Genomic DNA, 144,179 nt, shown 5'->3' on the forward strand with positions numbered 1-144,179 from the left:
AGGATGTTGGTGCTTAAAAATAGCACAGAGCTGTTCTTAATGACATAGAATAATGGTTCAGAGGGAAACAGCTCTGACTACACCATTACGTAAGAAACAAGGAGAAAAGAAATCAAGTTTGCTCAAAGCCCAAAAGTCCTGCTTTTGTAGGAGAGAAAGATAAAGACACTGAGAGATCTTGTTACGTTGTGGTAGTTTCTGGTAGACTATGAAAGTGAAGATTTTCTAATTACCAAGAGGCTGGGGATGGAAGTTGTGTGGTTTTTTGTTTTGTTAAACAACTGAGGACTTAAAATGAGAGAAGTAGCTGTTACATAATATTTAGCACAGAAACATCCCAAGGTATCTGTGTGATTCCCTTGGCATGGAGTCAAGCAAGGATAAAGCACTTATGTTTCTATGTTTCTTAAAATGACTTTTTCAACAAGCTGAATGGTTCTGGTATCTCAGGGGAACAGTCTAGGCCAGACTTGGCAGTGGAGTTGCATCATGGGCTGCCATCCCAACGGAGATGGGAATAGGCAGACAGCTTCCATTAGAGACCACCGCTGAGATTCCAGCAGCTTGTCGGAAGCAGTGTTTGCGTTCCAAAGAGTAATTGCACATCACTAGAACACGTCCCTCGCTGTCGCATGGTAGAAAAAGTCGATATTGGCTTGGCAGGGAAGGGAAAGAGGATTGCTTCCTGCAAGTGGGAAAAGCTTTCTGCCCGTATTTCTATCCCATGGCGTATTCTCTGTCCTTCCTGGCGGAAGACTTTAAGAGTTTATACACTTCTATTCTCAATGATTTACAGCCTTATATGCTTTCCAAGTTTTGAATCTAAATTGCTATTTTGTTTGTTTGGGGTTTTTTTAAATGTACTTTCAAAGCCAAGGTTCTCCAAACTTCAGCTGCTTGCTTGGGGGAGACCATTCCACTGCCTATTAAATTTTACTGTGAAGCAGCTTTTTCCCAATGATTTGATTTTTCTTTATTTCCTCCTGTAGATGCTTAGATTCTTCTCTTTATTTTAACCCACAGATTTCCTAGTTTCACATCTTGAAGTATTTGTAGCTTTTTTTGCAATCTGTTCTTATGTCCTCTTCATTTTAGGTCTGTTGGACTCTTTGGATGTCTGCCCTGTGAATCCTTTTATTTATTTTCCCACATTAAGATGATTGGCACTGAATGCATAGTCCTAAAATGATCCTTTCCTCTGTACATCTTCTGCTTATGCCTCTGCTTGTGCAGCCTAATCTTTCATTTGGTCATTTGTTGCCAAAGCGCTTGGAAAATTTGTCTTTCACAAATACTTTTGCAGGTCACTGCTGAAAGTTTTCTGCCTTACTCTGGTGCCAAAATGCAAGTGAGCTAATTTAAACTCTTGAAACACATTAGCATAGAGAAATTATTGAAAAGTTTAGTGGAAATCTTTCAGGTTAACTGTTTTGCATTCAAAGGTGATTGCAAGGAAAGGAAAGCGGGAAGAGAAGAATATCTGGGGAATCTGTGTACCTAAGGAAAACCCTGTGGTAGCCTGTGGCTGCTGTAATGAGCCTCGGGTCCCTGGCAGTTGGCATCTTTAGCTCCTCTGCCTTGCCCTGGAAGGCTGGACCACCACGAAGCAGCTACAAGCCACACAGCAACACTACGAGTAGAGTGCAAAAGCTAATTTAGCAGTGCCCTGCCTTTTCCCCCCTGTCTTTGCCAAGTGTTTTGTGGTGAGAGCTAATGATGAGCGCTGCTGCCTCCCTGAGTGCTGCCCCTCCGGAGGGCACAGGCTCAGCTCTCCCACCCTCTGTGCTGCAGAGCGCTGCTCGCCTTCGCTGCAGCTGCTGTTCACTTGGCTGGCTCTGCACAAGGGTGGACGATCCTGCACAATGCAATATGTCCCTTTTCTTAACTGCTGTCTCGTACATTTGCTTATGCTTTTCAGGTTGTATCTTCTTTATATCTGTAGCTGAGACTCCTGCCTTCCCTAAGTCCCGGTGTGGGATTTGCTTTACTCTAAGGCATTTGGGTTATTTTACCAGTCTGTGTTTTCTTAGCCTATTCCTCAAGGCATTTTCCAGTAAGAACAGTAGTGAGATAAAATATTAAGGGGACTTACAAGAAAGATTGAGAGGCTTTTTACCAAGGCTTGTAATGACAAGACAAGGAGCAATGGTTTTAAACTAAAAAAGAGTAGAATTAGATTTGACATAAAGAAGACAATTTTTTATTATGAGAGTGGTCAGACAGTGAAACAGATTACCCAGTGAAGTTGTGGATGTAGCTTTGTTGGGAATGTTCAAAGTCAGGTTGGCTGGGGCTTTGAGCAGCCTGATCTAGTGAAAGATGCCCCTGCCTATCACAGGGGGGTTGGACTAGATGAAATTCAAAGGTGTTCTCCAACCCAAACCATTTTATGATTCAGTCCTGAAAATAATTTGGCCTATTTGACAGGTATCTGGATGTTGAAAGTCACGTCTGTTCTCTGTTCAGTGGTGTAATGTTTACTGTCCTGCTCAAGTCATCTGAATTCAGTTATTTTTTTCTCAACCTTGGGAGAAAACTCTCTTCTTTCTGGGTGCTAATGCTTGATTCAGCTGTACAGGTTCTCACTGTCTCTTGTCAGCCTAGGAGGATGCATATGGGAAGTTCTTGTTGCACCTTGGACTTTTGTCATGTGCTTCTGTTCAAATGAATGCTTTGTGCTGTGTTTGCTTAGCTAGAAGAAGAAAGCATTTCAATTTCAAGCCCTTGAACAGAGTGTGTTTTGTAACCCAAACTTCCTTTTACCGCGCTGCATTTCTCTCCTTGATGGCTTATTGATTTACCTTGCTCAGTGGAGTTGGGCCAGGCCCAGCTTTCTGCCCAATTATATGTCTCAATGTCTTTCAATTTCACATCTTAAGCAGAGCTCAGACCTGTTCCTCCGAGCTGGGATCAAGTTCTGTAACTGCAGGTTCTTGCTGTGCATTTCCTTTGGGCTCATAATGAGCAGACATGGTGCAGCTACGCCTGGAGGTGAGACAAGCGGGGTCCACCGCAGATGTTGAACATTTTCTGAGCAGATTGTGGGGTATTGCTCCTCCAGCAGCCTCCTGCTTTTCCATGCAGCATCATGGAAATGAGCAGGGCTGAGCACAGAGATGGATTTGGAAGTCTAGTTTATGGGTGCTTGATTTGTCTCCTGTGCAGAAAAGGTGGTGTTGAGGGTGCACAGCCCATGGTGTCTTGAGCATTGGACTCTCTATTTCCTCCAGAAGTGTTTTCTTTCTCTCTCTTTCTTTCTTTCTTTCTTTCTTTCTTTCTTTCTTTCTCTTTTCTTTTCTTTTCTTTTCTTTTCTTTCTCTTTCCCTCCCAGCAGCACATAGGTCAGTGTTCAGGGTGTGCTAACTGCCTAGACGTGGACAACCAAGTTGGGGCAAAACATCTGGTCACTTCTCTAAGGAATATGGTCCAGTTTGGTCCAGTGTTACATCCCAGATGTTTGCTGGTCAGAGGATATGGCATATAAGCTGACCTGACTGATTGCTGTTACCAGAGGGGTTTAACCATCTGGATGGGGTCTGGTTGTTGGGTGAGCATGGGAATGAGACAGAATTTGTGGGAATGGCAGGAGTTGAGATGCACCTCTGCTTTTTCTGACACCTTTTGACATATCAGCCTAACTCAGTGTCTCCTGAGGCTTCAGCATCTCATCAGGATGCTGGGAGAGGCAGACCTGCCTTGCTTCTGGCCACTTGCTTCCCCTGTGCTGGCAGCTAACTGACCCCCTTGAGCCAGCTCAGCTCCCTAAACCTCCAGAAAATTAACTGTTTCTAAAAATGTGAGTTCTCCAGCTGTCTCAGCAGATCAACTCACCACTAGAGCCAGTTCCACAGGGCAGCAGGGAGTCTCTCATAGGAGAAAGGCTCAGACTGACCACTGCCCTGTGAAACAACCACCTTCCCTAGCTCCTTTCCCCAGGCTGAGGTTTGGTGCTTGACCGGTGCCTTTAGACTGCCTCTAAACCTAAGAAAACAAGAAATCAGTGATTTAGCTGCACCTGGTGTACTGAAAACTCCAGTGGAGTATTCCAAAAGCTGCTTTGACATTGCTGCTATGTTTTTGACAGAATAGTTACTGTATTTTTAAGAAGCATCTTAGCATGTATATGGCTGTATAATTTACAAATTGCATACATCTAGCCCAGAACACAACATTTTTTGTTCAGACACTGTGATGCATTTTTGTACTACTTTTTAGAGTGTGAATTTTCAGTCTGAAAAAATGATGTTGTTATCCCAATTTCTGTTGCTGGAGGTTGGTCATACAGGACTGCCCCCAGTAGAAGACAACACTGCAGTTCATACCAACAGTTCAGCTTTTATGCAGTAATAATTAAAATAAAAAGTTTGTATTTATTTACTGGCCAATTATCCAATTTTTTAAGATTGGTCTTCACTGAAAGATAAAATGAAGAGAAATGCAAAAGGAAAATTAGGTCATTAATGTACTCTTTGCTTCTAGCTTTCACTTCATTTGATTGTAAATTGTTTGCAGTAAAATTGCAAATTAGTAGCTTGGATAAAGCACTATGAATTCCTTCAACATCAGATATAAATGAGGAAGAATTGGGCCTCTAACCTTCATGGAGTATAACTGTAGCTGGATGCATTCCTAGGGGCTTATTATCCATTCCTCCATATTATTTGCTTGAACTCTCAATTGCTCACTGTTCAATGCACACTGGGATGCTGTAAAATGCCTAAGAAGATGTGAGATGGAAACCTAGGCAGTGGGATGCTCTTGCTACCAAACACAGACGTCAGAGGATGCACCACATCCCACAGGAGGCTTCCAAATAGGAATGGCTCTCAGAAAACCATGTTGCTTTCCAAGAGTAATGCAAAATTTACATCCTTAGCTGGCAGAGAGACAAGGGTTAGACTGAAAATAGATTTTCCACATTTTGTAAGAAGAGCAGGTTGAAATAGCCATCCCTCCTGGAAAGGAAATAATATTGCATGAAATTCACGGTTAGTTGTCTCCAACCTCTTACCAAGTGCAGGAGAAGTGTCCTAAAATGTAGGCAAGGTAAATTTTGGTTTAGCATGAGACATTACTACTGTCACTTCATTTCTTTTATGACTAGAGTAATTTCTTCCTGTTTGTCATACTCATTGCCTGGGAAGCAGTGTCTTTTGTTTCACCTTTACTGCTTTTACCAAAAGCCAAAGTGATAGGAAGAAGAATCTTTATGGGCAAAATCCTGAATTTTTAGAGAACAGCTATGGAGAGAGAGAGAGATCCTTTTATAGAGGGTCTGTTGGGTGTGTGGTGGCTGTGGCCAGCCTGGAGGGAAAGGTTGGTCGCTGAAGGGACATCTGTGTGTGCTCCTGCTGGCCAGGTGTTTGGGAACAGGATGCTTCTGTGATGCAGAGAATTTAAGCTCTGGTTTGTGTTCATAAATAACTGGACTCGGGTACTAATTAGAGATAATTTGTCTGGAAAGTCGAAGATTAAAGGAACTCTTGTCTTCCTGTCACAACAATTTTGTCTGCATTGTGCTCTCTGATAAATCAGATTGCATAATGGGGGTGTAGTGTGGATTTTCAGATTTTCCAAGAGCAAATCAGAATATGCTGATATTAGACCCAAGGTATTTTTTTCTTCTCTGGTGCACCCATTATGCCTACAGGAGAGCTTCTGCACCCTTTCCTGTCGGGTTTAGCTGCCTTTGTCCGCTATGTGGTGGCTCCTGTTAGCTGTGCAAGGTACTCCTCTGGTTCTCAGTGGGAAAGGCTTCTGCACCTCAGGCATTCGAGATACAATGCTTGTCACGTGTCCTGCTTTTTGAACTTTGAACCTCTGTCTAATTCTAACTTATTTTTTCTGATCCAGTGATCCTTCAACCTGGAAAGGATGAGCAGGAACACTTATCTGTTGTCAGCCTGGTTCAAGCCATGGGGGAAGTACAGTGGTTGCTGTTCTGCTGTGTTTGTAAAAGAAAAAGCAAGAGCAAAATGCTTGGCTAGAGCAACAAAAATAAATTTTAAAACACCTGTGTAGCAAATAATATTTATCTTTCTCACTGAGTAAATGTAGCCATACAATCTGTGAGTATGATATACACAGTTTGGGCTGTGCATGGGTAGGAATATATTTACAGGGAGAGGAGGTTACCTGCAATTGCTAACAGCATCATTAAGATGAAATGAAACAAGTAGATAAAACATTCAGGGATTTGGGTTTGAGTTTTGTTAGTTTGGCTTGTTGTTGTTGCGTGGGGTTTGTTTGTTTGGTTTTGCTGCTTTTTGTTCTGCAGAGATGAGGATGTCTTATTCATGGCTTTGTTGCTCTGGACACTCTGTCCTTAATAGTTGCTTATCCTTTTGAGTTATGTTGGTTTAAGACAATGCAGAAGCCAAGTCTCAGCTGAGTGCTGGATGTCTGGGGCTTTTTCCAGTGGCATGTATTGTATCGCTAGAACAGTAAAATCTCAGCAGCACCAGGATGGTGTACCTGGTCCACAGTCACATCCTTGCTGGCTCCAGAGCTTTTATTGCCTACTCTGTCAGTGCATATTAAGAATTAGTGAGCAATGGGCACTAGATTGTTTTAGACGTGGTTTCTATATTCTTCCTAACATCCCCTGACAGACCGTGCTATCCCAGCTGTGCTGCGTTGGTAATACTGGAACGAATATCAGCCACCATTGTGGAGTTTGGAATATAGGTTCATTTGCAGCCTCAAATTCTTATTTATTATACAGAGCTTCATAAAATGGGCATCTGTCAGGATGATCAGTTTCTGTCCAAAGGTGAATCTTCTAAACGTTTGTTAGCAAAAGTAACTTCCAAATACTGCACAGATTTAGAAAATCATGTATTACCAATGTTTCATAATGAGGAGTGTTTTCAAAATTACCTTTACATACTAGATTTCCTTAGGAGCCAGAAAACATCATTTTTGAATAAAATGTTATATTTTGTCAGAAAGCAGCAGAAGGAATGCTTGATGAGTATTGAATTAGACAATGCTTGTTGCTCAGCCGTTTGTGAAATTGGTGGTAGACCAGTCTGTGCTTAAGAGGGCATGATCCTATTGCTGTTGGACCATTTCAGTTATTTTTGGACCATGGATAGACAAACATTAGATGCAGAAAAAAAAAAAAAAGAATTTTTCTGAGCGCTCCAGATTTGCTTCTCATCTGGCTTATGTATCTCCTGTATATCTTGCATGTACAGAGGGGTGTGAAAAAGACTCCAGCTCGCCAACTCAGATCTTGGAATAAGGGAAGAGAGGAAAGCTGGCTCTGACAGTTCAAAGCAGAGATATTCACAAATAGAGAAAGATGAGGAAGATAAAAAATCTGGAAAATAGGGACATGAATGGTAAAACATGAAAAGAAAAACATAGGGAACAGGACAAAGGAGGAAAGGAAACATAAGGAAATTGAAGTGTGAGTGTCAAAGAAAAGAGAAAATAAGAAGTGTAAATAGAGGAAAACAGAAAAATTATGTCGTTGTCACGTCTTCTTTTAAATATGTAAAGCTCTAAGTATTCCAAGAGAATGTGTATATATAGAAATGAATATGTAGTTTGAGCCTTTTTAAATTTAGGCTGAAATCTTGAATTTTTCAAATCAAACTGGAGACTTATGTGCTTAGTGGAGCCATATCCCATTTACAAGATGAGCACATTAGTGGTATCTCACACAAAGCATTCCTCCTCCTTATGGCTCCTCTGCCCCAGGTTGTCCCTATTGTGCCATATGGCCAACAGTGATCAACAGTGAGGCCTCGAGAGCTGATTCTGCTCGGAAATGACTGCCCATAAGCAGGTAAACCCACACATACCAGTTTCTGGGCTCGAAATCTAAAACCCTGTGTGAGACTGAAGGACAGACACAAGGAACATCATGTTACTGTGTTGTTTTGCGTGAAATTGGAGCATTTGAATTGTTGCAGCAGTCAGCAGAGTGGTAAAGACCATCCAGCGCATGCCTAAAGTGTGTGCTAAGTGGGCAATAGAAACACTAACAGAAAAATGTTTCTGTAAAACTCTTTTATTTGGGAAAATGTGGATGTTAGTTAATTGAAACGTTCACTTCTCTCTACTGAGAACTGACAGGACGAAAAATAAAGCAGACAAAAAGCAGAAGACTGTCTGAAGGAACACTTTTTGAGCCCTATCTAGTCTGCAGATTTCAAGTTCTTCCTTATTCCAAACTATAATGCGAACATTTAAAATCAGCTCTGAAATGTATCAGGAAACTTGAAAGAAAATGGCAGTTTGAAAAGAGAGGGGAATGTGGTACTCAGATTTTTCTGCATATCAGGGTAAAGGAAACAAGTTTTACAATCTTTGTACATCTGTTAAGCTATGGTACTGCTACAAATTCATTTCAAACCGGGGAACTCAAAACTCCAGTTTAGGAAGAGTGGTACTGCTCAGTTTATCACACTGATATTTACAGCATAGTCTGAATCCTTCTGTCCCTTAGAAATCATCAATCCTCTTGAAGGTGTGAGCATCTTCTCACGCTGTCAGGTTTGAATATTTAATCTAGAGAATGAACTCGAGTTTAAATGCAACTCCTTTGGCAATGAAAACTGCCTTTGAAGTTTTTGGATCTTCTACATTCCGCGTTTTCCTGTTTTAAATTAAAAGAACAAAGCACTCTCAAATAATGCACTGCAAGCAGCCTGCGAAACCTGCGTCTCCGACATGAGGAACCAGACACAAGGAGGAGGTCTGGGGGCATTTCATTCATCTTCCCATCAAACAATCTGCCCCAGATAAGAGCAGTTCAGGTGAGCCAGAGCTAACAGGGTTGGTCGTATCCTGAATTACAGGGCAGCTCAACTAACGGCTTCATTAAAAATCTTACTCCTGTGCTTTGTTGATGACAATGATGAAATACCCCACAGTAGCCATTTTAGGATGTAAAATTATGATCTCTTGGAAAGGCTCCCTACCCCATCCTGCCCCCAAAAAGCCCCAAATTGTTGTCACCTGCCCTTCTCTGAATTCCATAGGTCACTTCTGATCCAGCTTACATAGGCCTTCCATGTTTTTTCACTGTCCTTAGACCATGACCTCTCCCAGCTTCCAGGAGACACCACTTATGATCCTGCTTTAACCATGAAGCTTCTTAGGCTTTGCCTGTTTTTTTCAGGCATGACTAGAAAACTAAGGAGTTGAGATCAACTTGAAATTTACCTAATTGAACCAGTTCTAGAACACTTTTTTCCAGTCTAGACTCAGGCTGGGGATCATTTTAGTGACACTGATGATGAATCTCTCACTCTGAGATGAGTGATGTCTTCTCATCTCCATGCACTACACCTTGGAGCATTCGGTGCTAGACTCGAGGCTGTGCTGTCTCTGTGCATTAAGTGGCAAAATGTACAAGGTAGATTCCAGCAGCACAGAGGACAAAAAGCTGTGTTTATTTTTCACCAAAAGTATTGCTACTACGCAAGTTTGGACAAGATCAGCTGGTCAGCAGGGATAAGGGAGTTGAGGCTGTATCTAAGTGAGCCAGAGGTGAGGACAAAGGAGAGCTGAAGGATGCCTTTGGCCAAGTCTCAGTCTGTAATTTAGAACCACTGCTGACTTGGCAACCACTCTGATTAATGATTTCTGCCATCTCCAGTTCTTGGGGAGATTCTATCCTAGCTCAGTTATGATTTTATAGGGCTCTCCAGTCCCAGCTGGGCTAGAGCAATGCAGTGTACATGGGCACAAAGCCATTGGTTCTTAGGTAACTGCAGTCTCACAGAGTGCTGCAGTATTTCTCCTCAGCAGCTCGTGCTCCTGGTAGCACAATGCAACATTTCTTTGGCCTGAAGCACCACTGCAGCTCCTGGGCCATAGGGAAACTTGAAGAGGGAGCAAGAGCCTGGACTGGCTACTGACTTTCTGGTGACAACTGATTTGTCAGACTTGCTATCTCAAAAAAAATCTGGAACAGCTTTTATGTAAAAGCATCTGTTGTATTTATAAACCTGCACTAATGCTTGAAGAGAGGTGTTTGAAAAATTGTATACGCCATGTTTAGGTGAAGTTTGAAAATCCTGGTGTATATCAAATAGATCATATACTTTGTGTATAATCATGAACATCATGTATCATCATAAAATGCTAAACGTCATTCCACAGCCTGTGTATATTTGTGACAGGGATCAAGGATAGAACGGCAGGAGATGGAAAGAAAGTATTACTCTCACTTTCATCAAAGATTCAGTGGTTGGTATGGCTTGAATATTACCCCTTAAGTAATAAACCATTTATCAGAGTGACCGAAGGTCATTACTGGCAAGTTTTTCTTTATTATTATCACTACAATTATTATTTGGCTCTTCTGTACAATTGCACAACTTCGCTGTTTCTTTTTATGAGTGATCAGGTGTTGATTCACTGGTAGAAGATTTTGACCAAACTGATTGTAAGAGACTTGGGTTTCTTTTTACTGGATTCCATAAGCTGATCAGAAGAACCTCTCCACTGGAATGCTGAAAGAGTTTAAGGCGTCTGAGCTTTTTGCTTTGGCAAAATCTTATAAGTGATATCAGGTGGATCCTGTTGGGATGGGAGCTGGTTCTGATTATGAGGGAGGAGCTGGGGCGCCGTGGGAGAGCATCTGTTGATGGTTATGTCCACACCAGCAATTAGTGCTGTGCAGTAGGAGCAGAATTGTAATGCCAATTACAAAATGCTGGGCCTGAAGACCTAATGTCCACATGAATGTATTCTTAAGGCGTTGGACTAGTTCTGGTTTGGTCCCACATGCTTCTCCAGTGGCTTGAGTGCCTGGAGTGTGCTCCTGGAGAGCTGCTCCAGATTTAGTTACACCCTGGAGGAATCCTGTTAGTGGTCTCCAAGGCAGCACTGTGCTCTATTGGGAAAGCTGCTGATCTGAACTAAAAATTGGTATAGACACAGCTGTTCAGTGTCTGGTCCTATCTCTTGAATAAGTAAATTGAGACCACAGGAGCAGGCTCTTGGAGGAAGTGTGGCAATACTAGTTCTGACTTACTGTTGGATAAAATCAAGGCCCATTAAAAATTATAATACAAAAACCCCTTAATGTTGTTGTTGTGGTTTCACAGAAGAGAAATTAAGGAAGCTCTTTCTAGGACTAAAACTAAAAGAAAAAGGGGAATCAGCATGAAAAGAAGGGAGCAGAAATGCCAGAAACACCACTGCAGTTATCTCTCTAGGATAGCTGCAGTATTTTGACATAGCCTATGATGACTAAGCCATGGGATTCAAGAAGTGCCTGTGTATTGAGAGCATAAAGATGTTATAGTCTTATACAAGTATTCTTAAATGTTTTTATTTGAAAAAACCCCAAACACTCCACCCACCTTAAAATTAAAATCCAATTGCATGGAATGAAGATGTCTCCTAAGCAGTCTCACTTGGAGCATGTGCTGCCAAAGAAGAGTTCATATTGTGAGCTATATTATGGTAAGTACATAACAAAAGGGGGCTGTAAAGAGAAACTGCTCAAACAGTTTCTTACATGCAATGTGTTTACTACAGGCCCATCTTTGAAGTTCTGTCACTTAAATCACAAATTTTCTGCTTACTGAGCTGTGTTGTTCAGATAGCTCATAAGCAACTCCTACAAACCTAAACAGACTTCACAAAATTAGAAGTCCTTAAAGAGCATTAACTTTGTAAAGTCGTTTTATTGAATGGGAAAAGCTTTCCTAAAAATATTTTTAGTTACTTGTTGTTTTTTGTATTTAATGTGACAGTCGACATATCTCGACTTTGCAGCCAATAGTTTATTTGAACCTAAATCTGTGATGAAGGAATCTGAAAACATGGTTGGCTTAACAAGTTCAAGTTATTCTGTATTAATTTGGACATTTAGATACTGCTGGACCTACACTGTCAACAGGAAAACTTTTCAATTCTGGCTAAGCACATTTTCCTCCTGGTCATATTGGTTGTCTAAAATGTACTTGAACTGACTTGTACACCTGGATTTGTTAGTTTTCCTCTTCTGTCAGTTTACTCTTCCGCCCAGATTTGTATTCTTGCCCTCCAGCACAACATTACTCAGAGACCTCTCATCCTCCTGCACCATCAGGCCAGTGCCTTCCCTCTTTGAAAACATGTTGTTGCAATTTCTACAAAACACAGAAGTACATAATCTTAAAAGCTATTGCTCTGCTCATTGCATTAAATATTCATGTTTCTACCCTTCTATTTCCATCCCTTCTTACAAGTACTTCTGCCCACACTGGGGCACCTTCTGCCATCGGGGGCTCAGCGTCCTGGTCTGAGCTCTCAGCAGAACCATGCAATGTCCTGGCAGTCTTTCAGTGCCATTTTTGGAAAGGATTAACTCTTTAATTGTTTTTACATAAATAATGGGCAATCACAGCTTTTCTATTGCCAGTGCTTGCTGCAAGCTTTTTTTCCTTAAGCACCAACCCAAGGAACAGATTTTTACAATTTGGAGCTGCTCAGTCAGTTCGGATGGCTTTTTAATCTCTAGAGGCCAGATGGAAGCATGATCCTTCACCATTGCATGTTTTGCATAATGTAGGGATTGGAATAAAATTTTGTTTGCACATAGTCATAGATGTGTAAGTATATAAATATTTTTCCTTTCTATCCATGCATTTTCTCTTCCACTGTTTTGTTGGTTTTTTTAATGACAGCTTTCTACAGGGGAAAACTGTCACAAACAAGCAAATGCTATGCCCTGAAAGAAAAACTTAACACAGAAGAAAGTGATTTTGGTCAAGGAGATTTGAGACAGAACCTGACACTCAAGTGCTAAGTTTCTGAGACAGATGATGACTTACCTTGGTTCCAGGGCTCTGACAAAACTGCTGTTGGACTGATGTGGATGTTACTTTATTATTTGTTCTGAAGCTTTATTTCAGACTGTCCTATAATCCTAACTTTGATTTTGGTTGTATTTATGGATTTATTCTTTGCTGTCAACTGCAATCAACTGATTTAAATCCATAAATAATAAACATCAGGTTTCAATTTAAGCTGCAGTAATGAGATGCTATTGGAAGAAGTTTTACGTACTTTAGCAGCTTTTTATAGCTGCCCACCCCCCTGAGCAAGGTCCTGACACGTTCCTCATGAGAAGCAGTGAATGTCTGTCCCCCGTGTTTGTCCAGACCCACGTGAGAAATCCTACATGGCAACTGAAGGAGAGGACACTCACACACCTGTTTGTGGAAGAGTTATATAAAAAGTCCCAAGATGTATTTTAGCATCTACCAGTAAGATGAGCAACTTGACCTGCTTTACCCCTCACAGAATATATATATATTATATTATTTTATATTTAACATATAATATTAACAACTAGAAAATAAAAAATAAAAAAAAGACATACTAACATGAAAAAACACATTTTATTGCACTTAAGTTATAAGAAAATAAAATTTCTAAGTGAATCAAACCATAGACACAATCCCTTTAAAGGTTGTTTTCCTCCATCATGTCAGGTTGTTACATAACTAAAATTAACCAACTGGAATCTGATTGTTTTAAATCAGACTATAAATAAAACAAAAACAAAAAAAAAAAGGAGGAAAAAAGATCGCCTAGGATACAGTGTTAAACCACTTTCACAGTTCAGCTTGAGTTGTGGCTCTTGGAGAATGAGGCAAACCATTTGACTCTTTCTTTTCTCATTTTGTTTGCATGTGACATCTTTACAAAAACTTAAGTTTTTGCTCTGTCAGTTCCTCCCAGCAATAACTGTAACAGTTGTTTTTTTCTCAAATACTGTAAAACACTAAGACTGACCAGCAACTTTATTTTAATTTTTGTATTTTATAATATTTTTAAAAAATTTTGTCAGTTTTTTTTTAATGTATGTTCATTCCATTCACCACAGCCCTCACAAAGAAAAATTTCCCCACAGAACAGGCTGCAATAGCTTTGTTCCAAGGAATGTGTTTTAATTTTTGCCCAGAAAAAAGAAAATAAGCTTTGCACACACACTCAATTCTTTATTTGCAGGCAAACTTCACTCTTAATTGTCTGAAACTCTTCCACTCTCAGCCTCTTAGAGGCACAGTTGGCTCAAGTTTCAGTGGCAAAAAGTCTTTTTCTGTAACCAAACTAGAGGAAATTTGGAATTCAGTCTGGGACTAAAACGTCACAGCAGAAAAAAAAAATAAAAAAAAATAATTTGCTTTTCTTTCTTTCATTTAGCAGCATAAATAAGTTTGGCCACTGGGAATACAGTACAGGGGTGGGACAACAATCCCGTAATTGAAGACCTACTTCTAGCACCAGCATTGCGAATTAAATCCATCAGAGGACTCTCAAAATCCAGGACAACTTGCCACCTCAGAGCAACTTATGCATTGAAGAGTGTAGATGGAAGCAACAGTAAATAGATTAAACAGAGGCTAATACTGTGATTGACATTGGCAATGGTTGGCAAAAAAAAAAAAAAAAAAGAGGAATAAAGAAAAAAAAGAAAAAGCTCTGATAAAACTGTACAAAACAATTCACAGTAATATTTTAGCTTTTCCACACCAGGAATGGACTCTTTGTTTTTGTTTTTCTCATTGCAGATGCTCTCTAGTTTTTGAAAGTCAACCAGTGACTGCTCGTGGAGGTTGGAAGGGACCTTGGAGGGAGTCCGGTCCAACCCCCAGCTGGGAGCGGGGCTGGGGACAGCGCGTTGCTCGGAGGGGCTGCTGGGACCCAGGCTGACCCAGGGCTGCACGAGCAGGCTCACCTGTGCAGCTTATTTCAAGATCTTTGTGGTAAAATAACAATCTGTTAACAAGAACTGTAACATTTTCCTTTTTTTCACTCCGAATTGCTCAAGGAGCATTTGGAGGAAAGTAAAGAAATTAATTGCACCTGGTTTCATTTCTAAAGTTGGATTTTTGCAAAGCTGCCCCGGTCAAAAGTGTAGCCTTTTTATGTGACGAGACAGCAAAAGCCTCTCTTGTCAGTTATAGTTTGTCATCTTTGTCTTCTCCTTCGTAGTCTGTAGGTCTTTAGGATCTGTTGCCCCAAGGCAACATCCTGCACCACCAAGGACAAGGGATTTTTTTCCTTTTTCTTTTTTTTCTTTTTTCTTTTTTTTTCAGGGGGGAGGGAAAGGAGAACATCGTCTACACGTTCGGACAAATCCATCTTTCTGCCCTTCACTTCATATCGACGTCAAAGTCCAACACCAGCAGCTTTGTTTCCTCAGTCCCGTTGCGGCTCCCGACTGCGCACACCAGCTTTGTGTTAGAAGCTCTGATTCGCCACACGACGCCTCCACTTCCCCCGCTCTCCAATGTGACTAGATTTCGGATAAATTCACCCGTTTTCAAGTCCCAAAGTTTTACAGTCCCATCATCTGAGCTGGTAATTACAAAGTTCTTGTTGAACTGTAAACAGGTCACAGCACTCTGATGCTTGTTGGGACCTGTAAGGGTAAACAAAAACATTTCTGTTTGTAATTAATTAGAAAGCAATGTCAGGCAGTGCTGCATCTAGAATAAACACCTCACTATTTGCATACAGCTCTTTCCATCTATTAGAACTATTAGAGAACTATCTAACTCCTGGGTTTGTACATTGAAAGGTGCAGAAGCCTTGCCATGCTTTCAAGAAGTGAAAACAGGTATTAAAAAATTCCCCAGTATTTTCTTCTTTGTTTCAGTGATCTCAATGTGCTGTATAATGGCAGCTGGGCAAACTGGACCTCCATAGAAATGATCTTAACCATCCTCAATGAGGTGACCACTGTAAAAGTTTGTCTTCAAGTCCCTTTGAAGTGTTGTTATGAGATTACTGCATCAGTAAACACTGACAGTTATATGCTGACATATAAATGTATATGTTAAAGCAGCAGAGTTTGCTTTACAGGGAAATTTAATTTTCTGCTCCAGCCAGCACTGCTGCATATGATATACGAAAATTATTTAAGACCTTTTTTTGTGGGGAGAAACACAACCATGTGTTTGTGTGCATGATGCCTGAGTGGCAACTGTCAACATGGAGAAAAAAAAAAATCTTTCTTTTTACTGAAATAAAGAAAACATCTTCCACTTGCATCTCTTGATTTATTGCAACAGACAGTGTACTTTGCCTCCTGATCCAATTAAACTGTAGGCTTTGAAACATTCAAGTGACCCCTAAATAAATACATTGACTGTCTATTTTGAGATGTAATTTCCTACGTATTTCTGTGGCTTATTAGGCTAATATACCCATAGCAAATTGCTATCAGTCCAGACCATCTGCCTTTCATAATAGGCAAGTGATTTCAATAGATTAGATTAAATACATTTTGTTCTTCTAGCTCAGAAAAAGATCATACAGCTGTCATCAATAAAATATTTAAGTTTCAAGTGGTCAGTGCTTGTTTCTTTGTACATAATTATTTTACAGTTTCTTTATGTAAAATCTGCAGTACAGATAACTGTAGGCTGCTTGATTGACATGAAGGTAGTTTAAACTTACCTTGCAATGTCTGTAAACATTGTCCTGTTTTAATGTCCCAGATTTTAACTGTAGAATCAGCATTCCCAGACACAAGTATATTGTCCTTGAGTTCCATTCCACTTGTGAGTGACTGGTGGCCTGTCAGAGTGTGAATGCAGTTGCCTGTCTCCACATCCCAAACTCGGATGGAAGTGTCAAGAGATCCACTCACCACATGGATACCATCAAACTACAAGAAAGGTAAATCTATTACAAACAATTATATTGGGACTTTACAAAGAAGGCTATTAAGCATTTAATTCACTAAATGCAAGGTTAGATACTATATATATTCAGAAACATTTTTGCAGTACAAAGGAAGAACTCAGTAGAGATGGCCACGTTTGATACTACAGCAGGTGCTTCATGGTCAGTGCAATTTTCTGTTCAAGACATGTGGGCTCTTGAGGGACGTGGTTTGAAAAGAGACTCTGAGCCACTGGTCTTTGAAATGCAATACATCTCCTTTAAACACAGCAGATCCTGACCACCCTGCAGTGTGCAACAGTAAGAGAAAGTACTTTTCCTAAAGGAGACGTTAAAAAACCAACCCAGCTTTTTACAAGTCAGAGGGAGTTTAAGCAGGAGAACAACAACAACGTTATTCCAGAATCATCTACACAAAAAGTCATAACATAAGAAAATTGAAGGAAATATAATTGTACAATGTGGAATTTAGCTTTTGTAACCCTAATGGTGTGCAGTAAGGAAGTATAACCTTCCAGTCGTTGTAGGCTAAGATATGAGATTTTTTTGACCAAGAGGACTGACCATGTAGAGAACAGAAAGGTGGAGAACAGCTTGAGCTATAGAGACAATGACATAAGAGTCCAGGGTTCTCAAAAAAAGGAAATAGCAGTAGAATAAAACCAGTGGGCTTCAAGGAGGAATACTTAAAAAACCCTAGACTTCCTTCCTGTGAGGATTTTATGTATCTATTCTCTGAGGGGAAGAAGAGTTCAGGACAGTTGGCAGTTTCTTAAAGACACAAACTATCCTGTGTAAAAGAAAGATAGAAAGTATTGTAAATTACTGAGACCCACTTGGCTAAACCACAAGGAATTGTACAAAAAGTAGAAACTAGATCAATAGATGTGTATAAAAGAGCACACTGGGACAAAACCAGAAAGGCAGGGCACATAAGATAAAACTAGCAAGAGCCATTTCATTATTGTGTAAAAAACTCCCAACCAAAAAACATAACAAAACAAAACAACAAAAAAACCACCAAGAGGAAGGCCAAAACCCCCTCATTTATCCTCAGTGGGAAGGAAACACTGATTGAGGCCAACTATTTAACTTCTTTTTGTGTCAGTCCTCAGCCATGTGAGCGTAGGCTCACAGCACTAATGCCAATGACAAATGAGTACAAGCTTTTGCTAGAATGAGGGAACAAAATCACATAAGGGAAGTTGTTTTAAGACAGTCCCAGAGACATCTGCTGCTACCTTTGAGAACCCATGAAAGATAGGCAAGTTTCAGATGGCAAATACAATTCCTTCCTTTACTGAAGATGATGGGATAGGGGAATTATGGATCAATCAGCCTAACTTCAATTTCCACAAGGAACTTTTAAGCCTTTTGTAATGTGGTAAGTAGCAGCAAACACCGATCTGTGTGAAAACTATCTTAACCAATATGATTTTTTTTCCACGACGGAGTAAAAAGCCATGTGAAACAGTGAATGTCTTGGTTGTATTTTCAATGAAGGAGACAAATCTGAGGCAGGGATACTATTACTTTGTTCAGAGTGCTATCAGAAATACCAGAAAGAGTTTCAGAGAGGTCTGGCATTTACTATTTTCATTAGGATTGGAGTGACATTTGAAAGAGTAGAACTGACCAAAGGCAAAGAGTGCAAAAGTGAAGTGAAAAGTGTGAAGATCTGAACTTGGCAGGGAACGAATGATGGTACAGCTGCAGCCTGGGAGAAGGGAGGCTGGACAGGAATCTTGGTTATATGTAAGGCAATCTGACACTACTTGTCCATGTGGACTGACTGGTACCTGATAAGGCAAGCAACAAACGCAGTTAAGGGAACTCAACTATCTGGGGCTGCTGCTTCTTCTAAAACCCAGAGAAAATGAGTATCTTAGATCTCTGCAGTCAGACATGGTTGGGCATGGCACCTAGATTCAAAAGAATGGAGAGTGACTGGCACACAGACTGCTTATCTGCTGTATGCACTGCATTCCTGGTGAAAATAAACTAAAAAAGACCCTCTGGTATCTGAATGGAAGGCATAAAAATATCCTTTCACTTCTAGCAAGCATTGATAAGACTTTGACTGGATCCTCTTTTGGGTCCCCTGCTTTCAAAAGAGGATGGGAAATAATCTGACTTCAGATAAAAAGACAAGGACTGCCAGATAGCCCAACAGACTTGGGAACACTAGAAAATATTTTTCTATCCTAAAAAGAATTAAACCTGATTGATGTAACAAATTTTGAATTCTTTTCCCCCTTTCCTGCAAACTAGCTGTATTCCCTGTTCTAAGGTATTCAGAAAGAAAGGTTTAAGGCTGGGCATCCAGAGAAATTGATGGCGCTGCAGTGAAACAAACAATGGTTTGGATCAGTGAGTTATCCATGAACCTTGAAAATCTGTGGGTTACTGCAAAGGCAGGTAAGAAAAAGTAAGAAAACTCAGCATGGTTAGTGGTCTTCAACTGCTGCATAAGGATCTCTGGAAAATATTAGGTCTACACATGGGGAAATATGGAGAGATAATAAAACCTGACGTGGAGGACAGGCTTATTCCATCTGATTATTCTGTTTATGGGAGTTCTGCTGTTTGGGGTTACTTCAGGCTGAAGGGCAGGAGCCATTAGGCAATTTTAAAGAATCTTTCTGTTCCAAACCTGTAAGCACCTGTAGCCTCCAGCTTGCCCTCCCTGACCCCCTTCCCCTTTGTTTCAGAACATATTGATGTGCAACACAACCCACTCATTTGATCCATTATTACATAAATATTTGTAAGCCAAAACAAGAGCCAGTGGTGAAGATAAGGCACAGAAACATCTGCTCCCAAAAACTGCCCCCCACAAAATAAATCCTCAGAATATTTTTGAGAGGTAGGTAGGTAAGCATTTTTAACTTGCTTTCTGCTTGTCTAGAGAACACTCCTCAGCATATGAATGTAAGAGAAGGGCTGGAGTTTTTGCTACATATTTTTGGGAAAGGAAACCAATTAGGAACTTTGTTCATATTTAATATATTATGGGGAGATATGAAATACTTTATGAAAAATGTCTCTAGCACTGAGCTTCACTTTCTGAGTCACTAACCAGAGCAGTTACATGCTGAATGCCATTTCCCAATTTTGAACTGTCTTTGTTGATTTCTTTTTCAAGTCCTGCCAGATTGTGGTGTGAACAGGCACAAGCATGAAATTAATTTCTTTTGCCTTTCAATGCCTGGAAGTGATGCTTTGACTCTATGAATGAACAAAATGATGTTTTGGGTTAGTAAAGGTAAGAAGACCAAAGACATGAAGTCTGTGTGTATCTTTGCCAGCTTTGTGGGCAACTGGTGGGCAACAGAGAGATGCCACAAAGCAGCACCATAATAACCTGCACCTACATTAACATGTTGCTGTTGAAACAGCCTCACACTTGTACATCTGGCCTGTACTTAGAGAAGAGGAAGTAGAAAGCTAGAGATTTACATAGGATCATTAAAATTTTAGGTTCAGCCTTACTGTGAATTATAGTTTAGAATTGGAAGATGGGACTAGAAAATGAGTATAAACAGATCTCCAGAAATCAGAACATTAATCCAATAGGGTTTTTGGCACACTGTCAATTGCCATATCCTCTGATTTATTTAAAACAATAAGTTTGGAATGTCTTGAGGAAAGCAAAAAAGTAACTGCAAAATACATGCAATATTTGAAAAAAAAACCCTCAATCAAACAACCATCAATCTACAAAACAACGTAATTTGCTGGTATAGAGATATGGGCTTTATTGTACTGGGTGCTTTTAAAAAATGCTACTCTAAAAAAAATTTCAGTTTCTAAATTAAGACAACATATAACTAGTGTAACAAAATGAAAGAGGGGTTTATTACAGATGTCTCTGTATGCTTGTGGTCTGTATAATTCTGTACTAGGTACGCATAATTTAATAAACAAGATGAAATAAACTGACTTTAAATATTACTTAAGGAAACTAAAGCAGCAGATAAAAATCACATACCTGTAACGAGTAGACTCTGTTAGTATGCCCTTGCAGTGTGTGCAGACAGGTCTCTGTCTCTGGATCCCACACTTTGACCATAAAATCATATGCACCACTTACAACCCTTCTGCCATCATATTGAACGCACCGAACTGCAGCGACGTGGCCCATCAGGACATGTAAACACTGGCCCGTCTCTATGTCCCACACTCGCAGCGTCGCGTCTCGAGAGCCACTGACCACCCTGCAGCAACGAGAGAGCCCTCCTGAACTCAGCACTGCACATGGAAGTACTGCAGCAATCCAGCCTGGCTGCACATGGGTTCTGAGTTTTAATTTGCAATGTTAAATAGAGTTGGTGCATCAGCCACCGAAGTTCTGGCTTGGTGTGACATTTTAATGGGGTCTCAAATGACTGGAGTGTTCTTCCTTGCTCTACTCACCTGCTCAGGATCTGACTATTTGATATAATTAGCAATCAACATTTAAAAAGGCACTTCATTCCTCAATAACAAAACAATGCCATGAGAAATTCTGTGGACTGTTGTATCTACCTATGAAAGCTTATGAACATGGTGAGCTGCAGCCAGTGCTATGAGCATTCTGTTTTAATAACTGAGTTGACTAATTATAACAAATAAACAAAGATCTTTAGACTTTCACTTTGAGTAAAATAACAGTTATTCTGCCTGATTTTTCTTTCAATTCATATTTCTATAAGGGTTTTTAGGCAATAACAGAAATGAGATGGAATGAACATTAATGGAATTTACATAGAAAAACCTCATTATTCTTCAAAAAAAAAAGAAATGCAACCAACAATCTGTCAACAACTCCATACCACAGCCAAAAAACAGAGCTCTGCTAATGTTTGTTGAATCAAGACATGATTATTGCAAAAATTATGTTATAATCAGTTAAATAAAATACTGCAGTGACAATACTTAGAAGGTTATTTGGTAAAATGAGTAAAAGTTTGTAACATTGACAAAAGACAAAATTATTCCGTGTGGGAGACTGGATCATGGTGTAACAAAGAATTAGCTTTGAAATAAGGCAGACTGCGACTTTTTGAAGTACATGACTCAATTTCCAGTTCTTCATTTAGTATTCTCATGCTCCTGCTCCTATTAATCATCTCCTCCCCTGTGCTGATCTATGTTTTGCCTGGTTTGTGTGCACTCGGTGCTGGATGAGGTCCCCAGGTTTCTGTGAGCACGAGTGTGTAAATGCAGGGCCAGGCTGCGGCTGCAGCTCTGCAGCAAGCTCACCTTTTCTCGTGGAGGTGCATGCAGCGCACGGTGGAGGTGTGTCCGTACAAGGTGTGGATGCACTCCCCGGTCTCGGCGTTCCAGACTTTCAACGTTCTGTCTGTAGAGCCGCTGATGATGATATTGTCCCTCATCTGTGATGACCACACTCCGCCTGTGTGCCCAACCAGTGTTCTCAAACACTGAAAAGCAACATTTTCCTTAGTTACCCTTTTGACACAAGGGAATGGATACTTTAAGAAAAACCAATCTTGGAAGTAAGAGTCGGCTCCCATAGCAAGAGCCAGAAGACCCCTGGAGACTTCTTTCCGATCCAACAAAAAAATTCCCCCTTTTTAAAAAATACTCATCAGATTTCTCTCTCAATTGTTGGTACTTCAACTATAAGGAATTTTTCTTGTAATCTTTCCCTTGACAAACTAAGCTGTCTTTCCACATTTCTCAATACAAGGACATGTTTTGCAGCCCTGAGTCATGTTCCTGGCATTTTTCTGAGTCACTGCAGGATTTCCAATAGCTTTTTGAAGTGTGTTAGAAGTGGAAAGAGCACACACTTGGTAGTTTTATCACCAATCTATAAACCATATATTTTTGTTGTATTTTTCTGTTTGTTTATCCAATAAACACTGCTCTCTGTAAACCACAGCTACAGCATCACTCCTGCAAAACCATGTTTCAGACCTTTATCAGGCTTTACTGCTGCCCAGGAGAGAATCCCACACTACATAAGCACAGTGTCCCTTCTCTGATCCCAAATGTATGACATGATTTCTCACCATGTACAGACAGTGTTTGCTCACACCTTCTTCTATAAAACCCCTGTCGGCCCGGAACAATGGCTTGTCTCTGTCTCCCAGCCTGTTTTCCCTACAAGTAATCACTATATATGCTTTCCCACCAGGCAGCAATAAATGCTAATTAGTACAGACAAGGAAAGATCCTTGCAAGACTCCTCTAGAAAGATATTCCATGAAGATTCTACATTTACTTTAACAACATGATCTCTATAATTACCCATTTTCTAACCCATTTAAATATGTGCCATGTTGATTTTTGCATTATTCTATTTTCTTCAGTTCTGTCACGGGGATAGAGTCTTTCAGTGCACACAGCCATCTACTTCTGCACTATTATTTTTATCAGTCAAACCTGTAACTGCATGAGAAAAGAGGTCAAGGCAGTTTGGGGATCTCTTTTTCTGTAATCTAATGCTAAGTGGCATTAATTGCCGTGGCCTTCCTTTAACTGTTAGCTGACTCCTCTTGACGCAGTCCAATATTTTTCATCTGAGATAGTGTATCCTAAATACCCAGTCTTTCAGGTTACTCCATTTAAACATTGATGTATTTTGGCCTTCTAACTGTCCTGTCCTGGATCTTCTCCTTGTAATCATACCTTTTGAAAATGCACTAATATTAAGCCAAAGGTTACTTTAGGAACAAAAAAATCAAATACAGATTATCTGGATCAACTCTAATAAGAAAAACCATAACTTCAGTAGTAAGCATGAGTTTCTGCTGAAATGTTCTATTATCACTGCATGCTGTATTTCCATCACATGAATTTTCTTCCAAAGTATTTTTCTGCATCAGTGACAGTATAGTAATTCCTGCTGTTAATATCCTGTTCTTTCTAGCATCCTTGAAAATGGTTTGGTTTTTTGTTGTACTGTTCTTCAACAATTTTTAAACCAGTTTTCTGCAATTACTGGCTCCTGGCTTAATTCACTGCTATCAAATCCATCTTTTTCAGTTCATAGCTGATGTTCATTTCTACAGTTCTCTTTTTTTCTTATTTCATCCAATGTGCTCATATTTTAAGAAATCATCCTGTTAAAGCAGTTAAAAACACAGAATTCTTATTTTGGGCTTTACATCTGTCAAGGGAATTATTTAGTCATGTTCATTTGCACAAACCAACCTTTAGGGTTTCTTTATTTTATTAATTCTTCAGCATCAGTAAGCATGAGGGCTGATACAGCATGCTTCTATCTTTCAGATACAATTTCTGGCTCTCTTAAAGGTTTGGGGTAAATGGCCACACTAGGTTTTGTAATTGCTTTCAAAAAATTACTGAACAGTAATTGTTAAGTCATGCCACTGTGCTTAATTGATATATTTAAGAGAACATTTTGCTTTTAGGAGTGTGGTATGTACAAAGAAAGTATTCTTCATTTGCGTTTAGGTTGCCCTTTTCAATTAAAATAGATGTAAATTTCATTATGGGATCCTTCATTAGACAGTTTGTTGTAGGGAAGCCAACAGCAGCAGGGTGAGGCTGCCTATGGCTCTTCATTTTATTCTTACCCACAGTAGGATTAACAATCCCTTCAAGGATCTTCTGGGCATGCAATGACAAATTCTGAATACATTCAGCTTCCACATTATGAAGTGGATACCTTTTACATCTTAGACACGCTATCCTCAGCAGCTGTCCTGTTGTTATCTATACCATTAAAACCAAGCTAAGTGCACACAATACCAGTCTAAAAGGAAAAAGTACTGTTTCCCCAAGGCCTCTTCTACACCCTTGGTCGCTCAGTCACCTCAAAAAAAAACAACCTGTGGGCTGAGTAGCTGTGATGTTCTAACATGACTGAAATGCTCAGCACTGTCTTTTTGATTGCACATATTGTTTTGCTCCTCTAAGCCAGAATTAAATTATTGAAGCTTATTAAATTCCTGCCTGAGCTGGATCTAATTTAATAGGAAATATTTAAACCTAAAGCAAGTTAATTTTTTTTTTTTGGTGGCTCAGCAATATAGTAGCTTGGAAAGAAAAACAAACTCTGTATTTGAAATCTGAGCCAGTAAAATGAATACTCCATTGCAAAAATTTGAAAACAACAGAAAGAATGCTAGAAGATAAGTGAGAAAAAGAGATCCAGAGCAGTAAATGCAGCCTAAGTTAAGCTTTAAGGAAGACAAAGTAATGTTTCTGTCCAAATTCTTTAAAATCCATGTCACAAACGACTCCACAAGAATAGGAGAATTGCCAAGAGAACAAGGATATATGCTAGTGGTAACATGAGCAGCATTGCAATTTCACATCAAGGTGACTTTTTTGAACTGGAGGAGTTTCTGTGTGGGAAGAGGCAACCCACATGTTTATCCGGTACACCTTCGATTGCTGCCCCAGAGCACCAAAGGCCACCCTGCAGCACGGTCTGATGGCACAGCAGCGTTTTTGCTGTGGCACTGCTCTGCCTGTGGCTCGTTTCCCAAGGAATTCAGCAGAGCAGCCACCTCACCTTGCCTGTCACTGCTGACCACACTTTGAGCGTGTTGTCGTCGGAACCGCTCACGATGCGGTTCCCGCAGAACTGCAGGCACGTGATCACGTGGTCATCGTGGCCCTTCAGCACCTGGCAACCGAGAACACAAAAGCAACAGTCACCATTTAATGTGGGAGATTAGAGAAGCAGGCAAAACAAAGTGCTCTTCTGATTCATAAATTACAAAATGCTAGAGTTGCCTCAGTAATAATAAGGCCCCTTAATCCCGTGTGTCAAGTCTAATTTACCGCCAGCTGGGACCAAAGAAGGTGTTTCCCTCCTTCCATGGAGTGATGCTGCATTGCTTAGCAGGCACACTACAGCTACTGCAAACCTCCTGAAAGTACCAGAAAAAAGCGCTAACAAAAGTGGGCTGAATTAGTAACTGGACACTGCTCCATTCCTCTGCCGTTATTGCATCTCTTTATTTTTCAGTTGCTTTTCAATTTGCCTTTTGTTTCAATCTTGAATGAAAAGGATGGGCTGATTATTTGCTGAGTATTTGTATTTCAGTGGTCAAGGCTGACTACATCTATTTTTTTTCCCTTATCAGCCAAGCACTGTATTTTGTTAAATGCCAGTCAGCACCAAAGTCAAAACTGGAAAAGAAAACCATCAACTCAATTAAATGGAAACAAAAGCAACAATTCCATGTGCTGGGAATGGGGACTAGAATGTTGCTTTATAGAGGTGGGATTTTCAATGCTTCATTTTGGAAAAACTGTAATTCTGTATATCTTATTGCAATACAGCCAAAAAAATTTCTTAGTAGAATACATAGGATGAAGAATTTTTTATTTAAGATATCCAAACATTTTTAAGATGTTTGTTGAAATGAAATGGCGTTTGGATAATGCCAGAGGCTGTAATTTTAATAATAATTCCAAGATAACTTGATGTGGCATATCAACGCAAGAAATACAGAACTATTGCCAGAGATGTACATAAGTCACGGCCAAATAAACAGCAGGATATAGCCATAGGTTTTCCAAGGGAGTTCTTTTGTTCTTATTTTATTTTGTTATTTTTAATTAAGAAAATAGGTAAATTGCCTTAAAACCTTAAAAAGCCACGAATATGGGTTTTCTTGACATTTCGGCTGCTTGCTCGTTATCAGAGTTGCTATTTTATTTAGAAAAGGTTTGAAATATTGCTTCATGTCTTCACATTAGGAAAGGATGTAATGATAAATATCAATGTCATTAAAATAATTTTAACATTTAGAAAACCCCAAAGACATCTTAACACAGAATGAAGTTATTGTCTTGTGCTGCTCAATTTAGAATAATATATTTAAAAATAAAGCATGAATTGATCACAGAACAGTTGTGGAGTATTTTTAGGTTGCAACATGACCCAACTCTACCAATACACATATATACACCTATATATGTACAATATTTGTGCCTGTATGTTTAAATATAAGTATTTCAAATCAAGTTTCCATGATTACCTGTCTCAAGAAGACCGGCATATTTATAGCATTCACAAAATTGTACAGAAATTCTTAGAAGAGCAGTGAAAGGGCTCTGCAGTATGAAACGTAACACACTGCCAAAATGGTGGTCAGAATATAATTTAAAGCCAGGGTAAGCTAAAACACGAATTATTATTTTTTTCTGTAGCAATTCACTGCTTTTTGTGCATGGATAATCTTGTTTGTCCAAAGGAAAGAACGCGAGCCACGAGCTGATGCCGCTTTGTTCACGGCCCCGTGCACAGAGCTCAGAACCTCACCTTGGGCGATTTCAGCTCTCCTCGCCGCCAGTTGGTATCAATCCTGTGCTGTCTGATGTAGGCGCTTTTCCATGGACTGTGTATAAAGCCTGGCTTTATTACTTTCCTCCTCTTGATATGCAATGGTTCATCAATTCCTAAAATGAAATTTAGAAAAGGGGGGGGGGGGGGGGAAGAAGAGATTAGGCCACCCAAAGAAAACACTTTCCCTTCCAAACCTTTACTGTGACCCCTGACATTAAAATATGGCGGAAATGTAACAATCTCCTGCATGCCAACATTTGTGTGTCAGTGACACCACCCCGCTCCTCAGAGATTTATACTCTGTCTGTCCTTGTCAGTTCAGCATAATCATTACCATAATCACAACTGAAAATGCTCTAGTTCATCATTCCTTGCTGGCAACCTCCTAGCTCGGGTTTGGATCCCCCTTTCCGAGACAATGCAGCAGAATATTGCCTTTTACAAATGGGTACTGTCCAAAAACCTCCTTAACCACTTATCTGCTTATTCTGGAACAGTTCAAGAAGTCAACCTTTCCATCTGTGGTTATCCACTCTGGTCACCCATCTTCATTACCTTTAAGTTCACTGTGACTCCTGGTATTAGTGAGCTTTTAATTACTTTTTTGATCTGAAAGGCTGAGTGCTTTTGGCATTGTCCTCTCTTGGCTGGAATTTAAGTATAGCTGTGCCCTTTCTGACTTGACACTTAAGCAGTAGAGCTTTGTTTTACCCTTGCTACTACAGATACAGCTTTTTTTACAATTCTCTCACCCCGCTCTCTTTTCTATGCAGCTCTTCTCTCCACTGCATTTCATTACTGGCAGGAGCCTTGTGTCTTGCCAGTATGTGGATTTCACTCTTCTGCCTTTAGCCCCTTCTCTGCCTGCAATCTTGAATTAAGGGCTCCTTCGTGTTACTGAGCAGCTCACTGAGGCTAAGCAGGCTGCAATACTGGCCTGCTTGCCTGTGCTCTCCTGCCTGGATGTATTTATTCTTACTTGTAAGCTCACGAAGGTAAGCTCATTCCCCTCTCAACCTTCTCCTTTCTTCTCACTCTGTTCTTTTAATGCATTTTCACTGAATTTTTTAAGAGGAGAATCTTTAGAGAAGATTTAGGAGGTCAGACACCTGCTTTCCGTCACAAAAGAAAACAAATTAGGTGCCCTCACAAATAGCCAGCTACAACTGACATTGTTTTGTTTTTTGAAGCCTTTGCATCAACCCCTCAGAAATCTTTGTCTCCATAATCCAAGGCAGTCTGGAAAGGCTCCTGTGTCCAAGATGAGACTGCTCTGGGATCCCACGTATGTGGTCTTCCGCACCTCCCTTTCCTCCTGGCCCAAACAGACTCCTTGTTCCTATAATTATCCTTAAAAATAAGAGCTTGCATTCTCCATGTACGCAAATACACGGCTACTTTCACGGGAGCCTTTTCTTGCCCATTCATATCAGTGCCGGAGCACCATATCTTCTTGAATTGGCATGAGCAGGATAACAGCCATGTGGCTAATGGACTGTGCGTCCCTCTCCAAGCAAACCTTTCAGCACCTTCTCCCACTACCGTGTGCCATCTCTGCCTTAATTACCCTACAAGTGATGTGAAATTACAGCAGCCTTTCTACCAACCACCAAAACAGTTTTTCCTCCACGCTGCAACTGCCAGGCTATACTCCTATCATTTTTACACCTCAGCTGTTATTTCTTTTGGTTCCATTTTGAATAAACACAATCCTCAAAAAGCAATCCCAGCTGTATTCTAAAAACATGCAACTAGCATGCTTTATAAACAAGACATTCAAGCCTAAACTCTAGCCCTCCATGGATTATTTCTATTTCCTGCTTTCAAGAGAGATACATACCATGTAGCTTAAAGCATAACTAGCACTAAATCTGAAGTCACATGAATTGCCTTTGTAAAACTTTAAGCTTATTATGTAAATGAACTGCACTTTTTATGATGGCAACACTTCGACCATTACATCCATCATTTTGCTCAGCCTTACCCTCCTCTTTGCATTTCTCTCTCCAGAGAAGATTATCTTCAGCCAGAATTCTCCAGTAACGACAAGTCTGGGCTGCCTGCAGAAGGTCCCTGGGTTCCAGGAATGACAGCACATACAGTGCCAGCTGTAAAAAATAAGAAGGAACTGTACTTTCTGCACTGCTTTTGAAGAGAAAAGTGAAATAACTCCATTTACTATCACACATCAGGGGCTGAAATACAGAAAATTGGAACGATAAATTATTAAACTATCTCTGAAACTTAACAGACTCCAGTTTATTCCTGTGGGCATGTGGAAATATAACAATCATCATAAGTAACTAAATCCTTACAGATCATATCACAAAATTATTCTTGCATTTGCAAGAAAATAGGTGTCAGCTAAAATAATTACTACATTTTTTAAAAAATGTAAGCCACATTACTTTGAATCATTAGAAGAATTATTACCAAAGTAATTATATCTATGTTATTTTAGCTAACAATTGCAACAAAGTTATTTTGAGAGTGGAACGAAAAAGTACAGCGCTCACCATGTGAGCAAACAGGGATGTACACTGTGATGGGTAACATCACTCAGAAAGCCCCAACACAGAACAAGTAAATGCTGCATTCTCCAGAGCTCAAACCACTCTGCAGCCGTAGGAAAGACAGTGCAGGCATCGCTCATTTGCTGATGAGAATTCAAACACACTCCTGGGTGGAGTTCATGGAGCTTCATGGATTGGGATGCAGTAGGATCAAGACACATCACTTTAGTACAGCTTGTTACCAAACCCTTGTTAGGGCAAATCCTAATGAGCACCAGAAAGTAAATGGAAAATGAGCTTTTCCACGTGACAGAACTGAAGTTTATTGGGAAAAAATTAAGACCTTCTCTGACTGAGCTAAGCCATATAGTGATGACAATAAAGCCCCCAAAATCTCCAAATTGCTGTGAAGCCTTAAAGCATAAATCACAAACCAGAACACAACTATCATTAAGGGTGTGATAACCAAGTACAGCTTTTCTACTTGACAGCAACAATGCAACTCCCTAGTCATGGAAAATAAGTGTAAGAAAGTCACAGGAAATGCACAGAGTCCCTAAAAACTCTGCAGAAATAATAATATTGATAAACATTAATGCAGAGAACTACTCACATGCTAACAGTGAGGACTTCGTCAGTAATTAATAGAATGCAGAAGCTGTCAAGGAAATCAGATCACCCAGTTTTACTTCTGCTTGCCATGTATTTTGTTTAGGACTTTCAATTTAATTTTTAGCTGAAGTTTTAAGATTAGATAGATTAGATAGATAGATAGATATAAACAGAATCTGCCCTTCAAAGCAGCAAAGACTGAAATCTACTGAGGAAGTTATAAGTGAAGGCTGTTGACCTCAAAAGATTTTTGACTTTATTTTGTGAGAAACATTTAGTAATCTAGACAAGCTGGTGACAGAGCAGGAAATAAAAATTCACCACGTTGCAAGTGCTTGCATTTTGGTTGCACACACACCTTGTTTGCAAGTCATCACCTGCAGCTCTTGGGGAGCACACAGCGCTCCACATTAGAGGGACCTGTGCCTTCAGTGATGTGTTAGATCCTGCAGCACCCCAGGCCACAAACCTGAAGAACCTTCTCTCTTTATTCAGGGAGTCAGCATTTAGGGCCTGGTGTAAGGCTATTACAGGAGCAACAACTGTACTGGTCCTTTTGGACATTCTGCCTCCATTCTTGGCATGTGAAATTACTGAAGAAGTCTTGTTTCCTAACACACATCACACAGACCTGCGTGTGACAAAACTCAAACATGACACGGCCCCTTTCCATTTTTTTAGCCAAATGTTCCTCAGTTGACAGCAGTTTGTTTAAATATTACTTAAAAATTACTATCTCTACAGACACAGACATTTGCTAAGCTGGTGTTAATTAAACCTATGAGCCAACTGATTCTAAACCAGGTTAAATATGGGTAATATTTATTTTAGACTACATTTGTCTAAATAGTCATCAATGGTCAACACAGCCCGCAGCTGACTTTAGGATTAGCAGTGGATAAAAGATGACATCCCTTTGTCTCAGCTCATGGATCTAGTTATAAGAAAATTTCAGGTAGCAAAGATCTGACCTTTGACTGAACTGGATTTAAGACTACTCTCTGTTGAAGTGCTAATAACACCTAACAGAGTAAGCAGCTCCTTGCCTTTCTCTTCATTACACACACAGAACCAACAACATTTCCATGACTGATTTCAGCAGAATTCTTTATCTATTGGTGTCTCAACCTGATTTTCATAAATAAGTAATTAGAATAATTATTTCTAAGGTTTCAGCAAGAAAACAAGAGTATTTATTTCATAATAACTGTTTCACTGCTGGTTTCTCAGGAGGAAAACAAACATTTCCATGGTTATTTGTCTTTGCATTGCAGACAATGGTTTTGAAGCAAATCCCTCCTGTCCATATCATCTTCCTGTTCTGGTTTGGAAATAGAATCAGTGCATTGCATCCAACAGCACTGGAGCTAACCACAGATGTTAATGCAGAGTGACAGCCCAAGGGAGCGTGTTTTCACAGGATGCTGCCTTTGCCAGGGAAGCCTCCTCATGGAATTACTGACCCCAACAAGTCGCTCGTGCCCCCTGAGCTCAGAGCATCACCCCCCAGTGCAGCCAGCACTCAGCAGCTGGGGACAGCCCTGCTGAGGAGATCTGGGTGAGGGAACAGCAGAGGAGAAGGTGAAGTCAGCTCCATGGCTTTTTTTAACTCGGGTAATTTTGGTGACAGTGACTCGGGGTTAGGAAGCAAAAATTATTCAAGCCAACTTCACTGGTGAAATCAGCCTGCCATGAAGCTACACATCACAATATTCTGGTTTCAAGAGGCAGGAATCCCACAAGAAATAAACAAATTAAACATTAGTAGTTTACAGGAGAGTGAAGAAACCTAAGTGAGGAAGTTTTACTGCTAAGTACTGCATTTCTTCTGTGAAGAAATTGTGAAAACTGAAATTATCACATGATCTTTAGTTACAGTGTAACTAGATCACAGTGAGTATTGCCACAAAATCATGCAAAGAGAACTGATCTCTGAGCTACTGTTATCAATTGTCTGTTAAATTTCCAGACTGAATAGACGCAAAAGTGGCAAAGTATCTTCTGTCTCTTCAAAATATAAATTCTTGTTGCCTTCCTCTGCCTCTGATGTTTTGGGTAGCTTCTCTAGAAATATGGCAATCATGCAGAGGTTCAGGCTGCTGAACTCTTCTCCTCCCCCAGTGGCCTTTCCACTCCCTGAGAAGGCTGCTGCAGGAATTGCTTCCCTAAATACTAATCTCACGTCCTGTGTACTAAGTTAATACCTGCTGCATAAATTGATTCCAAGCCTTACAAATGCCAGCCAGCAAGGGAAGGCTGCGACGCTTCCAGACTTGTGACGATATGACAGTGTAGTAAAGGAAAGAAGGGCTTTGTACATGCAAGTATTCAAAAATAGGATATATGCCAGAAAAGTGTGTCAAAGAACAGACATGAAACAGTCTTCAGGTAACAAAACCATGTCAAACACAGCAACCAAATACAAACACCAAAATAATTTTTAAAAACTTGCTTTGCAAAGTGTTAGGAATTGAGACTTAACTCCCTAAAACCAATCAAGGTGAGTTTATAAGTCAACTAAAATATACTTATTCAATAACTGCAGCAAACTGGGTTTATAACCTTGTATATCCACCCTTGTGTTCTAGTTGTGATGGCATCATGACTTACTCTTGTGTGGACAGCACTTAATTACACACACTGAAATCTAAATCTCAGTTTCTCTTTAAGTGGATACAACATGATCTGATTTTCAGAGAAGGATTTACTGTAAGGTGTCTGCTTAATGACATTTTGGCTTGATCCTTAATAAGAAATGTTTTTCTGGGTTTACTTTTGGTATATTTGGTAGAGATTTTAGGGTTCTGTTTGTCTAAAATAAATTCAAAAATAACATTAAAAAAACACTCACCACTTACAGCATTAAAAATAATGCTTACACTCACAGAATAATGTGCAGAGAGGTCTTACATCCAGAGGAAATCTTTGTGCATGTGTGTGCCCTAACAGAATTAGTTCCCCCAAAAAAAAGCACGATTGGCCCAATTAAGATACAGAGATATTTTTAGAGCTATTGGATTTTGTTTAAAGGGGTCATCTGTATTTCCTGGTATCTAAATGCTATCAAGAGACGGAGATATGTCAACCTGAAATTACAGTAGACATGTCATGGCAGTGTTCCAAACTGTGAACCTCTAACATGAGTTTACATCGCTACGCTGGCAAAAAGAGCACGGAAGTTTTCTAAAGATGGCAGCCAAGGCACTTCAAAATGCAATATTACCCCGCAATTCTCACCTCTTTTGGGAGCAAGGAAATGAAGTCTCTTTGAAACTGGGGCTCTATCACTTGCATCATGTGTTTTACTTGTGTTGGTTCACAACTATCAATGAGTTCATCTAGAGCAAGTAACTTCTCTGGTCCGCTCCAGCTCTGCAAGGGAAGAAGAAAGAAAGAAAGAGTGAGCTTAGTTTAACAAACTGGTTTGTTAAACCAGTTGGCACAGTAAGTGCCACTGCTGTGCCAATAAGGCAAATTAAGTTTCCTCCTCGAACTACATACAAGCATATAAAAAGCCAGGAGATAAATGCTCATGCTAATGACACAAAAATGAGGAGTTAATCAACACAAAATATTCAAAATTACTACACTAATTCATAAGCTAAGAAAGGATTTGTTATACACACACATACAGATTGGCAATTAAATAGATAATAATATTTAGTAATAATAATTGAATTAATTAAGCTTCTTTTGAAGTTGATGAAATCTACACACATGCTGCAGACAATGCAGGGGTTGCAATAGAATGAACTCCCTTTCTCTATTGTGCATTCAAGTGAGATGATAGCTTTTAACCTTCATGTTTCATCTGGTAGACCAAAATCTTGAAATAAGAGGAAAAGAAAGTAAAAAACTTTCTTGAAAAGTACATTAGCTTACTCTCTGATTATTACTACAGTGTGTCCCTAAGTGACAATGTTGTAATTTCAGAATCCTGGCTATAAACCAATGCATATTTTGTAAGTATCAACTTACACTTGAATAAACAGGGAATTTTGATTGGTAATTTTCTTACTCCGCATTTTTACTAATGGGTGCTATAAAATTTGAAGATTTTAATAAGGCACTCAATTGGGAGCATAGCAGATTAGGAGCACCATTTGTAGGAAAAAAAAATTAGTAACTTAATATACTGAGGATTTAAAAATCATGTCTTAAACTCATTTGTGCTCATCAAAGAGCTTTGATTTGTTATGTGAAAACAATTTAAAGAAAAAATTACAGAAAAAAAACAACAGCTACTGCTAGCTGATCTAGCAACAGAATTAGAGCACAAATAAAGCCTTAGAGAGAAAATGAGACATCATAGTTTTTGAGAGCAGATTCACATTCCTATTCTCAAATGTCTTCTAGAGTGACATTTACAAGTAAATTAGCACATACAAATGATATTACAGTTAACATAAGAGGCTAACTCAAGCTTGAAAAAAGAGGGCAAGATACCTTACAATTTAGATTTCTGTATTAGTCTGCCATGTATCTCAGGACCTTTACTACTCATGCTCTAAATTTGGATTTGACTCTGACAATTCACTCTGGTTTCCACAATACTACAATGTTAGCGTACTGTGCAGTTTCTGCCAGAACAATGAGGAAATTGAAGAAGGTGGAACTTCTGAAAGTGAATGCAAAGTAGCTAAATGCCCAGCTTTACTCAGTGTAGGAAGATCACAGCACTGCATCATTTTTCCCTAATTAAAATATCAAAATGGTTGAAATGTCAGTAGAAGTATCATTTACCCAAACGATGGCCATGGGGACTCTCAAGTGACCCGAGTGCCTCACGGCAGTGAAGGTGGCTCCATCAGGCAGCAACACCCTCTGGAACTGCCTCACCCCACTGCCCTGCAGCAAATGTGTGCCAGCTACTGGACAGCCTACCCTAATGGAGGAGGAAGGTCCTGACCTGAGCCTTTTCACACACTGTGGGCAACTGGTAAAATGATTTATGCTGGTAAGAAAACATTCCCCATCCACCTGTGTGTATGCAGTATCACCATGGGAGATGGGGGTTTCCATGTCCCATACCAAATACCTCAGAATATTGAAAAGAAACAAGACTGTCTCAGCCAAAGTTGCAGCAGTGTTGTTGATTATCAATTTCTTTCAACAGAAACATTTGCATCATAGAGCAGCTCTCCATAAATCATGCACTAAAGAACTGTTTATCTCACCAACTTTCCAACTGCTGTTTGTTTCATTAACCCACGGCTTAGCTGGTGTTAGGTACAAACGTTTGCAGGCTTTAATGTCATCTGTCAGCCGTGTTTGAATTTAGGAGAATTAAAAAGAGGGAAAGTAATACTTGTGCTACTTCATTATAATATGAATTTCCAAGGTCAGTCTACTCTTTATTTATAAGCAGCTACATTTACTAAATTAGAACAAGTCTACCTGAAGAGCATTGTTTGCTGCTGTGCAAATGTTGCTAGCAGTTACCAACATGTTACTGATTAATAATGCCACTGTATGCTATCTTAATCTATAACTCTCTTACACTTAGTTGGTTTTTAAAACTTAACACAGACCTGGACAGAAAAGGGAAAAGATTCAAGAATGGGAAAGAGTTGCTAATGACTAAAAGCAGAACCCTCTTTTATCTGTCTGTCATCATCAGGGGATGGGTACAGGGAGCTTCCTACGGATCTTCTTAAGCAATCAACTGCTACAAAATGTTGTCTCTAGGACATTGTCCCTTTAGTCTTTCACTTAAGCAAACAAACCTCCAGCTACAGTTGGTAAGGGGTCTCTGAGGGAAATGTCTGGCATGGAAAATTGGGAGGAAGCCTTGCCAGATGAACACAACTGTTTGCATTAATGAAGACAAGACTAGTAAATTCTGTTTCTGGGCCCGGTAGCTTGATCCATTTGCAAGAAAACTGCATGTAGCTCATCAGGCAGAAGGGGTAAGGAGTAACTGTGGCTTTGATGAGAAACAACAGGGAACAAACGTTGCAAAACAAAGTAACTGTGTGCCAGTGTGCAAAGTTTCAAACCTTGTAGATGACCAGAGACTTGTGAGACAGGTGGCATCGTGACCAGACACCTTGGATTTCTACCAGGCAATTCCCTTTCAAATTGAAGGTTTGTAAATAATATACTTTATCTTTAAAATTCTTTTGCTTATTTGTCTTCCCTTGCTTTCCTTGTCTTCAAAACTGAAATTTAATTTTTACGTAAAATTGAACTAAAGGTTTTATTATGAGCAGGGGTTCCCTTAGGAAAGATAACTCCAGGATTCATTCACATAGCCCTTGGGAAGGTGGCAGAGCCCACTGATACTGCTCTTTGAATGATTTCAGAATCCTAAAGAAACATACCCCCTCTTTGCTCCCATTTCCTCAGGAAGGTGTTGGTTTGTCAGCCAAAGCCTTTTGGCTGTTCACACCATTTCCTCATCCCGTAAAGCAGCTGCTGTAATGATGGCACTACCTAACTGAAAACTATCCCTTCTTTTCCCCCTTTGCTACTCTGGGTAAATGTCTTCCCTTTCTTACAACCAATATAAACAACATCTTTGCTGCTTCTACAACTTCCACCTCACACCTTCTGTCTGACCTGCCACCTGTTTTTTTATCATCATCTGTTTCTGCACCTCTCCTCTTCCATGACCTGCACTCTTCTATTGCTCAGCTCTCATCTGCTACCTTCAATTTGTACAATTACAGCTTCTAGCAATTATATCCTTTTCTGATAATAGGTATATTAAGGACAATCTAGTTTAAAGAGTTTAACTTCAGGGTGCTGTTCTCCATTACTAAATTCTGTTAATGGAGGTCTGTCATCACTGAGACCTGCAGAAGGGCTCTTCTTGGAGCCTGCTTCTGTCCAGCTCTTGGATCAGTTATCCAAAACCCTGCTATCCCCCACCTCGAGGGTATCTCAGTCTGGATAAAAATAGCACATCAGAACTGAAAGAAACACCATCTACAGCTGTAGAGCTGTACAGCAAGTAGTTTGTCACACCAGGAGGGAGGGACTCAGGAGCAGCTGGTGCTGAAGTCTCCTCATTAACCCATATCAGAGTCCCAGTCCCCAGCCTGGTCTCCTGGGTTGAACATTTGCAGCACAAGTGGTGGGACCTTGTCTAGAGGAGCTGTGACTGGCTCAGACCCTGCATCCCTGCTAGAGGTTGGATAATGTAGAGTTTCTCCTGAAACCAGCTGAATTTGTATGCAACAAAACTGGCATGAGAGCCAAGCCAAAGGGGTGGGCAGGCGACCTGCTGCAAGTCTGCAGGACTGCTCTGAAACAAACCAGTAATGCTGGGGGAGTGCAGCTGCAGTGCAGCTGCAGTGTAGGGGTTGCACAGAAACTCCAGCCCTTGACCTAGTCCCACCACAAGACACAGAGCAGAAAATGCTGCAATGCTGGTTATGGTACAATCTTCTTCTCATGCTTCACGTGGACTACTCAGCTGTACATGCATTCATTCCAAAGCACCTTTGGAAGGGAGAATGGTAAGCAATTTGAATTTAGGTGACTAAGCCAACTATTTATGTAAAAAAAGAAAAGGAATGGTGCTCTTTCCAGCCAGATATGGCAGAAGCATTTTGGACACTATCTAAACTGCTGTTAAAAAAAGTGCTTCCAGTTGTAGGTAAAATGATAGCATTCACTAGGTATCCAAAGTGGTTGCCTATATTGGTGTGTATGGAACAACTTTTCAAAATCAATTTTCCATGAAAATGCCACTTTTTAGTAAATTACTTAAATAAAAAATCCCAACACCCTAAGTATATGAAGTAGGAGGAATGGAGAGCTTAGTAATTTTTAAAGCAAATACCAAATCTGACAGAACTTAGCATCCAGCTGACTTTTTTTCCTTATGGCAAGCAATTTGACCTAAAACTTCTTGTAAAGGAAGAAATTTTGAAAAGACACACTTGGGCACTGGACTTTAAAAACTCTTAGAGTGAATTTTAAAAAGACCTGAAGTCAAGAGCCACTGCAAACCAGAAAAAAATAATAGGCCTTTAAGACATTAACTGGTTTGAATCTAATAAAATGCCTTTCTATTCTTCTCTCCAGGCTTCATTGAAATCGATATACAATTTTATTTTTAAAGGGAAAGTGCAACTACACAACTTCTTCTCCCTTCTGCATTATTTTGTTACTTTAAAAATAAAAGGCTTAGATCAACTATAAAACATAACAAGAGGAAGTACATATAAAAAGTAAATTTTAAAAAACCCTTATAGACCATCTTAAGTTTTCTTAATATTTGCAGAGTGGTCTGGATTTTATCTGAAAAGATAACACAGGAGAAGGACTGAAGGCCAACATTCAGGTGAGAGTCCTTAAAACAGCTAAGTACCACTGGTCACTGCCAGCTTCTCCAGTTTTACTTGAAACAGTACATATGTCCCCCTAACATGCCTCTAGAAATTCAGCTTTAAAATTATTTGGAAATATATTCTCATATAAAATAAGAGAGCTATTAAGCTGGACTAGCACGTACACAGTACACAAAGAAAGCTCTCTCATTCCTGTTTCTCTACAGGAAAAACTTTGTATTGCAAGAATGATGCTGCATGTGCCATTTAATCCTGCCCTTTGGGCAGAACTACCTTCCCTATGAATTGCTTTTATCATTGGGCTGTTTAAGACTTGGCCCCTTTCATGAAAGTCATGTGAAAAATAAGCACATAGAAAATGAGGAGACAAGCAGATGTAACACTGAGACAGAACTACATGACTTTGAAAGCTTTTCTTCAAAAGTAAGGGACTCCCTTTTGTGAATGCAATAAAAACTACCAGTGACAGACATGATCAATAAGTGCTGCTCAATGATCTCCAGTTAGGAGAGAGAGGCCTCCCTCTCTCTCTCAATAGTATAGATCAGCATTTAGGCATTTAGTACTGCAACTAAATATTTTGACATGTTGAAAGTATCTAAATATATATGTATTAAAACACATTTTCTACATTACACACTGTACACATTTGCCTACATAGGCAAAATTTTCATGGGCTTACATACTACTCATCCTAACCAAACAGCTAATAGCATTGCTCTTACTGTCATGGGTGTCTGCACCACTCCAAACACTTCAGCCTTTCAAAATCTTTTTCAAAAATATGTAACTGTCACTAACTATCAATCTTACATAAAAGTAGGTTACATATTGTAACAAAATAGCTTTTGTTAGTACAAATGTTCTAACATTACCAAAATGTTAAAATACAATGTACTATTACATTACCATATAAATACACATAGTACCCTTCAAATATGATTCTTAGGGGTTAAAAAGGCATATTTCTATGAACAGTCTCAAAAAAGATACACCACAGTAATTAAATGTGAATATTTTTAAGAAATTGAATGATGTGTATAAGAATCTTAATTTCAAGCTTCCACTGGTTTAAGCAGATCATAATGAGTAAAAATAAAGAGGAAAGAGGTTCTACATTATTATTTTTATGTTCAGAACTGACAGTGATTGAGATCAATGGTATTATGTGGCACTATAAATCAAGCCAAAGCACACTTCTGCCTGCAAAACTGTATGATAGATACCTGTATCTACAATATTGTTCTTTTATCTTTGCCTCTTACAGTAATTGAAACAATGCCTGTATTTGTTAGTTGCTCCTTTTGAAAATGCTTTTAGAAGGAATGGTTTATTAATCAAGATAGGAAGGCATAATATTTCCATTTTTCAAATCAATGACCAAGACTCATCCTTGCTTCTTAAAAATACAGAGCAAAATTTTATGATCTCATTGGTACACGTTGTGGACCAGAAGGAGAAGCTTGCCTCCAACTTTGCTTGTATTAACATACAAAATTGTCTCAGGTCCTCCCTGACTGGCATCCAGGCAGATTTCAGTTTCAACCTGTGCAAGCAGTCCATAGCATTGTCCTTCACATCTTTTCTTTTGTCCAGATAGGTAATTTTTAGGCATTGCTAAAGGCAATTTAAAAGATACAATAAAAACTCTTCCTTCAGCTGTGTACACATGTGCTGGCTGACATGTTCAGTACACAGAGATCAGTAAAAATACACACTGAGTTTCCTTTTAATCTATTTTTGATAAACTTTTCTTTCTATTCTTAGAAGGCACCAGACTTGTGACAAATCTAGAGCTATAACTGCACTGAAGCAAACCAAAGCTTACTAGTCTCAAGCAAAAATGGCTTGAGACCATGCAGGTAGCCCTCATATGTCGGACAGACTTTGCAGAAGATGTGAAAGCATTAAACAGGAAGGATTCTATTACTAAGAAACCAGTTAAAGCTGTTATTTTTGGCTGAAACAGGGAACAAGTATTCCTTAAAGCTGGTGCCCATTTGTTATTGCAAGAGAACACAAAATCGACAGCAGAGACAATTCTGGGATGTACAAGGAGGACCAACTCTACTGAAGCACTCCCTTACATAAACCATGGAGGCAGAGTTGCTTCAGATGCTTATTTCTGCAAGCATGTTTACCTGAAACATTTTCAGCCATTCCTGGAGGCCGGAGGGCGGCTGCACGGATGTGATGCGGCGCCGCTGCTGTCCCTGGCCGTTGGCTGCCCGCAGGTCCCCAAACGTCGTCGGCGTGGCAGAACATGGCACCAGCCCCGTGGTACTGCCATACAAATGAAAAGTGACAGCCACAGGTAAAACATCAAGGACAATTCACTAGAGAACAAAAGAATCTAGTACATAATTTGCAACTATCACTTCAACTCTTTAGCTTCACGCAAAAGCTTTAGCGTGAAGAATTCTTCTGCTGGTCACTCAAGAGGCCAGTCCCTCACTTGGATAAATCTGCCTGCTTCTGCCATGGCAGTGCTAGCCCTCCAGCTAGGGGAGAAAGAGGGATCACATTTCAAGGCTGAAAAATTATCACTCTGTTAACTGCCCAGCAAGTTGTGTGTAAAGCTACAGGTTTACACATTCCTTTCCTTGCCAGAGTATTTCCTTTCCTTCTGAGCTACACTGCTGCCTTCTGACAGGGGATGTAGGAAGCCAGATCTCAGAGTTCCACCTGTATGTGAAATGTGCTAGTGCTGCCTCATCTCCAAACAGAAAGGGAAAAAAAGTATCTATTTTTAGGTTTTAATATATTTGTTGACAAAGAGCTAGTAATATCAAGCAGTTCTAGTGGCACAGTGGTCTGGAATGGGGCTTTGAAATACTCTATAGGGTCTTTTAAAGTTTGTGTGTTGATGGAATGACACAGGAATTAAAGGGGGGGGTGTGTGAAGTGAAAAGGAAAAAGCAGCCAAAGGTGCTCTCTGAATCACTGTTTGATTTTTTCACTCTGACATGTTAAAAACCAGCTCATTCGTACGGAATGGAGCTTTTAAAAGAGCTGGGATTAAGCTACCATTGTGGGAGTCTAAAGAAATACAGCTGACTGTGTTTTCTGGTTTGGGATTTTTTTGTTTGGTTGTTTTTTTTTCATTTTCAAGATTGGTTTTCTTTTTTTTTGGGGGGGGGGGATTTTTGGTTTGTTTGGTTTTGTTTTTTATACATAATGTCAAGTACTTAATTCACAGACTATCAAAGCATTTCTTAGCAGGAAATATGGAACCCCAGTAGTATTTGCACAAGCATGAACACTTTAAATATAGTGTGAGACTCCAAAAAACCCTCTGCTTATTTGTAGGATAAACCCAGCTTTTTAGTAGGCATGATCTTAAGAGGGTTTACTGATTTTTCAGTGGCTACAGGAATACTTTAAATGATGCAAGGCAAGTTCATTTTAATATTTACCTCATTATGCTCTACAAATACTTCACTCTACTCTTCCTTATTCTGAAGGACAATCATAGCATGTCCTAACATTTACCCAAACTGGTCAAGAAAAGTAAAGATTGGTTTGAGCAGGCCTATTTTAACTGTTCATTTTGCTGAGTAATAACAGAAACAAGCTGATATGAAAATACTGTTTCAGAGACGAAGGATCCTCCTAATGGCACTTGTTTACTGACTTTACCTGTTATATGCAAACAAAGTTCATCAGCTGGTCAATTTTAGAGTCACTGATCCTAGAGAAAATGGAAACAAGCAGGCACAAGAACTGCATCATTTGCCTACATATTATTTAGATAAAATCAAAGAGTTTAAGAGAGGAGGTCAAATGTTATTTAAGGATTCTTTTATGCCAATAACTACTCAAAATCCAAGTAATGTCAGTTAAATGTATTTTCAAAACAAAAATGTGATTTTACAGCTTAGTCATTCTAAGCACCTGCATAGAGATCCAGCACAAGGCCTATCATTCTGGGTCCAAAATAAGGCACTTGAAATTAGCTTTCATTGGTTCTGAGCAGTATGTAGCCTTGAACTTGCCCCAGTAGAACTGTTTCACTTTACTTTCTTCTGCTGTGAACTGGTTGTCAGTCAAAAACAGTTACTCAAAACAAGATCTGAAAGTTTCTTTCCTTTGACCTCAGATTAAACCACAAGACACTTGTCCATACTTCATTTTTGCTCTGTGTTTTCATCCTCCTGAAACAACGAGTCAGGTCGCTGTGGAAGCTGGACAAGTCCAGCAGTTCCTCTGAACCTGACAGGCACACTTGACAAAAAAGCACGCTTTCTTTGTTGCTGAACTTTTTACTCTTCTGGGACTGCAGAGAACTCCCAGTGGATCACCTTAAGAAATGGTGCCCAGCAAGAGAGTCCTTCCAATTACACAGACTCAGAAATCAGAAGACACCACCTGCAGGCTTGGGGGGATGTGGAAGCTGCAACAAGTGCTTCTCAGCAACAGCACATCACCTCCTTTACTCTGCTGCAGCATTTACACACCTGAAAAGCAAACCTAGGACCTGCTGCCTAACTTTTCACTCATCACCTGATAAACCTCTTAAAGGAAGAGAAATAAAATATAAACTGCTTTGCAAGAGCCTTCAGTGACTGAACACTACTGTAGTGTGTTCAAAAGAAGTGCCATTTCCAGAGAGCCTTGGGAGGCTCATGGGAGGGACGATGCTTATAGTGGAGAAAAAAAAGCAAAATAGTGTAAATTCAAACAGGTTGGGAAGCAGTGTGACATCCAACCACAATTGTTATGGCAACTACATAGTAAGAATGCAGTTGTAAGGCGTGCATCCACAGCCCTGCTCTGCTGCTGCTGCTGCTCATGGTTAGGAGTGCTTTACCCCACGAAGCACCTGATGGGAACAGCAGCAGGGATTTGTGCTTGCTGGCACCACACAGGAGCAGCAAGGAAGCAGAGCAGAATCCCTAATACTTTCACATTGTGGATAGCAAGTACGTGTGTGTTCCTGTTAAGATCAGATGGTCTGCTCTGCCTACATGAATTTCCATTCTCTCATTCCTGTTACCATAGCAAAGTGATACATTTGATCACAGTTTTAATAGTCTTAGGGTTTATCGTTATGTCCCTTTTTAAAATCTGACTGACTTTATTCCCAAGAATGCTCCAGCCCTGAAAAAGTCTCTTAAGTAAACGGGCATGCTATATTTAGATTGAAACACAAACCTCAACTGAAGAAATGCAAGTCTGGCTACTTCATTAAAACTCATCTTCAGTTCACATAATTTAAATTAGCAAAGCAATATACAAATGCTGATACCACCTCTTCTTCGCTTTACAGTGTTTCAACATTAAGAGGAGCTTAATTAATCAGGCTCAGCAATTGGAAAGACAGGATATATGCAGGAATCAGGATCCAGTGATCTGTCATTGCATTTAATTACCTTGTGTATTCTGAGACTTTGCAGGGTTTCTTTCCCAGAGAGAAAGAACGGACCTCGGAGCCATGGTCCAACTTTCTCTTCATCTGCACGGTGAGGGAAAAAGAGTAACAACACAGATTTAGTTACACAATCAACCTTACTTATGTGTACTTCTGTAAAAATAACATATTTTTACCTTCTACTTTTATAGCAAATTTCAAAAAGTTGACACTCATAAAATCACTTAAAGCAGTATTTTATTTTCTGAATTCAACAATACTTGATACATGTTTTATAGGGTGCATGTATATATTATTGCTCTTTTAGGGTCCAAAATCTATTGGAATGACATTCTTTTAATTCCCAAATTGTGCAAAGGTGTGTGGAACTGTGTTAATTTATTTTGTGTTGTTTTATTCACTAAACTGTTCTCTCTCTGTCCTCCCAGGAGAGGAACTAAACCAAAGCCAGAGATTCTTTGTGTTCAGGTTCATTGCTTAGTCTCTCACTGAAATGGTTAAATTTTAGGTAGCCTATCTGCACTATAAATCATATTTATTTCAGGGCCTAAAAAAAAAAATTACTGTATATTTTGTCTATACTTTTATCTTAAAGCTGTACATTGAAAACATTTATAAAATTGCAGTAAAACTGAGTGACAGATTAACCACTATTTTTCCAAGAAGGGTAAGGATGAAAAACATTACACCCCAGTCTCGAATGTCACCCGCAATTAGATATGATCAAAACCAAATAATGAGCAGGGCAGCTGCTAAAAGGGGAAGCCAGACTGCAAAAATTACCAAAGAGATGGAAACCAATGAAAGCCATATTTATCTAGGCAGACAAATAGAGATTACTTTCTACATATTTGGGTAATCTTTAACCACAGACTTTTGGACTAAATGAGACATACGTGTGCCAAATGCAACTTCTGAGTTTTGTTGGTTTCCCTTTTTTTTTTTTGAGATGTGATACACCACAACAGTTTAGCCAGCTGAAGAATGTTTACTGCTGTTTACAACTGTGAGCTGCAAAATACATAAACTACTTGTATTACATTTTGACTTTAGTATAACCATTTGCTTCCTTTTTTTCAAAACTTCGCATTTAAGATACAAATTAAAAGTTGATTTCTTACGCAAATGATTTGATCTTTTTTAATGTTGTATTATAACATAGTTATTTAACCATTTATTGTATCAGTCTAGTCACCTAAAACAAAATACCCCAAACTCAACAGGATTCCCTAAAGGTTATGATCTATATACTTTTGTTGTTATTTTGGTTATTTATACTTTTAAAATACCCGTATGGCTTTACCCAAAAACAATCACTGAAGATCTTGTTTTCTGCTTCATTAGTGCTTACACAGGAAGGCTAAGGGCTGTTTTTTGGGAACAGCTACAACATAACCAGAAGAGCTTGCCTTGCAGCTGTGTTTTCTTGCCCATGCCTCACATGGGACACTCCACGGCATTTCACCAGACAAGCACTGAGCCAGAACTGCCCTGCACGCTGCCGAATCACCAGCCTCACCCTCGCTGCTTCCCCACGCCCTGCGAGGAGCAGCCCCCCTGCTCCCCTCAAGAAAACCAGTTGCAAGGATCACTGAAAAATAATGGATACCATCTTTTATTGCTGTGCTAGGTGGGTGAGCAATCAAAATTACCAGAAGCGTAAGTAAGATGTTTGAGAACAAATTTCAGTATTTGGTGGTAGACTTTTCAGAAAGGATTTTTCCTGTTCAAGAAAAATTTTTATTTCCAGCTTGCCTTTCTAAGAGGTTATGATCATCGTATTCCTCTTCTGCTTCTCGCAAGAGGGAGATGCAGTTTTGCAAAACCACATCTTAAAAATAAAAAGTAGAAAGTCTACAGCAGAATACTCAGCTCTGATGCTTTATTCTTTTGCGTTAGTGAAGAAAACATGCATTATGTTGCCTAATAATGATTTCACCTGTTTCTTTTGGCTGGGTTTTTTTCAGATATTTTAGGCAACTTTCACATGGGGTCCACCATGCAGACTGACTTCCAGTATCTCAGAAGGTGCTAAGTAAATAGACGGCCAAAAATGCCGTTTATCATAAGAAGAAGATAAAACTTTCTTACAGCAGAGAGGTCTAGTGACAAGATTCAGACATCAGTAAGGTCTCTGTGTAACCAAAACACAGAAACCGTCGAGCAAACATCCCTCTAAACATTTAATTTGTCGCTAGGAAAACACAACTCCTTCAGACAACATTTATTTATCAAACTAACCGAGACTGCAGCACATTAAAAAAATTTTATAATATATAATATACATAAAAAATGAAAAGAAGGGGCAGCAAACTGCATTCCGCATCACCGCCCGCCACCAAGCGCTGGCAGCGCTCCCCGGCAGCGCACTGACTGCAGCTACGGCCGGGCGGCAGCCCCCGCCGCCGGCACGTCTCCGCCCGCGGACCGCCGGCGCGGAGGACGCGCGGCCCCCGCCCGCCCCCGTCCCTCCCTCCCCGCCCGCCTCCGCAGCGGCGGCGCGGCACTGCGGGATGCGCGGCCGGGAGGGACCCGCGGGCCCCGCCGGCGGGAATCCGCCCCCACCCCGCGCAGAGGGGAAGAAATTTTAAAAAATACCCCAGCGCCGCGCGGGTTTGGGGCTATTTCCCCCTTTCACCTTCGCCCCCACCTCCCGCCCCCTTCTCCCGCACCGCCTCCGAGGCAGGGGCTGCCCCCAGCCCTCGCTCTGTTCTCTCAGTGCCACTCTCTCCACGGTTTTCCAAGCGGGTATAAAACAAGCTCGTTTCCACTAATTATAATTATACCATCGCCCTCGGCGGGCCTGGCTGGACTCGTCCATGACTGCATTCCGCGGACAGACGCAAATCAGTCCTTCAAAAGTGCGGGTAATTTTAGAATAATTTGAAATGCACTACAGTTTTGCCAGGGAAAAAGATGCTGAAATACCCTCTATTGGCTAGACAATAGAATAAACGGTTTTTCAAGATTTAGGAGTTGAAAGACCCGAATCCAGCAATTATGTAATAGACATTAAACTAGTAATCCAGAGCAGAGCGGCGGCGGAGCTGTCAGAGGCAGGAGCGGGGTTTCCCCAGCAGGGAGGCAGGCAGCCTTCCCCGCGCACCTGGAACAGCCTGGACGCGCACACGCTCCCCTCTCCCGTACAAGGCAGCTCTTGGGCGGCACCAAGCCATTTTAGCTCGGGCTTCAAATCCTACGCAGGATTCTCACCTGTATTTCAGTGAAAGCCCAAGGAAAGCCCTTGGTAATTACTTGCTAAAGAACGCTCCTTTTTTGGTCATTCTTCACATCAACAGATCTGTCCGGCTCACCCTTACGGCTCGATTCAAGGGCATTGAAGTTCCTGACATATGGCTGGGCTCTCAGACAGATACCTGGAACCGGCACAGCAGCTAGGCAGCTTGATTTTTTTTTTTTAGTTTCTATACAGACAACTCAAGAGACTTCAGCTTCAGAAATTCTTATTTCTTTTTATTTTTTTTTTCCTTTTCCCTCCTGCAAAGTTTTCTGCTCAAGTTCAGAAAGAGCATACCCTGAACATGATCTGAAGCTGCAGCATTCCCCTGTAATTTTCCCCAGGTGCAGTGGAAACTGGAGATGCTCAGCAGCCCTCCAGAACGATGCACTCAAACAGAAGGAAGCACGTAGTCCGTTCCTACTGACTTGAGGGGAAACTATCTTCTTCTTTATCACCCAAAGCAGCACAAAAAAAGATTCTACCTTTACATAACACACATCTAAAGGAGTGGAAGCACTTTCTGTAAAACCCATTAGCTTCCTCATTACTACTTAAAAAAAAAAATCTCATATGCAGTGGCAGGTTTTAGCACACCCAGATAAGGTGAAAAATCACTACCCCCACAGCACAGATTCTGCCTCTCTATGGTTTTATATATCTCCCATCCAGCACTGAGTCCTCACAGTGTTTTTTTCATCTCCCAGTCAAAATGGTTCTGCCCATCAAATCTTGGCATTTATGCCATTATCCACTAAACTGCAGTGCTGTATATTTTATGAGAACAAAATGGTCTTGAGTTGACTTCATACCTCAGATATGAACAGAGCTGTACATATCCCAGGAGACTATTACTGCTTGCCTTTGCTAGCACATCACATGCAAAAGGGAAGGGAAAAAAAACCACAGGCTGCATATACACATTGAATAATCACAGGAACTAAATTAATACTCAAACCATCAGAATAAGAAAGAATTTGAACATTATCACTGTGAGGACTTAGAAGTACTTTATCTGTGCGCTTGCCTAATGTCCTGTAATTCTTGCAGCTATCTCTGCCCCTTCTCCCATCAGTGAATGCACTCGATGCAGAGGGGGGATGATGGCTACTCCTGCTCCAGCACAGAAACAGGAATGGGCAGGAAACCCCCAGGGATTAGCCTCTCCCCCATCCCAAAGGCAAGTGTAATCTGACAGCACGGCTAGATTTATCTTTTCAACAAAATGTGCTCTGGAATTAAGCAGTCAATGAGTTGAATAATAATTAGAAATTACTATTTTCCTCTCTTTTGGAGTACTGCTATTGCAGATTACTTCTCTTTTGATCATGATTGGCAGATATTCTCTCATGGTAAAAAATCCCACTGATTTAACTACTAATCACTTTGCCACAGTCAGGACCCATGTAATAACCCCAACAATCATTTGCTAATGGTAGAAAACTTAGTATGTCAGGTATCTATTCTGCTCAAAAGGTTTGGGGTTTTTTTCCTAATTGTAGATACAGATACCACAGACAGATGTGGCATTTGAACAATGACCATCTCTCATCTAGCAATTTGCCCTTCTCAGAGCAAAAAACAAAAATCGCACATGGTTATGGCTCTGGCTCTCACCTTTTTATCTATCTCAGTAGTGGTCCCATTTTGATTGTCCACAAATAAAGAAACATTCCCTCTATCTCAAACTAAGTTTGATAGTTTCTGGATAATTGCAAAATTACTCTAGTTGGGTGTTTGCTCTTCTCCAAAATGCCAAACCACAGCCTAGGCTCTCCCTAGTTATTGGAGAAGAACATGCTCCACCAAAGGCTGAGGGCACCTACTGTTAGTCTCCCACTCTAAATTCCTGTCTAGAAAGGACTTTCTCCCTTGACTTTGAGAACCACCCTGTCCTCAGAAAAAAATTGCGTAATGAATGCACTACACTCTCCATTGTAGGAAATTAATTAAGGTTTTGCAAAAGTAATGTGGAACTGGCTAACCTGGGAAGACTGAGGTCACACAGCTTCACTCTGCACCTTCTGGGAAAATACAAATGTGGAAGAATAAGACCCCAACCCTGCAGGTGTTTTTGAGAGCCTGACAGCAATTAGCAAAGATGATGCATACACTTACATCTCTACCAACATTTGAAATAATATTTACTACAGTAACTTAATGCTCCAGGACTACTTAATGGTATAAAGTAAACATTCATCATAAATTAAGATACACTGAGGAAGACTACAGTTTAAAGCAATGTTAAGAAAAAATCAAAAGTTACCATGTTTCTTTCCCTGTTTGGTATACATTTAATTTCAGAAGTTGTTCTTACTTTGTTTAAGCTGACAATAATTTTTCAAGTTCTTAAAACCACAAACAACATACAATTCATGACATTTAGAAAAATGTCTACACCAAAATTACATAGTTTTCAGTGGACACAAGTCCAATCTTATTTCCCGTCAGTACTGCCAACTCTTAATTAAAAAAAATTCACAGCATCCAATTCTTTTCCTGTTGGCAACACTTCTAGCACCTTTACCAGTTTGTCATGTGGCATGCTGTAATTAAGACTGTCTATTACTTCTAATGAAAGACTAGAATGAATTACAGAAATCACCCGCAGAGCTATATAATCCCCAGAAGAACGGAGATTACAGTGCAACAGACCAAAGAAACAACATTTTTGTTGGGTTTTTTTTTTAGTTGGAGAAACATTTTTGAGTGGAGAGACTACAGGATGGTCTGGCTGTGGTAATGGCCAGTCAGCATTTTGAAAAAACACTGGTGCTTAAACCAGGGAATGCAAAAACCATAATTGGCATTTCACATACACACATATGTGTGTCGGGAGCACAATGTGTGCAAGAGGAACTGTGGAGCAATATGGTTTGGTATCTCCATTAATATTGGTAAATGCATCATTCAAGACAGTGCCAGAAGGGATTCTGTGTACTCTGCACATTTAGCAGACGCTTAGCAGACTGACTCCTTTAGAAACATTTCAGAGGGATTTTTGTGTGTTGTCTAATAGGATTGCAGGGGTTTTTTTCTATCCAGGAAATCAAACATCCTAAGCAGGAGGGGCCAAATCCTTAGCTGTGCAAGATTTACCCTGGACACAGTGAAGATGACCCGAGAAGAACAGTCATGCTTAGTTGTTTTCCCCTTTCTCAAATTTGGACCCACTTAGGCATTAAACACTCCCCTTCTGCTCGGTAATCTAGTTTGGGCAGCTGCTGCAGCCAGCACTTTGTCTTCTATATTCGACCTATTCATCCAACTACATACTTCATTTAATTTGCCAAATGCTCCCATTCAGGCAAGAATCTGGCCCCACAGAGAAGTACTTCTGCCATCTGCTTTAGACATTTAACTACAGCTTTTCTTAGGACACCTACATTTAAACACTCACTTTCCCATTTACTCAATGAGAAAGGCACATGCTAGAGTCCAACATGTGTAAGGTCTCAGAAAAGGAGGAAAATATTCCACAGGATAGCAAGTGTTTAACATGTTTCAAAGTAATTCAGGGTGGGCCTTTCCACTACAAAAAGGCACTGCTATTATTGTCAGATCTTTTTCTTTTTGAACTATAATGAAATTAACAAGTGACCCACTGGGATCACAGAAATTCGATGTTCTCATGGTTTCTCCCAGTTTAGTTTGGGCTAGGCAGCAGCCTTACAGGCTGCAGATTTGAGATTTATTAGTGTGCATCCTAGTTGCTGAGCTGAAAGTACTTCATGGGTAAATTCCAGATGAGTGGGCAGGGTGAGACAAAGGTTTAGCACACTCACCAGTTTATTTGGCTAAGGAAGTTCAAAGGTACAGTGCAGGATGTACCTATCACACAGGTGTAACTGTGTAGAATATAGCATTAGTATTGATGCCGCAGAACAGACCTGGAGAAATGAATTTAGGTGCACCAGTTTGTGACCAACAGCTGCTACATTACAGCTATGAGGGAAGAACAAAAGCAACTTGGCTCCCTGGAAGCAGCTCAGGTAGAGGAATTTCTGCTCAATTTATTTTTAATGTGGGCAGCAAGCTTAGAAAGGTTCACTCCTGCATGTTTGCCTCAACACAGTTACAGGAAGAAATTTACACTTATGATCATGTGTAGTTCAAGTGTAGTATGAGAAGTTCTGGACACTGCAATGTGCACTGACCAGCAGCTTAATGATAAATGACATATTTTTATAATACTGATGAACTTACGGTTCGGGAGGAAGTAGTGAAAGCAACAGTAACTCTATTATGGGAGGAAGGACCCAGAGAGGCATTACATTAAGTTGCATGAAGCCTTCCAAAGCTTACTTAAGTGGAGTGGAGAATACATATTATGAAGTATGATAGGTAATACCGAAGCGTTTCACTAACTGTATAATGTTTCTTGGCAAAGCATTTTGAAGACTGCTTTCAAAATGAAATTCCCTACATATGATTATCCGTGATTTCCATGCAAAGTAAAGTACTGTAGTCAAACAAAATTGTAAAAAGACTTTAAGCTTTTTTTCTGCAGGGAAGGAAATGGCATCAGTAGCAACTGAAAAAAAATCAATTAATATTTATTTATAAATCCTGATCCTATTAGGATAGTGTGAACTTTGATTACAAATACCATTTTAAACGTATATATCTATAGCAGAGATTTCCCATAAACCTCTTTCTTAAAAAACTTGCCTTTAAAAAAACAGAGCTCTAAATACATTGTGATACATTCAAAAGGTATGCTAGTTAATGGCTGTAAAAATAGCTTTGAAAAGGATTTAAACACAAAGCGTATATAACAGATTTCAGCATTGGATGCTTATAATAAACTTCAATTTATGTTTTAAGAGCAGGGAGATTTCACAGACAGGCTTAATGTAATATGGCATTGCTGTGTCTCCAGCAGAGCAGAACTCCCCTCTGAAGGTCATACATCCTGTCCTCTTTGCTGGTTCCCTGTAGTTGGGCACAGAACTTGCAGCATATGCTCCGATGGTTAGGTTATTTTAAAGGAGTACAGCCAAAGCTGTCATATGCCCATTAATGAAGGGAACAGATCCGTGCACTCTTCCTTGGTGATAACACCAGCTTAAAGATGTCCCAGGCTCACCTGCTCATTCCTGTCCTCGAATGGCTCTTGCCCTTATTTCTGCAGGAACAAACATCTGTAGAAACACCCTGTGAACCGGATTCATTAACTGATGCAGGGTAAAGAGAGATGGGTTTAAGTTTTTACCCTTGGGGTTCTCTTTTTTCTTTCTTTTAGAACTAGTTGCTAGTTTAAATTTCTACCAGGCTTTCACAAACAGCTGAGCCAGCAGAAGCAAATGAGCAATTCACAGGCAGGGCACAAACTCCTTGAGCCAGCTACACCACTGAGAAAAAGGTATGAGGAACTATGACCTGAGTGTCCCATGCAGAGAGGATAAGCCTATTATTTACACCTAGAGGCACCACTCTCTCAGCTATAGCTTCATGTGCATTTAAGCCAGCACAGCCACTGGGAAGAAGAAAAAAACAAACAGTTCTTGCACTTGTGGCTGCCCTTGGCTATTCATTTCTATGCTTGCATCACCTTCTCAGGTGCCACCACAGACTTCATTGTATGGCTCTGTGGTCAACTACAGTGGCAACCGACCTTGGGACGTTTTGGTTAGGCTATTTTCCAGGCAGGTCAGATTCCTCATCTCCCTCACTGCACAGCCACACACATGTGTGTGCTTGCATAGCAAGAGGTACAGCCCACTCTCTCCTTTTTAACCTCCCCAAGTCCCCAGAAGAGCTACCTTACCTTGAACACTTGCAAAACTACAGCCCTAGGTGAAAAGGCAAGGAACTGTGGGCTTTGTCCTCCCAACCCAGAGGACTGTATTATCACCAGAACAACTTATTTGTACGGAAAAATATACTTCAGTTGTGATAAATGGAAATGGACACTCAAAGATTTACCACAAAACAAGCACAACAAGGTGAACCACAGGCAGGGTGTATAATGCCAACCTTCTTTAAACATGTCACGTTGTAACTCCAGGAAGCTCGTCTCATTAGAACTCTATATTATTTCAATTAATAAAACCAACAAAAACAGAACATTTTTCTTCCCAAAGCATTTTTCTTCTTGTTAAAGAAAAAGATAAATGGAAACAAAATATCAGTGCAGCTAAGCTTCCTGTTGCTTTTAATTCCCTGTGACAGCAACCACATGCAAGTTTCCTACACAGAAATATATGGTTTGTTTTAAAACTAGCAATATTAGCATATAATAAACATTTTTCTCATAGTGCATATTCATAAGGAGCAGAGTTAAGGTTGATAATGCAACCTGCACTTTCACATCCTTCACTACTTTCTGTGCAACAGGAACATTATGAGTTGCTTTACTGAATTTTGTTTTTACAGAGTATTGTAAGATTATTCATTTTTCAAAGGAAGAAGAAGGTATTACATACAATGCATCTTGCAAAACAGTCTCTAATGGCAGCAGATCTTCATAAGAACTGCGTCTCCATTCATTGTGCTCCTATTAAAGTTAACTGTAATCTATTTATTATATCATTAAACTTAATATATTGTGAGATGAATTCTATTTATAGACGCAGTAATAGCTGTGCTAATCACTCAAGTTCACATTGAACCAGGCTGTGCTTCTGAGTCACAGCAGCAGTTGCTTCAGAGACCAAAGGACATTCCTAAATTTCCTGAAGTGATGACCTTGCCCACCCAAGTGATGACACTGGGCCAGCCCAGGTGACCCTGCAGAGCAGCCCCTGCAAGCCTCTGGCTCCCACAGCTGCACTGAGGAGGAAGCTGGCACCACACATCCCATCCACTTCCCTCCCTCAGCCCACTGTGCTCCCAGATATCCGCACACTTCTCCCAGATATCCTTCACCACTGCGGTCAAGGGCAGTGGCTGCCACACCACATCAGCAACCAGAGGCCACCTGGGCACAGGGTATTCTGTTGGCACAATATAAGGATAGCAGTCACTGCCTGTGGTCTTTCCAAAACAATTCGACCTTATATTCCTATCACAGTCATTTCACAGATTCTGCATGTGATAATAGTCCATAAAGTTAGAAAAACATGCAGAGAGACTGTTCTTAGGCACACAAAGCACAAGCCCTCCTTGCTGACCAACAGATGACAAACACAATACAAAATAAATTAATAGGGATCAGTTCCTTTTTTCATATTTCAACCAGAGAGATGGGTTGTCTTATTTATATTGACAAGAATGTTTCCAAATTGGAGAAGTGTGCATTTCTGCCTTTGAGCACCAATGTTCAAACTGTTTTCACTCCAATATAAGCAGGTTGGCAAATTACCTTTGTACAGAAAAAGAAATGTGTGTTTGGACTTGGAAGGATTACCAAAAATGTCTGTCCTTTGCACTGAATACAAATGGGGGACTGGTATCTACTGCTGTCAATTTTAATTGCCCAGAGAAGTGCTTGTTTATCTGGCATAATCTATACAAATTTATTTACAAAATAGTTTCTGTTGTCATTTGTGGTACATGAAAATGAGAAGGGGTTAATTGTGAGTCTTTAGGCTACAGACAGAAGAATTCCTGGAATTAGAGATTAAGCCAGAAGGATTTAGGAAGAATATAAAGCAAAAACTATTAAAAATGTCAAATCTCTTTTCCTACCTGTTTTACCTAGAGGGGGTAAAAGGTTACAAAACCAAGCATTCAAAAGAATTTGAAATGACAGAATAAGATGTTTTTACTCCAAAAGAGCTGCTCAACAAGACAGCCTGTGCATGGTACATACTAAATACGAGAGATTCTGTGGAAACAAACAGTGTCTGAGGTTGTGATTTATTATACATTGTTATCCACCTGTGCATGTGCATCCAGTTTGCAAAGGCAAACATTCCCATGCTTTAGGCATGGCATCCTGGCATCCATTTTATAGCATCAAGGGAATTCACCCCAGCATGTGGCAATGCATTGACTCCCTGTCCAGTGTGGCAGGCAGGAACACAGCCTGAGCCCCAGGTGATGCCCCACCACTGTGGGTAACCAGCAGTGAGGAACAGCAGGATGCCACCTTTGGTGCAAAAGCCCTAGAGGAAGGTGAAATGTGATGTGCCAGGGCAGTTTGCTGGTAACAGAAGTGGAAGATCCTTGAGTCTCAGCTTTGGAGAGGCGATTGTTCTGTTGAACATGTATGAATTTCTTGGGCTCTCTCCATCTTTTCCTCTTCCTTGTTTCTCTGGTGATGTAAGCACCATCCCCAAGGTTTTCCATTCTCTTGCCCTGTGCTTCCTGTATCAATATCCTGGTCCAGTATTTCCCCAGTAGTTTCCTCCATCCTGCCCTCTCCACAGCATCGCAGTCTAACAAGACTTATTGTCCCACCTTATAACTCCTTTCCTTTCCCTTCCCATCCTCAACCACATTTTCTCCCTCCCTGGAATTCAGGACAAGCATTTTTCTATACAACATTCAAGCATCTACAAGGTAGGGGATGTCCAGACTGCAGGACACAGAATCACAGAATCATATAAAGGCCTGGGTTGGAAGGGACCTTCAAGATCATTTAGTTCCAGCCTCCCCCATTGTAGTCTTCGATACCATCCCCTAGATCAGGCTGCTCAGGGCCTCATCCAACCTGGCCTTGAACAATTCCAGATATGGGGCAGCCACAACATCTCTGAGCAACCTGTTCCAGTACCTCCCCAGCCCCTGGGCAAAGAATTTCTTCCAAACATCTAACCTAAATCTCTCCTCTTTCAGATTAAAGCTGTTCCCCCTTGTTCTGTCACTACCTGCCTGTATAAAAAGTGACTCTCCCTTGTTTTTATAAGCCTTCTTGAGGAACTGAAAGGCCACAGTGAAGTCTCCTTGGAGCCTTCTCAACTCTATGCGGAACAACCCCAGCTCTCTCAGCCTGTCTGCACTGAAGTGCTCAGCCCCCCGAAATGCTTCTCCTTTACTTTGTCTAATACCTGCATCAGCAAGTTATCTAGAGAATATTTGGTGTTTTCTCTGCCATCCTTGCCCACATCTGCAGAGCAGCTGGAAGCAGCCACTAGAGAGAAGATGCAGTTCTACCGACATTGCCTTTAGCCATAGAATGCTCAGTAAGTCCTGCGTCAGTCAGGTCAGTGTGATCAGCACCATGACCTGGTAGGACACAGACTCCTTGCAGCCCAGAGTGTCTCTGGTACATGAAAATGGTCATTTTCCCATGACACACACTCCGCCCTAGCATTAAGCGGCAGTGGCGGTTATTAAAGTGAAAATTGCACATTCTACCTCCTTGATTCAGCTTCCTTTTCTCACCCAACCCATGCCTACGGTAGAGCACAGAGAAGGGGATTTACTCCTTTTCCATGAGCCCTCATGATTTATTGCCATGACAACCCACCCCTCTCTAGAGGCCTGGGGGAGCCCTGTGAGCTGGTTTCTCCTGAGTACATTCTTCTGCTGGGGAGGATGGATGCCAAACCTTTGCAGAGCAGAAAGGAATGCCAGGCATCCTGGGGTCACACCAGATGCTTTGAAGGCTTGCTAACCCACTGTCATTAACGTTATGCTGTGCAATTGCATGTCAAAATGGGCTACAGGCAGAGCAAGCAGGCCAGCAAACCTGCCCCAGCTAAAAACACTCTTCCCTGAACAAGTGCTGCCAGTCTAGAAACCACACAGCATTCTTGCCTGCCTCTACAAGAGACACAGCACTGGATAACTTTGGGTAACCAGTCCCTCATCCAGATGAGAGAGATGACAATTGCTAAGATTATTTTTTTACACTGAATTTAGCTTTACCAGCACAACTCTTTATAACAGATGTTTCATAGAATTCAAGAAGTACAAAATAGGTGGCACATTTCACAGTGTTTCAGAGATAGTTTCAAACAGTGCTACCTGTAGAAAACCTAAGAACTAAGCATAAAAAAAGAAAACTACCATACCTGTCCACTGTTATGTCTAAGCTTTTTTTGGGAAGGCATTTTGTTCAATAAAAGCTTATGATTCCTTTATAAAGCTATAATATTTCTACTTGAAATTTAAAAACTGCAAGTTAAAAACACTTGTTTCTACCCTCAAGGAAAACTGCATGTTGCAACATTCACATAACCTCAGACATCTGATATTTAACCATTTCTCTAAAAACTTCTGTCAACTGCCAGATCAGTGTAATGGAACTGATGTGCTCTCTAAACCAATCCATTCACTGTGGGTTAAATAGCAAGACAGTTAACAAAACTCCTGGGTTTTGAAGCTTTATTTATAGATTGGATGGAGTAAATTAAAGATTTCAAAATGTTTTTGCTTGCTGTTCCATTCACTTGTAACCATAAAATTAGATGGCAACCATGGTTTTGAAGTTTGAAAGTTTATGGAGACTCAGTATTTGACAAATCAAATTATTTAAGGAAATGCAGTCCATCTAATGCTGCTGGTTTACCAATTAAATGTTACAAAGTAAAATGCCAAGGAATAGTCCATGTCACCAATGTGGTTGGTTGTACGAGGAAGTATCTTAAAACTATTTAAAATTAAGAGGAAAAAAATGCAGGATATTGCAAACTATTATTTGAAATTAGCACACAGGAAAAGAGATTTAAGATTCTGTAATAAAGTCTGTGCAAATATATGTCCTAGTTCCTATTCCTTTTATTTTGCTGAAAGCAACTACTAAAGCTTGTTATTAGCTATAACATTGCTTAAGCAATGCCAGCAATGTTCTGACAAATCTCTAGGGATTTTTTTACCCACTTTCCTTTTATTATCATACTCCATCTCTAATATTCAATCAGTGCCAAACCGGTTTATGTATGCCAATCTTTCTCACAGAAATGGAAAAATATCCTGCTGTATGTCATAGGCCTGCTGATGTGACAGGGAGAGACTGAATGGAAGTGGGAAAGGGAAGCAGGAGGGAGGAGGATGAGAGCACCAGCCTGCAGTCTGGTATTTAGCAGAAGTCTCATTTTTTTGATCAGAAAGTTGGCAAAAAATCAAAGTGCAGACTAGCGTTAGTTAGGTCCCTTTTAATTTAACCTTCGACACAAGCTTCACATATCATGAGGACTCTTCCCTTTAGTCTAATTTCAGACACAGAACAAACTTGTGCCTTGAAAACTGGCCAGTCCTGAATCCCCATTTTGCTACCTACCTTCAACAAAACATGCTACGAGCCACTGACCAGATCATTCACTGATGAACCTAAATTTCAATTTCTGTGCAGTTATTTAAACACAGCCCAATTGTTAGCTGAATTTCCCCACTGGGACAAGATTGTACAATGTTCACTTTTGTCCCTTGTAAAATCACAGACAATGTTTAGGAATGTTTGATTAAAAAGAAAATTCTGGGAAGAACTCATTTGCTGCTTGTGTAAATATAGTTCCTCATTAAAATTTGATAACAACAGTCTTAATGGAATACTACAACCTCATTCATGCTTTTGAATAAAGTGATTTAAATTGGCATGAACACAGTTTAAATACACTTCTTCCCAGCTAACTGTTGGCAGCTTTTAACTGCCTGCAGGGACAGGTATGACTCATGCCTGCTCTTCAAAAACTTTTTTAAAATGCAGATTTTTTCCACTGGTCTATTGTGCTTTACAAGTAAACTGAAAGAGACTAAAATTAGAAGGCAGACCACTACCACCAGAGGGATTAGGAACTCCTACACTATGGTGATTCCAAAAGCTGAATTGGTTGACCTGTACTAGGGACTCTTTTATTTTGGTTCCTACTACATTTCTGGCAAACTTCACCGAAAGTCTCTCCTGGTTACAAATGATTTTAATTCCCTGTGTTTAGGAACAGCGGGTGGTCTCTGGATTCACATGCAACATTGCACTGAGCAACCCTCATTCTCTGCTATGCAAGACTGAAAAAAATGAAGGTGTTCCCCCTAAGTAAGCCAGCATGAGAACACTACCTGGCACAAGTCACATGGCAAAGCTCTGGGGTTTTTAAAACAACTGCAGCAACAGTCTTTTCATGTGCCTTATGCACAGCATGCTCATATTTACTGATTCTGATTAATACAAAGAAAGTTTGGTGGACAGCTAGTTTGAGAAGGGAATCCAACAGTCTCAAGTTTAGACTGAGCAATCAACCTGTCAAGGAAAAAGACAGCAGAGGATACTAACCTTTCCCGTAATTCAGGCATTTGAGGCAGTGCAGACTACTGGGTTAAAAGCTAAAACAACAAGGTACATTTCAACTTAAGATAGGGATGTCAGCCTCCTTATCAGCACAGTCCTTCAAAGAGCCCTCTGAAATTCTCTTCCTTTGAGACAGACAAGCCCCACATCTGTGGCAAGATGTGTGGGCTACTCAGTCCTGAAGAGCACAAGAGGTGCTCTCAGAGTAGTATCGTGCTAACCAAAAAAACCTGAACAACCTTTGTGCTTCTTTATGCAAAATACCTAAGGAAAAAATGTGAAGTACTTAAATTTGCTGTATCACAGAGGAAAGTTAAATGTGACTCAGCAGGTGTACAGACTGAGAAGCAAGAACATTAACACTAACTGGGCTTTGTTCACTTTCCTGTTCACGACAGCTGGTTACATTACCATATTATGTGCATCTACTTTAGGAATGGTGGGGTTTTGCTTTTACAGCAGGTAGACAGCTGCCAGTTTTGTGTGGCCCTCTGAAAGGAGCTACAGAAACGTGACTGGTAAGCTGGGTTAGCTGTTCAGTATTCCAGACTAAATGGGGAAAAGAAAAAATAGGAAGACTCAGCCAGAGTCTGCATTGATCTAAAACATGGGTCAACAGTTCCAAGACATAGAAAATCCAACCCATTTCCCATTTCCAAGGGACATCCATTACAATCTGAAAGGTATCTGTTTTGAAGAGTTGTGATACTAACTGTTTTCTAAGCAGAGGCAGTGTACACTGAGGTTAAAGAGATGGCTGTACCAAAAGAAATCTCATCTCAGAATTAAAAAAAAAAAAAAAGTGTGAGAAACAATCATAATGCCCCCTTCACCTCCACAAAAACGATACTCTTTTGTTGCAATAGAAAGTGAAACTCTTAACTTAAACATTTAGCAGATGCCCAAGTATGAGAATGGGGATGGATACCAGGATAAAGAGCTGTCATGAAGGCTGTGAAAATAACCAGCATACCAAATCCAACCCTCTTGATCTTTTGGAAGGGCATTTTCTATATCTGAAACTGGCAGTTAACATTTTTCTGGTTTTATATCTACCTAAATATATAAATAAACAATCAAAATATCTTCAGCTCCTGAGAATTTGTGCTCAAGGGTATGTGACACCTAGAGAGATCCCAAGGAGTGGTTCACCTATCACTACTAGTGGTTCATCTTTTCTCACTACTGAGGTACTGACTAAGCCCTCAATGAAACAGAATTTGTAACTGGTCCCCAAACAAGACCCGACCATGCAAGCAGCCAGCTGATGGTACCAACAGGAGAGTCAAAGGCTGCTGCAGTTTTCTCCAGCGGTCACATATCCAGCTTACATTTTCTAACAAAAGTTTGAGCAATAACACCTAGAGCTGAACAAATCTGGTCCTTCCCAACCAAAACCTTGGTCTAAAAGAAATTATCAACTGTGTTTTCTTCCAGAAAACACAAGAATTTCACAAAAGTAAATTAACCATTTTATGCCCCTGACAGGTCTTTCTAAACCTTCTACAAGTTCTTCCAACTTTTCATTTCCCTGAAACAAAACCACAGTTCTCAGAAATATTCTGGAAGAACAGACAACTGAGAAAAAATTTTCCAGTGCTCAGATGTTAAGACTCCCTCCCCGCGGCATTAATGTCTTCAAAATGTTTTTTAAATGAAAGGGAAAAGAGAAGTAGCTTGCAGTATTTTCCAAATAATGCAGTTATACTACCTTTTATCTGTATGGATGCCATAATGGAATTGTACTATTCCTTTAGGGGCCTTTGGGAGTGAGGTGAGAATATTATCTTGATCTGCATTAAACCAGTAACTGAATTGAGTATATTTGCTTCTTCATGTTATGCTAATTTCAAGAAGCTCCTAATTTGTTAGCACTTTTCAGAGTGATCTTGAAGCAGGAAAGGAAAGGAGCAGACAGCTCAATGTATATAACAAAGGTTTGTCAAATAACATCAATATTCCTCATAATAAGATTGCCCTTTCAAAGTAAGAACTACTTAGAGACACGGTCCCTCAAAGGGACCAAGTGGATCAAGGGGCTCACAAGCTGAGGGCTTAACTTAGAGGTGAAACAGACTGAAAACTTGGCTAGGAATCAAGACTGCTTCTTCATGTTGCCATTCCCACCTTTTGATTGTAAACAGACTCTGGGGCCATGGCTGGGAGAGTCTGCAAGAACACGCTCTCCACATCAATGCCTCTATGCAGAGCAGAGGATGACTTCAGACAATATCTGTAGAACACCACAGCTGACAAGGAAATAAATCTTTAGGAAGAGGAGGATACCGTGCTTTTACCAGTTCAAATCCCATTTTCAAATACACATGAAGATGACCACTAACAACCAACCATACTTCACATCAAGAACAGTTCCAGATCAGAGGCCCATCTGCTCCAGAAGCATTCCTCATGCTACCTTCTCCTAAGGAAATGCCCACACCTCTCTACAGACATTCTTCACTCTAAGACAGCATATCTTCCATAAGCTTTTCTGAAACAAACTTGTCAAAACCAGCTCTCAAAATGGCAAGACATGGGCATACTCTCTGCTGGATATAGCTGTACCAGAAGAGATTACTCTCCCCTCCTTAACAGATTTCAGTCCATGAGCTAAATTGGCTTATACAACTATATATAGAAGTAGATCTTTGGCAATAAATGCACGTTTTTCCCCTTAAACAGGCTAAGAAGAGATGACATGAGCAGCTTAAGTGGCAGATCTGAAACAGCAGAAGTCTGCTGGCAGGATGCATGACAAATACCTGCAAGTAGCCCAAAGGGTGGCAGTTTATCCAGCCAACTTAGCTGAGCTGGAAGATGACATGTTCACAGCACCAACTGGTCACAGTCACAGAAGCCAAGACATGCTGGATTCCCCATCAGTAGGATAAGTATGCTGAATTCACTGGGGCCTCACGGTACTGCCAGCATTTGACCCAACATCTTATAAGCCTGTATTACTGCTGCTCTAATCATTAAAACCTCCCAAATCCAATACGTGCAAAGAGTGGCACATCTGACTTCAAAAGCAGCTTTCTTTGAGAAATTCTAGAGGCAAATTATTTAATTCAACACCAAGGTACCTGTCATGAAATTCAGTTGTGCTTGCTATCCACTATTGCTGTTACAAGAGCTTCTCCTGTACTGGCAGTCCCAGCTGATTCACACATATACACACTCACACTAAAATCCCCTGTTGTCTGATGGGACATGCCAAGGCATCTGTTCCATACATGTTTTCAAGAAACAGATACACAAACAGCATTGCTAAAATACATTTCAATTATTCAGTTCAAAAGACAAGTTAGTTGAAACCAGCCTTTGGTCGAATTTATGTTTTGTTTTTTTTTTTAAAGGAGTCCTGAGTTCTATTTCTAGTGTTGCTACATGTGACTGTGCAGCACCTGAACACTGTGAGGGGAAAACTGTAGTAACCTACACAGAGGATAGATATGCCAGGGGCCTACATTCTGCTGAGAATTAGAATGTTAGCTAATATACGTGGGGTCAGCTTGCAGACAGCTAACAGCAGTTCCTCGAAGTGAAGGCTTGGATTCACAGCCCCTTGTTTTCTCAGTGTATGAGACAGGTTGAAGAAGCAGCGAGAAACAGCAGCAAGAGGTTTAATACTATTAGCAGATAAAGCATAAATGTTTCAGAAACCCTTGATTACATGCTCTGAACCCACTCCACAATGATTCCCTTACTATCAGTCAATACAACTAAATGAAACTGCACCTCCATTCTGCAGGCATAAAATGATACATCAGCAAAATAAACTCTAGTAACTTTTTATTGATGTCTTTTGGAGGTGGTTTTGGCTTCACCAAATGGAAAGGCCTTCCAGTTAAATCATTCTGCTCAGATATTATTCATAACATGCATTTGTACTCAAAAGTTTCAACTTCAAAACCAACTGACTTTTATTAATCAGAGTATGTTCTCTAAACCCATTGATGAAATACCTAAAATACCTTCAAATCACACATTTCTTTCACCACTTTCCACAGACCTCGTACTGCCATACCAATTCACAAGACAATTTTATTACAGGGCCTTGCTCCTGCTGTAATGATGACAAAAGCCTCCCTAGGACTGTGACTGCCCTTCAGGCTGAAACTTAGCTCTGGTGCACCGGTGGAAGCAGGGCCCACTGTGCCTCAGTGGGTAACAGGCTTTGCCCCTCATGTGCCACTCATCCTTTCCCTGCAGCCCCCTGTACCCACCTGCAAATCCCTCTTGTACAAACAGCCCAACCTAATCCACTCCAACCAAACAAGCTGGGTTGGCAGAGCCTTGCTATTTAAAATATTTCATTTTGACAAACATTGCCAGCAGATTTGAGAGGGCATTTCCCTTAAACAGAAGGGTTGTTTACCTGAGCTTACCTAGGCAAACAATCTGTAAGGATTGCAGGGGTGTAAACTGAACTCCTGGATTTTGCAGACACGTGGCTGTGGATTGCTAGCATATTCCTCCTACTGGTTGTGCTGTGGGAGCAGAGTACCCAGGAACAGCTGGATAAAATAATATCTTACATTGCTGCAGCTTCTTGCTAAGCTTGAACTCTTTGCCCACCTTAGTTGTAACCAAGCGAAGGGTTTGGTTAGCAGAGAAATAGCAGCTAAAATTAGAATTTTCCAAGCCATAAGACTTTAGGGTTACATCAACAAAGCTACTACACAAGACATCATCACTTCTGTGAGAAGTACTCTGGCAGAAGCAACAATGCTCACTTTTTTGTCGAACCAGAAAATCTCTGTACGCTATCATGAACGAACAGTCATCATCCACATGATTTGCCTGTAAGTGTAAGCCCTCACAGATGACAATACCCCCCTCCAAAGAAACCCCAAAACACTTTGACAAAGCCTAATCTGTTTACAGAAGGTGAGACCATCTACTCACCAACTTGATGGACACCTTTAAAGGCTGTATCTGCAAGCTCTTTTAAGAAATCCACTCATGCACAGAAATCTGCAATATGAAAAAAATCCTGGGAGGGAAAGTTCAAATACGCAAAAAAGTACAAAGTCAAAGGCAGTACAAAGAATTTACAACCTTCTCTTTCTCTGTGGCTTTTTTTTAAACTTCTGTTTGAATACCTGATTTTTTTTTTCCTTTTTTCTGCTCACTGGTAAATAAACAGAACAGGCAATTCCTTTCCCACCTATTTCAGCAAAGTCATAATAGTAAACTATTTTTTGTTTGTTGCAGCAGTTGCAAGAGATGAAAAGTTATTACTCAGTGAACCTAGTGGATTTATTTAATATTTCTTATATTAGTAAAACTATGTTTTTCTTTAAACATGATATACTTCTCTTGAGATTAGAAAGTTTCTCTCTCCCCATAAACAATTTTCCTTCCATTTTAGCTGAGTTTCCTGTGCCAAAATATTTGAATAAGGCAACTTACACAAATATTTATATGTAAAATCCTCATGATAGAAATTACAAAATTAACTTTACAAATGAAAGTGACTTTCTTTATAATCAGAGTCCAGAATTTAATGCTAGTATTTAAACATATGAAAGAACTTTATCACAGAGAAATATAACACAGCATCTACCTCAAATGTCAGAGACAGTTAACTTTTCTTGTATGTTTGGAAAATAAATCAAAAGAAAACAGTAGGAAAATATATTAGCTTTGCTTTTGAGAGTTGAGAGTAAAGAACTTCTTTATTTTTGTTAACCCGTGTCATATCAGAATTCAGCCATTATAATTTATGTCCTTTTAGACTTCCAAAAATGAATGGGAACCTTACTCTCAGAACACCAGAAGCCATAAAGACAAGACAACAAAGAACTGAGAATGTGATGGAACAAGTAATGAGAGTGTAAATCTGAAGTTCAGTGCTTCTCTCCATTATCAGTGCATGGTAATTTTATGCTATTTTCTGCTGAGGCTCCTTTGAACAGAACATTGAAGAGTGATTACATGTCCAAACTTTAATAAAATGTCAAAATCCACGGCGTCATTGTATCTGCAATGGTGATGGATTCCTCCTACACATGGGATAAGAAAGGATAGAATTTTGTATTCATGGTGCTCCAAGCACTATATTTTAAGTTGGGGCTTGTTGTACATCAGTTATTTGCCAACCAGAAAGTCATTATTATAACCTCACATTTTAATTAAAAAGGCATTTTTGCTCTTAAAAATATGGCTTCAGATCTAGAATACACTCCGAGAAAATAAAGATTTTTAAAAATTCAGTGGCTCTCACCACAAAACAAATCCATGGCCAACATCATATGTCACCACTACAAGGGGTACAGAAGACAGCAGACTGGGTCCTTCCTTGTAATTTTAACTCTGCCTAAACTGAAATAGGAGAAAACACCTCCCTCTTGGGAAAAGAAACTGCAAAATCTCTGGTTTGGCCTCAAAACTTCTACCCTCTACAGGCCAAAGCTCACGCCTCCAAGCTCTGAGGTCTGTCCAATACCAATGAAAAACAAGAGCCATAGGCAACTGGGGTGGTCCTGCTTCCACCTTCCTACCTCAGGCGGTGTTGTCAATGCCAGATGGAAGATGGAAACTACAGGCAAACCAGACCTGGCACCAAAGACACATTTGTCCTGCTCTCTGGAATTCCCACCATGTGGCAGTTTCTACAGTCAAGGTTAACTATATCCTATCCTGCAGGCTAAAATTCCCCAACTTATTTTTTATAGCACAGATATCATCAGACAAGACAGAACCAAACTTTTACTATTGATTTCTCTCTGTATTTTGGACAGACCCTCTTCTTACAATGAGATTGCTTGTGAAAGCTTGTTACTCAAAAGAGATTCCTTTTCTACTCATCCTACTGTCTACAGATGGTGACAGAAGTAGTTCTTCCTACCTACCATAGAAAAAAGAATCACATTTTGAGTTTCAACAACCAAAGCATTGTAAAGATTGTACACAACCAGTGCAGTTCCCCTTGTAGAGGGAACATATCAAAGCGAAGACATCTGTCAAGAATGCACAGCGAAATGTTGACAGCCAATCCAATGGTATTTAGTCAGCTTTTGCACACTGGCTGTTGCACAGCTGAAAAGCAAATCTTACCACAACCTTCTTGCCAGGAGATTTAGCCTCTCCTATGAGCTGGGCTTTGATGCGTCAGAGAGGAAAGGATAATTGTTGTATTTTCTTTGGAAACAATGCAATAGTGATTGTGAGACACACTTGTCTGAATTAGACGTATAATACCAAGTCTCATAAGAGACACTCTGAACTTATAAAGCTTGCCTGGCAGTGATAGGAGCTATTAAGGGGTCTGCTTTAATGGATAAGAAACATGACAACTCCCACAGAGGATCAACTGGTGCTGTGCTGGAAGGACTGAAAATGCAATCCGACTGTTGCACTGGTCCTCACAGGGAGAAAAATGAACACACGGTTCACATTAAGATCTCTGAAATAGCCCATCCTGATTTTTGTTGAGAAATACACGAGTCAAGAACTTTGACTTCTTACATCCCTTCTGAAAGAACTTACTGCAGTTAAATTAAGCATTTTTTTGTATTCCCCAAATGTAGGTCAAAAAGCATTTGCAGGTCCAAATGTTAATCAATCATTTTGAATCTGATGGCACTGAAAAGAACCTTGAAATAACAGATCTGATAAAGGAGGCAGAAACATGAAGCTAGTTTGTCACCATCTTCATCAGCCTGAGTAGAAGTTATCTGTGTTAGTCCTGCTCTGAAAAATGACATATTGCACCTAGATTATTGCCAGCTTTGTGAGACAGCTCTCTGTAAAATCCTGACAAGTAGGGAGACATAATAATAATAATAATGATAATAATAATAATAACTTATAGCTGCCCCTTGCCCATTCCCTCAACATAAAAAGGTTGACCAGCAGCCTATTGAGTGAATTACCAGGGAGGATGGGTACCCACAGACAGGTGTCACCCCAAAACTCAATTTCTGCCTGGTAAACCATGCTGTCTAATGTACATTTCTTATCTGATTTAGAGTGCACTCTGCAGTAGGAAATTTCTGTCACCAAGGGGAAGGTGATCATCTTTCTGCCTTGGAAATAATTGAACCCATGATGGCTACTACTTATAAATTCCTGACCAGATGGTGTTTTCAGCTAACCAGAATAAATGTATTAGCCACAGTTTCAAGACCTCAGTGTCTCCCTGCGTTGCAGCCAATGGAGGCTGTACTCTCACTCTTCCTGGTACACAGTGCCCAAACTCCCATGGACCAGAATAAGTGCTTTCCATTATTCTCAGCTGACATCCAGCATAATAATTTGTCTGTCTGCTTCACAAATGGAGGATATCTTTGTATTTCTCATATTGTCTTCAGAGGGGATAGGGTATTTGTTTCTTTGCAATTCATATTTTGAATTAAGGCCATTTTCAATTCTTTTATTGACATTATTCCCAGAGAACAACTAATTCCCCGTGGTTTTCTTTTTCAGTGCAGACCTTCAGGCTGACTCTTTTGACACTGTATATCCACTCCACTTACTGGAAAACATGATAGGCTGATAAAAATGCATCCATTTTCTTCAGCTTTCTATTCATATGTGTCCAAAAGTAATGTGAATCAGGACTTTCTTCCCTCCCAAAACCAAATGTAGGATGCAGCAACAGAAGTGACTTTAACAGTCACTAGCCACACACACAGTAAGAGAACACTAGATGGGATGGGATTATGCTAAAAGACTTCCTGAAGAGACTTTATAGCACCATGCTGTATAGTGTCATTCTGAATTTTTACATAAGGTCCTTGGTAACCTGAACATCCAGGAATCACTCAAGATCTGAAGCAAGATAAAGCTACAGCACTTGTGACCTCTGCACAGCTTTACATAATATATTTACAGGATCACATCCAAGAAGTTTAAACAAACTTACGGGCAGCTACTTGATGACTCAATGAGTGAAACTGCAGAAAGTGGCACCAATGTAAAACTAACTAGAGAAGGGCATATGTGTTAGCAAAGTGAATTACTGCCAGGCTGGAGAATAAAGCTACTAACCACCTTCCTTCAGGAGTTTTATGCTGTTGTAGGTATATCTTGCCTTATGGTATTTCCACCTGCTATACAACTTGTTATGCTTGTGTTTCAACAATACACATGAAGGGCCAACACCACAACAATTTCCTAATTATTTTAATTTGCTTCATTTTTTGGAGAAGGTTTCCTAATTAATATTAAGCATCAAAAATGCTTCCTCTTGAAGCTTCACTGAGCTCTTGAGTTTAAAGTATAGCTGCTAAAACAGGCTCCAGGAATACAGGACTGATGTCTTTTTTTTTTTTTTTTTTTTTTTAACTGGATAACTCCATTGGTTTGGATGATTTGTCCAAAACTCAACAGTGAAGGCTTCTCAGCTAAGTCCTACAAAGCAGAAATATTCCCAACAGAAAAACTGAGCTAAAAGCCTGGCTTTTACTAGGGAAGCAGAAAATTTTTCTGCAAAAGCAAAAAACTTCAAGAGGGCATTCTCTGTTATCAGCAACAATAGGTTTTGCCCATGGGCTGCAAACACAATGAAGAATCCAGCACAGGAGATCCAGGACCCCATCATGACAAAGACAGAACCACAATGTCTCTGAACACTGTGAAGTTTCAGTAATTTCCATGCTTTCTCTGAAAACTGTCTTTGATGTGTTCTCATTGCCAGTCAGTTGCTTCAGATGTTGATTGCTCATTACACTGATTTCTCCACTGTTTCCAGTTCACTGAAGGCTTTATCATGAACTTTTCTGAAACAAATCAGTATAAAATATCTTTAGTGGGATGAGGTTTTGGAATGGGCTTAATTCTGTTTTATCCACAGTGGTGCCTGCTCTCTGTCTGCTTATTAGCAAAGCTTCTTGTAGCTTTTACTGCATCTATTACCTTATGGGCATTTTAGATCCTACGACAAACTTCATCACAAAACTCACATGTAGACAGTGTAACAGGCAAAGACAGGGAGCTGGAGATCTCTGAGTCCATTCAAAGTTGTGCATCTGCTCTGAGCACCAAACATTTACTAGGCATTAGGTAACACCTTAGTGTTTGCATGCACTATTTTTTAAATAATGTGGAGAATACAAACAATAGACCTATAACAACTACAATTCAAAGGAATTCTGTATATTTTTAAAAAATATTTAAGGTAGAAACATACAAAAGGTTTTCAGAGGTAGTTCTCAGACTTTAAAATGCAATTTGCTTTTCACAAAACTCAGTCATTTGAGATCCCCTACCACAAAGATGACATCGTAGATCTGGGAGATTCTGACTTGTACCATGAATTTAATAATTTTGTATTTAATACAAAAAACTTATCTATGCACTCTGACTTCTTTTTACAGAAAAACCATAATTATTTACCATCCAAATACTCCCACTGAATTAGTTTTACACATGAACTTAACTCAAATTAACGTTGAAGTTACACGACAGTTAAAAACATCCAGACTTAGATGATGAAGTTCCATGTTACCACCTATCCACGGACTCCAAAGTACTTAATGCTTTCTACTATGGAAGAACAAACTGCCTCATTCATTTACACTTGTCCTTCTTAATTCAGCTAAAAGGACTTCTGAAATAGACTCACACAGCCTTTTGTTCATCTCTACTCAACAAACCACCTCACAGGAAACCTAAACTGAAGCCACAAGGTTTGCCACAGCGCTGAGCGCGGTCCTTACTCAAGGAGCTGCCCATTTGTCACACCTGGAACACCACACAGCATTTGCAGCACGGATCCCCCATGTTTAGCTGTGCCAACAGAAGATGCTGCTGTCCCCACCGCAGAACCAAAGGAACAATAAATCCACTTTATGTTAAATTAGCTGGGTTAGTGCAAATCACCCATTTAAACTGGCTAAGCTTTTCTGGCTGATTGCTCCACAGCCAGTGTGGGAGCTCTGCTGGCTCCAGTGAGGCCATAATTGCCACCAAAGGGGCCATAGGAACCTGCCTGGGGGAGACGAAGGTTTCCAGAGGCATGGATTTTAGCCAAGTGAACGTTTGTCTACAACCTCCAGCATGTGATTTTTAATCAAAGTAGTGATACTAGCACAGGCAGTTGCAGGAGGGCCTTTACAGTGGCAGCAGCTCTTACATCTGCTCTTCATGCACCACAGGATGTGTTCACTTGGCCAGTTAAAGACATTTAACCCCTGGGTATTCTATCACCTTTCTGCAAGAGGTTACTGACCTTAGAGCTCTGCTGCTCTTTCATCTCCTTCATGCAAAACATTATCCAGGTAGCTTAAATCAATTTTGATAGCCTTTTAAACTTAACTATCTTTGCCTAAAGCAAGTTAGATCATTTACAGGATCCATTTGCCTGCAAAGCTGAAGGAAGGAAATAACTTCTGGCAGACTACTAGACAGTACTGGAAAAAGAGGGAGAAAGCAGGAAGGTGGGCTGGAGGCAGAGGTGTGCAAATAAAGCCTCCAGGAAGCACAGCTGAATTCAGAAGATGGCAGCTGTTCATAACCTCTTCTTGCGCTTTTGTACAACTGCATTTGAAGACAGATGTGTGAAAGAAAAGTGTTAGAGTTTATAAATTCAGGGGGTGGAGGGGAACTACCCTTGCTGCAGCAGCTATCACGACTGGGTCTTTGGCCATTACTTTTTTTTGCTTCATTACTTTTCTTGTACTTCAGTACACATCAGTACACATCAGAAACTCTAATAAATTATATTTGGTTTAAAGAGTTTGAACAAGTTGCAGTAGTGAATTCCCCACTTTGCTCTTGACTCAGAATGAATGTGCTTCAGATGTGGAAGCTAACCAGTGAACAGCATTTCACTTGCAACTGAAAACTCATATAAAGCTGTGCTTCAATGTCCTCAATGCAATTTTGACTGTGATCACTAACTCATTCAAAGCAAACTCTTCATATCACATTTTAGTGTGTTAGCTCACACTACAGAGAAGGAATGGAATTTTGCAGCTGAACAGTGCTGTTCTTTAAAATCTCTTGATGTCTTGTAACTATTCTTGAAATAAAACTCTGGTCAATAATTAAGTAGGTAAGAAGCGTCTTGATTTCTTCTCGCAAGAACATAAAAATGTGGCCTGAATTGTACATACATCTGTAAACTGGTCTGGAATAAGAGCTCATCTTCTCACTGCCAGGCACTGACTTTACACACTACAGTTGTTTGTTGTGCTGCAGGCCCAATATCTACAAATACAGCACACCTCCTTATTATAAGTAAAGGAAGGTTTATGGGTAGTGGCAGAATTTTTCACTATCCCAAATAATAAAACTGGGATGCGGGCAGGGAAGGAGACCAAAATGTTGAGCTGATAAGGTTCCAGGTATACCTGGTGTGGTGAACATTTTAGGTACACATCTGAGACTTGCTGGCTCCCACCGAGCAGAAAGGGCAGTGTTAGTAATAAAGGAGGAGTTTGTCTCCAATGCCAAAGAAAGAGGTAAAACAAGAGGAAAGAACCCCAAGATTATAGCATCCCATGAAATCAATAGCTCTATTGACTCTATGGTTTTATTGTCCCAGGCTCAATGCTTTGGAAAGCATTCTGTAGCTTTTCCTGGAGGATTAGGACTGCGAGGGTCAGAGACTGTGTGGGTACTCTGAGAAATGTTAACCCACCAGTGTTTCCACCCTTCATCAGCTGTCAGAGCACTCCATCTGTGCGAGGCGACTGCTTAGTCACCCCTTGGAGTCCCAAGGGGCTCAGAGCAATGCCAAAATGCACCGAATTCCAGAAGGAAGCAGGAATTTGATGATCCTGTTACAAAGGCCATGCACTGGAGCCACACAGAGCTGTGTTAGCACATACCAATTACCTTGTATTTCAGACAGTAAATTATTAACTTATATGTCCAAATGCAGAACACCTGTTCCCAGCTTGCACTTAGCCTCGTAATATCCAGCTTCCATTGCAGGCCTGGAAGAGCAGTCCCAGGGCCCTAAAGCTTGTTCTCCCTTCTCAGCTACAGCAATAGAGCCAATAGAAGATGTACTAGACACAAACTTTGTTCAATTCTCTCTTCAGATCACCTGAGCCAGTGCAGTGCTACTCATTCTGCTAGCAAGAGAATCAATTTCCATGTGTATGTAAAGGATTGGCTTCTGGCAAAGGTTTATATAATTGTACATAATGCAAAGTTCAGTCACAACATCAAAAGGAATATTATTTTTCCTTTCATGAGGTCTGGGATTTTACTGTTTGTTCACTCATTTGTTTTGGCAAGAGCCCTGATCATGAACACAGTATATACAATCCTATGTTTTTTTAAAAAAAACCCACAAACCGAATCAGGGGATGCTGAAGGAAATGAACTGTGAAGTGGGGGCAGGAGGATAGTATCTAACATTTTTACAAACAATCCATTTGTCACTTTCGTGGACCTGGGTTAATTAATATTCTATAAAGGTCTTCCAAAAGTTGAATACCTCTCAAGTTCTGAATTCATGGGGCTGACCTTAGACTTTCTCAGAATGATTTTTAATGCAGTCTGTTATCAGCAAAACCCGTTTAAACACATGCCCCATCTGCCAGCACCCCATTTGCAAAAGAGCTTCTTATACTTGCAGACAGTAAAGCTTCTGCCTGCTTCCCTCTCTCCTCTAAATACCAGCTGTATGGTAATGAGCACAAACAGCTGAAAAATACTGCACAGTAACAAAGCTGGTACGAAGCGGGCAGAACAACGCATCCACTCAATGAGGCAGTTGTAGCATGAATTTAGCAGATTAGCTATTGAACAGGGTGGGGGGAGGTTTGGAAAAAATGTAAAGGGTCTACACAGATAGCAAGAAAATGAAAAGAGACCAAAAGGGCACAGGCTACCAAAGAAAAGCCCAAATTCTAAAGTACTTTTGTTGAAACTGCATGAACCAATTCTTCAAATTTTCTAAGGCTTACTCGTCCTGTACTAATGATATGCCAAATGCTATTCTGATCATTTGCAAGTTCAGTTAGTTTTTAAAGGAGGCAACTTGTTAATGAAAGTCTTCCATTCATTAACAAATCTCTTCATTGGCCGAGGGTGGGGGAAGTCCTTAAGAACAGGAACACGCTCTCCTACTTCAGTCTCTGGTACTTTCAGCATGTGTGACCAACAAGAACCATACTATCTATTAACTTTTTGCATAATAGCCCTCTCAGTCTATCCATTTTTTAAAGACATTTATTTAAATGCTGACAATATTCACACTACCCTCCAGACACTGACAAGCTTTTTAAGCAGTAAGCATAAAAGACACTTGCTTTTAAGAAAATTTGTGTGTAACTGCATTCAGCTGACAGGCATACAAGGCATGCAGTTGAGTATTTGTTTATACAAGTAGCTAATTTGATATACACTGTTTGCATAAAGTCTTAAAATGGCACATGCACTTTTGCACTTGAAATTACACACATCTGTCTAGTGGCAGATGTGAAAGATGCATGCAGTTTTGATACATAAAGCTGATGTGAAAATACAGGACTTTTTTTTCCTGTTCACAGTTTCCCATCAGCATCTAGCGTGTTACTGCTGCTTTTGAAGAATTGGAGCCTGACACTTTTGAAGAAAAACATGGGAAAAGATGGTGTATTGACACGGCCCAAGCAAGTGCTCTGTCTAAAGTTTGATACATGGGGTTAGGGGGTTTTAAATTCCTAATTAAAAAGCCTTACTGTTACAATCCCTCAGCATCCTAACATTTGTATTTAGCAACAAGTAAGTCTAGTAAGATGTTTTTCAAAGCTTCATCCACTAAGACATACTGCAATAAAAAACTATATTGTTTCTGAAAGTAATGGATAATGAAACCTTCTATCTGGGCCAAAAAAAGCATACTTACTTCTAAGGTCATCACAATGAAGCTCCTAAGAAAGCAAACAATCTTTTAACCTTTATACATTGCACTTAGAGAGTTAAACAGAACAAATCATCTATGTTACTGGCTTCTGTTCACTGCTGATCACAGAATAAACAAAAACAAAAAGAGAAAGCAATTTTCTCAGGGCATGAAAGAGCTTGTCATGCAGCTATACAATGGTATTCACAGATGATATTTTTATTGCTCATGTCTACCATAACCTTGCAGTAATAGAAGAAGTAATAGATGAAAAACCCCCACTATTGACATTCACTGTAAGTCTCTACCTAATTTCAAATTTTAATGTAAGTCAAATCTATTGAATTTAGGTTAAAGAACATGTACTTTGATCTTTCCTACAGCATTCTAGCACATATTAAAAATATTTTTCATCTTTTAAGCACCTTCAGGAACTCATGAAATCTTAATGGAACAAAAAAAACCCCAGGTAACAGACATATTCAACATACAGAGATACATAAAATGTTAGCTAATGATTAATTAATGATAAATTACTTACTGGCTAAAAAAGTGTTAATATTCAGTTTATATACTTATTATTAGTCATTACAATTATCAGTGATTCCCATAATTTTCTGTACTTAAAACTTAGCACAAATATCACTCAGTTCTTATTTTAATGCTGCTCTCTGAATTGTTTAATACGCACGATGATGAAAGCTGTTAGCTTAAAAACACTAAGCAAATTAAAGTGGTTCATTATGACAGAAGGTACAACACTTGAAGCCATGCAAAAATTAACTGCCAGAATTACTTTTGTTCTTTCCAGAAACATGTATTTCTCCAGCTCATCAGCACTCCAGGAGGAAAGAATACGATACTACTATTTGCTATGTCACTAACCCAGGCATGCGTTGGTATCTTCAAAGGAGCCTGAGCTGCTCAGTATCATTATTTAGCTTTTCAGACTATGGTCCTGGGGTACTAAAGAGGTACCAGTGAACAAGCAAAGCCCGCTTATTCTAGAAGATTTAAACTGGAATGATGAAAGACTTTTTTTTCATGTTTCATATAAAATTTTCTAAAACTCTGTATTTTATGACTTAGAAACAAAATTAAACATTCACAGAAAAAAACCCTGAAGTTGTCTATTAAAAAAACCAACAACCTAAAACAAAATATTCAAAAATATGCAAGAAAAAGTTTGTCAATGAAACTGGCAGAGCTACACTCAGTCATTTCTAAAGTTTAACCTCAAAATCTTCATTATTCCTAGCATTTGGACAGAACACCAACTACAACAACCAAAAATCATAAGAGAAGACCGGAGCGAATGTTGGCTCTGTTGAGAAAACAGTGACATGAGAAATTATCACAGAATCACAGAAGGGTTTGAGGTGGAAAGGACATCAAAGATCATCTTCATTCCAATACCCTTGCCACAGACAGGGTGCCACCCACTAGATCAGGTTGCTCAAAGCCCCATCCAGACCAGCCTGAAACACTTCTCAGGATGGTGCCTTCAAATCCCCTTTGGAAAACCTAGTTCAGTGCCCCACCACCCTCACATTGTTTCAGAGAATACATCCCAAGATTAGGACCCTCCTCTTTGCAAAAGTGGTTTCAACAGACATTGACAGAATGCCTCCTTTGGATACCAATTTATTCTACTGGGTGAAAATATATCAGGTATCCTCAGTATTTCAGTTCTGCAGGATGTCAATTAATTCATATAGAATGTGCCATTCACAAGGAATAAGTACTTCAAATGTACTTTAATATTCAAAGTGAAAAAACCAACCAAGCAAAAACCATGTCAAAGTGGCTTTGTTGATACCCTTTTATATTTCAAGTCTAACTGTACTTTGCCAGCACTTGTCCATAATCTTCATGTGCTTTTACCACGTGGAAGCCTTTAAACACTAACAGTCATAAAAAAACCCTGAATAATATCTATATTCATGAGTATGAACAGTGTCAAGGAGAAAACAGTGACTCATTTTAAACAACAATGTTCTTAACTGTATTGGTATTTCCAGAATATTTCTTTAACTCAAAAGAATTCTCATACTTTCTTACAAGTAATGCACATATACACAACTGATAAAATAATCACGTTTCAAACATGATATTCCACAAAAGATTGAAAAGATGACACAGAGGAAGATTTATCAACAGCACTACACTGCCCCTTCACGTCCACTACAGAAACAACACCACAAGCTGCATGAGGTAAAAAAAAAAAAAAACCCTCTGAATATTAACATAGCAGTTATGTTAAACTACAAATTTCCTAAATTTTTCTACAGGATGGTCCCTTGCTCCCCCAGTAAAACACACATACAATGGAGGAAAAGCAGAATAAAGCAAAACTCTTTCTTTAGTGGGAAAACCACCTGGTTTTTCCTTGATATACATCCTTAGACCTTCCCATTTTAAAAAGGTATAAATTTTCCACCTTGATTACACAGTGGATGAGAAATTATGAACAAAACCAATTCAGATAACATTTCTATGGAACGAAAAATACTAAAATGGATATACTTAGCCATGACACAAAGTTTTATCTAAGAATGGAACAATAAAGCTTCTACCAGAATTAACTCTTAATGACATGAGAAATTATTTATGAGTATCTAAGCTACTTCATACATCCTATAAATTCCCTCAACTTTTTAAATAATACAGTTTTTCCCCCAAGCATCCTGTTTCTTCTAATTTAAAATTCAATTGCTATTTTGCTTGTCATTTAATGCTAAATGTGTTGTTCTGATAGATGTATGGGATTTTATTCTTGGTAGTATTAACTAGAATGTCATTCAGGAACTTCTGATTGAATAAAAAAAGGTGTCCCATAACTCCATGAGGCAAATCTCTCAGTGTATCACTAGCACATGCATTCTGAAACCTCTCTCAAGCCAAGACAAGAACTTGCCATTCTTCCTACCCCTTCCTACAGTATGACAATTTAGCTTAAATGAAGTACAAGATGACAAGGACCTTACTCAACACCACTGAGGTCCAAAATTATACTTTTCACTATTAAAGAAAAAGGGTGCATAATGAGACCACAAAACAAACTATTACATTTCAAAGGCAAATATCTTGTGGTACATATGATCGGCACAGTCTTAAGTAGAAAAAGTGCCTTAGAAACTCTTTTGCTTATAAAATATCCTGCATGTACTCTGCATTACATTGGTATGGTAACTCCAAATAAATGATATATCAGAGTTCTTACTTCTAGGTGCCCTTTATTAAAGCCATGGAACATTTTAGACATGCTACAGTTCACAAGAACATCACAAATGTTTCTCTGGGTGAGCTAAAAAACCCACCTAGCTTAACAGAGTCTGATCATAATTTAATTTTCTCATGGATTAAACCCATGTTGACCAGGCTATTCAAGCCACCTGCATAAAAGCACAAAGTTTTCAAGGAGGAAGAGAAAAATTAAGTTGGGCTATTAACAGTTATGAAAAAGGATGCAAAGCATTTCTCTGAATTATGTGTTTTGGAAATTTATGCAGAGAAACTTCAAACCTCAGTGCAATTTGCATGCTTCAAAAAATGGTAAAAGGATGCTTAAAGATGATTTCCTGTTTTTTGAACTTACAGCATCCCAATCAGATTTTACCTCATTATTATTGCTGTATCTTTGTGAGTTTACACATGCACCATGTATTTAAGAATGCAGCTTTACAAGGACTTCTTACACAGCTTCTTAACCAAGGTCAGGGTAGGGCACCTTCTTGCTAACAAACTGCTACAAGAAGTAGTTTCTAATAAAAAAAGAGATGATAAATAATGGCATGCTAGGTATAGCAAAAAGAAAAACATTTTCCCACTGCCATAAAGATAATATCCAAAGAATTCTCTAGTAGCAATGGGAAAACAAAATTCAAGCTTTCTCTCCTGACTACATGCAAGTAGAAACAAGGGGACTTAAAAAACAAGTTTGAAGTTTCACCATAAATCCTGAAAAGTAGTTATTACAGTCAGTGACAGTATCTGGGCCATTATGTATTTTATGTATTTTATTTTCTCCTCTGGCTATGATTTTTTTCCACAAGGGTCTCTCACCACACTATCTTTCCCTTAAAACACATTCTGAGCTATGAAGTAAAGCTGGATCTCAAGGGAACTACCATGATCTCTTCAGGGGTTTCTCCTCTATGAAAGAGGCTGTGACAAACAATTTCAGTACTGAGTTCATTGAAAGGTTAATTGAAAGGTTTTTGATTAAGAACAGGGGTTGTATTTCTATCCTACTAATGGCACCTAGAGGTCAGACCTCTATAAGTGCAAATAATCCAGCTTTGATTCTGCAAGCAAAGCATAAAATAAGATTCAAAAAAGACTCTGTGGCATAGTTTGCCTGTCCAACACTTGGTGTCATGTTGTCTGTATAAGAAATTAATGTATTCTCAAGTCATGATATTCCTCAAGAATATATTCCTGTTGGAGAAACTTCACTGTATAATGCACAGTGTCAGTGCATTTTTACACATTATGCACAGTTTTAAAACTGATGTAAAATTCTTGTCAACTGGGACTATCACTTGGGACTACTAAAAAAATACTTCAATACCTTCTACCACTACAAAGATATTCTATTTTGCTGACATGCATATACGGAAACAGCCACATTTTTAGCAGTATAGCACTGGCTGCTTGGTACTATAGCAACTCCTTTTTCTATTCCACCTTTTGTCAGTCTCACTTTCTGTGTATCTCATGTCGTTTTTAGCCAACCAAGCAATGCTGCCTCTATGACACAAGCCTGGACAGGAGTGGCACTGCATGGCTTCCTCCACCCTGTGGTAATTACAATAGTGCTAAACAGCCTCTGAAATTTGAAGCATCTACCAGAGAAGCAGAAAATGCCATTTCCTCCAAGCAGCCACTGTAAAGAAACTAAATCACTGCATTAAGACCACAGAAGTGCAGCTCAGGTTGCATCTGCAGAAGACAAATCTCTCCAATTATTCAGAGTAACCTATCAAATGCTCCTGACCACTTTCAATTTTACTTTCAGGTGAGAGTCAGATTTAGAGATTTTTGTATTTTTATGAAAATAAACATGGCTGTAAATTGAACACAAACATTCTCATTCATATATGAAAAAAGAAAACATTTTACACTTTAAATGTAGTGGCAATCTCTCATCTGCTTCTGTCTTGATGCTAGACACATCCTGGACCAGGGATAAGTGTGAACACATGTCCAGTTGTTGAAACCTTCTGTATTACCTCAGAGACCTCCAACTTCTAACTTGCTGCAGCCAGACACATGGCCTGCACTCAGTGCATTTTTTCCATTTCAGTTTAACAGAAATAATCTGCTCCTGTTTTCCAAGTCAAACAAGGAAAGACAGGGTTTCCTAGCAGCAGCTCTTTCCAAGTTTGGAGACTATGACAGCAGCCACAAGGTAAAAGAAACAGGTAAAATAAGGACATAAGTCAAGATTACCTCAGTTTCCAGACTTGTTTATGAAGCTACTCCTTTTACAAATATTTCTTGGTTCTCTTCTCCCCTCTAGTGTGTACAGAACAGAAAATGCATACAGAAGATAAGTTGGGAGAATTTTTTATTTCATTATTTTCAAGACATGAGGAGCAAAAGGCTAAAGGAAAATCAAGCTTCCTTATTTATAATACATTATAAGACAATATGCAAGGTTCTTCCCATTTAATATTTTTCCTATTAAAAATAAGCTCTTGTTTATACAAAAAATCCCCCAAAACTGATTACTTTAAAGTCAAAATATAAGATAAATAGAAAGAAAAAATAAGAAAAAAAACCAACTTAAGGTTCTTTCTGCTGGATAGTAGTAGCAAATGTACCAACTTGTCTATTTGTGAAAACCATTAATGAAGGCACACCTAAAAGAGGCCAGATAAAACCTTTGTGTTTGATATGGTTTTTGATATGTCTGTGACAGATACACCTAATCTAGGACAGGGTCTTATGAAGCAGTACTGATGCTACTTATTGGCAAGAAGCTGGAAGGAAATCTTGAAACTCTCTCTGAAGGAAGAGCACCTGTATCTGTGGATGTATTCTGAGGACTACTATTAAGTAGTATTAGATAAGGAGATGCTATGACTCCCCACTTCTGAATGGAAGAAGAAAGGAAACAATTGCCTACCAGCTATAATATTGTATGCTACAGAATTAAAATTATATATTATATTTTGTGTTTTTAAAATAGACCTTGAAGTTCACAAGCACTGTCAAAGGAATTCAAAAGTTCAGAAAGGATTTTAGCATATTTCTTAATAGCAACTGACATTCTTTTAGAAATACAAAGATGGATGCATATATTAGGTTTTAAATAGGGCAACATCTTCGTGATCCATGTCATTACATGCTTTGGAATGCCATATCCAATATCTGGCATACTGATCCTTCAAAGACAACATATGTTTTGTGTCCTCTCTACTGGAATGCTCTCCTAGTTAGCTTAAAAAAGGGGGGAAAAAAGAAAATTTAAAAAAGGCAACAGTTTAGTCTCAAGACTCCAAATACATTCCCCATATGTTCACATACTATCAAAACATGAACTGTTTCTCAAAACCCTGTACAGAAATTAAAACTCCTCGTAAAGAGAGTTCAAAAGATGGACAAAAAAGCATGTGTGTCTCATGTTGCCTCACAGCAAGGAACTGTGCATGAAAATGCACAAAAGCCTTGACTTTATGGTTAAAGGATAAGAAAAAAAGAAGAAAAAACATTAAGATACAGGCAATCTGAAATTAAAATTGAATTGGAAAATGGTTTAAACTACATTCAAAACTACTACATAATGTACTTCTTTATTTTTCAATAATTGTCATACGTTTCATCCCACTGAGGTTTAATTTGTGTCAATATAAGTACCTTTGTAAGAAGGATTCTATTTACCTTCTTCCAAATACATTAATATACAAATACTGTACATTATGAACACAGTTGTTAACTAGGTAAAAAAAAAAAAAAAATATGTTTTTGTGTTTATATCACAAAGATTAGTTACTTCAGAGAGATGACAGTTCAATTTAAAGGTTTTTTGCTCACTAACATTGTTCATGCTTAAGTAGTGCAAATTTGAATTACAAATTTTAAAATAACCAAGAAAATACAAGGCCTTAGGGCCAATTACTAAATAACATGTTTCAATTTTTCTATCAACATACATACACAAAAGACAGAATATGCTGAGAGCAAAGAAACACAGATGTCTCTTGAAAGATTAGTTTTATTAGACTTGCAGCACCTATTATGATTGGGTAACTGTGTATAACCTCAGGGGGGGCATAAATTGTCTACTGAAGCCCAAAGACTAAGCTGAAAAATTTCAGCAATTATGAATTCATGTGGTCTGTGTCCACTGCAAGGGGCTGCCAATGCTACTTGTTTCTATAAATTAGGTCCCAGAAGTGAGTAAGACACTCCAGAGGTGCAAATTACGGGTTTTACTATTTTTACACTTCAATGACTAGCAAGAAGTTTTACTGCAGGTTTCCCTCTGCATCAGGAAGAAAGAAAGAGAAAAACTGGGGCAGGGGGCATGAAGGTTTGCATGCCCACCTCTCCTCATTGCCATGTTTTCAGGAATTAATTAATTCCCTAAGGATGTTTTGGATGTCTTGAGGATGTTTTGGATGTTTTACTTTCTCCACACACCAGAAAGAACAGGTCACGTCTGATGTGAGCTCTTCCTAAATCAAGAAAAATAAGGGCTGGACCTGCTAAACATGGCCATAAACGGACAAATATGCAGTATTTACGGACATTTAAAACATTCACTTGTGTGCTCAAATTAAAATGGGCCAGTACTTCAGAACAGGAAACTATTTCCTCTTCACCCACTCAGAAGTTTGGATGCCTTCCCAGAAATCTCAAGACTGGCGCAGGGCTTAGTGCTGCGCCTGCAAGACAGCTGCATCTGGATACAGCCCTTCCTGGGAATGCACAGGGCAAAGCAAGGCAGACAGGTTGAGCAGATGTAATTAACGGAGGTGGTGCCAGAAAGTGATCCCTGTTAACCAGATGCTCCAAAGAAATTCCTCTCAGTAAGGCAGCACAAGAGGCAAGCCTTTTGGAAAGCTACTTGAGCCGTGCCAACAGATCTCCCGGACACCCACGATCACCGACACTGCTCCGAACCAAGCAGCTCAAGCTGCCTCCTCTTCTTCTAGGAGGCAATGGCTACAACTCTCTGAAGTTTTCCCCCATGATGACCAGCTCTTTACACAACAAGAAAAGGGAAGTGGACAAGAAGCTAAAGGAAACTGACATACAGCAAATTAATCTGACAATTAAATGGAATAATTCCAACAAAATTGTTACAAACATTCTCTAACCCATATGGGAGGGGCATGCTGTGTCGTGAAAAAAATCAAGAAACAAACCCCCAAAATGAATCTACTTATGCAATTTTAATCCATGTAATATTCATACTAATTAGGCACCGACCAAATTAGCTGCTGCTATTCTAACCCATTTTCTTTCTAAAGTGAAGAAGCACTGCTATGTATGTGCCCTTAATAAATCTGGCTATTAATTGCAATTAGTGTCAAATTCTCACACTGCAAAGTGACCTCAACACATAATGACATTTCAAACATGATGAGAAAACTAACCATTTCTATGAGAAGCAATTTTATACCATTAGATGAATCTCAATCAGAAATAGCACAGACACCATAGATCCTGCCATAGGTTAAAGGGATGATGCAGCCTTGATTCTATAATTTGTATTATTAGTTTTTTTTGTCTGTTACCTATTTCTTGCATCACTATGAACAGAAACAGCAAATAAGTGGCAAGCATACATGTCTAATAATTAAATGAACAAAAGCTTATCATTGTTTAAAACAAAAACATTCCTCCCAAAGGAGAAAGGTGCACAAGTATCTACTCTGAATGTTATTCAAGAGAAGAGAATTAGTACCAACCAAGAGTTTATCACCTGCCTGGAGATAATAAAGCAAGGGTAGGCAGTAGAAATTGATTGACATGTAGTATTTTAATACTGAATTTATTATACTTAAAGCTAAACACTTGCATTTTGAAAATCAAGCGATAGATGTTGTAGGAGTTGTAATTTTTTTTTTAGAATGATGGCTTATCTGGTTCTCTTAGGAAATACAGCCAGCTACAGATAATTCTTTGTTTTCTTAATGGTGGTGCATGGGCAGGAGGGACTTCCAGAACTGTTTGCAGGATAAGCAGAGCGGCAAAGGACAGGAACAGTGTGGGTGTAAAGAGACAGGAAAGAAAAGAGAGATGATCTATAAAAACAATGTGGACAGAATAGGCACTAGACAGTAGAGGACCTTTTCAACAGCTTGGTATGTAGACAGGATTTGGAGAAGGAAAGGCAAAAGAAGAAAAGACTACGAGACCCTGAAGAATTTCATGGTAAGAATTCAGTCTGAAATTTTCACTAACAACGTACCATAGGAGAAATGCAAGATGGAATGTAGCAATGCTGTAAATATGTTAAAATTGCAAACATTCTTGCCAGCTGCTGCTGTTATCATGAGAAGTAATCTTGTGTTAGGGTTTATTAATAGCAGCATGCTTTGGAAGAGACTGCCTTTTTTACTGACAGAACACTGCACCATGAGATTGTCTTAGAGAAACAAAACCTTAACTGTTTAAATGTAGTAGTGAGTACCTAAACACAGGATAAAATGGAAAAAATATGGCATTAAAAATATACCAAATATACCTCTGTGTCACTTTCTATGCTGTTCTTTTTCAGTTTTCAGAAACTGAAATGCTGTTGGGAGAGTATCTTTAGAAAGAGACCAGTATGGTATCACCCACAGGTTCCTGGCCTATGAAGCAAGGAACAACACATCATGCTTCTTTTCCCATCTCATCTTCCGTCTTTCATCTTTACAAGCAGTAAACTCTCTGTGCAGGGACAATTTTGCATACCGCACATCAGAATTATTATATTATATGTATATATAAAAAATAATATTATAATACAAATAATAATGTTTGCAAATAAAACTATGCTTTTTAAACCCATGTTTCTATACATAAATGGGGGCATCTCAATCATGAGGAAAGAGCCTACATGATAACATCTAGGATCAGTATGCTGCAACTGCTTAACATCATTGTACACCAGCTACATTAAAAACATAAAAATGCAATTTTAGAAATTCCACAGGTTACGTATATTAAAAGATCTTGTCTCAAATTGCCTTGTATTTACATATTACAGATTCCTAAAATAAGTTTTTTACTTACCTGCACCTTCTACAGACAAGTTGCCTCTTTTTCACAATGTACAAATAAGATTCTATTTAATACCTTGCATATGCAAAGCCATGCACCATATACAAACTTAATAAACTCAGAAATAATGAACTATCTGAAACAACAGGAGAGAAAGAAGCCTGTTTCACCAAATAAAACACCAAATTTTACTATCTTTGGTACATTATTATACTATTTCCGGTGGGGGTGGGGGGGGGAAGTTTCCTTAGCTAATAAAGAAGCTGAATACATTAGCATTTATCAAGTCTTTGATACGACACAAACGAAGCCGGTTGAAGGAAATACTGCTAAACACCGATAATTCATAAGGGAAGAACATACATAAAAGAATTTATTTACACTTCTAGCATCATTTATGTATTTTAACTTCTTCTCCTCACTTTATCAATTAGTTTAGGGTTAGCAGAATTTTGGTTGTCCTTCAATATATTAGAATACGATCTACAAAACAAATGAAAAACACCACACACAGATCTTGCTTGCCTATTACTTCCAAGTGTTACAGCTGCAGGCCAATTATTAAAAACAGGTTTACTGTACTGCCTTCTTGCACAGCCTCAATGTTTTCATCTGACATATTTAACACGCACTTCTCTTTCACAAGCATAAATATTTGCAGTGCATCAAAAATGAACTACGGGTTCTAACTACCATCTGATTTTTAAAGAAAAATCATTAACCTACTTCGTAGACTGTATCTTTCAGTATTAAAATTATGTCCATGTGAGGAGCAAGTAACTGGAGATGTTTTTCTGAAATGTGATCAAACCACACATGACCACACAAATGATATGCAACCATCTAAAACCTCTTACCAAGAAACTTTGCAATCAAACTGGCTACTCAAAACATATTTTAAGGAACAGAACAAATTAAAAGTACAGACTTCCTTGACTAAAAAAAAATTAAATAAATAAAGGGAAAAGTCATGTCAATTCCAGTGCTTTTTTTCTTGCCTTTTCAAAATATGAGTAACATTATAAAATACCTGAGCAGCATTTAGAAAGACACTGCTGTTGTTCCTATGCAAAACTGTATTTTCAAACATGGTAAATAAGTTTTCCAGAAAAGTGGCCCACTTGTAACAGAAGATGAATATCAATGAGAAACTGTAGGGAGAAAGTAGAATTACCAATCCAAAACTAGGTGAAGGAAGAGTGCGATAGAGTAGACCAGAGCCACAGATTTTGAAAGAAAAACTCAGGCCAAGCAGTGAGTCTAGGAATGAAATGGGATTGTTGCTCTGATGAGTGGAGCTATTCAAACTGGCAAAATCATCATTCACTGAAAGAAAGGGTTCATCACGTAAAGAGTGACAGCCAATTGGTTGTGGTAAGTGGCAGAGATCCAAGAGCAAGATGCTAACACTACAACCCTGCTTATGACTTGTCTGAGCATCATTCTAGTTCAGTTTGACTTCCACTCAAAATCTGGGGAACACCAGAACAAAAATTGCCAGTTAAAAGATTTTTTTGTCCTCTTTGTGATTCTGTACTAAGGATAGTCATGGCACAGCACAGCAATATTTTCATCACAAAGGAGTCTTCCCCCATACCTGAAAAAGATATGTTCAGGAAATTAAAGTGCCTTCATTTGCTGCAGACAAAAAGGATAAAAAGTGTTTACCTAGTGATAGAAGGGACTGCAAAAAGAGAAAAGGGAGATTCATAGTTAAAGCAATTAGGTTTCAAAGTAATACATTAAGTATTTAATTACACATTTCATGAGTTCCCCTCTGGCATGATCAATCAGCAAAGAGGCAGCTGGGTCAGTTTATGGCATCATTGTTGTCTCCCATTCCCTCTTCTGCTGGATGCTATAACATCCACAGTTTGAAACAACGAAACAGATGGACTTTAAGCAGGTAAAGACCTTTCACAAAGTCAACCCAGCATGTTTGAATAGCACAAAGAGCATGACAATAAAGGCTTCTAAAGACATCTAAACAATTGGGCACAAGGGAGAAAAATCACCCAGGAAACCTTTCTTCTGACACCTCCTGAAGGGAAGGGACTGACTGCAGAATCATCATAACATGCTTTTAACATCTGCACTCCTGCAGTCTGTAACAGACAGCACTGCTCATTACAAGAGGAAATGGAAGTTTTAAATGCATCAAAACCACAAAGAAAAACATTTTAGCTAGTGTTAAATATAAATGAGTTTCCGATTGCTGCTTTTATCTTGGCCAGAAATAGGTAGAACAATTTAAATAACAATATTTCTCAAAGAGCCAGTATGGTGACAGAGGATCCCTGAATATTCTGAAAAAGCAGTCTTGGGGAATGCTATGGCATGTGTTGCAGTGCAGGTTTGAAAACAAACACCAAACAAAAACAAACAAACACCCAACCAAACAACAAAAACTCAAGTAAGTTGCCCAGCTATTTTTGACCCACTACATCAGACTGGACTAGATATGCACAGGTTAGCTAGCAATTTTATTTTTTCCAGGGGATACAGGCAACAGCTATTTGAACAGCAAACTGAGTGCTTCCTCCTGCAAATGGCTATCTTAAGCCTAGAACTTCTGTAGCACCCCAGGGAAGGGCAGGGCTAGAGAGAAGCATATTTCTGCCTGTATCTTGTTCTACACAGCCAGAAATACTGGCTACCTCTGACTGTATGCACAGTTTAAAAGACAAATTTCAGTAAGGCTTGGCAGAATTCTTGTGAGCGTTGCCTGGGAGATCACAGGACACTTCAGCTGAGCCAGGCTGAATCACACCACCTTGAGCTGACCAGAGAATTGAGGATCTGACACTTCTTTCCTCTTCTGTGAAACCTGTATTATTCCCTCTCAAGTACAGAACAGAGTAAGTTTGTTTGCAAACAAAATGAAAGAGAGAATTGCAGAAAAAAGTGTGTAGAAGATGATTTTTAGACTTTTGCTATTCTGTCTTCATAAAATAAGTAACATATTGCTTTTCCTTCAAGACTACCACTTCACACAGGAAAAGCATTTATTTCCCCTGTGAGAGTAGATGAAAAGCATGGGAAAAGCAAATTCAGAGTGGAGACATTTCATCTATGTAAAAAAGAAAAGAAAAAAAAGAAGACAAAGTTCATTATCCAAGACTATTTATCTTCTAAAGGCATGACCCTCTAGGCAGAATGTTATAGAAGATGTTGCCTTCCTAATTTCTGTAACTATTCAGTATTCCTTTCTTTCCACTCAAAACCATCTTCCTTTTCAGTTAACTTCCTTCTACTGACCTTCTGAAGTACTTCTGTTTCATTACAAAGATTTTGCAAAGCTGAAACACCAAAAAGAATAAAAACGAAAAAAAACCCCACTATAAATTATGAATTGAAGAATGAAAAGTAAACTATCTAGAAGATGACTTTATTGTGAATATTTGGAAATCCAGAGCAATGGACACACCCCTTTATGAAAAATAAACATAGGTCAAGAACAAACTTCCTTTCCTGATAAGTATCAACTGATGAGTCCATGATCTGTACTTCTCTGACAAATTTTCTAATGAAATCAAGAGAAATTGAAGTAAAGGCTAAAGCAGCTTTGAAAGAAAGCTATTTCTGACAGCCATTCAAAGAGATATGTTAACACCAGACGTCAAAATGCAAGTTCCCTGACACAAAGCCCAGAAACAAAAATTCTCTTGTAGAAGACGCAAGCATTTGGGAGTGCTTGGATTTGTTCACTGACAGGTACTCTGAAGACTACCTTTAGTTTTACATTAGAAAACTGTACACATACACATATATATGCACACACATATGCACATTTTCACAAATTTTTTTTCTTTATGCTCTTCTGTCAGTCTCTTCCTACCAAATGGTGAGAAATTCCAAGGGAAATGACTTATTTTTTGTTTAAGGGGCAAAGAGATTAGTGTTTTTTTACATTAGTCAGAACCTGTTCCAAAGTCATCTGCAGTACAGGGAAGTATAAATTGAAGGATATATAATTTCAGAAAAAGGAAAAGTTTTTTCATCCATTAAGTAACTTCTTATTATCATCCATTAAATCAAGTTCTGTATTCAAGCAAGAAATATGATTTATTGTGGAAAAATTCCAGACTACATTTCCCTGAAAAATTGAATAGACGGACTACTTGTTTGAACTGCTGGCACAAACATTTACACAGATTTGACTGACAGTGAAAAGGGTGCTTTGGTTGTTTTAACACAGAAATTAAGGGCTAAAAAACCCAAATCCAAATAAGTGAAGCTGTTCATGCACAAGTCATCAGTATTTTAAATACACTACTAGCACACCTATCAGTCAGAGGAAGGAAAGGAACTGGAGTCTCATTCCAAGTGCTCTACTGTAGTAACAAATGTGTAAGACCAACAGATGCTCTTTTATATGAAGAACACAGGCAGGTAAAAAGTAATGCTTCAATGCTCTATCTTGTGCTCACTTAACATAGATATATGTCCTACAGACAGAAGCATTTAATTGATGAATTGCCAAAATTTGGTTGGATGTATTTTAAGGGTGAAACATAAACACAAACAGGAAAACTATTCTCACAAAATCATAGAGTATAACAGAATCTTTGGTGTTTCTGAGATTACAGGCAGTGAAAATGGATACATTCATTACCTTGATTTTTCCAGCTTGGAATACCACAGGGCGCACACTGAAACCCCTGCTTTATAACAATTCAGTGCTACTTTAATCCACTTGAAATGAAGAAACGCTGCAAGTGAACAAGTCAATCTCACAAATTTTCCAGCTTATTAGCACTTCTTAAAAAGATACATTCAACGTGATAAAACTGTTATACAGCAAACTTAAAGAGGATATTTCAAGACAATTCAAGAGAAATTTCAGGGAAGAAAACTTTGGAAAACTAAACAGGGAAGAAATCTGTTTGTTAAACAGCTTTTCAAAGAGTTGAGAATTACAAGACTTCAGAAGGAAAAATACTTCTTTTAGTGGTTTAAGAGCATTACAAAGGAAAAATCACATACTTAATTAAGAGACCAATTTTTTGTCAACTGGAAGTATTTACCATGGCAAACAAAACGTGGCACTTGACTTTGGAACATGCGTGACATACGTGACTATGCTGTAAGTATGTTCAATGATCAGCTGCAGTTACATCGCACTGAAGAGCTAAATGATATCTGATACTCCAAGAGTGTAATACCAGCTAAAAGGCATTCATTGCTCCTCCGCTTTATACTGCAAAATCTACTGCAGTGCCTAAGAAAGATGTGTCAAAGGCTAAAGAGGACCACAGCTATGGCTGTGTTTGGTGATAGTGCATCAGTGTTTTCCTGGGCAGCTTTGTCAGAATACATAGGTTTACTGTGTAAGTACAGTACTTTTGTAGCTGTGCACTGAAGTTATTCTCAAGTGCTCCACAAAGAATGCTAAGTAATACTATTTTTAACTGGATTCAGATTAGTGGTATTGCAGACAAGTGTTTTAACTACTTGAGCAAACTGACAAAATGCAAAAGGGCAAACTGCTAAGTCCTGTGACCATTTATAGTGCACTTCTTGATAGAAGCCCAGTATAACCAATGCAGAGGATGCAGAAGCCATGAACTGTCAGCTCTCATAACGGAAATATTTTTACTCTCAAGGATCAGAGAACACATTTTAAAGATGTTTTGTTAGGTCTAATGTACAATTAAGGAGGGGAAGAAATGAGTTCAAACAAGGAGAAGGTCAATATTAAAGTCAGGTCAATGTCTGAATGGCCCAATCATACACACGCCCAAAAAAAGAGTGGCATTGATATATTACCAAGTCAATAACCTGGAAGAAAATAGTAGCTCATGTTCTAAAGCACATCAAACTAAGCTCTGAAAATTCAGTACTAAATAATTCAATGCATTACTTATCAAATGAAAAGTAGAATTTTTAAAAAATAAAACTCAAAGTTGCATAAAGACTTTGTGTCAAAACTCCCATTTTGCATAAAAATACTTTTTTGGTTGTTGTTATGTTTAATAAAAGATAAATCAGAAAACAGAAGTATTGAGTCTCTCATCTATTGATATGAAGAATTAGATTGGGTTTTACTATTGGATTTTTTCAACCTGCAGATCTTGTATGCAATTGCTGTGCGTTAGCATGGAAGGAACCCAATATGGTAATGGCTGGGAGTTACGTGCAGCCTTTGAGTGCTGCAAGGCATGGGACTAAAGGTGGAGCTCTCATATTTTCCACTATCAGCAGCCATCATACTGAGAATTATTAGTTTCAGTATACAAGATAAATAGATTGATGATAGCTTAGCTGGCAAAACATGCATTTACAGTATTTCTAAATTTTCTCCTTAGTCCTAATGCTAAAAGAAAATTAGATACTGAACACCTTTCTAAACCCTCCTGTAACTAAAACATTAAAGTGACTGATTGAGCAGGGTGTAGGACAGGACAAATGAGATAATTCTGGTCATTTTGGAACGGTGCAAAATCTTAAGAAAACTGCTTTATATTTTGGTTGGGTTGTTTGGGGGTTTTTTTTTGTACCTGTGATAAGTTACTGTATGATCATATTTCTTATTACAGAAAATACATACATAAGACATCAGCATTCAAATTCTAACAGTACACCACACTTACATAGCCACAAAAGGACTTGTGAAATATATCTACTAAACTTATCTTCTACGTGCTTCTATTATGTTTTTGCCAAGACAAAGGAACTAAAACTATCCAAATATATTCCAAATGCTTATTTTCAAACAAACTGTTCCCAAGTCATATAAAATATTAAAATACTCTATTGAAATACAGAAACCTACTTTATCACTTTCAACATTCTGAAATGTTCCTATTTCGTGTTCAGCAAACACATATGCATAATATCAAATTTCAGAAAAAATACTTTTCTGAATGCACATGATCCAATATTAAACAGTTGTGTGTGTATATATATGTTCTAAATTTTGCATTGTTGCAGATTGACATTAGATCGCTGCCTTCAATGCATCCCATGTAACCTTTTACATATAAGAAACATTTTAAGATATTCCAAACAACATAGTATGAAAAAAATCAAACCTTCCAGGGTGACCTTGTCAAATTTAAATTTTGCCTGTGATTTAACTAAGTTTGCTAAAATGTACTAAGTTGACATTCAAACAAAGCATGCATATTTACAAAGGATGAGCTACAATTTAAAACTTGCATCAGTAAACTGAAGCAGTATTTATTCAGCAGCAAGAGAAAATGCATATAAATGTATTTTAAGAGACACTTAATTCATACAGTTCCTGAAGCTGTAGTAAAAGACCCGTGATAGTTTGTCAGCTAGGATTGTCTATATATAAACTATATCGCAACCTCCACATAGTAACATGCTATTTTTATTTTATGTAACAGTAAAAAATGTTATCTCCCTTACTGAGTTACAAAAGTATTAAAATCATATTTCAAGAATTCTTACTAAAAATGTTTAAATATTAATTAGTTTATCATTCCTAAATTGTCTAATTTAATATTCAACAAGTCGCATATGTCACTACAGTTCAGAACTGAGTTCAATGAATTATACCCCAAACTATCTTCATGACCTAAAAGACTGAATAACAGCAAAACACATTTATGAGTGCAACTATTTTGTACAGCATTTCTTTTCACCTACACGGTTTACAGCTACAAAAGAATCACTGACACGTTCCTTTAAATGAGTAATAGCTAAGACAACATGTACAGATTTTAATTAAATTAAAGCACAAGAATTGATGAAATAAATTACTAAAGAGCTCCTCTATGGCACCCTGAGTGAATAGATAATAACAGATGAAAGTACTTCCTCATGGAATGAATGCACCATGACAAAGCACGGAGCTCCAAGCCAAGTGATGAAAATCCAGGTTTTAAAGACTTTTACACTTACCCGCCTACGGCAGAAGGGCAAGCCCTGTGCAATGATGCTGATGCTAAATATCTTCATCACAGTTTGGTGTGGCAGAGGTTCTTTGGCACTTTTAAGATCAACAGGAACCAAGCCATGGTTGATGGCAGTTTTCCCAGGTTTGGACATTTTATCGTTCTTACTTTGTCAAGTCTACTAACACTGCAAGAACATTGCTAAAAACTTTGCTTTAAAGTTGCACGATTTTTTTATTTTTTTTTTTTTATGTTTCAGACTGGTGAATCAGCTCCCCACAGCCTGCTGCCTCTGCCTCTCAACCTTCTCCTGCCAAGTGTCCTGACCTGTCTGCTGCTCAGTGAAGTGCAAGCTATCCTAGTATAGACAGGAATTAAACCACCAAGGGGCAGGCAGACTGCTCCCGTCAGTCAAACAGCTGGTGGACCTCCCCTGCAATGTCAGAAGAGCCCTTCTCCAAAAAGGGATCTGCAGATTGAAAAAGAAGAAAATCATGACTGCCTGGAGTTTTAATAAGCACAGCCACTTACACCTGCACTTTAAAGGAAGAAGTTTCTTTTAATTTTGTTTTGTCTTTAACAAGTTGCTGTTACGCTTTGAGAAGGGGAATCCAAGGAGATTGCAACCTTCAGAGAGTGCAGGATCAATTTTATCACTCCCTGAGCAGATTTCTTCTGGACTGTTAATAAAATTAAATTAAAAACTGATCTGGACTTTGCTGTTCCTCAACTATGGTCTCTCAAAACATAATATATTGTCCAAAAATTAAAAAAGGAAATAAAAATGGATTTTTAAAAATTGGGAAAAAAAAAAGTGTCTCCTAAAAATTGGTACAAAACTAGCTCATTTAATAAAAGTAGATGCTACATTGTGATTTTTAATTCCTTCCTCCTGGCCTTCCTTACTTATGTACAGGTGCTCCAGTCGGCCCCTCTTCCTCTCTCCCTGCCACCGTAGGGGGAGCAGCATCCCGGTGGCTTTGGCTCTAAGGATGTAGTGGTACAGCAGTTTTCCCTCTTCTGGCCAGCTCACTTCCCAGGAGTTTGGGTACCAGTTTGCTCAGGCCTATCCATCACACCAGTGGAAAGTAGGAGGGCTCTTTCTCCAAGAACATAGCATCTCTTGAAGGATGTGGAGAGAGCTCTGCCTGCCCTTAGCAACCAACCCAAGACCCATTTCTCAGGAAAAAAGTTCTTACTCCACTGAACAAAGCTACAAGCAATGTCTAGTACTCAGATTTTCCACAATTAGTTTACTTCCATTTTGAATAATTTCTTGATCAAATTAGCTTTCCTAAAATGTCTCCATATGTTTCACAATCCCCTTCTGGTGCCTATACTTGGACATGTTTCTTAAAAATATATTCATATTTTGAAAATGTTTTTGAGCAAAACTAAGTAGCAAGAAACAAAAGTGTGTGAAAATGTCTTATGAAACTGCTGATGAGAGATACAGAAAACCATCAAGGCTCTTGTAGAACTGAGTCAGTACAGTCCAAAACACAGCGAATAAATGACCATTAAGAAATCTTGCAAGTCTCTTTATGCACAAACCAGCAAAGATAATTAACTGTATGATTGTGTGAGGGCAAAAGAGAGAGTGCAGTAATGCTTTAATGCTTGGAGCACAACAATGTAACCTGACAAAAGACAGCACTAAAATATGACTGTATTAGCATTTCCACTTAGCCCTTTGTTTCCCCTTCAAAAAGCCAAGCTGTAAGCATGTCTCATTTGCATATAGAGGGCCTCCCTGACTAAACATTTGCATGTGGAAAGTTTTTTATGAAAAAAAAAAAAAAAAAAAAAAAAAAGAAAGAAAGAAAAAAAAAAACCCCTAACATTTCATTGACAGTATAAATACATTACAGTACGCACCTACTTATAACACAATATTTTTCCCAGACAAACAAGACAATCCTTATTTCTTTACAGATGTTACATACAGAAAGGCTGTGACAGAATGCTGGGTAGCACAGTATTTGCTTGCACAGATGGCTGGGGTTTTTTTCTTTTCTACCATCCCATTCATATGTTATTCAAAAGCACATTTAGACATAAATTTTCTTCTAAAAGACTCTTTACATTTCCTACTTCACACTTCCTCCTAAAACTCCAAGGAACAGTTTACCATTAGTCTGTACACAGCAGTAATGACATTACTTTATAACTTCATTCTGAATTATTTCATATTTTATACAAATACTAGGCTTTCACTTGACTGGAATGCTTCAGAATCAGGGTCTTGAAATCTTGGTTTTATTTGAATAAGAAAATTTCACTGAATTACTCCAAAGAGGGGAAAGAGTAGTCTTTTGTTTTTACTTTGAATAACTAAAGTGAAGAACAGAACCAAAAGCTCAAAAGAGATCAACCCACATACCCTATTGATGCATCATTTAAAAAGAAGCAACAGATCAGTTTTCCATTTCTGATGAACTAGTCACCATCTCAGTTGTTCCAATAAAATGTGAAGTTTAACAAAATGCAATATATAATGTAATTATATAAACATAATTTGACATCAGATCAGGATCAGATACAACATTCTGTACAAAGCAAACTTTACTTTCTCCTTTAATAAATAATCAATATTTTGTTCAGTTGCATACAGAATTCTCTGGGTGCACAAAGAGAAACTAACTGCTGAAAATGCTGAACTAAATTCAATTTTAAGAGTATTTTGTTGCACAATTGCTGAAAGAATTTGACAGTGTGCCAGACCACCAACTGTTATTAGTTGATACTAGAGCCTAGCATCTTACTACTTTACAGGCTTACTCACCCCCCTTTTTTTTTTTAAATATTAGATCATAACATGAGTGCAAAACAGGAACACAATTTGGCCTATTCACAGATTTGAATACAAATGGGGAGTAAACAAGACTCAAGTATTGCATTCTCCAAGCACTGCTCACCACACCTGTTCCAGTCACAGGTTATTCTCACATCTCTGAAAACACAAACCTCAGGATTGTCAGCCCTTCTTCTTTTATTTTGAGATGAAGTCCCAATGGTACATTGTTTTTTTCCCCAGGAACTTCTATTCTAGAGTAATTCCACAGGGACATACTTCTAGTTTGAAAAAAAAGGATCATCTTCATAATTAGTGTAGTCCTCGTTTAGTAGATAGAGCCATGGCAAAACAAGGCACTTCTTTTGTCCAATGTGAAATTACAGAGCTAGATTTCATACTTAACCATAGCAATAAGAAAAAAACATTTGTGTTTACCTGTCTTTATTTTCCCCTGCTTTTTTGTCACTATCCCCCAGGAAAAAAAAAATTGCATTAGCAGATGAGGTCTTGTCCCAGTTATACTTCCACTTATCATCATTCTAGTTTTTAGTCCTGTATTTCCTACACATTGCTGACTGTAAGTATCACTGTCTTACAGTAATGTTTAAAATACAAAAAATACATGTTTATGTTTATGTTTAAAATACATAAAAGACAAAAATAGTGAAGGCTGACTTCTCAGAAGTGTCAGAAATACATTGCATATAGTAGATATCACTTATTTTTGTATTTGTACAATACATATATATTATAAATATAATTCTAATTTAAGCTTCAAATGTAAAGCTTAAACAGCCACTCTGTCACTTTTATCTTTAAAAGGGTATACTTTTGCATTATATGGGATGAGAACATGTTTAAACCTGGCAAATGGGAAATTATGAAAATCTGAACTTTAATGCTTTGTTATACATTTTATTAACATTCTGTTTCTAAATATAGTAGGGCTGATTTCCAATGGTGCTCTGAGTGCCTGCCTGTCCTTTTAATCAGAAGATCACATTTGAAATGAAATCACATAAAAGTGCCTGTAAAACTAGTATTTTCAGACTCAAGGCTATCATGGACTTTCAGCTAGCTGTAAACATAAGAATCCAGAAGACTCCTGTTTCTTTTTGGCCAGTCCAGTGAAGAGATGCCTGTAAAATGAAAGCATGTACAAAGCAGCAATAATATTTCTACATTCCAGTCAGAGTAATTCAAAGTCAGCTTTTTTGGAGCTGTTTACCAGGAAGGAAGTGTTACAAAGTTAACTAGTTTGTTCAGTATACTGAACTCAGGAAGGCCATAATTTTAAGACATAGATCTATGAAATTATCCCAGCACTGAAAACCAGTTCATGTAAACTTTCCAGAGTTTTCTTCTAGAGTTGTTTTGCATACTAACATTACTGGGAAAAGACCTAAACAAAACCATGACATTTTAATATGGTGATGGAACAATACAAGATCTAGAGATGCCTGAATGAAGTATCTGCAAGTATAAAAAAATTAAAATGCAGATAGCAGAACCCCAGACAGGTTCTCCACAGTCCTTAACATCGGTGAACAGCTGCCCTCAAATGGATAAAGCAGAGAACTGCAACATTTCAGAAGTCACCTTCTCGAATTAATTGTACTAACATAATAATCTTTTGAATATGTTAAGTAATTTATTTCCTAAAAAGATCTGTAGTAAGCTCTGGATAGCTGTAGCATACAGAATGCAGTATAATTTACATTACACATAAGCCTTATTATTCATTTGATGTTCATGCTGGTCCCTGCTCAGGTCTAGAAAGACCAAGAACCACTTTGTCAGCAAAGCAAGGCAGCCTATACAACACTATTAGCAACTTACCCAGCAACTGTGATCCCAATTTTATTTATGTGAGGGATTTCTAATACCAATATACAATCAGTTTTCAAATGACAGATTGTATATTAACCTGCTTTGTGGAGAGTAACAAATAAATTGTATAGATAAAAGGCACTGCTGAACAGAAGCTAACTGCAACTGTATTACTCGTGTTGGATAGAAAAAAAAACTCCTATTGCTCTAAAATTACTCTGTTGTGTCCACGCTTACCCAATACAAAAATCTGCACATATAAGAAAACATAATGAAGGAGATCAATGGGGAGGACAATTTTGATCTTTTGAGACCAAAATGTCCTAAAAAGCGTACACTTGCATAGTATGCAAAAGGGGCAAAACAATTAGTAAAACATGCAAACTGATGGCTTTCTCCACAGTCCATTCTGCTGTAACAGAAGCAACAGAAAAAACAGTCTGGCTCCAGGTTAGATTATTGTAAAAATTCAAATTGCACTTGAATTACACTATAGCTTCTCCAGGGCCTTATGGTCCCAGGGTGTCAGGGGACCTACATGGGAGCATCCCTCTGAACAGTCCAGCCACAGCAAACCTTTATTTCAGGCTTATGTGTCACTATGAGCGTTGACTGATAAGTGGCTTCTGTGATGTAAAGGAAGGAACAAATGTTGACTGAACCTGTATACATAATCACACAAAATCCAATTCCACAAGGATTCAAAGATGCCTAAACAGGTGATGGTCACCTTGTAGACCTCCTCTGCAGTCTCTTTCATTTCCTACCTACTTACCCTCAATTTATCTTGCAAATTTGTGTAATCCTAATCTTTTTGCCAAATCATGTGAAAATTAGCCAAGAGATGCATAAGCTCTGGAAAGGATGACAGACAATGACACATAAAAGTCTCAAGTGCACAAGCCTTGTTTTCTTTGGCAACAAAGCCTAAGAACACAGTGAAGAAGAATCCAGATTTTCCTAACTTGGATTAACTCAAATGATAATTCCTGGTCATAATTCTGGCTCTGAAATCATATCAAGGCATGGTCATTATAAACTGCTGTGTCTAACACAAAAGAGCTCACTTACAGTTTTTGCTGTGGAAGAGCAAGAAGGAGCTATGCTGTTTGTAACTGCTGGTGGAAGATGGTACAACTTGTGTAACACTCCTACATTGAAAAAAAAATTATGAAATTTCAAAAAAATATAGATGTGGATGATGGTAAAGCTGCTGTCTGGCAAAAGACTTCACACTGCACAAGACAGCATTCCCCAAAGTCCACTAGTAGAGGTCAGGGAAGATGAAATATCAAGCATATCAGCAAAGGGGAGATCATCACATAAACATACTTACTACATATTTTTCATGCCTATGTGCACACTCATAACTGATTAAGCATCCTGGCATTTAAGTGTGAGTGTACAGAGAAATAAAATGAGACTCAAATTTGACCTACTGGATTTAAATACTTATGTATGGTGAGCCCAGCAGCAAATCAGACTAACCAATAGCAAGGATTCACTACTCTCAGTTTCTAACTGGAAACACCAGTTCAAGTGAGTTTATTCACTCTTTGTCACTCTGTAACAAAATAAGATCTCTACTAGATCAAGGTGTTCAATCTCACAGCCGATCCCCTTTATAGCTGAAAGGAAACAAAAACGTCCAATGGAGACTCTGGAAGGGAAAAGACTAGCACTTCCCCCCTTCTATCTTGGCCAGATTTTCAATAAACTCTTCAATAAACTGGCAGTAAAATCTGTCAGGCTTATGAGCTCTGAAATAACTCCAGTAAGTAGGAAACCTGAAAATTCTCAACTTTTGTTGTTGCTAAGTTATTTTTCCACTAGATTAGCTACTATAAAGAGCTCACAAAGCAGCCAGATGTATGAAGAGACAAACTGTTTAGTACTGGAGGGCAATCAAGATCTCCACCTTTGGGCAAGAACGAGCTGTTAGATCACCCCTCTTTGTCCATGGATCCCTTAGCATGTGATATGGGTCCCAAAAATATGACAGCTTCCCAGGCATCTCAACTAGAGCAGAATTCCATCTCAAAAGCAAGGGAAGGGAACTTGCAGGTACATGCAGCTACAGGCGTCCCCTCAATCACGACAGGGCCACACAATAAAGCACATTTGCATTCACAGGAGGTAATTTTTTATCAGGTCTCAGAGTGTTTATGAAAACAACATAGACTGCTTAGTAAAATGCACACTGATGAGACTATATAGTATCAATACTAATGATGTTGTCAAAACATTAAAAAAATACTTAAGCATGAGCATCTAAATAAAATAATGCCCACCTTATATAACCATTTTAAACTGTAAGCCTCTATTATCTGGCTTTACTCTACAAGTCCCCTAATTTTATGACTGTATTTACCACACTATGGTGTCTTGTTGTTACTGTCACTTTTTTTTAAACTATCTTTAAAGCATGTGTCTTCATTACTCCAGTGAATATTCAGAAAACATTTCAGGTATGCAACAGAAATCCAGCTGCATCATCTTGCATTTTATAAATATTCCAGAAATGTCTGCCCAGTTCTCATTGGCTATAACATGATTTGTTGGATAAGCAAGTTTAACTCTTTAGTCTAGTCAGTGTTGCAACAGCTGTTAAAAAGAATTTCTACAGCTGCTCTGCAGGAATTTATTTGCTGACCACTTTTTTATGCTGGTTTTGCACCTTTAAATAAAGCTGAGACAAGAATTAAGAACTGCAACAGGTAGAGGAGTCATGCAATATTTAACACTGGATTAAAATGCAAGTCAAATTCCCAGCTGAGGATAAGATGGGGGAAGGGAAAGCAGGTGGTTTTTTACTAAGGAGGCTGCTTTTATGAAAAGGGAAGATAGGAAACTGAAAAATTATTTTTCATACTGCAAAATTCAGCTTTTCTTATCAGTATATCACCCTTCCATGTAAAATGCAACACTTTAAATGAGAAATTGTCTATTTATATACCTACATACACACAAAAATGCACAAAGCAGTACCAAAATACTTAAAACAAGTTTATCAGTTTCTGAACAATGCAGAAAAAGCACTGACAAAAATGAGGTTTGGACTTAGACCTTTCTTTCTATATATTAAATGGGAACAAGAAAAATCCCCAAAAATATCAAAAAGGCATTAAAAATATTTCTGCCACCTTATACACTTAAAAAATGTTTTTTCTTCTGTAGCAGAATTCTGTCCCAACGCTGTTTATTCAGCATTAAAAAAAAATCCCGACAATGCTCTATGGATTAGCTACATTGATGACTGCCAAAACAAAAGGCTGAACAGTACAAAGTATTAGTTTGTATGCTTGGAACAAAATGGTTTTCAAGACCTCTTTGGATAAGAGACTATTTTCCTTACCAGCACTGTAAAATACACATAAATACACATAAATCTAACAAATGCAACAACTGATTGTTACAATGGCATTCATTTGATAGCACCAAATTAAGCTACATAATCCTTTTCAGCTGGTAACAGCATACTGCAAAGGGGTGTGAGGCTATTTATAAAGCTCAAGATATGTGAAGTAAAGAATGCTTAGAGCACAGAAAAAAGCAGGTAGTACGCAGAAGGGCTGGCATTCCTGATTGGTATGGTTGGCCAAATCCAGCTCTGAGCTTACTGGCATTCTGATACTAAACCCTGCCAAGAAAGACATGAAGTGCACCAGCACCAAATTCTGATTGGCACAGTGTGGGAAGAGTCAGAGTCTGTCAAGAGCCTGTCCTCCAAAACAGATACACAGGAATACCTGCACACACAGGGTGCAGCAGCACACTTGCTCTAAGGCATGCAATACCAGTGGTTTACACCAAAGCCGAAAACTGTGCAGAAGGGTAAGTGACTCTGAGTACCAACAGAAAGTGTCCTTGCTGTGGGTAAAGTCCAGCTTAAAAGTCAAGGGACAACATTATTACATTTGGCAAGAACAGCTGATCCATATTGAATGATTTTTGGTCTGATTTCTTCCGTTTAGCTGTGTCACTTCTACTTTCTTTATTTTTACATATTCATTTTATTTAAATCAATTCTTTTTTATTTAAATAAATTCTTTTCTCCATGTTTTAGAAAATCTGACCAAGGTATCACAACTGAAGGAATTATGACATTGGCAAAAAGACAGTTTATTATCTGTTGCCTTTAATTTATTTTTGTTTTTTTAGTACTGAATATCTTTGGGCCAATAATGATCACAGTAGCTGCCATCCTTAAGGGACACTCCATAAGTTAAATGAGAAGAACAAAGGGTCTCCTGCCCACTTTGAAACATTGACTGGGCAAGAATGAGATTTGCACTTACAGGAAATGTTGCTAATACTTTACTTGAAAGTAGTGATGCCTTCTGATGATGAATTAGGTGGAATTTATCCCTGCTGGCAATCTGTGGTGGCAATAAGTACATTTTCCACTTCACAGAGAGGCCAGGGATTGAACAAATGTATTAAAATTTTATAAGCATTAACTGAGTAATATGTCATGACACAGCTGAAAAGTATAGCCAGTGTCTTCCAAGACTGAATTACACTGAGTATTACTAAAATTCACAATTCACTCCTTTCACATTATGCAATATATGGCCAGGTAGTAAAGTCAGTAGAAAACATCATCTTTTAATAAGAACAAAGATTGTTAAAAGCCAGGTTTTACAAAGAAATGGTTATTTTGGACCACCTTGATTTGGAATAGAAATCTCTGCACTTCTTTAGTAATTGTGTCCTTCTCAGATCCTCTCTCTCTTCCCAATTCTTGTTACAGACTAAAGAAACAAAATTTAAAATTAGCAAGAAGAGTGAAAAGAACAAATAAGACAGAAGAAAAGATGCCCAACAGCAATGCTTTCCACTCGTATTTCACTGATTATTATCAAGATACTTACCTATCCACTAGAACTAATTATTTCCTCCTTTAAAATCTCAATGCCACTTAACTATATGTAATAGTACATCAAAAGTTGGACCACACAGAGTCAAGGCACATGAAGATTCTTAACATAAACACATTTTATAATAATTTGGTGAATTCCTGAACTTGTTTGGCCAGGAGAGAATGGGCAGAAATCTCCCAGATTTTGCATGAAGTTTAGACAGCATCTTCATTAACCACACTATGGGAAATATGGGAGAAGATGCTTGTGACAAAACGAACCATTTATAGAAACACCTGTTCTAGGTTTTACAGGGATTTTTATAACAGAAATTTCACTAATAAAGCAAACTGTAAAACATTCACATAAAACATAACAGCTCATCAATAAGTCTACAAAATGCACAGTACATCATTACGACACAAGCGCAGCTGCATGCACAGATCAGACACCAGACACTAGCAAAGAAGAACAGTTCATGTGTCAAAAATCATCCCTTGTGGATGGACATTAGATGCTGTCTGTTGAAACATTTGCTGAGACAGCTTGGAAATTTTGTTTTTTAAGCATTCTGTCTGTTCAGAAATCATTAAACCAGCAGAGAAATTGACATTGCCTAGTTTCACTCCTTATACTTAAGAATTTATAAAGGTATGTAAATTCCTTCACTGTGCAGTTTGCTGAATAGCCACACGTTCTGCAGATAATGAAGTCTCCTACAGAAATAAAGGACACAGTGTAATCTTCAAAATAACTCTGAGTGAGAAACATATCAGGAAAAAATACTAGTCCTGCAGCAGGTGTTAAACCTAGTTTTGGTCTTCAGATCAATTTCTAGTTCTCCAGCTCTCTAGCTAATTTCAGATCCCATGATTTTATAAGTATAAAAATCAGCAAATACAAGAAATTTACTAATTTTTTTTACATACATTTCAAATTCATAGCTAAAGGAATATTTAACAACCATTTGGGAAAGGATGTGTCAACAAAACCAAAAACTAACTCACCAGCAAAAGTTTTACTTTCTCCACACTTTGATTCATCATTTGCATTAAGTTTTATAACTAGTAATACCAACTTCAGTTAACCTTCACAAGGAGAAGCAGCTTAAAACAGACAGGGCAACAGCATCCACTGATAAATGCTCAAGAAAATACAGCTGTATCACTACAGGCTGCAAATATTTGGGCTAATGATCACATCAGGCAATAGCATGTGCCACATAGTCAAGAACAATAAAAGGAACAAATGGCATATTTAAGTGGGGCAGAGCTCCCAAATGTATTTGTTAGACAAGTCACATATCCCAACAGAATGAGGATTCTGAAGAACATTTGCATGATTTCTACTTCATAATATTGTAGTCATACAATTGGTGAGGTGAAGTAGTACTACTGCATATTTTTTTATTTCTTCCCCTTGGAAAAAAAAAAATAATTTTCATTTTGACAGCAAAGATGCAGAGTGAAAACCACATGGAAGCTGAATGAACATTGATTTCCAAATCTATGAAAAAACGTGGGACAACAAGGCACTGCTTCAGGTAATTATCCTGAAGACATCAATTTGATTTATTCTACATAAAATAAACTGGTATGGAAGTCTGAGTAACATATGCAAGTACCTCCCCAATATTTACCTTTAGGGAGCAATGCCTAAGCCAGGCAACCAAAGGACAACTCAAAGGACAATTCAAGTATATACCCTTAGTAATAACCCCATTACTACAGACATAGCCCACATATCTATAAGCAAACTTCACAATCTGCTTATAGAGTAGGAAAAATTAGCAGGGCAGCAATTATGTAACACATTAGTTTTATGTACAAGTGAAGGTGTAGGAAAATTCTACTTAGAAAAGTATAGATAAACCCCTACAAGCCTTGAGCAGCAAATAAAATTGTAAATTAACACAGCAAAGCAAAAGCACAGGAAGTAAAAAGTACTTTTCAAACAAAACACTGGTATTTGCAGAAAAGCATGCTGCAAGTTAGTAAAGTCAGAGAAATAACTTGCTATCTACAGAGAAACAAAGAATCTGCATTCCTCCCATGGATGCTTTAATATTTAATAAACTACATCTAATGAGAGTTGTGTAACCTTTTCAAATGATCCTGCATGTGTGGAATGATTAGCACTAAACTGTGGGGTATATAAATTAGAAAGAAATCAAAGGTTAGAAATGTTTATTTACATTATTCTCCAAGTATGAATATTTCTAGCATTATTATCACCCAATACAAAATACAAGGCTCTGTATCAGAAAAGTAAAAAGAAAATATATTTTAAAACAACAAAACTTGCTTGAAAGGAATTAAAGTGTCATGGTAGTGCCAAAGTAATTCCAACTGGCAGTTCTGAATCACAGAATTGTCAGAAGGGACCTCAGGACATCATCCAGTCCAATTCTCTGCTAAAGCAGGTTCACCTGCTGCAGGTTGCACAGGATCATGTCCAGGCAAGTTTTGAGTATTTCCACAGAAGGAGACTCCACAGGCTCTTTGGACAGCCTGTTCCAGTGCTGTCACCCTCAAAGGAAAGTTTTTCCTCATTTTCAGATGTAACTTCCTACGTTTGTGTTTGTGCTCATTGCCCCTTATCCTGCCACTGGGCACCACTGAAGAATCTGGTCCCAATACCTGAACACCTGCCCTTAAAGCATTTGTATGCCTTGACAAGATGCCCCTCAATTAAAAAACAGAATCACAGGAAAAAGCAAGAGAAAAAAAACAACTGTCAATGCTTTTTTGTTGCCTTTTTTCAACAATCAGAGCAATTTTTATGTGTAGCCTTTCTGACACAGCTTTAGGCAAATTATAACTTACTTTAAAACCCTTTAAAGCATTAACTGAAAGGCATGAAGAATCTACATACCTTGCATGTGATTCTTGAAAAAACAATAGGTAAAAAAATCAATCTCTTTTTGTAGTATGAAGGTTTTTCTCTTTCTCTTGTGTAATCAGAACAGAGAACTATACATTGCATTCTCATCACAAAAGCGATCTGAAAATAAGTTTAATACTTGTTCTTTTAAAGGAAACATTACTACATCATTTCCTATACTGGAAACATATTCCTTGACAAATAAAAAATACTGAGTCCTTCTGTTCCAGTTACATTTATTCCCTACACTTAAAAAAATGCTTCAGGCTGTTAGCTGCAGGAGCAAGGAAAACCTTTGCAAAGGAACACTGCACAAGTCTGCACAGGGAGGGCTGCAGCAAAGCAATAACAGCCCCCTCTGCTGCTCAGAGAAGGAGAAAAATTATTAACACACACAAACCACCCTCCACCTACACACACCGCAACTTTTGCCTAATTCCATGTACTGCTTGTACACACACAAAAAAAAAAATCTGCTCCCAAGGATAAGCTTTCTGCAATCATCTTTGATTCCCCCTTATTCCCCTATCCTGCTTTTAGCCTATCAGTAATTCTGACAATAACTGCAGACTTTCACACAGGAGTCCTTTTCACTTCGCATTTGCACAAAGTGCCCAGTACAATCTTAGGCTTCCTCAATTTAAAAAATTAATGCTGTCTTTCCACCCAAAGCCAAAACCTCCTCAAAAAAGAAATCCTCCTTATCTGTGTGGCTCTACATACAAGCTTAGACCAGGCACCTTGCAGCAAAAAACTCTGCTGCAGCCTGCACTACTTAAGAGCTGAAAGCTCTTTATGTGAGCACGGCTTTAGATTTGGTTCAGAACTGAAGAGATGGGTATTTAAGCTGCAAGGGACAGATTTTGCTGTAGTGCATCCTCTTCCAGCTCCACTCAAGTCAATCCAGCTTATGTGTTGTCTCTTCCCTCCCTCCACTCTCCCATGTCAATAAACAATCAAGAAGAGGCACTCCTGAACAGCACCAATACCTACACACTCTCTTGTGACTTACAGCTAAATGGATAGCATGGTATAAAGTATGGTAGAGGATGCTGCAATCAAAGTACACTACTTTTACGTGAAAATTAAACTGCTTCTCGGCCTGTATTAAATGTATCCAGTAAAAAAGAATCTTATTACCTTTAGCAATGAAGCAAATGCTTCTGAAAGGGAACCAAAGTATTTTTTGTGGTTGTAGATGCAACTATACAATAAGTTTTCATCTTCATTTTAGCTAATCTGTTTTCTGTTTCATTGGAAGCTCTGCCAACCAGCAAAACAACCACAACCCACAATTCTGCAGCAAGCAAACCTGCATCTGAAAAGGAGACTAATTAGTGAAGTTATTGGAGGGTTCTGCCCACATGAATGCCTGAAGCCTCATGAGAAGTAACCATCACAATCTAATAGTTAACACAGAAATAACATTCCACATTCATATAACCTAATTTGTTAAGTTTTATGACAGTCTCTACAGAAGAAAAGGAAATAAATATTTAAGTAAGTTGCAAAGATTCTTGTTGAACAGTGCCTGTTGCCCAGAATGATAAAGCATCTCACATAAATGGGCTCAAACACTCCTTCAGAAATCCCTCCAGACAAGCGGAGCAGAAAAAAATCTTTTCTGAAACCCCAAGCAAGGAAATGGCTACGCACCAGCTAATAATCTTCCTGCTCCACCTGCTCACTTGGATTTTAAAAGTCAGGTCCTTACATAATATATTTCACTCCTGTTAGTCTGATATCAAGTGGCTATTTTGCCTACACCATAGAGATCTGTGACAATATTTGCTAGAAATAATGCAGCTAATGCTTTTCATGAATTCATGTGTTTGGGTTTTTTTAAGTGGTTATTTCCTAACTGAGGTGGCTTCAACATTAGAGACATTTAATATTAAAAATAATATGTAATATTGAATTTTAGATAAATAAAAACGAATTGAACGAAGCTAAACTGTAGGATGTTGCATACAAGTGATCATGACTTTTTTCCCCACAAAATCAATTCCCCATCAAACCCAAACCAGAGATGATTGAACTTCTAAATTACTGTAGCTGTTTAGAAACAATTTCTAAGATTATCAAGAAGACAACGGTCCTGTAAATATGAAAACAGTTCAAGAAAAAGAAGTCATCTTAATGGGAACCAAAAACGCCAATGAAAAACAAAATAAGTATATTGAAGTCATTAATATTTAAAAACTATGAAACTGTGAGTTACAGGAACAGTTATGCAAACAAAGAAAAAAAAACTAGAACAAGTTCAAGATTGTACATATTATGATCAAAATATTTTTAAGAATTAAAACAATCAAAATATTTCAGAAATACTAAAAAAACCTATAGATTTACAGGGAAAAAACTTGGAAAAGTAAACAGAGTACAACCTAGACAACCCTATGGTGAAACCCAGGTGTCAGTACAAGAGAAAATAATGCAGTGATTGCCATAAAATAGGATTATAGCATTGATGACATTTTCTTCCACAAAATCATGCTGGTATCACCTCTGTCATAAACACCAATTTTGATAAACATAAAATATTGCTGGCATGATACATCTGCTAGTACTACAATTTCAAGAGCATGAGCACAGGTAGACAAACAATTTAAATCTCAAGTAAGCAAGAATGATAATTTACATGAGCTATTTCACAGTGACGGCAACTGCCCGTAATACATTCTTGTCCTTGCACTGCAACAGAATCCCACATGTAGAGGGATAAAAGCATTTAAATGCAGTTGCCATGAAATATGGGATGCAAACTATTTGTTTGCTTATGCTGTGGTTAAGTGTTACCCAACAGAACTCAATTAATACAAAGTCATCACAAAGCACTGGAAATGGATGTCACAGATACAATGCAATCAGTGAAGAATCAACATCAAGAACATGTATTTGTCAGACTGCTATATATATTTACTTAGCTCCCTTGTGCTATTTAGTATTTTTAAAACAGATATGGCAACATTTGACAAGACACAGATCAACTGAAGTAAAAATTAACAAACAGTAAAGGGCCTGACATGTGAGAAAACTCCGGTCACTTTAATACAACTGAGCATTAGTTCTGTAGGTACAAAGGACACAGGCCAACCTTACAGAACAGAAAGCTTTCTGAAGAAGGCTTGCATCATATTAGACAAATCAGTCAAACATGAAATCTCAATCTCAATGCACGGAGTTATTTGATATATCAATAGGTAAATAGATCACATAAACAAATGTAACTATCCTTGGCACAGCTGCTACTTTGTTTTAACTGCAGTTCTGATATCGTAGAATCGTTTAGGTTGGGGAAGGTCTCTTAAGATCATCAAGTTCAACCATTAATCTAACACTACTACAGGTCATACACTAAAGCATGTCCCTAAGTGCTACATCTACATCTCTTTCAAATACCTCCAAGGAAGTTAACTCAACCTCCTTGCTGAGGAGCCTGTTCCAGTGTTTGACAACCCTCTCCTGCAAGGAGCGTCTCCTAACATCCAATCTAAATCTCCCCTAGTGCAACTTCAGGCCAATTCCTCTTGTTCCAATTCCACTTGTTACCTGGGAGAAGAGGCCAACCCTCACCTGGCTACACCCTCCTTTCAGGTATTTGTAGAGAATGCTAAAGTCTCTCCTGAACCTCCTCCGGGCTAAAGAAGTCCATCTCCCTCAGCTGCTCCTCACAGACCCTTCACCAACCTCATTGCCTTTCTCTGGACCTGCTCCAGCCCCTCAATGTCCTTCCTGTAGTGAGACACCCAGAACTGAACACAGGATTTGAGCTGTGGCCTCACCAGTGCTGAGTACAGGGACAGTCACTGCCCTGGTCCTGCTGGCCACATTATTGCTGATACAGGCCAGGATCCACTGTCCTTCTTGGCCATCTGGGCACGTCCTGGCTCATGTTCAGCTGCTCTCCAGCAGCACCCCCAGGTCCTTTTCTGCTGCACAGCTTTGCAGCCCTTCTGCCCAAGCCTGTAGCACTGTATGTGGCTGATGTGAGCCAAGAGCAGGATCTGGCATTTGGCCTTGTTGAGCATCATATACTTGGCCTTGGCCCATCAATCCAGCCTGTGCAGATCCCTCTGTGGAGCCTTCCAGCCCTCCAGCAGATCAACACTCCCAACCAACTTGATGTCACCTGCAAACTGACTGAGGGCGCACTTGATCCCCTCATCCAGAATATTGATGAAGATATAAAGACATCTGTGATTCAAGATAAATATTGCAACACCAGAGTGCTCAGAAAAGTATCATAACAATAGCAAAACATAGAAAAATATGCCCAATGGACATGTTGTCCTTATTATTTACATTTAAGAGATCTTTCAGGGAAGAACTTGATTGCTTAATGTATGGGGAGAAAAAAAACGCATTTGTTAAACAGCTCTTCAATACAACATAAAAATAAAATGAAATTGTAATAAAAAAAGTCAGACAACAGGAAGAAGGCAGGGTAAAGGTGGAGAAGTTTAAACACTGATGATAACTAACAAATATTAAACTAGGCTTGAGAAAGACTTGCCTTGCTGCACAGTTTCCTGTTTTCAAACAGTGACATTTTTCGAAAAATAAGCTTTAGCTTGCACAGAAGTCAGTACAGAACAGCCTAATGTTTTATGCAAGAAATCATGGAAGGTAACCACAAGGATCCTTCTGGATTCCTGTGTGTTGCTGGTGAATGCAATGAAGTCCCTCCTCAACCAGTCTTTTCAAGGGCCCATGCCCTTTACTCATAAGGTTTTCACAACATTATGGCAGGAATTATATCAGTTATTTGCACAGAGCAGTAGTATGAGGCAAATATTTATATATATTTTATATATATCTATTAGAACACAGCACACTTGCTGCTACTAAGGTGACAGGCAGTGAACCCAAGCAGGGTACACTGTGGTGTTATGGGGGAAATATGACATTTCCATCCATAGCCACACGACTCTGCAGGTCAACAAACAGAAAAACAAAAGCAGACTACAGAAAGACTTTATTCAGTAGTTTATGAGGAAAGGAAGAAAAAGGACAAGGAACAGAGATATGAAAAAAACCAAGATGAGCTGCACAACACCTACAGTAGTAGCAGATGCTATTTTGTTCAGTCTCACTATTATCTCTTGGTATTTGGTAGTGGTGAAAGTGTGCTGCCCATATGTACAAGCAGAACAAGCTGTGTTGCATCAGGAATGCTTCTGAGGAGCCAGGTTTAGATCTGACACACAGACATGCAGTAGGGTGTTCAGCCTGTAATGGTGGCACAAAGCAAGATTCACAGAGTACGGCACACAGCAAGGCAATTGAGAACTGTAATTGACTACAAATGTTGAGAAACATGTCTGAAAAGCTAAAAATAAGTCCACCAGGTTCAAGCTTCCTAGCATGACTCTATCCTCAACAGTAGAAGAAGAAATCACTTTTTAAATATAGCTAATAAGTTTGCTAACACTCCCTTTTCTTCTCAAAAGCAGCATATTAATTAGTCACGCTTATTTTTACTCTGGTAATTCATTCATGCTCTCACAGATGTATTTCCACAACACTTTTTAACACACAATGTGCTCCTCTGGTTAAATATTGGTTTATTAATGAATTGGTAACATTAACGTTGCATGCTGTCAGTTCTAATGTGTAACCATCATGCCGAGCAGTGCCAACTCAAGCAGCTTTCTAACCTGTGCTGACACTGCAGGCACACAGCTGAAACTTCCCAAAACAGAGCTGCACCATGAAAAAATTCCCAAATATGGTTTGCTACCTGGGTGCCCAACAAATCTTGCAGAAGCACAGTCTGGAGACAGAGCACACACAAAAAAGGCCAGCCCTGCATCGAATAGGCAGAGCAACTATCAGACCACACAGAAACTTTGTATCTGTACAAAGATCTTTCAGACAACTTCCTTCAGGCTAAACTGGCTTGTTTCAGTTCATGTCAAAAATGCCTCAAGAAAAAAAAAGAAAAAGCTACATTCATTATTGAAGTCAATAAAAAAAAGCTTCAGAACTGGCCACCATTGAAAATTATGCTCTGATCTGTCTATACATAATTTGAATACAGTTACAAAGCACTTCAACAGGTTTCCAATTCAGAGACTTAAAAACATAATTTTGAGTATAAGAATTTCCTACATTAATTATTGTCCATGCTGGATGCAAGTTGCTATACGATACTCAGTAAAATATATTAAATTCAGGAAAACCAATGTGTTGCAATGAAACCAAGGATTTCAGTAGTAGAATCCAATTCAATTATATGAAATATGACAGTATTTCACTCCAAATTAGAAAGCATATACTGCAGTACCCTGAAGAGTAGAATTATAAATATAAAATTATATAAAAACTCATGTGAAAACATTACAACTTTTCAAAAATCAAATATGTTAGCTGAGATACTTTAAACATGGAAGTGAATTGCATACTATCATTATTAACAAAAACATTGCTGAATGTTGACAGAAGCAAATATTCACCCTATTTACCTGTTCAGGTGCATCTTGAAGACAGATTATCCATCTCTATACATTTGTGCTCATAGTCAAGCTGTTAACTTATGTTAACTGACTTTTTTTGTGGCTTTATTTTACGTCAGGTTTAATTATTTTTTAAGTAAAATTTAAAAGTTTGAGGAAGTTTTGTGTTTTGAAAGATGAGGAGGCTAGGTGTTCTATTAACTATTAATGAGTAAGAAAAATAAATCAGTCCATAGACTTAGAAAGAACAATCTCCCAGAAAAACACTGGCCTGCTCCTCTTTCTTTCTAGTCAATACCACTGCTTTCATTATTTAGCTGCTCCTAAGAGGTAATGGAATTCCTCCTTACCAAAGAACTTGGAAAATATAGTTAACTACAAATGTACACTGCAACCAATAATCCAGTAACTTCTTTTTAATCTAAAATGTTAGGTGATCTAAATAGAAGATAGAGTATAGAAATAAAAGTATGAAGATTAATTTCCAGATTCTTACTGCAAATCTGAAGTTTTCAACAACCAGTACACAGGTTCAAGGTCCTCACAAGCAGGATGCAATAAGACATTATGTAATGACTTCCTAACTGAATGACTGGCTATTGCACTTTTAAAAATCTGTATTTTGTCAATGAACTCAGCAGGCCAGGAGGAAGAACTTCATGTTTCTATAATATTCCACCCTACTTTTTCATTACAATGTTTTTACCTAAATGAACCAGGTCTTGTCTGAGAACACAACGATTGCCTACCTTCCCTTCTAGCCCACTTGGAGAAGGAAAATAGCATAAATAACACCAGGAGGGTCTTATGTAAAAATATTTATAAAGAAACATCTTGGTATTTTGACCATAGTCATCAGAATGCTATTCCTTAAAATATATAGGGGTATTTGCTCATGTCAAATGCATGCACATAATTTTTATTATTAACAGCTAACAAATCCTTTACTGCAAGCTCTTAAGGAAATAAAATTCATTATAAACTTGAGTTTATGCTAAATATGCCATTTTTTTTCCAAAATCCAAGGTTAATGAGGATTAAGAGCACAAAAAAATTCTCACCTTTGTCTTCATGTAGAATGGCGATGACTGGTGAATGGGCAAGTCCACGAGGCTATTGGAATTTGTGACACTATTACTGTTAGCATGTTCATCCTCTCTACTGCTGTCATCAGACTGATCAAAATCATCACTGTCCTGGTCCATTTCCTCCTCCTCTTCCACCTCCTCCTCTTGATCACCACCATGTTCATCGTCATCTTCCTCTTGGTTACAAGTGGAATCTTCATCCACTGTAATAAGTCTATTATTATTTTCTTCTAACTGCTCCTGCTGAGACTCATGCCTGTCATCAAATCCAGGTTCTTCTCCTCCTATCTCCCCATTCCTCCCGATGTGCTGCTCCTCTTGTTGTCGTCTTTGCTGCTGCTCCTCCTCTTCTACGACCCGATTCATCTGCTCCTCATCTACTTGGCTTGAGGAAGCATTACCTCGAAGAGATCCACCAGTTCGTCGCCTCTTGCTGCCCACAGAGAGCAGTTCCTGATTCATTTCCAAAAGCCAGCTTGCTACTTCTTGGACCTTGGCTAGGCTATCTGAAGATGCAAATGCTTTCACATTCTAAGGAGATAAAGAAAAAGTGGAAAATGACAAATGTTACTTTTTTAAATTAGATAAAGCAGTAAAAACCTATTTAGTTGTATTATTCCTGGCAACTAAAAACAAGGGATGTCCAGGACACAAGGGATAATTTCTACTTGATACACTACTAGAAAAACAAACAACAAAAAAAACTTCAGGCAACTTTCTAGCAAGAGAATTACTTGTTCTGTCAAACAGTCTGATCATAGTCTCTTCAAGCACCAGATTCAGCAAAATTCAGAACTAGTTGCCTTTCTAGAGAATCCACAAGAACCATTAGCATTCATGTTAACAGAAGATACAAGTATGCAATATTACTTGCAAAAAATTGTACATGGATCATTTCAAATGGTATTTCTTTTCCCTCTCATTGGATTACAGACTTTGTATATCATTCAAAAAAACAAACTGCTTTTGGTCTTATGCATTAAGAGCAGCATATTTTCAGATATAAATGAAACTGCATTTCTTGCTATTCTGATTTCCTTTTAGATTAATAAAGAAGAGAAAGCCATTAAAGAATACAGCCTTATCACTGCCAAGTCTTAAGCTGGCCAGAGAGATGCCAGTGGTCAAAAGCAGCCATCACTAGAAAACCTGTGTGGCACAGAAATGGCACCTGGAAAAAAAATTAGTAATAGTAGTTATGGGGATTTTTGAAGGAGCAGTAAAGTTCTCCAAAGTCTAAGAAGCTTCAATAATTGTTAAATAAATCTCTGAGATGTTAAAAAAGGCCAAAATTAGGTGAATTTTAATAGAAATTGAAAAATACTAATGCAATTTCCAAATTATTCATGTATCCAGCTACCTATGTGCCTCCAAGCAGCATATAAGAACAGGGGGCTATAACACAGACTAATTCATTATTAAATTTGGTATTAGATTTCCAGCTATATAGCCTTTGAGGCTGGCACACAGACTCTGGTTTCCCTAGATTCAAGCAATGTGTTGACTAGATGAAGTTAGCCACAAATCAACAAGTAGTCAGACTCACAGGCTCTGAAAGCAGTACATGAAAGCAGAGAGAAATTAGCTTTGTCATTGTGTATAGAGCCACTGTCCTCGGGAGCACACAGCCCACTCCACACACTCAGGAGGCCACACTGTGAGAGAGAGATTCAGAGAGCACAACACCACAAATACTGCATGGGAGCACTTCTGAGTCTCTTTGGAGTAGGAACAGTAAAGGATGTTTCCATGAGTACTTCAGCACAGGATGGTAATCTCTGAACCACCCCCACCACCACCACCCCCCTCCTTTTTCTTAAATCACCTATCTCTTATAGTTTTTTGTTTGTTTGTTTTACAAAAAAACTAGGGCATTGTATGATAGACAGGGAACATATAAACCCCAACTTTGCTCCATGACATTTGCAAAAACATTCCCCTTATTGGTCACTAGGGAACAAAGCACCAGAAACCATAGCTATACTGTAATTTTCAGTGTGTTGTACCATAAAAGGCACAGAAACACAGTCACAGGTGTTTTTCCACTCTTTCTCTGGAGGATTCATAGCTGGGATTCTGCACTTCTCTGTACCCTTCCTCCTTAGGGAAACACTACTTACATCCCAAAGACAGGGTTCTCACGTTTCCACACATCTACCCAGGTGATGATTCCTCCAAACAAAACCTTACAAGATCAATCACTGAAATAAACGTTCAAAGAAAGTACCCATTAAGTTCCAATGAGTGAATGAGAAGCTAACACTAAAAGACAAGAACCACACATTCAACAGAAGGAAGCAGACACTGTGCTGACTCTTGATTTTTCCATGGGAAAAAAGCTTTAGAGCACCTGGGTGCACATGACCCAAACCAGAAGCTAATGTCAGTGTTTTCATATTCAAGTGGTAGCAAAAGCAAATGTGTTTATTTTTCTGTGTAAAGTAAGGAGCATATAAGAAAGATGCCACTAAGAGTGTGCTCTAAGAGAAATGTTTTCATTTAACATCTTTCCCCAAAGCTCAGAAACCTTAGCATGTGGGAGTGATGTCTAATAACAACAATTCATCAAAAGTCAAATTTAGATGCATATATCATCTGATGGTAATACAACTTATGTATTAGGCTTGCTACATAGTTTGGGCATTATGAATGAAACAATACTTCACCTTATGTTCTCAACTTGGAAAGTTGAAGTACTAAATAATGTAAAAATCAGTAGTTAAAAAAAAAAAAGGTTTACATTTTCTCAATCTAGAAATTCTAGTTTCCACCACAAATGGTTCTCTAAGTAGCCATGGGTGCAGCTTAAAAGTTTAATTGCATTTTTTCAGTATCAGTAGCATTATATATGCAATTACTGGTTTAGTATGTACTTGATAAAACTGCAAATGCTGCATTTGTTTCAATAATTTAATGCATACTTCCAATTTGTATCTGTAAGCAACCAACATAAAAGGTCAGCTTTGAAACATTAAAGTAATCAAATGCAAGAATATACTAAATGTTTAAGTGACAAAATATCACTGTTGTAACTGTTATTATACCCAAATGAAATTCCAGCCAATTAAAAATGTACACTAGTACTAGTACATATTTTTAATTATTCCTACAGTTTTGAGTGACCATCAGTTCATGAAATTAGCTTTAGTCATTAGTGGTTTCTATTTTATTCTGCATTTGCATGAATAAACTCAATTTGTTTTTTCAAGAAGCCTGTAAAATACATTATCAAAATTTAATTACAAGCAGTGCTACACCAGAAATCATCAGTATGCAGAGAGGTAATGCAGTTGCTAAAGAACAGATGGATGTACATTATCTGAAAGATTTGAAACATTAAAGCTGCCTTCTGTCATGTAAGTGCTTTTAGAATTAACTACTGTCAGCTAATACACAAGATACAATGATTTCCATACATAAGGTGGATAGGAATAAGAAAGGATTATTATTTTGCAGGAAGAAGTGTACTTACAAATCAACTTCCAGAGAACTGATGTGCTTTCAGCTAGTACAGCATCTCTTTCATTTATATAGTCAGAGACCAAAATGACTCAAATCAATTAAAAAACAGAAGAACCACTGAGGAAAGCTGTTGTTTTTCCTACCTGTCTTGGAGCACAAAGATTTTTTTTCAGACACCAAAACAGTAATGCAAGTGGCAAGACTTTGCATAAACATGCAAAACTCACTAAACTTGGTCAATGAATCTAACTTGGCAATTCCCAGGTGAGTTTCTTCTTCTTCAATACTCTTGCATTTTATGGGAAAACAAAATGCAAGAAATGCCTAAGGAAAACTGAAGTCTCCAGACTGATCCAACAGTAAGCTCAGAGCTGAGGAAAGCATCCCACACCTCCATTGAAAACTGTATGCAGCCCCCACCTCTACTGAACCTTAAATGCTATTTAAGCATAATTCTTTAGCTTTATCCATTACATTTTCTCAGAAGATAGATTATAAAAACAAATGTGAACAACAGTTGCTCAAAACAAGAAATGCCTAGCAATACTAGAAGATTAATGAGAAAACTGCTCAGGGTTATCAGCCACAACAGGTTGCATTCTGTACTGTGAGGATGACCACTTCACTTCCTGCTTTACTGCTGAAATATCTCTATCCTGCTAATACAGATAAAAAAGTCGTTAAATATTTTTAACCTATAAACCCACATAACTATGGGAAAATGGAATTTCCATCAGCACTGCTTGTTTTTATTTTTCCATTTTTATTAATTGAAACAATAAAGAAGAAAGAAAATTAGGTGGATGTAGAGAGGTGGAGGTTGGGGAGTAGTGGAGTTTGTTTTTTAACAAAATATAACAGATTGTGAAAAGGTTTTAAAGAATTATCTTGGGAATTAATGGACTGACTTGGAGACTAACCTAAATAGCATGACACCATTTAGTGAAAAGACAGTATTGCTACAGACACAACAAGATGGCCAGTGGACACTCCTAGAACAAATCTTTTGAGATTACAGATTTAGTGGACAAAGACAATTGAACTAACACTAAAACTTCTGTAGATATTTGACTAAATCTTAACACTGTAATATATCTGAGCTTTTTACTGCATTATTTAACCGTGCAATACTGAATTGAGGTAAATAGAAAGCAAAACAGGGACATCCCACCAAAGCACAGGATCTCCTAAGATCTCAACATCCAAATCTATCTTCTGAAGAAGTATGAGACCCTTATAAGCACACTGTGCCCAAGAACAGCACTGGTGCATTGGTCCTCAAAAGCAACCAGTGCAGCTGTAGGGGCAGAGGTGCCCACAGGATACCAGCTCTGGGGACAGGAGGTGATTTATTCCCAGACCCTCCCCTAGCCTAAAATGACCCTCACAGCTGGAGCACACCTTCTCCTCTAGTTTCACCCAGAAGTGTTCTGGGACAGCCGTGCTTCAACTCATTCTATAGGGAAGCAGGTGTGGACAATCAGGAATTAGGCTTTAAAAGGTGCACTTGATCCAAGCCCAAACTACCACAAAAAGTGCAAATACATTTAACAAACCAGGCCATCTAAGGCCTCCTAAGCCCATTTGGAAAAAACACGTGTGAGAAGGGGATTTACATGCAGCATCAAGCAGGTATAAATAAATAACAGATTTAACACTGAGACTGTGAACCATGTTTTACCGAAGAAAAATATATACCTGAGTTATGGCCATGACAGCAAACATTGCAAAACACTACAAGCAAGACACATACATGATGTGTTTAAGAACACAGCTCATATATTGGTCTGATTACTGGCTACACAGTTTGTATATGAGAAGGATTTTGAACAATAGTTAAGTAACAAACCAAAGCAGCCAACTTGCAATAACTGAAATACAAAAATCAAATGAAGAATCTACCATCTTCTTTTATAGGTTATGGTGGTGGACAATTATTCTCATAGAAGGACTTAACGAAGTTAAGATAATTCAGATAAAGCAACAAATTTAACTAAAGTTATGAGCTTTAAATGAAAGTTACAGAATAATTTTGTTGCACTATAAAGGACAGCAAACATGATCATAGTAATGGAGTCACAGAACTGTGTTGAATACATTGCACAGATGACGAAAATAAAAAACCTTCTGTATTTCATCAGCACGTATGTTGATTAGAGCAAGATTGAAATAGAAATTTGGAAACTTTCAGTAGCTTTTCTTCAAAATAAAATAGATCATAAACAATGTAACTTATTCTACAAGAACACATGCTTTTTCTAAGAATGACAAACTACTTCTCCCAAACACATACACACCTCAAATCTCTCAGTCAATTCCATTATTAACAGCTCCAAGCTCCAGAACAAAATAGCAGCCAAAAAATATTCTCTGCTCCTGCTTTGCTATTAACCTCCCAGCAAAGCTCTGACAACACTTAATGGAGCAGCACATGCAATATTTTGGTTGTATTAGAAATTATCCTGCTCTTTTTTCACTATCTCAATATACTTTAATGATCAATTAATGTAGTTTATTCAGTGCAAAGTGGTCAAAGCAACAAACATTAAATCAAAGTGCTCCTCTAATTGCTTACTTATGTCAAACATAAATGTAACAGCAAACAAAAAAATAGATTTAGTATTCATTAAATTTTAAAAATACCACAATTAAAGTTTCCTGTTAAATTTCATTATGTCCAGCTGTATTTAATCTTCTTTTGCAGCCAGTTTTAATTATCTCCCTCTCTACTGAAATTCAGGCCCAACTTTCCATCTACCTGCTGAAGCCTTTCACCAAGTCATGGTGTTCTGACCTCTCCTGAATGTTTCTGAACAGACAATTCCAGGTTTCCCACCACACATGGTCTCTGTCTCCTGTTCACCTGCTTCTCTTTAACCCCACAATCCTATTTCAACAGACTTTACCCTTTCTCTCCCTATTTCACCATCCAACTTACTTTTTTCTTCCAGGACTGCCCCTGAACATGGCTCCCTCTCTAATCCCATGCCTCAATTTCCCAATCCCCTTTAGCCTCCTGTGCTACTTCACAGTCTCAGAGACTTTGCTTTATTCCAAACCATTCCCCACAGAAAACAAACGGTTTTATTTAAAAGAGAGACAATATCTGATAATACATGGGTAGTGACATGACAGAGCCATGTCCCTTGCTATGAGTTATGGGGACAAACACACAGAAACCAATAAAAAGAAAACTTTGCTTTAACTCTGGGAATGAAAGATGTATCACATAATCCTACCCTCTTCTGGCACAAATACATTAAGTATTTAACAAGTGATAAAATATGAAATAGCACACAAAACCTACTAGAAAATGAGAATACAAAAAGCATTTTAGAAAATGAGTAAATACTACAATAATTTATATATATTTAGCAGTATTTAGGCTAAGTGGCTTGATAAAGAAATACCAGAGGTAGAAGAGTGATGACTAGACCTTCCATAAAAAAAGAGTTTAGAAGAAACAGTCTGAGCTACAGTGACATTCTTTAGATTATGATAAAGTATGTATGATCATACAAGCACCTACGAGGTTCAGCCACACACAAACACAGAACCTGGATGTATTATAATTCATGTGGACTGCACAAATTCTCTTTGCAATAGCAAGAGGAGCATCAAATCTTAATGCTTTAAACCAAAGGCCTTTTCTTCCCTCTTTGTGCATTCTCAACACAAGGGCTGCTCTGGCTAAAAGAGGGGATAATCTGAGTTAAAGTCATTGCAGCTTTTAATGCTCTAGCACAAAGTATCATGCTATAAAATGCATTAATAGAGACTTGATGTCCATATTAAAGCAATCACCATACAAGAGGAAGAGAGAAACTAGGGGATTTTTCTTTCTACAAACACTTGTTCGTAAGTAATTCATGAACTTAATTCTTGTATTTGAAGTGTTTCAAAACATGCCTGCATTCTCGTTGTTTCAAAAAGAATATCACAGCAAATAATCAGTGAATAATGTCTTACATAAGTTCTGCTTTTACCTCGAAATTTGACACATAAGAAAGTGAGAATTATAATGCTGTGGCAAGGATGGGGTGGAGATAAGAGGGAAGTGTGAAAGTGACCCATGAGGAAAATGTTGAAAGCCACCATCATAGAGTAAGAAGAAAACTGCATTAAAAAAAAAAAAAAAAAAAAAAAAAAAAACAAAAACCAAAAAAACCACCAACCAACAATTTTAAGTCCTTTTCCTCAAAGCTGTCTCCTAAGTGACAAGTTATTAACACACCCGTACAGTGTTATTGTAGAAGTGGGGAGCTCAGGCTGCTGTATCAGGAACACTGTTAGGTCCCTGTAACAGAAGACTAACAGCAAAAGTATAAAAGTTGCTGCTTAATTTTAATTTTACATTGTTATGTTTTCATCAAGAACAGTGAATGGATATAATGTAGAATAAACTCACTTGCATTCTTTGGAAGACATCATGGGAGGCAACAATCCACAGTAGGAGGAGATCTGTATTATCACCCAATATTACTGTGTTCATATAAATAATTATGTTATTTTTAGTATTTATATTAGTAATGACTGTTATGCAGAAGATGGCTGGTTTGTCTTTTCACTAAAAACTCTTTAAAGCAGAAGGATTAAGCTGTAAAATGTGACAAGTTAACTATCATGTGGAACTAATGAAAGGCTTCTCTCCCCTTTTCTTCAGAAAAGGAAAAGCAAGAAAAAAAGCCTTGAGTTATTTAAAGGGTGCCAAGTTTTCCAGCAACTATTAAAAACAAAACAGGCAAATCCTCCATAAAATCCTGCATGCTGCCACTCAATATCAAGCAGTGATTATTTTTCCACTGAAAGGACCTCTGAGGTATAAAAGCTAAGCACACAATTTTCAACTGCATTGTCATAACCTTTCCACTTGGACAACTGTACCATTACTTGGGTTCTTATATTAAAATTTTTACCTCTCCAAATGAAAACTCTTACCTGAATAACTAATGAATACCTGCTTATTGTTTTCCCCATGAATTAGATTACTACAAGAAGCCAACACTACTACTGCTAGAGATAGTGCAGAAGTATTCTTGTTTGCTCAGTTTAGAACAGCCAGATAATATTTTAGCTTTGTGTAAAATACTCTTTCTGTGCATACTAACAAGGAAGAGTTTCTTGCCAAAAGCAAACATTGGATCACACTTAAAACAACATAAAGAGAGTATCTTTAGATACATTACTTGAGAAGCACGTGGGCTGAAGAATTCTCAGTTTAGAAAACTAGGCAGGCAGTTTCTTATATGCCTTTCAAATTTGAATATGCTGTTGCATACCTACTTAGTGAAGGTAGAGATGTACCAACAGAATCATCCGAACTCTTCCATGATAGATACACGTGTAATAAAGGATTTCTCTACAAAAAAGGATCACAAATCCTCTTACAGTGCAAAAGGAGACTAAGCACTCCTTAAAACCTCACAGATTTGGATAATTTTGGGTTTGAATTCAACTTTCATTCCAAAAAGTAAGCAAAGTTTGTGGGTCTATGGTAGTTGTGAGGGCTTTCCAAGCTGGCCTGACATCTCCACAGTACTACCATGCATTTTGTTCTATTTTCACATGCCTTTCTATCCCTAGACTTGACCACCTATATTCTCTATAAAAGGAGTCCTTGGGGTGACTTTTACAGCATCATCAACACCACTGTGTGCAAGGACCTCCCCACCTGCCCAGACCAGAAACTGTTCAGGATAGTTTTATACTGCTCAAGGCCTTTCATCCATAGGAAAACCGTCTGAGGAGCAATGAGGATGACCCTCTGTCCTTCTAATAGAGAACTTTGGTTAAGCTGTGCTGGAGTGTTACTGTGTTATGGAAAAACTCTTCTGAGTTAACACACATTAAGCCATAGGTACCAACACATGGAACCAGAAATCTCAACTATGAAGTCTAGGACTACCATTCAGTAATATTTATTTTATGTAAACAGGCAATGTGACTGTGATGCAGAAACAACTCCATTCTTCTCAACTGCCTATGTGAACAAGGATTTTTATCTAATAGACAAGAAGAAAGATCCAATAATTAAATGCTGAAATGAGAAAAATACAAATGGAATTAACTATAAGGATAATTACTTACTGTAATAGCTCACTAGGAAGATGGTAAATTCATCACCACTTTAAGTCTTAAATTAGAAATATACTCCATCTTAGTTTAACACATACATTCAACAACTGCAGAACAATTAGCACAAGTGCAGCTACCAGGTGAGCTGCCTTCCTCTCCTTGAGAATATACATAAAAGAGAGCTGCTGTCACCTCCTCTCTGCTCCCCCAGTGACACAGAGACAAAACGTATGTCCCAGCTGCTGATTAAACCCTGCCTAGTTTCAGTGCAGACTTATTTCACAACTTCCAGACTTAATACAAAGGCTAGAGTTGCATGGCCAAAACGGCCTAAATGAAAATTTTTCTTCAGCATCCATAACATTGATGGGCCCTGGGGCTGGGATGCATTTCCAGAGGGAAAACCTTAGCAGTACAGTGTGCTGAACCTCTTTACATACCCATTCACACAGACTGTCACCTCGCCTGGTGCTGCTGCGCAAAGAGCAATGCATGAAAAACTTCCAAGCAGAGCTGCTCATTATTAATGCAAACTATTCTGAAGGCAAAAGCAAAACAGCATTTGGCAGCAAGACCACTACCATTAAGATGTTTGCCTGCAAACCTCAAAATGATTTCTGAAGTACCCAACTGACTCCTCTGTCTCAGTCTCTTTCCTGTCCACTAATCATAAAAGTAATTTTGGGTACATTTCCTGAAATTATAGGTTTTGCTAATATGAGTTGCAATTTTACCAGATGGCTGGCGTCAGCTCCTGGCAAAATGGTAACGTGATTTCTTGGACTAAAACTACAACTCAAATGTTGCTGAAATGCAGCACAAACAAGCAGACACATAGAAGAGCAGAGACATCAAAAAACAAACAAAAAAAAGTGACTTAGAACACAGGGCAGAAAATACAGACCAAAAAAGGTCATCTTTAACTGAAGTGGGCTAACAGACCTTGAGAACAAATAGCAGCTAAATTTAGTCAAATTTAAAATTAATTTAGTTGTATGAAAACTGGAGGAAGGGCAGGAAATTAACACCAAGTACCAAATTGCCCCTACCTCAGAGCTGTTTGAGAAAAGAGTCCTCTAATATGGAACAACACACAAACAGATGGGAACATATATACCCTTTAGACTGAAAGGCATTCCAGTGGTTAAAAAGAACATGACAGCAGAATTAAAGCTGAGAAAAATGAGAATCAAGAGCTGTGACTGCTATTAAAGAACATTTTTCTTTGGGTGATTAAAAACAGTTGAAGTAAATATTCCTTTTTCAAGCAGCTCTTATACCACCTCTAATAAGAAAGAAGAATCAACTCGCTTTACTCTCAAGAAGCTTCAATGCACAGAACAGTTTTTTTGAGCCTCTTAATAATGACTAATGATGTAAAAAAGAAGCAACGCACAATATGCCATAAGAAGTCCAATCTCACTATTCTGTTGCTTCTGCATCAGACCAACCTCCTAGAAATTACTATAAGGTTATGGTAAAAATTAAGAATATTCTACTAATCAAATAGCCTTCACTTCTTTTGAACTCAACATATTTTTTTTTATATTATTCTAAGTGAGATGACGAGAGAATTAAACTTCCAAGTTTTCCCAAGTTATCAACAACCATTTTTTCCTCAATTTTACCACAACTGACAATGCTTATTCCACGCTACTGCCCCAAACTTTTTAATTTCCTGTTTCAGATGCCTATTCTTTAAAAAAAGTCTGAAGGACAATGCCTGGGTGCATTAGGAAAAGCATTGCCAGCAGGGGACGGGAGGCGGTCCTGCCCCAGCACCTGGAGTGTTGTATCCAGTCCTGGGCTCCTCAGGACAAGAGAGTCATGGAGCTCCTGCAACAGGTCCAGTGGAGGGCAACAAAGAAGATGAAGAGACTAGAGCACATCTCTTAGGAGGAAAGGCTGAGGGAGCTGGGCTTGTTCAGCCTTGAGAAGAGAAGACTTGAGAGGGGACCCATCAATGTCTGTCAGTATCTGCAGGGAGGGTGTCAAGAGGATGGAGCCAGGCTCTGCTCAGTGGTGCCAAGCAACAGGACAAGAGGCAGTGGGCAGAACCTGATGCACAGGAAGCTCCACCTGAACATGAGGAAGAACTTTACTGTGCACTGACCACACACCAGAATGGATGGTCCAGAGTGGCTGGGAAGTCTCCCTGACCATGTGCTCTGGGATGGCTCTGCTGGAGCAGAGAGGTTGGACCAGATGACCCACTGTGGTCTGTTCCAATCTGACCCATTCTCTGATTCAGCTATCATGTAGTCCTATATGCTAGGGGGGAAAAAAAAAGTAATTATATCAGAACTGTTGAAGCACATTGGAGTAAATGGCTGTAACATAAGACAGACAAAGGCATTTCTTATTTGTGTTTAATTCACCAGTTATAAACAAAACTTCTGAGATAAGAGAAGGTAACTGGGGTCAGATTGGGGTAGAAAACATGCCTCACAGAAGCAACACAAGATATAAACACTGGTGTATTTTACCATTTTGGTGTGAAAAACTACAGCTCAGCCTTATTCCTACGAGGTTGCTCTAAAAGAACGAGGAGCAATATATATTTTATGAAGAAAGCCTATCTGTCCACAGTCCCAATTCATATCTTACAAAGTGTTCAGCTGTGAATGTTATATGAGATTTTTGCAGTATCCACTGAGCAATACTCTCTCCATTCCAAATGCTGTACTTTCAAAGACAAACTCCAGATTATATACTTTCTTCCAGAGCTAGTCAATGAAACATGTTAAACACCTTTGCATCAACATCTGATAAGGAAGGTCCTTTGATCTGCACTTCTCTCCTTTTACAAGAAATACAAAGAGAAACATACCGGCAGCATTTACCAGACTTGCTGAAATCTGCTATACACTGGTTTGTCTGCATTTTTAGCATCTTCATCAGTAGAAAGACATAAGCAAAACAAGGTCACATATTACCAGAACACAGCAGAACCCATTCCCGTTTCTAGTGTCCAATTTAAAAGAAAACAGAAAAAAATCCAAACCAATTACAGTCTCCACATGGTATTAAAAAAACAGTAAATGCCTTCTCATTAACCTCACATCTCCAGAACACTGCCTAGCACACATTGGTTCCTAAGTGTTATGTTCTCTGTGTCACAGAGAAGCTTTATGGCACTAGATTTAAAATCTGACCTTGCAGAACAACAAGGCACTTGCTGACAAACAGCATGAGTGAGTGCCAGGTTTGAAGGAAGATGATATCCCAGCCTGTCTAAAAGAATCTGGCCCTGGCCCAAACAGACTCTTAGCAGGCTCCACTGGAGAAATGGAAATGGTTGCAATTATTGTTATTGATTTAATGCCCTTAAAATGGTTCTCTGAGAATTTTATTTCAGTAACTGATTAAGCAGTATGATTCAGCAGCAGGGCATCTGCTAACAACCTACAGAAACATAGATTTCTTTGCTCAAATTATTTCTGGGACCAGGAAAGTAAGGTTTTGTATTTGCATGACCAGAGGTAGATAAGAATGTAATGTGGCCTACAATATTTATGTCAGGCAGGCATTCAGACTTTCCTTACAATTCTACAAAGCCATCAACTCTAATATCCCCTAGTTTTGCTCTACAACAGTCTCCTAGTAGGAAAGATGATGCGACCACAAGCAGTAAAGAGAGCTGTGTTCAATGCAGTAAAGCATTGACCATGTATACAGTTATCAAATAATTTATGTACCTGAACTACCAAATAAGAGAGACACTGATGCAGACAAATAGAAACAATCTTAAAATTAGATATTGGGATCATAATTTGAGTGGATGTAAAACAGGTTATAGAGATTCTTTTCAGTGACTAATGTCATTTAAATGCTGTTACTGCTCTGCCACAGAATATTTTCAGTGGAGCTTCACCAAAATAAACTGTCCCTCCCTTACCCATTCCAGGAAAAAAAAATAGTCAAATCCATTTTATCTCACCAGTTTCCTCTAACGTATATGGTGTTGCTGGCACTGGGTTAAGAATTACATATATGAACTTTTTGAAGGAAAGCAGATCTTTACAGATCTTACCTTTCCAGCAGAGATGGGTAATGATTAGGGACCAATTAACATCTTACACCACTGCGAAATAAACACCTGCCCATAAACTTGAAGCTGTATTCTTCAGTAAAAACAAGGCATGCTCTGCTGCTGTGTGTTTTGGATCTAAACTTGACTACTGTCAGGATTCTCACCAACCCACCAGTCCACCACAGCTGGCATCATTTTTCACGCCTATGTGGAAAGAGGCGTGCAGAGCTAAGGCTTCTTCCCAACAATGAGCCCACAACACAACAGCAGCTACAAAGAGGAACAGTCCCCCACATCACTGCCTTGATCCACCTTTACTGTAGGCTAATCCATGTTCCTGATTTTTCAAAACGCCTGTAGGTGAGCAGTCCTCTCTCTCCCAGTGCTAAACAGCATCAGCTGTACTGATCAAACACGGACTGCACCACTCCCCAGCCAAACCTGGTGCCTGCCCTCGCTGCTACATCAGGTGTGTCCTGTTTCACAAAGGTCATCTGCCATGACGCACAGCTGCCTTGTGCATACTGGAGACCAGCATATTTTGGAAGCAAGTAGATGGTTGCTCAGGTCCTAGTGAAGTACTGATATTCAGACTAGAAGGAGAAATTTGCTAGATTGCTGGTAATAGGTGGAAATCCAAAGCAGCTGAGATGGTACAATCTGTGAGACAAAATGGTGTGTTTCCTAAGTGCCAAAAGAACCCACAACAGGCAAGGGAAAAGTCAAGTCTTGTTGACAACAAAGAACAGAGCTCTGGATGCAGTCAACACACACAAAGCACATTGTTGGGTTGATTGTTTATTTTCTAACCTAGAAAAGCTGTTAAAAAACCAAAATTCATAACATACCTGACTTAATTCAAATTTTGAGGCCATTATCCAGGTAATTCAGAATGTTGTTTTATCACTACTATGTAAGAGTGATGTGTGAAACAGTCCAGCTGCAAACAGTTGCATTTCACTCCAACTGTTTCTACTGATAGAACGCCAAATTGGATGACTTTCTGAATAATACATTGGTTGTTGATAGCAAGAGCACCGTTGAAAACAGGGCATTTATATTTGTTCTTACTGGAAAACCTGGCTGATTAGGTTATGTCCTATGACATAGCTTGAAGCCTACAAAATGGACCTTACCGTAACTTTCCCACTGAAGCAGACCATAAAGGCTTTTAGTAACTGTAAGGCTCTCTCACTAAATAGCTCCATTTTTCAAAAGATCTAGTCCTCCACTGAGGAAAACAGAGTATAGTACAGGCAATGTGAAGTTCAAGTCATCCCTCACAGCCTTCATGTCAGTGTGTATTTTAATTTTTCTTATAATCTACACATGGGCTTCCATGTTCTCAGGTTCATGGATGATTAGCAAGTGGTACCATTCTGTCCAAAGTTCAGAAGTCACAGTTAGTCACAAAGACATAGGATTCAGCTACTTGCTCAGTTGAAGCAATGATTAGGTATGAAATATAAAACACTACAAAAATACAGTTGAACTTCTAAAGGTATTTACGTTTCCATTCCAATCATCTCAACATCTGGAAAATACTTAGCACACCAATTTTCTTTCTTTCTTCAGTAAGAATCCTGGAAAGAAACTAGGTCCTAAGAAATGCTTTAATTTCCTGGTGAATTCCTCATAGATTTTTATCAAAACCTAGCAAGAACATATTTTCTACGTGCAATACTTCAGGGTTTATGTACTGAAATCCATTCCCACAGAGCTCATAGCCATTCCCAAAGGTATTGCAGTCAACACGGAGTAATGGCACCAATGAGGTCTACAGATCTGCACTTACTCCTCAGACATGAGTGAGATCAAGGATATGCTTCCAAGATAGCTCATCATCACAGGTGGGCATTGACCCGCAACCCCCAAGCTCTGTTAGGCACTTCTGGTAAATTTTTTCAATATGTTAAACAACTACTTCAACATGGAAAGTACCAACTGTTTCAGGAACATGGCTGTTCTCAGCAGGAGCTCCTGCACTCAGTGTTCACTTCTCTGTTGAAGAACTGGCAATTTTAAAAATACTGATCAACATAAATTTATTGTGATTCTTCTTGGAACTTCTGGCCCAAAGCCACTTTTCACAGACTGCCCAGTTAGTCTTGCAGTCCTTGATTTTTGAGTCTCAGGGGTGGGGGAAGAGAGTGAGGAAAGCCTGCTGCACATCTGGCTTGGAGTTGAAAATGTCACAGAGAGCAACATCTGCCATTCCCATCTCTAGGGCTCACCAGGAAAAAAAAATCTGAAATCAAAATATTTGGATCTGTTTTAAAAGACTTGCTAGACACAGACAGGAGGTCACAACCTAAAAGTCTGATCCCAAGTCTGTTCAGTCCCAGGTGATAAATTTACACATTCCAGAGACTTTTTCTGAGGAGTCCTAACATCTGGAAAATGTTCAGCTCATGGTAGCAGGACAACAGGCTGGGCATTACTAGATGTTTCTGTCACTGGTGAAGGAATAGAGATTGGATGACGAGTGCTCCATCATCTATACCCCAGCATGGAAATACTAAGCAGCTCAGATGCAGGCACCATCCATCAGTGACAAGCGGTTGATTTAGTAGAGATCACATTATCAGCCTCAAAAGAACAGATATGGGCTTGCACAGAAATTCTCTTAGTTAGGCAACAGAGAAAAATGGAAGAAAGCTTCAGCAGACTTTCTAGTAGGATTTTTTTTAAATACAAAAAATCAACTTCAGAAGCCAGACAGCAGTTTTTAAACAGATTTTTTGAAATATCACTTAGTTGCTCTTTCTCTTTTGTAGTTGTGTGTACTCAGTTTAAGTGGAAACTGAAATATTAGTTGAAATTTTATACCTAGAGATATGCAAGGACTAAACCCAACCCTAGATCATTGAATTGGATAAAATTGCAACAAAGCAGTCATATTTTTTTTATTTAAAATATGTTTTTTTTTAATTTTAAAAAGTTTAAAATAGGTAAGGACTAGCAGCTAATAGAAAACAAGCACTCAGCAAGCACCCCAGCATGCTTATTCTGCACAAGATTTATTTTGCTTTCAAAGCACACTTCCTGACACATTAAAATAAGCTATTTAAAGGGACTTCTGGAAAGAATAGGGGTGTAGAGATAGATGCATACACTCTTCCTGAGGCACAGGCCCAGCCCGCTTATCGCCGCGTCCAACCGGATCTCCTGGTGTACCTGCGCATGTATCATCACTAATCCGCTTCAGCCACAATGAGCCAGGTTAGCTCACAAGTTTAAAGTCTCAACTAAGCAGATTCGTTTTGCCTGAAATAGATTAGGAAGCACTCACAAGAGCAGCTCCACACACAGATTAGAGGTGAACAATCTACTTCAGGGGCACAGGGCAGGCGGCACACAGCCACAACCTAGAGTTAGCCCAGCTGAACCTGAACTCAATGCTCACTATGGGCCAGTCACATTCACCTGGGAAAGTAGCAACAGCTCACTTCAGATTCATGCTCTGCTCTCTTCCACAGTTTAACCCATGTTGATAAGACCACCAAAAGTCAGCCAAGGATTTCAATCATAGTCTTAGAAAGTAGCTGGCATCTACAGCCTACAAACTTTTAGACATAACACACTTCTCAGATGTGTGTACAAGTGATACATAGAAATGAACTGCTAGCACTTCCCCAATTAAAAGTGTTCAATATTTTTCAAGCAATATTTTTTTTTTCTTAGTGATAAACATAAGATGAAAAGAGCATTTGGTCCATTGGAATTGCCAGGAATATCCTCTCACTACTACAATTCATGGGCTTCCTGCTTCTTTAGCATAAGTGAACTTTCATAAGTGAACATCCTGAGAAAGCTCTTGAGGACAGATAATTTCAAGGGAGAAGAAAAGTTCATGTCTATTTGCAGATGGCAAATTTACCACAGAATTTACTACTTAGACAGAGTGCTTTGCTCTCAGCTTTACCCTCAATTCTAAAAAGGGGTTTTGTTGTTGTTGTTTTTTTTTAATTTCTTTAAGTTGTTCCAATAACCTGAGAAATTTAACAAAATATAAAACAAGTCTGCAAATACACTGAAAGCATAAGAAAAGGTATCACCAATCCCATCATCAGAGGGCTCAAGGAGATATGCTGTGCAAGGGCAAATGCATTCAACAACTGGAACTATAAAAAAGGGTCTTTCTAAAGGTAAATGTTTTAATGTTTTCTAGCACTACATGCATTCACATTGTGCCTGCTTCTGTTTTGCCACCACTTCTTGTTACTCACGTCTCCAAGAAGGTTTGAGAGAAAAATTTTTGCTCAAGCTTTTTTTATCTACAAGTAAAAAGAAAAGCAATCAGAGAGATCCTGAGATGCAGACATGTGGACAGGACAACTCAACTATTCAGGCTGAAGACAGATCATGCTTCAAGGAATGGAACATCATCAAGAACGTTCCTACCTTTTTGGTTTGTTTGGGTTTTTTGGTGTTTATATTTTCATTTATTTTCTTGGACTTGGTTTGGTTTTGTTTTTTTTGTTTTGTTTTTTTTTTTCAGATCATAGAGGCATGGAAAATCTATGAAGGTAGAAGAATTAGGAATTGTTCTCTATAAAACAGAACTGTTCAGGAGTACATGCTGCTCTTACCAAATCCTCATCAATAAGCAACAAAAGATCACAGCTGAAACAGATGAACAGCTGAATGCAGAAACAGCTACAGACTTCCAATATTTGCAGATGTGATAATAAAATAGAAGAAATAAATTGCCAACTGAATCTCCTCTGTTCTGATAGCAGCAGTGCCATACACTATTTCAAGGGTGACTTGGAATCATCCCGCCATTGACACAAAACTCTCAAAAAGCAACACTTGCAGATAACATGTTCCTTTGTATTTTATAAAATACTTATAAAAGTTTACAAGATGCAACAAGAGTCCAAAATACCTGCAGAGAAGTTTCTTTGTTTTGAAAAGAATCTGCAGCTGGATTTGAGCATTCAATTATTTGGTTCTGCAGGGACCACATGTGCCTGTATGCTTCAGTCGTAATGAAAACCAGCAGGGATAGTGAAAGATGGTAACAAATAAGTCTGTAAAAGCTCCACCTTTTCTCTTAAAACAAAACCCAAAGAAACAATGACATATCTTTCCAAGTGCCAACATATCCAAAAAACAGCTGTAAGAAATTATTCTGCTCCTCCTTGTTCACGTATTACCTCTATCCTTTTCACTATACTTTCCCCATGACTGAAATGCTCAGTGCTGCTCTGCCTCAGTGCATTTCTGAAAGTCTGTTCAAGTCTTTTGGATCTGCAGAAGTAAAAGAATCCCAGATTTTGTTTTTTAATATGCACATTATCACTTCCAAATTAGTTACCAGTAACCTGGTACATACCCAGTACATAAACATGAAATTCAAAAGCAGGTGCTTTTGTTTGTCCTTCATAGGGAAAGTCCTGAAAGGAGACAAATGTTTGATAAATATCAACCAGGATCTCTCACTATCAATACACATGTTCCTTTCCAGAAGGAATGAGCCAAGTGGCTCTGGCACAGCGGAGTCCATAATTTATAAACTGTCTAAACATCAGTATTTGCTCAACAGAATTCACAAATCTCAGACCAAGGACAGAATATATATATATTTAGCTGCTTGCAGTGAGATTGATATGCTGCTTATTAGTTCACCCACTACTGTTTTAGAAAATTAAAAGCATCAACACAGGAAAGTGAGAGTAGATGAGACCACAGAAAAATTGTGCTTTGAAAAGAAACTCCAAGGTGAAGTTAGAAGGTGTGTATCACAATAGAGAATATTCCAAGTACATGTGGCAGTGTAAAACTAGAAGTGAACTAGGCATAAGGAGATGGGAAGGGGAAAAACATGAAGCATAGAATAAATTATACAGTGTAAGGTCTTAGAGGAATTATAGATAATTCATTACTAGATACAGAGTAAACAGGATCAGATCTGTTCAGCGCCTGTAGGCAAGAAAGTGCATTATTGATTTACTGCGTTATGCAAGGCTTGGAGAAAGACGACAGCTCAGGAGTAAGTGTTCCAGCATATCAATTTTTATATTTAGTAACAGCTGAAACAAGCAGAAATGGACACTTCATAACATTAGTACTTGGTTGTTTATTTTATGCTTCAAGATAAATTGGCTTTGTGCACTGAGAAGAGGAAAACTGTCATAAAGGCCAAGAACTCAATTCTTTAATTTAATAATATTTAAAGCTTCTCTAACAATAGAGATGGAGTCCAACCAGCATCATCCTTGCAGCATACCACCAACATTGTTAGGAGAAGAAATGCATTAAAGAAACTAACAAGCTGTTAAACCAGTCAGCCAGTGAAGCTCACTAACCAGGCTAACTAAAGTCTAAAATAGCTAAACTGTTTATAAGAAAGTATTTTCAAAAAAGTGTTCATCTCTCCAAACCCCTTTTATTTGACATACCCAACACAGGCTGGTGTAAATCTGAAACGTACAGGTTGCTAAAGGCCAATTCAAGTTTCACATCATGTAAAAGTTGCAGAAGTCTATTTAACCTTTGCCAAGTTATTTAGAGCTGATACGACAGATCAGCAACAGGAACCAAGGAGAGTTATTGATGAAATAAATGAGTAAAAGCAACTGAAATGTAAAGATTACAAACAACAGGCACTCTCATGGTGACTAGCAGAGGCAAAAACCCTTACCTTGGGACAGCAATCAGTTGTATAAAATTAAAAGAACAGAAAATACCAAAAATAATGTCTTTTTTATTCTGAGAAAATGCAAAGACTGTACTACAATCCTTGCATGACAATGAAATAAAATGTTTTATTAGTGACAGATTTTGCCTGATACCAGAAGATGTTCGGCAGTCATCAATACAATCACTAATATAAACCAAATGAAGAGACAAATGTCTTCACATATTAACAGTACTTGCCTATATTTATAAGCATTGGCAGTTTTACATGTGGAAAATAGTGGACTCATGGTTATAGGAATGTCAATCCTGCCATTGTGATAGATGGCCTGTCAAGATACAATAACCACTGTATACTTACACATTTATAAAGAAGTCTAAATATACACAGCAGTAGTATCTGCCTCCCTCAGCATCAAGGGATTAACTGACCATCTGAGAACTTGCTTATTAAAACCAGAAGTGTAATTGCCTTCAAACAGCATGAGCAAATGTACAAAATCTGGAGGTTTGTGAATAGAAGTGCCTAAATAAAGCACAAAAATACCAGTGTGTCCTTACTGTTCCCTCCTCAAAAAACTATGCCAACTGCAAGTGCAAGTGAAGTTTGACACCATCTGTCACCTAATTACACCTTATATAATATATGTCATCAGGACATTTACCACAGCCATCCCTCTGCAAGGCATGGCACGAGATTTCAGTTGTCAGCTACTGACATTTTCCTGCTCATGGAACCAGTCACAATCACCTGTAAAGCCACATGTACTAATAAAAGACCTTTTCAGACTACAGCTAAAATAAATTGGTAACAGACAGCCAAGGAATTACCACTACTTTATTTCTCAGCTCTTCCCACAAGCAGGTACTGGCAGTATGCACTATTTTCCATAATTCCTACACTTAGAATTTCAATTCTGAGAATCAAAGGTCAGCTACACATACTGGAGTAGCATCCATTTCAGTTAGTATGTGGAAATCTAGCACACACAGGAAATTTTGGAGGTGTGATTCCTACGTGAGAAGATGAGAGGACAATTAAGAGTTTGTTCCTTAAGTTAGAAGAATCTGATGCCACTGGATTTTAGCACTTCTGCAACTCATCATTCCACAAACAGCCACTCTGTGCACTAGTTGTGATGCAACAACTAAGGTCCAAGATTTGTCTTCCTGGGCTTACAGTAATCAAACCTCCTGCTATAAAATTAGCTAATATCTCTAATATATTAATACACATTTTACATCTTTGCTCTCTCAGAACAAGGTTCATGGCTGGTTTTCCCTGGCTGGTAGTGGAGGCATTGTTTTGTTCGGGGTTTTTTTTAGATGCCATGGAATCATAAAGGATCTGAATCATTCCATAATCCAAGTGACTCTTGCTACATTTGTAGGGTTACTGAGCCAATGCAATAGCTCAGAACCATTAAACATAGTTTCTAACAAAACTCACTGTGCTTCTTTGCCTACACTTTTCCACAGATAGAAGGCTGCTATTTTACTTTAATCACAAAATTAAAAGTCCACAAGAAACTTGAAAGTGGAGTACTACCAAGGGTGGAAGAATAATTAATGTAACCATACTGGCAACACAAAATAGTGATAAGATTCATGTTATGTGTTGCATGAAACAGGTTTGAGGAAGACTTTGGCACTGAAACACATAAAAACTCTTCCTTCATAAAGAAAGATGCCTCTTCTTTAAGTTTGCCCCTAGTGGCAGGCAAGGTCACCAAATGGCCAGAAACATCTCAGTCTAGAAAAGATTAACTCCACATTTCTAGTACGAATCAACCTGGAAGGTGGTTTTTTTTTGTCTCTACAGGGTAATAAATATCCTCACATGCAGTTTTATTATCTTCACTTGGAACTCAATGCATTTAGAAACTTCACAAAGATAAAGTACAGCAAATACATGTTAACTTCTCATTCTTCTGATGGGAAAAGTGCCAAATGTGCAAAATGTTAACCAAGATATGCAAATTACTTAAAAATAAACCTATGTATAGGCTTCAATGCACCCATCTGATCCTAAGAAATTTTTATGACAAGTTTAAAAAGCATTGTGTATCTACACATAAGCAAGACAAATAATCTTGATTACAACAATGAAACAAAAAACTTCTCAGACCAATAAAACTTGTAAAACTTAATCAGTCTGTAACTGCCAGTTGTTGCTGCTTTCTTGAGCTCCCAAACAGAAATTGATACCAAATCAACTGCAAGTAAATATACAGACACATATAGATAATTCAAATAAATAGATAAATAAAACTGAGCATCAAACAAGCCAAAGCAGCAGGTAGAATCTATCCATATTATTCACTTGAATTAAGATAAGTGGTTTGCCAGTTCATGTTTTGTTTCAAATTCAGATGGCTTGTAAAACTTATTGTGATGCTCTGCACCAACTTAGCAACGTGCATGATCTGCACACTTTAACATCTTGATATGCTCATGATATGCAAGGGATCTTTTTAATTAGAAAAAATAATTAATGACCAATCTTCCATCAGTAAATTACCACTCAAAATTAGGGGGGATTATACCTCTAAGATAAATAAATTACAGAACTCCTTTCCCAGCTCCTGCACTTATCCTTCAATCCATGTTGTCTAGCTGTTTCCTTTCTTCCTCAGTTTATGCCACTTAACCAAAACCTGCTCAAGAAAAATATTTTGTTGTCACTGCAGATACTGTGAGAAATAGCTGTAGCTGTGGGTGGAAAGCAGATGGAAAAGGCTTTGGTATACATTAGTTATGACATGTTCAGGAAGTCTCTTCTACTTTCCATCCTGAGTTGTGAGTATGGGCACAGGCATTTAGAGGAAGGAAAGGTGTAATCTGCATCCTCTGGGGAGACCGGGGGTAGGGAGAGGCACAAACTATCTATTACTGACAACTATGCATCTGGGAGGCAGCACAGTAGGAAATGGAAAGCAAACAATGGAAGTGACCAGGCAAGCAGATGGAGCCAAAAAGCTTGGGGGAAAAAAAATAATCAAGTGACAGCTGCATTAGTTGGCACACAGCTCCCAACGGCTGGCAAAGACACTGTGCTCCTACTTGTGAAGATGTGGCACAAAAGAAACTGAAGCAATAAGGTCCAAGAGGCTACACAGACCATTTTGTTAAATGTGTTTAAAACGTAGGAAACAGTCATGATTTTTATCCCAAGTCCAGATGAGAGAATTTCAGCAAGTCACTATCTTCCTTGTGCCTTATGTCTCCAGTTACATGAAATGGGGATCATCTTTTTAAGGCACTTGGAATACCCCTACAAATGTTTTGCCACTTTACAGTCACTTCAGACTTTTCCCTGTGCTTTTCTCACAAAGAAAATACTGTGTGGAGAAAATGTGACCTAGTGGGAAAGCTGCTGAACACATTTTGAGGAGATTTGGTTTCCATGCTCAGATTTGCCAGGAGCCTGGAGAAAAACCTTCATCCTCTTCACTTTCAGAGTCTGTTTCCCCATTTATAAAGTGATGTTTATCACAAATGTTTCCCTGAAAAAGGGCTTTAAATAGTGAAAGATAAATAAAGGACGAAAAATGTCATTACTTTGTCAGCCCAACTTCTTCCTGCACATTCATTACAACACTCTCACACTCCAATTTTTGCCCTCACAGTCCATCAACGTGCCCACAGAATGGAAATAAGGTGTATTTAAGCATGTTCTCCAGGTCGCTCAGTGCAATGGTATGTATGTACATTCCATAGTGAACTGCTTTATCTTAGCAACAAACAGGTGAAACAGTGATTCTGTCAGAGACCTGGCCAGCAAGGTCAGCTCAACTGAACTTAAATGTGAGAGCAAGTTCCTGTGAACTCCAGACTTGTATCTGTAGCTGTGCTTTGAACTCTGACAACTCTGACTCTTTAAATTTAGTTTTTTGGATCATTACATCTCTTCCTTCTTCTTTTCATTTTTTGTACTCATCAACAGTTGAATGTGCTGGTTATATGTTTGTTTTTCCTGTAGCATTTTCCCCATCCCAGGAAGGCCTGATTACCAGGCCACACTTATCAATGAACCACAAACAAAGTAACAAAATAAAAATCAAAACGTCATAAGGTCTGTATGTCAGGTTCAGTTAGATGTGAAATGAAGAAAGACACACATGTGCATTATCAGAGCAAAATTTGGTGAGGGACATGCAAACCAGCATTTCTTTCTCCTCACTACAGCATTCTAAGACAACAGGACAGAATAACAGAAGGGATGATTACTCTAGGATATCAGCTTCCAGGGAAAGCTGTATTTCAGTCCTGCTTTTTCCATATGGTTGTTAATTTTTTGAGAGAGAAAATCCGGAAATAAGGCAGGGAGCAGACTCTGGTGCTTGGGCATCTCTTCCCCAAACCCAGGGCAAAGCATACTAAGCTTGCAAAATCACATTCCTTCTGCCTTTCTCTCCTCCTTATTCTTAATCACACAGTGGCCTACACACCACAACAGAGATGGAAGATGCTCCTACCCAAACAATTTCTCAGCACTCTTCTAGAAAAGGGAGAGATGATCCCTTCCACCCTTGCAGGAACAAGTGGGAACTGAACTCAGCCCTGAGCGCTCGAGCCATTCCCTTTCCCACAAAGGGAGGGCACTGCAGGCACTCTCACATCCACCATTAGGGAAAAAACAAATCAATCCTGTTCATTTAGGCTCCTGTCTTTAGGGAATAGCTCTGTGCTCTGGACTGTGAGCCAGCATACAACAGCATCAGTCTGTAGTATGAGACACATTCTTTTACAGTAGCTGCTTTATGTTTTTAAAATAAGGAGAAAATACCCCTCTGCACATGTTTGTGTCTCACGTGGGATCAAACATTTGGTAAGTAAAAAACAGAACACCAGTGAGACAGCCATCTTTCATTCTTGCTAGGCCCTTTGCTCGGAGCAACTGCAGGCTTGGGAGAAGGGGAAGAGGAGGTGAGGGGAACCAAGACAAAGAGGCAGGCTCAAGAACTGCTGTACATCCCCTGGAGATTCCCAGAGGCAGAGAGCATTGAATTCTGTTGCTTTTTTAGATGCTGAATGGTAGTACCTCAAGTAATGAAAAAAGCCTTAAAAAAATAATTTTAAAACAGTTGTTGCAAGCACACATAGTGAGTCTGTGTGTAAAAGAGAAGGTTGTAACCTTTCATTAACTCAGATTCATCTGAATAGTTTTTAATACAGTGAACTCTTACTGACTCACCCTGAAGGCTATGATCTTACTATGCTTTTCCTCAAAGCAATTTTTTATTGTCAGCACTAAGTTGCTGATAAAAATGAGAGCTTTTATATGTAAGTGCTGACACAACCCTAACTACAGAGGTCTGTAGAGCATCCTGGCATAGCTATAATTAAAAAGACAGTCTACATCAAGTAAAAAGCTTTACCACAAACCTTTTTAGTGGATCAATACAACATCATCAGTATTTCTTTTGTCATCTCAACAGGGATGATAAAGGAAAAAGAGGTTTCTTATGGAATTAAGAAAAATTATATGTATTTATTTAAAAAAGAAATCTTTTCAACTCTGGGGACAAGAAATTGTTAAACTGACAGTCTAATTCTAATATTAAATACACAGACCATAACATAGTCTGCGTGAGATGTTTGTTTCTCTGCCTTGCACTACAGTGTAATTGCAAAGGCAGATACAACACCACTGAAACTGGAATAAAAACAGTACTGAGGAAACAATTGTTTAAAAGCTTCAGAACAGAAGCTTTAACAAAATGTACAAGAAACAAAGTCTTTGCAATTACTTTACCAAAACAATGAGCAGACCACAGCATTCAGCTAAGGATGCAAGATATTTTCAGGCAACTGAAAGTGTTGCAAGAATGACCAGAACAGGTCATACTGCATGAGTTTTATTCTTGATGTGTCCCTGAACTCCATCTCCCAAGGCTGAATGTCAACAAGTTCTAAGTCACGGCACAAAGTCACAAGAAGTAAAGTCTGCTCAGAAAAACAAATATTCACAGGAGCCAGAAGGTAAGAAATTTCTTGGAGGGCCTTTCAAAGCAGCCAAGCCAAGCACAGAAACTCAGTTTTGCTCCATTGATATTACTGCTCAAGAACCTGAAGGTCTCCATTGCTGTGATGACATTTCCCTGTCCATGGCTCATTGCTGTCTTGTGGAAGTTAATGAGTAAAATGCAACTTTGGAGGAGGGAACTGGGGGGAGAATTACTAAGATTTTATATGAAAAGTTGGTTTTATTAAAATTGACAATACTTAATGCGAACCCCAGAATCTCTAGTCCGTAATACTATTAACAGATTCTGTGTGCTGCATCCCTTGTAATAGCATTTCTAAGAAAGTGATTGTACTCAAATCAAAACTTGCAATGTCAGTCTGTTGGGATGAAGAAAAACTCTACCCTTCTGGTAAACCATCCCAATTATGACTTTTGGGAAATCTCATTTATTTCTGAAATTGATTTTTTTTTTTCTAAATTGTGCTTTGAGCAAAAGGACATTGCAATGGTTTTTCTGTCTCTTACATTGCTGTTCTTTGATAATGACAATATTGATGCCAGTAATAGCATTTTACCACAAAATGTTACTGTTTGTCATCATTTTTCCTGTTTTGCCAACAGCAGGAAAAAATTACGTGCTGCTCTTAAGACAAAAAAAAAAAAAAAAGGAGAAGAAAGAAATCACTTTAGCTTGATAAAGACACAGGAAAATTGAAATACTATTTAGAATCTTTAAAGAGTGGATAGATGACAGTGCAACAAGTGCTGGATTAGGGCTTTGTGGGCAGAACAGCCTGAATCAAAAGAATGAGCAGCACAATTTAGCTCTGAATGCTGAATATTACCAAACCTTGATCTCGGGGTTGCAGCACGGGTACAATCCTGTGCTGTGCTATGCAGATGGTCAGACTAGATAACCACAGATAACACAGATACATACTTAAAAATCTGTATGTCCTTTTTCCCCTGGGTCAATTCCTCCGCATAGTCTGTCATCTCCCACACACAGAAGGCTTCCTGCGTCTTGGTTCTATCTTCTTACCACCATCTCCATATTCAAATACCACCAAGGAAGGTTCTTTGCTCAACTATTCAGAAGTCGGGTGCTATTTAAACTTATTCTTCAGAGTTTTCACGGGCCATTTTACCATCTCCACCCTTCTGATTACAGCAGGACTTCTTAACATGTAACATAACACAGCTTCAGTCTCTCCCCCTTAGGCCTTCAAGACTCCTTCACAGTTAAACTGCTGGCAAAGAGAACAGCCCACCTGTGCTGAGAAGGACCAGTTTCAAACAAAGTAACACCCCATAAATCATCATTCATTCATAAAAATCATAGGCCATCATGCTTTAGAATTCAGTAAAGTGTGCCCTCTCCAGTCACAATTACACTAAGGTCTTAACACACAAAGAGCTGTAAGATGGCACAACCAAATAAGCTGCAAAAAAGACACATCTGCTTGCCTAGCTGAAATACTTCATGACTTGTCCTTTGCTTTTGCTGTGCCATACACAAAATAGGGAAAGTAGGTATCATCACAAGAAACAACAACTTTTTCAGTCTTCAGCATGTGTACAATACAACATTTAAAGATTTAAAATCTATTTACCAGAAGAATTAACTTTAAATTTACTAAGGGTTTTGACCTAAAAAGACCTAACTGTTCCTTTTTTTTTTTTTTTCCATATATCTAGATTGATATTTTCTTTTCATTCTACTAAAAGAATACTTGGATTTTTATTTTTGGGGGTTTTTTAAACATTATTCTTAGCAGAGTTAAATTTAGCCATGTGGGAGTTACCAGGTTCCCTTTAGACACATTAGAAGTAAAATGCAGAATTATGATCACAAATTATATTTCTTAGAGAATGAAGACTGACATTCAGATCACATAATAAATTTCTAATTATACCAATTTGGAGGGCAGCATGAAACAAACAAGAAAACACAAAACCCAGCTATAACACTTGTTCATTAGTATAAATGCACACATGCTGCATGTTATCTGCAGAAGTAAAACAAAATCAGTGATTAGCAGCTGTGCAAGCTTCATACATACATAGATTATAAAAAAATGGCTTACAGCAAGGTTTTCCACCTTCCAATAAAACACCTGCCTGTTTCTAGTTCCTTATAACTTACTGCTTCTACCCTTAGTATCCAATCTTTAGTGTTCTCAGGTCTTCATTCAGTACTCCTTTTTTTAATAGTCCTTCTCCACTATTGGTATGTTTCCAGCTTAAGATGAGGGCTTTACATGCAAGAATGCAGACATCTACACTCTTACGAAATAGGCATGTACTCTTACAAAACAAGTGTGATAAATTTTGAAGTGCAAGGTATGTCATGCATCCATTTTCACGGTCCCATTATTTCACTCTGACTTAATTCAAGTTAGGTTTAGGTGAGACCCTAAAACAATCTGCCACTGCCAGCAACCTAGCATGTGTTCCTACTGAAATCATCTGGAGTGGAAAAGGGGAAGCTATTAATCAATCTGGTCAATTCCTCATTAAGAAATCAAGATGCAGAAGCCCTCAACTCATCTGGAAGGTCAGGCAGAGTGAGAAAACCAGTTTAGAAGATCATTATCTTTAGTCTGTAGTTACACAGGTGTTCAAAAATAGCAAGACTTTCTCACTGTATTTTTGGAAAGAGATCAGTAAATAAAAGCATGGGGTTTCTTCTCTTGCTTGTTACCAATCAGTAACAGCCTTGGATCCCACAGAAGCTTGTATGGTTATGCAGAACAGCAAATGCACACAAAAACCTAATACTATGTATTTCAGGAAAATCAAATTAAACTAGACTGCTGAAAAATCTTCCTGGAGGCATAATTTTTTCAAGCATTTCTCTGGGAAACACCTCCAAGAGTTCTGTTAAAACTGGTAGAAAGTAAGAAGCATCAATTTTTATAAAATTGACATCATTTTCTCAAATTTTTTTGTTAGTTTTGGGTTTTTTTAAATAAAGGCTTCTAATTTGTTGGAGGATTCCTTTTGCTGACACCTTGGGACACACTTTAAACGTACAATATTTTAAGTCTACAAAATCATCTCACTAAACGGTGTGCACAATTAAACCAATTTTGGCAAATGTTGAGACCTAGTTACCAAGGTTAATTTTCAACAGTGAATGTACCATTTAAGATAAAGCCAGTTTCTTTGTGATTTTAATATATCATTCTACTATAATGTTTACCTTGATGTTTCATGTGCTCGAAGTCTCATGCTCATGACAATTTCTTTAGAAAACAAATCCTGCTCAGGGCTAGCTAGTGTAGTGGCTACCACTAAGAATATATTTTGGCTGAATAATAAGACAGAAACACTCATTTTAAATCTGGCCAAGTGCTGTCTTTTGTTATTTAAGCACCAGAGCACCAGGAGGTGCCAGGACCTAAAATGACACTACTGCTGCACATAAGGAGCAGCTGCCCCATCCGCCCCAGATGAGACTGTGGGGTGGGAGCTGGGAGACAACACAGGGGACACAGAGGGTGGCCACAGACAGGAACACCTTGGACTGTGTTATCCAAGGGTCACCAACACATGCCAGAGGCATTTTGGCGAGTCTCCAGTTGAACTCAAACTGCAAAATACAACTTTAACACTTCTGATACTACCATTCAATTAGCTCTGTTACTGTTTCTGCTCCACTAGCGCAACAGTACCTGCAGCACTTATTTATTCACTGCCATTTCAGAAACATATCATTCTCCACATAAAAACCCTTTTCTCTTCCCTGACCTACTTACAGTTTCACACAGTTGTATGTTTTCAAGTGCAAGTTTGTACATAAAACACTATTTTACAAAAAAAGCTTATTTGCCACCTTCTCTGAAAAATGTAATTCTTTTCAACTACTCTTGTCACTGACTCACAAAGATTTTTCTCTTGAACTTCAGAACTCAATCCACTACCTATTTATCATCATGTTTAGAATTCAAAACAACAGCAGATCACATCAACTCTCTTGCAAATACTTTTACGATATACAACATTACGGTTGCAAAATTTCCATGTAGTATAAACTAATCTTGAAAAATATGCATAAAATTAAAAACAAAGTAAAAGCAATCTATTTAAGCATATTTTTCCCATCAAGTTAACATCTTTAAATGGAAGTGATTTTTAATTATTCTCTCCCTTAAACTAATAGCTGTGTTTCCCACTGCCTGTTAAGACAGTTTAAAACAAATAGCTGAAAAACTGTGAGCATGTTACTTTCACGTGCACCTTTTTAAAAGTCAAATCACTGAACTCAATAATCACTAAGTAGATCCTGCAACCCTGGCTCACTGAAGTGCTACCCCTAACACCATGAACACCTTTGAATACTACTCCTCTCCAGGTTCAAAAAACACACTTGGGCTCATTCTGCTACTCCAACACAATGACCAGCTCTTTCAGGCCGAAAAAACATCTTGTACTCTGGAGAAATAGGAATCTGGTGTGTAAGGATAAGAATTACATGTGTACACTGGTGAGACAGAAACCTATTTCTGCAAAGAGACTCATGCACATTTCACAATGTTAAAAAAACCAAACCAAAACAAATGCAAAAAAACCCATAAATACAAACCCAGATCAAATGGCCAAGAAGCATATGAATGTCAAGCCATACACAACAGGAGCAGGCACGGGAATAGTAGTATATTCTCCTTATTAATAAATAGATGTAATAAAATAAATGAGCAAGAATAAATTTTCTTTTAGTTACCTTCATTGAGGTATAAATGGAAAACAAAATTAAAATCAACTGGTTTAATCATGTTTCTTGCTCACTGTTTTTTATCAAGTGAGAATTGGCTAAAGGAGCTCTCCAGTTTAGTTTAATTATAATCAGGTTCAACAATTTCTAATCCAGCCACTTTGATTTACTTCATGCCACTGAAATCACTGCATATACGATCAGGTGAGAAATTGTTACGTGTTTGATCCCAGCTATTAATTTTTCAACCTCCTATTGTACACTGCATACTGATGTCCTCCAGCCAAAGCAAGTGTCATCCCCTATACTTTAGCCTACCAAAGTTATGTTTTGACTGTTTTTACTTTGAGGTCCCTGTGAGACTTTTCTACCTACTGGTGTAATATTTTCCTTATCAGTTTTCACTCCAAAATGGGCACAACACCAATGAAAAGCCATTTAATACCTCAATAGGGTTTTTTTTATATTTAAGTTTTCATTATTATATGACACGCAAAATAACGGTGACCTCAAAAGGGCATGTTTATTCTTTCACAATAATGGATAAAGACAACTTTTTTGAAAGTGAAAATAACTAGATACAAACTATTAATAATCACTGTAGCTCACTTTGTACTTATACTACACTCCAATTAATCTGCAGGGGAATGGTGGACTATGTATCTTTAAAGCTCTTAAAGTTTAACAACATTTCATCAGCCTAAAACAGATTGATTCAAAAAGTAGATCCAATTAAGCTCCCCAATTTAATTCACTGGATCACATCTCCTAATGGCTTTTTCTACAGTAAAATCCATATTCTCATATGGAATGGGTTTTGTTTAGTTCAGTTTGGCTTGTTTGCTAATTAGAGCCAGATTTCTACTTTCAAAGCGTAACATATTAACAGGAAAAAACCCCAACATTTAATAGCAACCCATAAAGAACTATACCCTATACTCTCCTCTAAGCACCAACTTGGACCACATTTAGCATGGACCAAACTCTCAGGGAATGCATAAAGCATATGTGTTAATGTATTCTAAGTGGCCATCAGGAAAGGGGATAGACTGACAAATGAGATGTTACATTTTTGAGCATCTAGCAGTTTCAGAGCAACTCCAGGCTGCAATCAAAACATCCATTAGAGTGCTCCACGTTTCAGAACAAGCAAGCAAGTGGTTGTCAGTGCATCCAGTAAATCACCTGATCCTATTACAAAATCAATTACTGCAGCACATTTCTATTGCTACACAACCTGATAATGGCAAAATGATATTGGATAGCTACTCAAGGTCAAGAAAACTGTCAAAAAGATCTAAAATTTGTATTTTTATCACAAAAATCCAAATTATACAGCATCCTTTTAATGGTATAGTTAAAATTAAAAATATAATTACCTTCTTCGGCTGATT

The 144,179-nt window shown here is 38.6% G+C and overlaps 1 protein-coding gene across 3 annotated transcripts; it reads right to left on the bottom strand.

The window, feature by feature from the left end:
- Positions 1-13,336: 13,336 nt before the first annotated feature.
- Positions 13,337-112,413, bottom strand: FBXW7 (F-box and WD repeat domain containing 7). Of its 3 annotated transcripts, none has more exons than XM_041395747.1 (11): positions 111,856-112,413; positions 43,730-43,812; positions 40,499-40,640; positions 33,295-33,429; positions 28,917-29,040; positions 26,909-27,045; positions 25,148-25,261; positions 21,898-22,079; positions 20,645-20,870; positions 16,426-16,636; positions 13,337-15,385 (listed from the first exon to the last, which is right to left on the bottom strand). In XM_041395747.1, the coding sequence occupies exons 1-11, from the start codon at positions 112,342-112,344 to the stop codon at positions 15,117-15,119; spliced, it is 2,112 nt and encodes a 703-aa protein (XP_041251681.1). In that variant the 5' UTR covers positions 112,345-112,413; the 3' UTR covers positions 13,337-15,116. The 3 variants fall into 3 exon arrangements, with proteins under 3 accessions (XP_041251681.1, XP_041251682.1, XP_041251683.1); XM_041395748.1 differs by lacking the exon at positions 111,856-112,413 and adding an exon at positions 91,972-92,288; XM_041395749.1 differs by lacking the exons at positions 13,337-15,385; positions 16,426-16,636; positions 20,645-20,870; ... (5 more) ...; positions 40,499-40,640; positions 43,730-43,812 and adding an exon at positions 68,293-68,812 and having other exon boundaries at positions 111,856-112,407.
- Positions 112,414-144,179: the final 31,766 nt, after the last annotated feature.

The sequence above is a fragment of the Onychostruthus taczanowskii genome, unplaced genomic scaffold (genome assembly GCF_017590055.1).
Source record: "Onychostruthus taczanowskii isolate IOZ18803 unplaced genomic scaffold, ASM1759005v1 scaffold12, whole genome shotgun sequence".
Taxonomy (NCBI): domain Eukaryota; kingdom Metazoa; phylum Chordata; class Aves; order Passeriformes; family Passeridae; genus Onychostruthus; species Onychostruthus taczanowskii.

Excerpts from the sequence above, each read along its gene's own strand:
- FBXW7 (XM_041395747.1), bottom strand. The coding sequence starts at position 112,344 with ATGAATCAGGAACTGCTCTCTGTGGGCAGCAAGAGGCGACGAACTGGT. Across the intron at positions 43,813-111,855 it reads CATTCTACATGAAGACAAAG|ATGAAGAGAAAGTTGGACCA; the intron begins GTGAGAATTTTT and ends CTCACCGTGCAG. Across the intron at positions 33,430-40,498 it reads AATGGCTGAAAATGTTTCAG|AGCTGGAGCGGACCAGAGAA; the intron begins GTAAACATGCTT and ends CTTCCCTTGCAG.